Source organism: Haematobia irritans, chromosome 4 (genome assembly GCF_050003625.1).
Source record: "Haematobia irritans isolate KBUSLIRL chromosome 4, ASM5000362v1, whole genome shotgun sequence".
NCBI lineage: Eukaryota > Metazoa > Arthropoda > Insecta > Diptera > Muscidae > Haematobia > Haematobia irritans.
In genome coordinates, this window is record NC_134400.1 from 135,605,811 (window position 1) to 135,717,282 (window position 111,472).

At 32.3% G+C, this 111,472-nt stretch overlaps 6 protein-coding genes and 3 long non-coding RNA genes across 11 annotated transcripts; 5 read left to right on the forward strand and 4 right to left on the reverse strand.

Annotated features, from left to right (window-relative positions):
• Positions 1 to 262: 262 nt before the first annotated feature.
• On the reverse strand, positions 263 to 1,747 carry EMC10 (ER membrane protein complex subunit 10). Its single transcript, XM_075305774.1, has 3 exons — positions 1,430 to 1,747; positions 994 to 1,380; positions 263 to 422 (listed from the first exon to the last, which is right to left on the reverse strand). Exons 1-3 carry the CDS (start codon positions 1,658 to 1,660, stop codon positions 348 to 350), a joined length of 693 nt encoding a protein of 230 aa, XP_075161889.1. The 5' UTR covers positions 1,661 to 1,747; the 3' UTR covers positions 263 to 347.
• An 804-nt stretch (positions 1,748 to 2,551) lies between these two features.
• On the reverse strand, positions 2,552 to 2,918 carry LOC142234938 (uncharacterized). The gene is made up of 2 exons (XR_012721753.1): positions 2,803 to 2,918; positions 2,552 to 2,745 (listed from the first exon to the last, which is right to left on the reverse strand). It is a non-coding gene; the product is annotated as an uncharacterized LOC142234938 (long non-coding RNA).
• A 4-nt stretch (positions 2,919 to 2,922) lies between these two features.
• Positions 2,923 to 4,036, forward strand: LOC142234936 (uncharacterized). 2 transcript variants are annotated; one of them, XR_012721752.1, is made up of 4 exons: positions 2,923 to 2,978; positions 3,098 to 3,263; positions 3,328 to 3,431; positions 3,497 to 4,036. It is a non-coding gene; the product is annotated as an uncharacterized LOC142234936 (long non-coding RNA). The 2 variants fall into 2 exon arrangements; XR_012721751.1 differs by lacking the exon at positions 2,923 to 2,978 and having other exon boundaries at positions 2,991 to 3,263.
• Positions 4,037 to 5,883: 1,847 nt separating this feature from the next.
• Positions 5,884 to 6,262, forward strand: LOC142237005 (uncharacterized). The gene is made up of 2 exons (XR_012722298.1): positions 5,884 to 6,012; positions 6,080 to 6,262. It is a non-coding gene; the product is annotated as an uncharacterized LOC142237005 (long non-coding RNA).
• A 1,890-nt stretch (positions 6,263 to 8,152) lies between these two features.
• Positions 8,153 to 9,336, forward strand: LOC142232728 (uncharacterized). The gene is made up of 2 exons (XM_075303377.1): positions 8,153 to 9,036; positions 9,097 to 9,336. The coding sequence occupies exons 1-2, from the start codon at positions 8,549 to 8,551 to the stop codon at positions 9,179 to 9,181; spliced, it is 573 nt and encodes a 190-aa protein (XP_075159492.1). The 5' UTR covers positions 8,153 to 8,548; the 3' UTR covers positions 9,182 to 9,336.
• Positions 9,337 to 11,068: 1,732 nt separating this feature from the next.
• LOC142232727 (uncharacterized) lies at positions 11,069 to 12,511 on the forward strand. The gene is made up of 4 exons (XM_075303376.1): positions 11,069 to 11,461; positions 11,517 to 11,713; positions 11,776 to 12,169; positions 12,358 to 12,511. Exons 1-4 carry the CDS (start codon positions 11,177 to 11,179, stop codon positions 12,388 to 12,390), a joined length of 909 nt encoding a protein of 302 aa, XP_075159491.1. The 5' UTR covers positions 11,069 to 11,176; the 3' UTR covers positions 12,391 to 12,511.
• A 1,271-nt stretch (positions 12,512 to 13,782) lies between these two features.
• Positions 13,783 to 20,045, reverse strand: Svip (small VCP interacting protein). Its single transcript, XM_075303378.1, has 4 exons — positions 20,007 to 20,045; positions 14,601 to 14,694; positions 14,373 to 14,543; positions 13,783 to 14,312 (listed from the first exon to the last, which is right to left on the reverse strand). Exons 1-4 carry the CDS (start codon positions 20,042 to 20,044, stop codon positions 14,298 to 14,300), a joined length of 318 nt encoding a protein of 105 aa, XP_075159493.1. The 5' UTR covers position 20,045; the 3' UTR covers positions 13,783 to 14,297.
• A 2,856-nt stretch (positions 20,046 to 22,901) lies between these two features.
• UGP (UDP-glucose pyrophosphorylase) lies at positions 22,902 to 109,617 on the forward strand. 2 transcript variants are annotated; one of them, XM_075303355.1, is made up of 9 exons: positions 22,902 to 23,109; positions 85,038 to 85,224; positions 85,289 to 85,380; positions 95,026 to 95,166; positions 95,227 to 95,432; positions 98,361 to 98,586; positions 98,657 to 98,795; positions 102,094 to 102,503; positions 108,816 to 109,617. In XM_075303355.1, the coding sequence occupies exons 1-9, from the start codon at positions 23,083 to 23,085 to the stop codon at positions 108,921 to 108,923; spliced, it is 1,536 nt and encodes a 511-aa protein (XP_075159470.1). In that variant the 5' UTR covers positions 22,902 to 23,082; the 3' UTR covers positions 108,924 to 109,617. The 2 variants fall into 2 exon arrangements, with proteins under 2 accessions (XP_075159470.1, XP_075159469.1); XM_075303354.1 differs by lacking the exon at positions 22,902 to 23,109 and adding an exon at positions 39,010 to 39,475.
• On the reverse strand, positions 66,706 to 76,788 carry LOC142234667 (uncharacterized). Its single transcript, XM_075305837.1, has 3 exons — positions 76,591 to 76,788; positions 76,136 to 76,524; positions 66,706 to 67,397 (listed from the first exon to the last, which is right to left on the reverse strand). Exons 1-3 carry the CDS (start codon positions 76,727 to 76,729, stop codon positions 66,846 to 66,848), a joined length of 1,080 nt encoding a protein of 359 aa, XP_075161952.1. The 5' UTR covers positions 76,730 to 76,788; the 3' UTR covers positions 66,706 to 66,845.
• Positions 109,618 to 111,472: the final 1,855 nt, after the last annotated feature.

A 111,472-nucleotide genomic window follows, 5' to 3' on the forward strand; every position in this document is an offset into this window, starting at 1 on the left:
ATCTTCAAAATTTGATAAGACAAAATCTTTTAATAACATTTTGAAGGTTGCGAGACTAGTACAAGATTTTACATGTAGCGGTAAGTTTTTATATTCTTGGGTACCTGAAAAGTCAATACGCTGCTTCGTCTTTTCCGTACAGTTATGTTTTAAATATTAGAAAAAGCTTCGAAGCAAATAAATCATGACACTTACTATTTTAATTTTTTTGCTTTTGGTAGCCATAGGCTACAAGAATTAAAAATAAAACTCATTAATATGATTTAATATATTGTGAAAAGTTGATGTTTAATTTAGTTTATACACTTTTGCACAATCATCAAATCTATATTTGGCATGGATGTTATTTACTTTTGTTGTTGCTCTGGATTAGCTGCTCCCGACACGAAAAGCAAAATAACAACAGGAACAATGTAAATCCACTGAAAATATTTATAAAAAAGATATCATATTAAGTGATTGGAGTATTGGCAGAACAATTTTTTTTTTTGTATTTCAATTCACTTTTAATTCATTGACCCCCATAATTATAACAAAATTCTAGACACTGACTATCAAAAATCAACTTGATTTAATTGCCTTTCTCCAAACAAGCCCAACAAATTTGTACATAAAATACGGTACTTCTATAAACCATTTGTATTCCGCAATTTCTCATAAGTATTTTTCTCAATATCAATATAATCGAATCTATAGTAAGATCGACATCGATAAAGGTCTGAGTGTATCAATCTAATTGTAAGAGGAATTTATTGAATTGCCCTCGCCAACAAACATTAAACTTGTCTAAACAATCCCAAGAAAATTTTCCATAAAATATGGTATTTCTTGAAACGGTCTGCACTTCCTCAAAAGTAATATCAATATCATCGAATTATATTAAGATCTACATAAAGGTAAAGGGGTAAGGAAATCAATCTACTTCTACGAGGAATTTATTTTCAAACCTAAAGTGTAAAAAATATTACGTTGAATTGAATTAAATATACTTACGTATTTAGCAAAGAAACCCCGATTATCCTTTACTTCGCCTCTATCTCTAGCTTCCCGTTCTCTCTCTATTTTTTGTATGAATGAAGCTGTGTCCGGTACGGGAGCCAATTCGGTATGTTTAATTAATACATCAGTACTGAATTCAGTGACCTTAAACGTTGAAAAGTCATGTGCGGAACAATCATATATTTCATCGCCGGAAGCTGATGTCGAAGATGTGACTCCATTAACATAACCGTTTCCATCAATTGATATCCAAAGTTCGTCGTTCAATAAAACACTTAGTATGCTACACGCCTTATTTGCGGTTGTGAATGTCCTCCTTAGACCATTTGGATACTCAACTATTGCCTTTAGCCGATAAAAACCATTATTGGCAGCTAGATTCTAAGAAAAGTGGATAAGTAAATGCAATACAATGGTCCACATTTCTTACCTTCAAGTTCTGTAGATCGTCGGACGTCAATGTATTTTGAACTATATTAGATAACCCAGTATTTAAGCTGGGAATGGATATATTCGCTCTATATGTGAATGTGTCCGGGCTGTCCATCTTAAGCGCATGGAGAAGTTCAACATTTATCCATCCATCATACTCTATATAACAATTACTGAGCGCGAAAGACAATAAAATAACCACAAGACTTGAAATCTTCCTAACACCCATTTTAATAAACTTAAGATTCCAAAATTTTATTAATTGGCAGAAACGTCTCCGAAAATATTACTATCGCGATGACAGATGTAGAGTAATAAAAAGCTTACTGGGTGACACAGAATGAAAAATATTTATATGTCATTTATATTAGCTTCGTTCGTTACTATGTTAATATTGCGTTCACGTTATACATTGTTTTTTTTTTTTTATACTACGTTCGCACTAGACAACGAGGATTTTGGCCGAAATCCTCCTAGATCTCAGCAGTTTTGCAATAGGTTAAATATCAGCTGGCTCGTAGAGGATTTCAACAAAATCTCTTTCAAAATCCCCTGTACTGCCTTGTACATCTGTGGTTTTAGTACTAAAAATGTGCTTTTTGCAAACCTGCCCCAATTTTCCTTGTATATGAATGTGTGTGTGCGTGTACACATACGGGTTTGTGTTTGTATTGATATATTTACAAACAGCTGTTAAATCCTCAAATCTACGAAATCTCGTTATTTTGCCAGTCCGAACACTTGAGATTTGTAAAGAGATTTTGGTTCTAAATAGCCAGATTTCGTGTCTAGTGCGAACGTAGTATTACTTTCCTGGATTTGGCCCTAATGAAATTGCACTTAAACCCTGCCAACATTTTTTGAATTTGGGGACTCTTTTGAGAATCCCCATTACGTCGAAAACAATCATATACGACATCAAAAACTCGTCGGAAAAGCGCCGTCACTATTGAGAAGTTGTACCACGCCAAGTTACTACACAAATGTTTCGCATGAGTGCAATTATTAGGTGCCTTTATAGATCAATTTAGAACGACGCCAATAAGGGACCCTCCAAACAATCAGAAAAAGTGCATATTAAGATAGTTGTAAAAGAATCATTGTGGTCGAGTAAAACACGTTTGTTTAGATATTTATTAATTTGATTAAACATTTACAAATTCTTAAAAATATAACATTTATACCACTATCACATTACATTTAACATAATTTTTGGCATTAATGATGATGTTGAGTTACAAGTAGCGAGTTACATGTTGCTGCGTCTATCAACCAGTGTTTTTATTCCATGGAGGCAGCGTGTCTGTAAAATATCTGAAAAACAATCACTTTATTCCATTTGGAAAATCACCAAATTGTTCACCAATATACCTTTCACAATTTTAAGCGTATAATCTATGTTTTCAGAACTTTATTTTCGTTTTTATTTAATTAAAATATAACAAGCTGGTTGCGCTTGGCGTTTCACAAAAAAATGGCTTTTTTTAACAGTACCCAATAAACACAGGATGAGCGTTTTTCAAATGCAACAACTTTTAAATTTGAGGGTAAATATAATTTTCAACATAAATTCAACTTGACTTGAAATAGCTCATCTTCAATACATCTTCAAATTATTTGCGAACTACTTCCAATTTGCCAAAATGTTGACGAAATCTTTGAAAAGGTGTTGAAGATAATATGAGAAAACTTTGACAAAAAACTACCCTAAAATGCAACGAAAAAACCATATGGTTTTCAATACTTATTTGTGCAACGAAGTTCGTGGTCAATTGCAAGAAATAAAAAAATGGAAAATATTAGACATATAACCAAATAGTTTATAAAAATAGGTAAGTGAAAATAAAAAATGAAATAAAACTTTAAGGAAGTCACTACATTTATATCTCTGTGCAGAAAACTAAAATTATGGATTCTACGTTCTTGAAAACATTAAAAGCTGACCAATGAAAAATGGTGGACAATTAACTGGAACTGCTTCAAATAGTTTATAATAATTGGTACGTCAATATAAAAAATTAAATCAACACTTTAAAGAAGTCACTAAATTTAAATCTCTTTGCAGAAAACTAAAATCTTTGGATGCTACATTCTTGCAAACAATAAGAAGCTGACTAATGAAAAATGAGTGGCTTATCGACAAGAAATAGTTTCCAGAAACATTACAAGTGCAACCAATTAAAATTGTTAAAAACAACAAATTGTTGAAATCAACAACTTCTGGATGAAAATGTGCATCACATCGTCAGTTTAATTCATATGCTATTATCAGTTTAAAATGGATATTTTGTGAATTCCTTCTGCTGGAAATCAATTCTAACACGCGGTCCAGTACGTTCCTAATTTCAAATTGCCCGCATGTTAATAAATTTTAATGCTGTTTTATGACACCAAAAGGAAGGAAATCGAATTATCAATGCAAAAGTGTTTACTAATAATGTTTAAGATATTTACAGTTTTGTTGTTTTTTTTTTTGTTCTTATTTGTTGATATGTTTAATAAGATTATTATTTATCAATTGGTATTGTAGTGTATTATGTAGTGTAGTGTATTATTATATATTTTATTTTGATGAAAATGAATAAATTATACAAAATTCATAGAATTTTGGCTTTGACTTTCAATTTGAAGTGGGGATATCATTCATACCAATTTAGGTTGAAAAGCATTTGCAACGATGTTAATTTTGAATTTGACTCGCATCGAAAATTGTTTGACAAATTATTGAGTAGCGATGCATTTCAATTTGAGGATAACACTTGAGATATTATTGCTAATGTGTTGAATTTCACTGTTGAGGGTAATGTCTGTTTTTTGTTGAGAACGCGATTTTCTCAACAATTTCTCAACTTGAATATTACCCTAATCCTTTGAAAAAATGTTTGAAAAATTGTTGAAATTTAGCATTTTTCAAACGTTTGTGTTTATTGGGTAGGGATGGCAAATTACTTGCATGTACTTTTTGATGTACCTTTTCATGATGGTTGAAGTGACATTTACGAGTCTGTGGTAACGATGAGGTTGAAATGGAACTTTGAAATGCTGGCAGGGAAGTGCATTGTGACCGTGTTATTGTACTCTGCTTTAGAGTTAGTGTTCCCTACGAGAAAAAGCTAGACAGGAATTAGATACAGTTTTTCAAGAAAGTGTTTTGACAATGGGATAAAAATTATGTTTTGTTCCAAAATTAAATATAATGAAATTTTAAAAAAATATTTTATTATGTATTTTGCAAAGTATACATACGTACACAGAATTAAAAATTTAATAAAATATTTAATATTTCAATTATTTCTAGAATTTGAAATATTTGGCAATGTCAAAAGACTTTCTTGACATACTGTATTTAATTTTTGATTAATTCCCCACTACTGTTTGCTTATGATATTTTCATTTAATAACATGAAAGAACTCGGTTTTGCCTCACATATACACATTTTGTGCCTTTTATTTTTTCGCGATTTTGACACCCAAGCTCGCAGAGCAATATCAATTATTCCGGACGACAGTGCTCGTGTCGAACATATCCCATATATTGTGCACATTATAAGTTAAGTTCGAAGGCATAATCGATACTGCTGCATGTTTATGGGATCGATAACACATTTACGGATTAATTAGTCATCACCGGAATAACTGATAGTCTATAAAACGCAATAGATATATAATGGAGGAAATAATCAAAACATTGTTCTTATAACAAAAAGTAAGTTGCTGTCATTATCTCCTTATTGTAATGATCGAATTGCAACCAACCATTTCTCTGGGTGTACAAAAGAGAGAATTCAAATGTCAACAAAGGAGATTTCCAGCGTAGAGTGGACATAGTATAAAAATTTCAACAAAATCACTTTCCAAATCCCCTATACTGCCTTGTACAACTGTGCTTTTAGTACTAAAAATGCGCTTTTCCCAACACTGCCCCAATTTTCCTCGTAGATGAATGTGTGTGTGCGCCTCGACCCTTCAACATTTGTTGAAATTGACGACGCTTCTGAGAAACCCCACCACGTCGAAAACAATCATATACGACATCCAAAACTCGTCGGAAAAGCGCCGTCACTATTGAGAAGTTGTACCACCCCAAGTTACTACAAAAAATATCGCATGAGTGCAATTATTAGGTGCATTTTTTAATCAATTTAGAACAATGCCAATAAGAGCCCCTTCAAACAATCAGAAAAAGTGAATTTTAAGATAGTTGTAAAAGAATCGTTGTGGTCAAGTAAAACACGATTGTTTAGATGTTTATTAATTTGATTAAACATTTATAAATTATTATAAACATTTATACCACTATCACAACACATTTAATTACCCTGCCAGCATTTCAAAGTTCCATTTCATCTTCATCGCTACCACAGACTCGTAAATGTCACTACAACCATCCTACTGTGATAGGGGGCAGGATATCATAAAGTACAGAAAGTACTTCATACATGTATTTTGCCATCACTACTTTTACAAAAGCCATTTTATTTTTTGTGAAACGCCAAGCGCAACCAGATTGTTATATTTTATTTAAATAAAAACGAAAATAAAGTTCTGAAAACATAGATTTTACGCTTAAAATTGTGAAAGGTATATTGGTGAACAATTTTTGATTTTCCAAATGGAATAAAGTGATTGTTTTTCAAATATTTTACAGACACGCTGCCTCCATCGAATAAAAACACTGGCTGATAGACGCTGAAACATGTAACTCGCTACTTGTAACTCTACATCATCATTAATGCAAAAAATTATGTTAAAAGTGATGTGATAGTGGTATAAATATTATATTTGTAAGAATTTGTAAATGATTAATCAAATAAATAAATATCTAAACAAACGTGTTTTACTCGACCACAATGATTCTTTTACCACTATCTTAAAATGTGCTTTTTCTGATTGTTTGGAGAGTCTCTTATTGGCGTCGTTCTAAATTGATCTATAAAGGCACCTAATAATTGCACTCATGCAAAACCTTTTTGTAGTAACTTGGCGTGGTACAAATTCTCAATAGTGACGGCGCTTTTCCGACGAGTTTTTGATATCGTATATGATTGTTTTCGACGTACTGGGGATTCTCAGAAGCGCCCCCAAATTCAAAAAATGTTGGCAGGGTAATAATAGAATGATGTTGATTTACAAGAGGCAAATTACATGTTGCAGCGTCTATCAGCCAGTGTTGTTATTCGCGATGGAGGCAGCGTGTCTGTAAAATATCTGAAAAACAATCACTTCATTCCATGTGGAAAGTCACCAATATACCTTTTATAATTTTAAGCGAAATAATTATGTTTTCAGCACTTCATTATCGATTTTATTTAAATAAATTATAAGAAACTAGTGTTGTTGTAACAATTTATTGTGATTTCATCCATTTTTATGTTATACGGTTTGGTACTTCAGCTTGTGGCCAGATCGAGGAGCTCTGCGACTAATGCGCTTTACAGACTATCAGTTATTCCGGACGGAATGTCGGTGTTTGTAAAGAATCTTAAAATATGTCGGATCGATACGACTTGTCTGCGATGACTAAATAATCGGTAAATGTGTTATCGATCCCATAAACATGCAGCAGTATCGATTATGCCTTCGGACTTAACTGATAATGTGCACAATATATGGGATATGTTCGACACGAGCACTGTCGTCCGGAATAACTGATAGTCTGTAAAGCGCATAAGGTGTTGGTTTAGCTGGGCAAGATAAAAGATGACGCGTATCGTGTGGCCCTTGGTTGCAAATTGGACATACGTAAGCTACGCTGCTATCAATCACTGATAAGTAGGAATTGAGGCGGCTGCACTTGCCTGATCTTAATTGGTCTAAAACTACCATAGTCTGCCGTGGGAGGTCTCATTCCTCCGGTGCTATGGGCGGTGGACGGACTCCGAGAACAAGATTAACCTTGTAGCTTCTCACCGCTTCAGCTACAGTATCCTCATGAAACCTGTTCAAACCTGCCTGGTACGCTGCTTGTTCTAGAGGTTCTCTAGAGCGCTGGATCTCGCTGGTGTATATCAACTCTTACGTTCCTGGGTGGTGGTTGTGCATCCATGAGATGGTGGTTTGGATGATTACTGCGATAACAACCCAGAAGATACTGCATTGACAACATGTAGTTGTGTCTTCGCACAGGGATGATCTTTGTCTCCACATAAAGGTGATCCAGAGGTGTGCTGCGGAGACACCCAGTCGCAGTTCTAAGGGCAGCGTTCTGACAGGTTTGTATGTTATTCCACTGCGTATCACTAGTCTGCGCTGTCCACACTGGCGCTGCATAGTACCACTGACCGTCTTATAGGAAGTTAACAAGGTTTCTTTTTCCGCACCCTAAGTACTGCCGGCAAGTGACTTGAGGACATTGTTTCTACCTCGGAGCTTAATACAAATTGCAGTGGCATGGCCAGACGACCTGAAAATGCTGTCGAATGTGACCAAGAATCTTGGGGTAATTTGTGGTCGGAATTATTTCGCCATCGAATGGTCGGAATTATTTCGCCGGTTGAATATGCCTGCGTACTTCTGCCGTCCATGTAGTGAATAGTGTGGCTGAGGATTTGGTGGTTTCTCGCAGTGAAATAACTGGTAAGATTAGCTAAGTAGACGTTTAAACGATCGCAGATGTCATCAACATTGGGCCCAGATGCCAAAATTGTACAGTCATCCGCATATGAAACAATCTCGACGCCGTCAGGTGGCCTTGGAATCGAGGACAGGTAGAGGTTAAACAGTGTCGGAGATATCACCCACCCTGGGGAACTCCCTGTTTAACTCTACGAGGTTTTGACTTCTTGTCCCTGAATTCCACGTACGACTGGCGTCCACACATATAATTAAGCACCCAACGCTTCACTCCTGCCGGTAGGAACGTATTCTCGATGTCCTCAAATAATGTGGCATGGTTGACCGTATCGAATGCTTTCGACAGGTGAAGCGCCACAAGGACCGTCCTATGACATGGCCTGGGCTGATTAAGTCCCTTATTGATATGTGTCGAGAAATGTCATGTAAGGCTGTCGTCGTACTGTGTACCTTACGGAATCCATGTTGATGGTGGACAGCTAGAAAATTCTCCACAAGGCTAGGGAGGAGTAGTGCCTCAAGTGTCTTAGCTACTGGCGCGAGAATGGATATCGGTCTGTACGATTCACCTTTACTCGAATCGTTGCCTGGTTTCAGTAGTGGAATCACCCTTCCCATCTTCCAGACATCGGGTATAATGAGTGATTCTAAGGACAAATTGAGGAGTCTGGTCAGGTACTCAACTCCCAGTATTCCCAGATGCTTCAGCATTAGCATTGAAATTCCGTCGGGGCCCAGCGCCTTGGATGGTTTCGCGCTGTTGATGACATTGGTAACTTCGGATGCAGTAAAATGTGGTGTGTCGTCGGCTCGGAGACCACGTATGCGACGAGTGGCTCTCCTTTTCGCTCTATCACTCTCGGGATGCTCAGCAAACTGTCGGTTGAAGTATTTGGCGCATCTCTTCGGATCAGTCACAGTCACGTCGCCAAAGGTGACTGAAATCCCATCATCACTTGTAGCGGGGTTTGAGAGGGCTCTAACTGTTGGCCACAATTTACCAGTCCCTGTGCTTAAGTTATATTGCTTCAGGTGCTCTAACCAAGTGTTCCGCTTGTACTCGTCGACTATCTTACTAATCTCTAGATTTAGTTCTCTGATTCTAGGATCAGCAGTGGTAGCACGACTTCGGCTGGGAAGTTGGGCCACACTTGGGCAATTCGACCAGCGGGTATGAAGCGAGCGTTGATGATGTCCCGGAACGCCCTCTGGGCAACATAAACATGAGAGGGGGACGGGAGCTCACTGAAGCGGCGATCAGTGTATTCTCTGAAGCCTTCCCAGTTGGCTTTATTTTGATTAATAAACATCCGGCGTTCAGAGGTTATGAAATCGGAGGGTCGATTGATGGTGGGAATTATGGGGAGGTGGTCCGATCCCAATGAAATGACGGGTTGCCAGGAGACGTCATTTATCATGCGCTTTACAGACTATCAGTTATTCCGGACGGAATGTCGGTGTTTGTAAAGAATCTTACAGTGTGCCGTATCGATACGACTTGTCGGCGATGACTAAATAATCGGTAAATGTGTTATCGATCCCATAAACATGCAGCAGTATCGATTATGCCTTCGGACTTAACCTATAATGTGCACAATATATGGTATATGTTCGACACGTGCACTGTCGTCCGGAATAACTGATAGTCTGTAAAGCGCATCAGACCAGGCGACGCTAAAGATAAATCTGGCGAACTGCTGCAGTCACCCATAATCCTCGTGGGGGCCTCTTCGTTCACCGTGCAAAATGTGGAGTCATCTATCTACTCTGCCAAAGCCATGCCTCTCTGGTTATTACCTAGGAGAGAATGCCAAAGTTCATGGTGGGAGAGAATGCAAAAGTTCATGGAGTGGCTGTTGTGCGGTTATGCCCGCACAACAGCCACTCATTGTTGGGCTATAACCTGAAGCACAGCTACCAACCGGCGGTATATACACATTGTATAGCTCTATCTCGGCAGCCCCAGACTTGACTGCTACCCCATACATTCCATATACGGGTCACTAGTGTCTGGCACAAGCGGGATAGGTCTATATTGCACGAAACGGTGTAATATGAAAGCCAGGTCACCACCTCCACTTCTAGTGCGATCCTTTCGAAGCACATTGCATCCATCACAGTGGCGTAGGTTGCAGGTGGAATTCAGCTTAGTTTCCTGGATCGCCGCGACCTTTATCCCTTTCCGATTCATAAAGTCCACGATCTCGCTAATGCACTATCCGGAACTCGAACAACAATATTGGGTGTGAGCTACTGCGGCGGAGTATATTGTTGTACGGGAGATGTCGGGGGAGTCGCATAGTCAGACGACCCGCTGCTGCTATCGCTGGCACAGCATCCTGCCACGTAGTCAGTATGACTATACTCCCGCAGCGAAGTTAAGACGGAGCAGTTCCGGAAGTGCACCCACTCCAAGCACCGGTTACACCTGATCGAAACCGAACGGTGGTGGATCAGGTTTCGGCAGACTGAACAATGCCATGGTCCGGTGTTCTCCTCTATCCCGGCTCGGACCAAGAGCAAACGGAGAAGGCTCCCCGGGATGCACCTTCTCCAACCATCGGGTGGATCGTACACAGAACCCGCCGCCGTGGGATCGATAAGAAACTAGTTGCGCTTGCTGTTTCACAAAATATAAAATGGCTCTTGTAACAATAGTGATGGCAAAATAATGTCATGTACATTTCATACTTTTTCATACGATTCCCCCATCACAGTTGGAGATTGTTTCAGTGTCGCTTACGAGTCTGTGGTAGCGATGACGATGAAATGAAATTTTGAAATGCTGGCAGGGCACGTACGTGTTTTTATTTGTATTGATATATTTACAAACAGCTTTTAAATCCTCAAATCTACGAAATCTCGTTATTTTGCCAGTCCGAACACTTGAGATTTGTAAAGAGATTTTGGTTCACTCAGGACTCATCCAAAGCACAACACAAAAAATTGATGATAACAAAGCTTTCTGTTACAACTGCAAACTATAATACCCCCCCTAATGTACCATTACTCTGAATAGTGGTCTGATTATCTCTATGGATCACCCTATGTCTGCAATTAGTCGTGCGTGCTGTTGAATTAGAATAACTCTGCTAATTCACTCATAATTATTATTTTTTATTTGTTTTCGTTTTTAATATTTACTACTCTTTCTTTAAATACTATACATATAATGATAAAATATTTTCTTTGTATACTTATTCTACATTTTGTTGTAGAAATAGAATGTAAGATTCACAAGAAAGTTTTGGAAAATGATTTAAGTAAAGACTGGAAAGGCATGTGGTTTCCCAAACCACCTAACTATAGTGCAAATATAGAAAAAGGAAATGTGATAGGAACTGCTGAAAGCGATTCATGGACAGGCCCTTGGTTCCCGCATCCCCCAGGAAAATCGGTTGATTCTTCGAAACAAAATAACCATTTTGCTGACGCAGGCGAATGTGACAATGGAAAGGTATGACAAACTAATAAAATGAAATTGCAATTTATTTAAAATTCCTTTGTTTCAGACAAACCTTTCTATTGATTTCGACCCAGAAGACCATAGACATTCCTATAATTATCTATGTTTTGCAAATCGTACCGAATATGAACCAAATTTCAATACAACAAGTTTGTTAATCGAACATTTTGTTCCTTTGGCTTATCAACCAAGTGAAAAGTGCCTCAATGAAACAATAGAATACAATCAACAATTGCCCACGTTGTAAGTTGTAGTTATTTAACATAGTTATATTTATAGCGTTATCAATATGATTTCTATTTTAGCGGACCCTATAGACCTTTGCCACCAAAATTTGGAACATATAAATATCTACCACCACAACGATGGCTACACAGTTTGTCCGATGGTGCTATTGTTTTTTTGTACCATCCATGCGCTTTTTCAGGCCAAATTAAACAACTCCAAAATACCCTGCAGGGCTGCCTTTATCGCCACATAATTACACCATCCTTGTTGTTGAGCCCGCAACGCCCATTGGCTTTGTTGGCTTGGGGCAAATGTCTTCAAATGTCAGTAGTTGACGAGAGCCGTGTTGTAAAATTTATCAAAGATAATGCCAAACTGGGATTAGGTGGAAAGCAGAAGAAATTGGAATTATCGCAAAACTTATACGAGGCTGGATTATTGACTGAATCTCATTTAGTGACTGATGAACAGGTAATTTTTTGCAAAGTTCCTGCAGTTTGTTTCACTACCAGTATACTCTAAGAAAAAAATAAGAATAGAAAGAAAACAAAACGAAAAATATGAAGAATTAAGTCATATGGAGTTTCTGTGGTGGAATGAACTTGGTCCTATATTTATATAAAATTGTGTTAAATTTTAACATTTTTTTTACTTACCAGGACTCTGAAATTTGTGGATATAAAGAAATGTGATAGCGTTTGTATAAAAGGTTGTTTTTACATGTAGTATACACAAAGAAACCAAATCAAATATATTTGTGATCAATAATAATGTTTATTTAATAAAATATAATATAAATGAAATGAAAAAGGACGTAAACAGTGGCAAAAATAAAACGCATTTATCACCTATAAAAACACATAGCAGTCATACTAGAGATTAAAGGTTGGTACTATGTTCGTTTTCCGCGTCGATATCCAGCTTATTTCCACGGTTACTTTTAATTTCAATTAATTTCATAACAAAAAAAGTTTTGTAATCAATGCTTAAAAACTTTTCCCATCCATAATTTGACAGGATTTGATGAAAAATACAACAGTTTCATAAAATTTAGAGTTTTGGCTGAAAAATCGAACATAGTACTTTTATACCCCATACATATTAGGCACGAAATCTATTGAAAGTGGATTTGAAATCCTTTATTTATAAGGCAAATAACAGTTGACATCTAGTTAAAGTGGATGTTGGAAGTGTAATGTGAATGAGATATTATGGAACTTTTTAAATAGCTAATTTAGACCATTTGCTTCAAGTTATACTAGGTTTTTGTTGTAATTTTTTACTAGCAATTTTGCTGGCCATTAGTGAAACTCGAACTTAGTACCAGCCTTTATGGGTATACATAAGTCGCCGTTTGGAATTATTTCAATTTTTTCTACTTGGCGTCGACTTTTTGATGAATTTTCTGCATAAAAAGCGCTGTATCACTTTTCTCTTTCGAATTTCAAATTGACTTTTTTGTTTAAGTTCGATTAGGAAATTTGGGTCAGTAAGAATAGTCTATAAAAAACGCGATGATCACAAAACCTCAACTTCGATTGTTTTACAAAAAGGGTTATTTGTGTGTATTCTATGCCATATTTCGCAGACTACACAACTTTTAGATATAAGTCTGTATTACAATATCGCAGATGTGTTGCTGTTACAACAAAAACAAGCAACTGTAATTCATCTTCTGAAAACAACAGTCGGGGTTTTTAGGAGTTTAGCTTCCATACACATATAGATAGCCCTCTAATTGCCAAATATCAATCGTATCGATTGGATAAAGCTTTCAATGCTAATAACTGTGCATTCTCCTCCCGTTAAGTACTACACAACAAAACTAGTTCTGGTAAAAACTGCTCCCCAAAAGTATTTTTGGTATACCTCCAGTAATATCGTATGCCTTTGTTCTAATTACCATAAGCTATGGGTATTCTTCTAGATATGTTCTGGTTCTATTTTCACTTTTCGAGTTCAAAAGTGAGTTCGAGTTCATTTAATTACAAATATGCTAAAAATTTGATGAAATATGCCGTAAATTTTGTACGATAATCGTAGGATAAAAAAAATAACGTTAGAGTTTCAATAAAACAAGTCACTATTTTTCCAAATGGATATATGCAGATTTTTATTGATATATTTTTCGGTTTATAAAAATTATAACAAATATAAAACACAACACAAGAAGCAATAGTAAATAACGAGTTTATACACATATAAAAGTTGCCATGCATACATATATGGCTTCCCATATTAAATATGATATTCATTTGCAGTATATGTATGGATATTATACACCTAATAAAAATATTTATTAAGTGTTGCAATAAAGAAGTCTTTTTTTCTACATACAAAAGAAAAATATATAAATAATTATATTGGTCATTGACCCCCGAATTGACCGGCAGTTAATAAAAATCAACTGGTTGAATGTTAAAGTGCTGCGGGAAATTGTACCGCCTGAATTCTGATAAATAATCCTGTTGCCACAAAAAGAAAAATATATAAATAAATATATTGGTCATTTAACCCCCAAATTGACCGGCAGTTAATAAAAATCAACTGGTTGAATGTTAAAGTGCTGCGGGAAATTGTGCCGCCTGAATTCTGATAATTAGTCCTGTTGCCACTGTAGAATATATGTATTGATCAATTCAAATGAATCGAGAAAGGAATATTTAATACAAACCCTTAAAGCTGGTTGTCCCCCTCCCATGCGAGCTGCCTCATCTTCTCTGCGTTCAATTTCTTCAGAACGCTGCTGCATTCTCTTTACTCGATCTTGATTTTTGATGCCTCTTGTCTCGTTTTCCATTCTCCGGCGTTCAGCTGCTTCCAATTGTTGCTTTCTTCTCGTTTCCTTAAATGTTTATTATTTTATAATAAATATCCCTTTCAAAGGTTTCACTATTGTTACCGGCGATGGCATCAAATTCGATTCTTCAGAGGAACTCCCACAACATGATGAACACAAGTTTCCCATTTTGTAATGCGATTTACGACTTAATATTTTAAATACACTTTTTTTTTTTTTTTTTTTTGGTTTTAGTTCCACGTCAGTGTGTGTTGGTAGAGTCACATAGTGCTCATATACCAGGACTTGATGAGAGACATGCCAATGTTTAGGGTCTATGTCTTAGTATAAATCTCCATGATTTGAATTGTAGGTCGTTATTACATTGCGTGATTTGTTTGACATTTGAGAAAAAATGGCGAGCTTTATAGCGAAATTTTATTGTGTTTGATGAAGTCAACTAATTCTGCAATATCCGCCATGTTCCGTTTTTGAAGGAGGTCAGGTAAGTTGTTGAAATGCTTGAAAATTTCAAAATTTGGTCGATTTTGTTCAAATTTTATACAGCTAAAAATTAAATGATGCTCATCTTCTACCACATTACAGGTGTCACATAAGTTTGATGGAGCTATGCCAATACGATGTAAGAATTTTTTGCAATAAGTATGGCCAGTTAATAGTCTATTAATCGTCTTAATGTCGGTGGGAGCCATTGTTACATTTTTGAACCATTGGGTCTTCGGAGGTTCATGGAAGAACAGTTTGAAGTATGTGCCTTTGTGTAGAACTGCTTCCTTGTAATCATCAGACCATTCATTCCAGAGTGATTCCTGAATTTTACATTGTGCATCTCTTATTGATAAGGCGGTGGAGATTGGGCAGCCGGCGCTAACAGCATATTTGGCATAATAATCTGCGGTTTCATTTGGTGTGATCCCAACATGCGAGGGTGTCCATATAAAGGTAACAGTCGAAATATATGAGTTGTTGATTTTTTCCAGTATGTTGTTGACTAAATAGTTGTGAGCCGAATTGTTGCTTATAAGCAAACATGCATTTTTGCTATCAGTGAAGATAACAGCATTGCGTATTCCTTCCTCTAATATTAGATCAATCGCTTTGTCAATAGCATGTAGTTCACCAGTGAGAGAGGAAACCTTGTGTGGTATGGAAAAAAGAAAATTTTGATTTGTCGAGATGTTGCAAACCGCACATCCTGAGGACTGTGCGCCGATCGATGCATCCGTGGCCCAAATGGAATAACCCATTGTTTTGAAATCATTTATAGACTGACGATATATAGCAATTATACATTCTTTGTTAGTATTGTTTTTGTTTCCATCAAACAAATTTAGCAGGACTTTTATTTTATATGAGGGTCTTTTGTTCTCATTTGTTACAATATTATCAAAAATATATTTGAATTTGTGATAAACCATACCCAAGCTTGTATTAGAAGACGAGGAGGTGATATATTGGTATAAAGATAGATTAAAGGTTTTTAGTTTTATAAGTTCTTTAGCAGCAATGAGTTGCGTTCTTTGTTTGGGAGGTAAGGTTCCAGCTAAAGCATAGATTACATGCGTGGGTGTTGTTCGAGTTAGACCAAGATTCCTACGTAGAATCTGATATTGAAAACTAGTAATTTTTTTGTTTAGGTATGTTGGCATATGCGCCATGGAGGAGTTGAGATATTCTGTCTTGGAGAATATAATGGATTTTGTTATGTTATTGGCAACGTAGGGGTGTATACCACAATTCAGAGTTGTTATCATTCTTATGGCCTTGAGAGAAAAGCTGCAGGAATTTATGACTTCATCATAATGTTCTTTTAGAGACAGACTGTTTTTGATATTTCTACCAAGGAATTTTATACTTGTAACCGGTTTTATCAGTTGACCAGCGAGAGATATTAGTGGAACTTTTCTTGCACCTTTAGCCACATACATTGTAGATGTTTTCTCTATGTTTATTTTGAGATTTAAGTCTTTTAAAAGCGAAGCAAAACTGATTACTTTATTTTGCAGTTTTTTAATAGCATCATCAAAGTCATGACTATGAGTGAGGATTATGAAGTCATCCGCAAATTGAAAGACGTGCGTATTCTCATCTTCTACGCCATGGAGACCCAACGTGTAGATATTAAATAATAATGGGCTCAGACAACTGCCTTGTGGGATGCCATTAAAAATTTCTATTTGATTGTTTCCCATAACTAATATTCTTTTGCAAAGGAATGACATTATCCATGCTATTATTTGGTTAGGGAAGTTTAATTCAAGTAGTATAGATTGCAGTACACTGATATTAACCCGCTCATAAGCATTGCTAACGTCCATTGTAACCAGTACAACTTTTCTTCCCTTTTCTTTTTGGAGATTCATAGTGTGAATTAGGTCGTTAATGCAGTGTGAAGCCGACATATTTTTCCTGTAAGCGTATGACCTATTTGGCAATATGTGGTTTAGATTAATGAATGTATTTAAGCGTTCTTTTACCATTAGATTTGTAATTTTGATGAGTACCGAGATGAGAGCTATTGGTCGAAAATTTGTATAGATATCAAGATCCTTACCTTTTTTTGGTACTGGTACTATTTTGATTTTTCTCAAATTATCACTAATCTCGCATGATCTCCAAGAGTTATTGAGAGCTTCAAGCAGTCTTTTTTTACATACCAATGATAGTTGATGGATCATTTCATAAGTAATACCATCTAGACCAGCGGCTGAGGGGGTAGTTTTGCCTTTCAAGACGTGGACTAGTTCATCCAGTGAAAAATCATGTGATATAGCAAAGTGCGTTCTTGGAGTAGCAAATGTGTTATCCGGAACTTGAAGTTTCATGTGGTTTAGGAATTCCATGTTATTCTCTTCACACCATTTGGAGCTTGTTGACGTTTCTTGTGACTCCTTACATCCTCTAATAAATTTAAAAAGTGACTTTGAGTCAGGTTTATTGTTGAGCTTTTCAACTTTATCACAGAAAGATTGTTTTTTAGCCCTCTTGGCTGCATTTTGAAAATTTTTTATTGCTTGGTGTAGTTTTGAGGCATTTATATTGTCTTTTTTGAGATCAAAAGTTTTTTGAGCTGCTTGTTTTAGTCTGTATAGTTTATCTACTTCTTTATTCCACCACTTTTTGGGTACTCTGTTTTTAATTAAAGTGAACGTTGATTTCTTAATTTCAGACTTAAAGCAATTTTGGATATCCCGCATGTTGTTCGGTATTGTAATTTTTTTAATATTTTCCAATAGTAAGTTTTTTGCCAGAAATTTTGTTTTTTTTAATTTATTACTCATAATTTTGATTTCTATGGGGTAGTGATGACTACCACCAATATAGTTTTTTAATACTGACCATGAAGTAGGCATGTTCGTGTTTGTGAATGAAAGGTCGAGAACTGAACCATGAGAGTGGTCATTTATATTCTTCCTAAAGGTGACACTGCCATCATTTAAGCATCGAAAAATTGATTGGTTAAAAATCATTTTGATTGCATTACCTCGGGATGAGTCAAAAGTGTCTCCGAAAGCTTTTGACCGGGCATTGAAATCACCTAGTATGAAAACATTTTGCTTGTATTCTAAAAAGAAAAATAGTTTTTCCAATTCAATTTTTAAGGTATTAGTGCTAATTGAATGAGGGAAGTATACTGAAACAAATATTAAATTTGTGTTTAGGTTTTTTGTTTCACAAATCAGAATATCCAGTGAACTAGAAAATTGTATTTTTTTAATTTTTATACTTTTTTTACTAAGTATAGCAACACCTCCAAAATTATCATGGCGTTTCTTAGTTATAATATTGTAGTTGTTAAGGCACGTTTTAGTGTCTTTGTCTTCATAATTAAAAATTTCACTAAGAATGCACACATCAACATTTAATTTGTTTAGATGATAGTCTAAAAATAATTTATTTTTTGGTAAGCTTTGAATGTTATATTGTAGAATAATCATTCACAGATGTATTATTATTTTTAAGATTATGTGTTTTAATTTTACTTGTAGATGGTACACTTTTGATAGCTTCTTGGAAATTCTGTAGAATATTTAGCCCCTCCGAGCATTTGATTGATTCAAGAACTGCAGTCATTTTAGTATTGAATAGCGTAACTACTTTTTCAAAATCAGAGACAGTAGAAAAGTTTTGGTATTCGTATGTGGGTCTGGTGGGAGTAATTGTCACTGGTGTGGCAACCGGATTTATTCTCGCTGGTGAGAGTCTAGCAACTTTATTATATTTCAACTTGGTAATTCTTTTGTTGATTTCCTCATTTATGGAATTGGAGACAATATTGGAGTTTTGATGTTTTTTGGTAGTAATTTCAGGAAAATTTTTGGCATATTCCTCTTCTCCAAGAATTTCAAAGTAGTTCGTGCTTTGATGAGATTGCAGGCATTCTTTGCGGGATTTATTTGATAAGGCCATAATTGTTCTTACTGATTTTTCCACTTCCCATTTTTTACACTTTGTTGAATCGTTGGCTGAATGGTCTGATTGATTACAGAGAATGCATCTTGGTGTTATACAAGGAGCAGCGCATTGGGTTGTCATTAGACAATCTTTACATTTTATTTCTTTACAGTTTTTTTCGCATGGGATAAAATTTCCACATAGTAAACATCTCTTTTTTGACCGACATCGAGTTGCAATATGACCCAATCTTCCACAGTTTTTGCAAAGACGGAGAGGGGGTACATACAAGTTCACTGTAGCAAATGTTCCAAACATGTCCACTTTTCGAATCACTTCATTGTGAATACAACCAATCTTAATTGTCCCACTTGGATATTCTATACCTTCATCATTTTTATTTATATATCGGTATACAGAGACGCATTTAAAAATATTCTTCCTGTTGATTTCATTAATTATTTTCTCACCCGACCAGGATGTGGGAACATTTTTAATTATATAGAATTTTTGGACAAAACGATCCGGAATGAATGTTTTCATTTCCAGACTCAGCAGTTTCTTGTTGTTGACGAAGTCATTTGCTTCATTTGATTTTCTAAATTCCAGTCTGAAGGTGTTTAGACCAACATGCTTGGATTGGAAGCTATTTGGAATGTTTAATTTTTCCAATTTTTCAAATAGGTGGAGTTCACAGTTTCTCCGACTGGAGCTAATTTCATTTTTAGTTTGGAGAATTATATAAAAAGGGCCTGGATGATTTTCCGGGTATAGAATCTGGGAATTTTCATACATATTAAAATTGTAATTTATCTTTATATTAGATGGAGATTGTGTTGTGTAGTTTGTTGTGACACTTTTGAATTTTTTGCTCTCAGGCATTTCAGCATTTTGTTCTTTTTTCCTAACATCATGAATGTTGGGCGGTTCTTTTTTCTTTTCATTTCCCACCATGATCGGTGGAAAAGTTTTTTAGGATTGCAATTTTATAATAAACACTGCACTGGTTTGTTTTTGTTTTCCTTTTAATAATGAAGTTTTGGAATAACACTGCACTTGTTTTTGTTTTGATAACGATATTTGGAAACAACCGTTTATAAACGAAGGAGTTTGTTAAATACACTTACTGAGTCATTTATTATTGGAGTCATATGTTTTTATGCCCTCTAGTGTTGTAAAGTTCGCATCTCTAATGGGTACTGAGGAGCTGTGGCTACCCGTTTTATATATAATAGGTCGTTCAGGCACACACGACGTGTTTTATTTGCCTTTCATAATGTAATTATATTCGTTCAATAATAGCTCTGTTCATGGACCCGATAGTTCTTTTTATTATTTTTGACATTTGAGAAATAGTTACAAATTTTAGCTTGAACATTTTTCCCAGTAAAAATTTGTGTTACTCATACCCTCCCTGCCAGCATTTAAAAGTTCCATTTCATCCTCATCGCTACCACAGACTCGTAAGTGACACTGCAACAATCGCCAAATGTGATAGTATTTTGCCATCACTATTCGCATGAAAGTATTTTGCCATCACTCTTGTTACAAGAACCATTTTATATTTTGTGAAACACCAAGCACAACTAGCTTCTTATAATTTATTTAAGGTGGGTATTAAGTTCGAGTTTAAGGTGGGTATTAAGTTCGAGTTTAGCCGCTAAAATCGTCATTTTTTCACGATTACTTTTCTTTAATAATCCATTTTAAGGAATACAAACTTTGTGAAAATTTGCTTTGGGCTTTTCCCCATCAAGTTATAATACAATTTTCAACAAATATGTATAATTTCATGCATTTTTCTTACTGATTTAGTTTTCACTTTAGCGATTTTAGCGGCTAAACTCGAACTTAATACTCACCTTTAGCCGCTAAAAACGTCATTTTTTCACGATTACTTTTCTTTAATAATCCATTTTAAGGAATACAAACTTTGTGAAAATTTGCTTTGGGCTTTTCCCCATCAAGTTATAATAAAATTTGCAACAAATACGTATAATTTCATGCATTTTTCTTACTGATTTAGTGTTCACTTTAGCGATTTTAGCGGCTCAACTCGAATTTAATACCCACCTTTAAATAAAAACGATAATGAAGTGCTGAAAACATAGTTATTTCGCTTAAAATTGTGAAAGGTATATTGGTGAACAATTTTTGATTTTCTAAATGGAATAAAGTGATAGTTTTTCAAATATTTTTCCCGACACGTTGCCTCCATTGGGAATAAAAGCACTGGCTGATAGACGCTACAACATTTAACTTGCAACTTGTAACTCAACATCAATCTTTTATTAATGCATAAAAATATGTTAAATGTGATGTGATAAGGCCGGTACTATGTTCATTCTTGCGAAAAAATTTTATGGAAACCATTATTTCGCACATAGAAAGCGGCGTTTTTTTAGGTAGCTTGGAGCGCTATTTTACAGGGAGCGATATTGGATTAAGTTGGTGGTGTTGCTTGTTTTTACAAAATAACATTATATTTTTCCTTGGGCAATTGATCTGGTATTCCTTTGATCCTTTGTATAGTTTCGGAACAAAAATATGGTCCGTGTTTGATTTATAAACCCGCACAAATAGTTTTTAATAAATAAATTATTTCTTAATTCATATTGCAAATGGCGCCGTGCTATAAACGTCAGTTTTTCAACACGAAAAAACAAAGTATCACAAATGGAAAAAATTTCGCAAATTTTTCGCATTTTTTGGTTTTGTATGGAGTTTCAACGCGAAAACCGAACAGAGTACCGCCCTATAGTCATATAAATGTTATATTTATGAGAATTTATAAATGTTTAATAAAATTAATAAACATCTAAACAATCGTGTTTTACTTGACCACAATGATTCTTTTACAACTATCTTAAAATGCACTATGTCTGATTGTTTGAAGGGGCTCTTATTGGCGTCCTTCTAAATGTATCCACTCATGCGATACTTTTTTGTAGTAACTTGGCGTGGTACAACTTCTCACTAGTGACGGCGCTTTTCCGAGGAGTTTTGGATATCGTATACGACTGTTTTCGACGTAGTGGGGATTCTCAGAAGCGCCCCAAATTCAAAAAATGTTGGCAGGGGAGTAATGCGCTTTACAGACTATCAGTTATTCCGGACGGAATGTCGGTGTTTGTAAAGAATCTTACAGTGTGCCGGATCGATACGATTTGTCGGCGATGACTAAATAATCGGTAAATGTGTTATCGATCCCATAAACATGCAGCAGTATCGATTATGCCTTCGGACTTAACTTATAATGTGCACAATATATGAGATATGTTCGACACGCGGAACATATATCATATATTGAGATATGTGCGCTTTACAGACTATCAGTTATTCCGGACGACAGTGCTCGTGTCGAACATATCCCATATATTGTGCACATTATAAGTTAAGTCCGAAGGCATAATCGATATGGGATCGATAAAACATTTACCGATTATTTAGTCATCGCCGACAAGTCGTATCGATCCGACACACTGTAAGATTCTTTACAAACACTGACATTTCGTCCGGAATAACTGATAGTCTTTAAGAGCATAAATTTAATTGTTTCAACGTAAAGATACTCTAACAACGCCTTAAGGTGGGTATTAAGTTCGAGTTTAGCCGCTAAAATCGTCATTTTTTCACGATTACTTTTCTTTAATAATCCATTTTAAGGAACACAAACTTTGTGAAAATTTGCTTTGGGCTTTTCCCCATCAAGTTATAATAAAATTTGCAACAAATATGTATAATTGCATGCATTTTTCTTACTGATTTAGTTTTCACTTTAGCGATTTTAGCGGCTAAACTCGAACTTAATACTCACCTTTAATGTCGAAACTTGACTTCCAAGAAAATCCGATTTAAAAAACCGGGTTTTTTCAAGAGATTGCTGTTTTTATGAACTCTACCTTTTCTTTGGATAATAATTCAATGGTAAACAGCTGTTTTTTTATTCTGCCGCTGTCAATGAGAGAAATAGCAACCAAAACAAAAACCATTGATGGGGGAGAGGAAACAACGTTTTTGAACTTTTCTTCCAAATACTATTGTTGGTGGTGTCGTTGGCGGCTATTTTCGTGTGCTTTTTACCATCATTTGTGGCGATAAGAATTTTTTTTTGTAATTCTAAAGCGGGAAGCAAGTGCTAATAAATTGTTGTTAATTGATTGTGGGAAGTAAACAAAAAATATATAATATGTTGAATGTTCCAGCCGAAGGAAAGGTAAATTATACTTTAGTTCATATACAAAAACAGTTCCAGATTGTGAAATGTCGACTCGATATATGCCAATCATTAATAGTGGGCAAAATAAATGATTTTTACATAATATACTTGTATTTTCTTTTCCGTAATTTTTGGGATATTTATTGAAAGGGACAATGATATATAAACAGTTCATATGTGTACGTCTTTGTTCCTTCTAGTTCCATTCACCTTCAACTGACCTTAGAGAGGTTTTAGTGATGTTTTCAAATGTTGGCCTAAGGAATTTGTACAAATCGGTTTGAACATTTAATTAAGAAGAATTATGGAACGATTGTTGGAATTTGACTACAAATATGTTAAAATGCGCAACATAACACCAAATATATATTGTCATAAACTGATTATGCATCCTTCACTGTATAACTTGAATTGGATATATGCTGTATCATAGTGTGATGGGGGGTCTAATATGCTAAAAATGTTTGCCCGGAAATGCTAGTCTAGAAATTTAACCTGGGTTAATAAAAATTTGATATATTTCAGCCATTTATCGTCCAATCTAAACAAAATTAGCTTTATGACTTTTTTTAAATATGAACTATGATGACATGACCTTTAAAGAAAGTGTCGGCAATATTCGAAGGCTTTTTAAGATATAGTACATTTTTCAAAAAAAAAAATGATTTTTTTTATTACATCTGATAAACGTTTTGTTTGAATTGGATCTGTGCGTTATTTCAGGCTTATTTAGACTATTTATTGTGATATCAAAGTGGGCAACTTCACTCTTATCGCTGAGTGTCGCACGTTTTCATGTTTAGCTCATTCACAAGAAATCCGTTTTTATAATCGAGTCCGAAAAAAACTCGACATATCTGAATTTTTGGTGTTCGGCCGAAACTAGGATTAGACCCACGTGCATAGTAATTATAGCACCATGGCATCATCCAAAAAGAAGGCTCTGCTTAAATAAAAAAAGTCGAGCCCAATATATTAATGAGTATTATTTATTGATCCTTTCTCTGGCTTACGCTATCATTGTCTATCATTACATGTTCACTGTTGAACACATTTTAATTTCTTTCAAACAGAAATATTTCTAACATTCTTTAAATATAAAATATAGACGATTCATTAAGGGATAGATCCACTTGGGCGCTATTTTTGTTGTGAATGTTGAAAATTTACATCGTATAGTTCAATGCCAAATTTATTTTGATAAAATTATGAATATATCAAGATATTTATCTGAGTATTGGTTCGATATATTTGGTAAATATGGTATCTATCTGAAGATAAGTTTATTGGTTTATTTGGTTGAAATATACTGCACTTGAAGCGTATCGGAAGAAAAATAAACCTTTAGGACGCTCATAAAGTCAAATTTTGGGATCGATTTATACGGCAGACATGCAGATCTGGACTAATTCTTAACGTCAATCGGATGTACGTTCAATAAGTTGAATCTAGGGACTAGTTTACGTTTTATTGGGGCTATACATCTATGAACCAATGTGCACATTTTCAATACGCAGAAATAAGAAGAATTTCACAATGATCAAGGGGTTTCCATGATAATCGGCGTCGAAGAAGCTCCAACGAATTCAACGTGAACTTTAGTATTATCACCTCAGATTTTCAAAGCTACTACAACAGCAAGGGTACATACACTTTCTGGTTTCTCAAGCCCTAAGTGACTATGTTAATTTGTAATATAAACCGAATGATAATCTCAGTTTGCGATGCGATGCTTAAATAAAAAGACATTCGGACCAATTTCTCTGAAGTGAAAGCATTCGCATCAAAAAGCCTTATCGGAAAATACCTTTGATCTTCTATAAATATCAACGTTTCTTTTTGTGAGATATCGAGAAGTAATTACCTTAATTATGCTAGTCGATGGTAATGTGAAATGTAGGCTAGCTTAGGTGAATGTGAAATGTAAGAAAACCTTCCAGTTTTTCAAACGTTGAAAATTCACCTTTTCGATTGTTTTTCACATTTTTTGTTTATTTATTTGTTCAACAACGTAATATAAAAAGCCAAAACTGGCCAAATAAAACTATAATAAATCTCTTAATACTGAAAACACTTTTGCATATGTCTAAAGAAAAATATAAGATTATTCACTCTACTTAGTAATATACTACTGCATTTTCCAAAGCTTACGGCACATGAGTAGAAAACTTAAATGTAATAAAATTAAAAATCACAATGTGAGACATTAAAAAATGTAGAAATATAAATAAAATAAGTATATATGAGCGACTAAGGCCAAACCATTTTAAGGCCAAACCATTTTAATATAAAAAAAGAAACAAGAGAAAAAAAAATAAAATGATAACAGACAAGTTATGACTTAAATAAACATCGGTTACTGTAAGAGAAATTCAATACATCTGGTATTAAAAACATTTCTAGTAAAAGAGAAATTTCTAAGCTACAACGGAAGATGGTTCCAAAGTCTAGAAATTCTTACAACAAATGATCTTTCATAGTGCAGGGATAAAATACGTGGAATGAGAAGTTGTGGATTCTTAGATGATCTACAGAAATATAACTTGATGCGGAGTAGAGGAGAACCGTGTGACGTCATAATTCTATAAAAACATTGAAGTAACCGGAGATCAACATAGCGCGCAAATGGAAACCCAAGGAAGCTACTAACATAAACCGAGACATGATCATATTTCCTGAGACCATGGACATACCGAACAATTGACTTCACTGCATTTTCTATTCTGGTAAACTGGAAGCCAAACGTCGCAGATATAATCTCAATGCAGTAATTAACATGGGGCATAAAAAGTGCCATTGCCACTCTCTGGGGAATATAGGCATATACGCATCCACACAATATAGTCTACGCAATCAAAACTAAAACTAAGTGAGCCTGAAACATCGGGCTACCACCTAACCTAACCTAAACATGACTCTGGGGAGGATCCCACCTATGTGATGTCAAACTCCAACTTGTGGTCAATGACAACACCTAAACACCTCATCTCATTAACAAAATTGACAGGAGATGCACCAATGCATATCCTAATACCACCCCGTCCATGATCATTAAATAGAATGGCACTATACTTGTTAACATTAATATCAAGTCCATTTCTACTCTGCTTATTCCACCACCATTTATATAATTACGTTTCTTTCGACGGTATTTTTAATTTGTTTAATTTCCTCAAGTTTAATTCTATTTCCAATCTAATTTCAAAATTGCAAATGCATTTATCATCTATGATGCGTATTTTGTTGTACGGTTTACATTTAACGCTTGTTTTTACGGTTGCCACAGTTGGTAGAATTTGACCGAAAATGTTAGATTTTTTACTGTTGGGTAGATAGGTAGAATTCTTGATGTTTTGGTAGATTTTGCAAAATATTTCTCTTCAACTAAGAGGTACTTCACAAATTTTCTATAGAAATAAAATTTTTACAAAAATTCCTAAAGAAATAAAATTTTGACCAAAATACGTATGTATTCGAGATATATGACAATTAGAGTAATATTTACAATTTTTGCTACTCAGCAGTGGCGATTTTACAAGGATATTGGTTAGATCTCGCCAAGATATGTGGTCAAGTGTGTGGTGTGTAGGATATGGCTATGATATGGGGAAATCATCACAGAAATTTGTGTAGAGTGTGAGAATTTTGGCCATATTTGTATTCTCTGAGGAAACTATACAGTCAATTGGAGGAAAATCCCATTGAAAATGGGTCTAAAATATGAAACAGTCTACCATATTTCCCCAACTCTGGTGTACGTATATATGGGAGCTATATACAATCTGAACCAATTTTGACTAAATTTGACATGCATAGTTAGAATAATAATTCTGCTATCTATGCGAAATTTCACGTAAATGGGAGTATAACTTTGGCCCCCCTGATCATATAAGTGCAAATCGGACGGGAGATATATATGGGAGCCATATCTAAATCTGAACCGATTTCAACCAAATTTGTCACAATTACCTATACTACTAAACGTACTCCTTGTGCGAAATTTGAAGCAAATCACGGCAAAACCCTGGATTTTGAGGCCATATAAGTTCAAATCGAACGGAATATATATATGGGAGTTATATCTAAATCTGAATCGATTTTGACCATATTTGGCACATACAATAGTATCGTTAAAAGTACCGCTTGTGCAAAATTTGAAGCAAATCACGGCAAAACTCTGGCTTTTGTGGCCATATAAGTTCAAATCGGACGAAAGATATATATGGGAGCTATATCTAAATTTGAACCGATTTCAATCAAATTTACCAAGCATTGGTAGAATGTCAATTCTACCCTCTCTGCAAAATTTCACGAAGATCGGTAGTAAACTTTGGCCTCTGTGGTCATATGAGTCTAAATCGGACGAAAGATATATATGGGAGCTATATCTAAATCTGAACCGATTTGGCTGATATTTTGCAAGATTTTCGATCGGTGTACTAAAAGATGGATCTATGACCACTATTTCTTGGCGTTACATACAAATGCACAAACTTATACCCTGTACCACAGTAGTGGTGCAGGGTATAAAAAACAAAACAAAATTCTATAGGAACAAAATTTTGACAAAATTTCCTTAAGAAATAAAATTTTGACAAAATTTTCTATAGAAATAAAATTAAAAAGAAATTGTACAAATATAAAATTTGGAAAATAATTTTGTATAGAAATATTTTGAAAAAATTTGTATAGAAAAAAATTTTGACAACATTTTCTATAGAAAAAAGTTTTGACAAAATTTATAGAATTTGAAAAAATAAAATTTTGACAAAATTTCGTATAGAAAGAAAATTAAAAAAAAAAATCTATTGAAACAAAAGAGTTATTTTCGGGTCATAAAGAGGTGTGCCGAAAACGGTGAGTATCGGTCCATATTTTAGTATAGCCCCCATAAGAACGATCTCCCGATTTAACTCCTTGGGTTTCTAGAAACCGTAGTTTTTATCTGATTTGCCTGAAATTGTAAATATTCTGGTATTTTAGGCTCACAAAAACGTGTATCGGATTAAGTTTTTATCGGTCCATTTGGTAATGCCTCCATATAGACCGACTTCACTTCTTGAGGGTGTAGAAGGCGCACTGATCATGAAAATTGCTTGAAACTCAATGTAAAATTTCCAGATTTTACTTCTACAGATTTCAAATCAAGACGTTATTTTATAATTTTCTTGCACACTTACAAGAGATGTTAATGATTCCTCTAAAACTCAAACAAAAATGGTCCTTATAAATCCAGAATCTGATATAGTCCTCATAGGTGAAATCTTTAAATTTATCTTCGGGAAGTGTCCTCAAGTCCTCAAGCCCTCAAATTTCAAAGGAAACCCTAATATTTGGTTCATGGTGGTGGGTATTTAAGATTCGGCCCGGCCGAACTTACTGCTGTATATACTTGTTTTTTATTTTAAATTTACCTTTTGCCGGACGGGGATTCGAACAGCGGACCACACAGTTTGTAAGGATCAAAGAAGTAGCTGATCAATTGCCCAAGGAAAAATAAAATGTTAATTTTGTAATAACAAGCAACAACCACCAACTTAGTTCAATATCGCTCCTTTTAAATAGCGCTCCAAGCTACTAAACACATATGTGTTTATAGGCTATTTCTAAATTAATATATGTTTGCATCCAAGCATATTATATTTACAAACATTTTATGTCCCAAACATAATATGTTCTAACATATTAACATATATGTCCCAAACATGTTATGCTAGTTTATGAACATTATATGCTTGCACTCAAAAATATTGTGTTTAAAAATTTGTGTTCCAAACATATAATGTTTATAGCCAAACATATGAAAAACAGTCTTTTTCATGCGTATATATATGGAAGATATATCTAATTCTAAACCGATTTCAATAAAATTTGGCACACTTGACTATAGCACTAATTGTTCTTCTTGAGCAAAATTTTAAGCAAATTAGGGTAAAACTCTGGCTTCTAGGGCCATATAAGTCTATATTGGACGAAATATATATATGGGAGCTATATCTAAATCTGAACCGATTTCTTCCAAAATCAATAGGGTTCTATTCTGAGCAAAAACACATATTTGTGTCAAATTTGAAGTCAATTGGACTAAAACTCCGACCTAGATTTTGATTACAAAAATGTGTTCACGGACAGACGGACATGGCTATATCGACTCAGGAGCCCACCCTAAGCATTTTTGCCAAAGACACCATGTGTCTATCTCGTCTCCTTCTGGGTGTTGCAAACATATGCACTAACTTATAATACCCTGTTCCACAGTGTGGCGCAGGGTATAAAAATTGATACCCGTGTAAAAATTGGAGGATCCAATCCTATTTAATAATATCTAATTGGATCTGTTCAGATATAATTAGATCTGCACAGATATGCTATATATGGCGCTAGATCTGGTTAGATATAATCGCAGATCTCATCATATATAGTGTAATATCTAATTATATCTCCCATATCTAATAAGATATGGTATATATAACATCATATCTGATACTATACATGGGGTTAAATACGGCCCAAAAGATAATGAAAAAATCATTAACACGTTAAAACTACTTGAAATACACCTCTTTATGTAAAAAAACAATTTTGTCACAATTTTATTTCTATATAAATTGTCTATAAAAATTTCCTATATAAATACAATTTTGACAAAATTTTCTATAGAAAACAAAGTGACAAAGTTTTCTATAGAAAAAAATTTTCACAAAATTTTCTATAGAAATATAATTTTGAAAAAAATTCATATAAAAATAAAATTTTGACATAATTTGCAACCATGATCTTAGTACATGTGAAGATATAATGGTTTATTTATTATTATTAGGCTATTATTACTAATATTTTTTTTTTGTTTTGGAAAGATGAAAATGTTGTCCCAAATGATTGGAAAGCTTTTTTTTTTGAATGTCTACTCATTCTAGCTATTGGACAATGTTGGTAAGCACTCTTTTATTTGCTAAGAACAAGCTTTAAGAAATCCAACATGTCAAAAAAATCAGTATAGACATTTTCAATTTTCAAGTTCACCACTTCAGTACATTGTCGTTAGCAATCGATTTATTAGAAATTTAAAGGCATGCAATGACATTCAGTGGCCGTATGCTGGCTTTATTCATTGTTTAGTTTTTCGGTCTTTTTTGTGTTGAAATGCATTTATGACCTATGATGCGCATTCAAGACTGTTATAACGTTCCTTTGTAGATATAATGATATAATGGCTTATTTATTGAATTTTGTAATTTGAAGACGAGATGCCGATATACGAGTACTCATGATTGGTTTTATGATGTAGTATATTTTATAGGCGTTTAGTGACTTTAAATTACAGAATAAAATAAAAGGAATTTCGAAGTCGGCTATCAAATCAAGTAAACAAAATTTTAGAAAAATTTTGTTCTATTTGTTTTAAATGAAGTTTTACTAAAAATCGTTTTTGTTTAATTTAATACAAATCTTACAAAAACAATAAAAAAACAACTTTTTGAAACAGACTAAAATCTTAGTCCAAATACCTTTCCATGATATTTAACCTTTTACTTTAAACGTAGTAGTAAATTTTAGTCTCGTTGTTCCGCAGTTGTTCAAACTTTGTTTTTCTGAATTCTGTATTTAAAAGGCCTAAACGTAAAGTAATGAGAGTTTCATATCGTTATTTTATGCATATGTCTTTACTAGCATTTATTAAAAAAATAATGTGTCCAATCTACTTAACTGTTCGCCTCATAAGTTAAACTTATCAACATTTAATGATTACCAACATCGAATAATGGACTTTTTATAAGATGGGTACTAAGTTCGTGCTATTGCGAGAATATCATATTTTTTTAACGAGAAATTGCCTGTAATAATTAATTGTAAAGAATGAAAGCTTGTTAAATTCATGCTTTAGATTATTCCACTTTTAGTTATAATGAGATTTGAAAAATTTTATATATTCGGTATGTACTGCTAAACAGAGAAAATGTATGTCGATCGTTTGATCCTGATTCTTTGCTTGGGATTAGTCGCCCATTTTAATTTGAAAAATAATATCAACCTATGATAAAGGTTGATATTAATAATTACAATAGATTACTCTCTTGATTTCTCTACAATAATATGTTTGTAATAGACAGAAATTGAATAAAAAACTTAAACAACCCTTTATATAAAGATAACCTTATTTATAAATTGAGAGGAATACTACGAACGAGATTAAAATTTATGTACATAAAATGTATGTAGTACAAAAAATTAAAAAAAAAAGAAGTATATACGGCCGTAAATTCGGCCAGGCCGAATCTTATGTACCCTCCACCATGGATTGCGTAGAAACTTCTACGAAAGACTGTCATCCACAATCGAATTACATGGGTTGTGGTATCTTAAAACTTCTTTACCATCGTTTTCTAAATTGTGAGTTAGTCCATACGTTATATATATTACACTAAAAAAACAGTGAACCCACCAGGAAGAAAAATTTCGGTTAATTTTAGAAAATTTTGAATATTTTTAGAAAATTTTAACTAAACAGTATAACAAACGCTGCCATCACGCCGATGTCATAAAAATAAGTAAATATTTTTCGATAAATTTAAGAAAATTTATTAAACATAATTAAGTTTTTTCACTTGTTAAAGAAAATTTTGTAGTTTCAAGGAAAAAAATGGAGTTCAAAATTGCAAGAATGTCTTTAGTGATATACGAAGTTCATGATGAACGCATTTGTAGTAAAATTTACAAATTTAAAGAAATGTTGAACTATTTTGTGGAAGACACGAATTTAGTTAATCTTTATCCTTCATTTGTGTATATTTTTTTCCTCGTTTTAGTTAATTTAACTACCGTACGGAAAACATTACTAGAGTATAGGAAACTTTCTCCAAACAAAATAATTCCATGAACTAAACGAAAGTTAAATTGGCTTTAGTGAAATAGAGAGTTCACTTTTTTTTGAGTGTAGACAAACAAGTTATGTATAGTTAAGTCCACAAATAATTACGAATCGATATGGACTTTTTGCACGGTACGTAGAGAGCCAGAATTGAAATATGGGTGTCGCTTATATGGGGGCTATATACAATTATGAACTTGATATGGACCAATTTTTGTGTGATTAGGGATCGATTTATCTGAGGGCTGTATATAACTATAGACCGATATGGACCTATATAGACATGGTTGGTAACGGCCATATAGTAGCACAATGTACCAAATTTCAACTGACTCGGATGAAATTTGCTCCTCCAAGAGGCTCCAAAACCAAATCTAGGGATCGGTTTATATGGGGGCTATATATGATTATGGACTGATATGGACCACTTTTGGCATGGTTGTTAAATATCATATACTACCACCACGTACCAAATTTCAACCAGATCGGATGAATTTTGCTTCTCCAAAAAGGCACCAGAGGTCAAATCTGGGGATCGGTTTATATGGGAGCTATGTAACAGGTTGGCTGATAAGTCCCCGGTCTAACAAAGAATAACACATTTTTTTGTCAAAATTCGTTTTTATTATTCAACATAGTTCCCTTCAAGAGCGATACAACGATTATAACGACCTTCAAATTTTTTGATACCCTTTTGGTAGTACTCCTTCGGTTTTGCCTCAAAATAGGCCTCAGTTTCGGCGATCACCTCTTCATTGAAGCCAAATTTTTTCCCTGCGAGCATCCTTTTGAGGTCTGAGAACAAGAAAAAGTCGCTGGGGCCAGATCTGAAGAATACAGTGGGTGGGGAAGCAATTCGAAGCCCAATTTTTGCCATCGTCTTGGTGGAACAACACTTTTTCTTCATATGGGGCCGACCGTCAAACGCTCCAATAACGCCATATAATAGTCACTGTTGATGGGTTTTCCCTTCTCAAGATAATCGATAAAAATTATTCCATGCGCATCCCAAAAACCAGAGGCCAATACTTTGCCAGCGGACTTTTGAGTCTTTCGGAGACGGTTCACCGGTCGCTGTCCACTCAGCCGACTTTCGATTGGACTCAGGAGTGTAGTGCTGGAGCCATGTTTCATCCATTGTCACATATCGACGGAAAAACTCGGGTGTATTACGAGTTAACAGCTGCAAACATCGCTCAGAATCATCAACACGTTGTTGTTTTTGGTCAAATGTGAGCTCGCGCGGCACCCATTTTGCACAGAGCTTCCGCATATCAAAATATTGATGAATGATATGACCAACACGTTCCTTGGATATTTTTAAGGCCTCTGCTATCTCGATCAACTTCATTTTACGGTCATTCAAAATCATTGTGTGGTTTTTTTATGTTTTCGTCGGTAACCACCTCTTCCGGGCGTCCACTGCTTTCACCGTCCTCCGTGCTCATTTCACCACGCTTGCATTTTGCATACCAATCAATTATTGTTGATTTCCCTGGGGCAGAGTCCGGAAACTCATTATCAAGCCAAGTTTTTGCTTCCACCGTATTTTTTACCTTCAGAAAACAGTATTTTATCAAAACACGAAATTCCTTTTTTTCCATTTTTTCACAATAACAAAAATTGCTTCACAAAACACGCTCTATCTCACAAACTAATTGACTTACAAACGTCAAATTTTGACATGAATCATTTGAAGGTTTGTACTATATAGAAATAATACGCATTTAATACTAGCGACGCCATCTATGTGTCAGACCGGGGACTTATCAGCCAACCTGTTATAATTATGGACTGATAGGAACCAATTCCTGCATGGTTGTCGGATTCCATATACTAACATCACGTACCAAATTTCAACCGAATGGGAAGAATTTTGTTCTTCCAAGGGGCTCCGGAGGTCAAATCTGGGGATCGGTTTATATGGGGCCTATATATAATTATGGACCGATATCGACCAATTTATGCACGGGTGTTTGAGGCCATATATTAACACCGCGTACCAAAATTCAACTGAATCAGATGAATTTTGGTCTTCCAAGAGGCTCCGGAGGTCAAATCTGGAGATCGGTTTATATGGGGGCTATATATAATTATGGACCGATGTGGACCAATTTTTGCATGGTTGTTAGAGATCATATGCTGACACCATGGACCAAATTTCAGCTGGATCGGATGAAATTTGCATCTCTTAGAGGTTCCGCAAGCCAAATCGGGGAATCGGTTTATATGGGGGCTATATATAATTATGGACCAATTTTTGCATGGTTGTTAGAGACCATATACTAACACCATGTACCAAATTTCAGCCGGATCGGATGAAATTTGCTTCTCTTAGAGGCTCCGCAAGCCAAACCGGGGGATCGGTTTATATGGGGGCTATATATAATTATGGACCGATGTGAACCAATTTTTGCATGGTTGTTAAAGACCATATACTAACACCATGTACCAAATTTCAGCCGGATCGGATGAAATTTGCTTCTCTTAGAGGCCTCGAAAGCCAAATTTGGGGGTCCGTTTATATGGGGGCTATACGTAAAAGTGGACTGATATGGCCCATTTGCAATACCATCCGACCTACATCAATAACAACTACTTGTGCCAAGTTTCAAGTCGATAGCTTGTTTCGTTCGGAAGTTATCGTGATTTCAACAGACGGACGGACGGACGGACATGCTCAGATCGACTCAGAATTTCACCACGACCCAGAATATATATATATATATATATATATATATATATATATATATATATATATATATATATATATATATATATATATATATATATATATATATATATATATATATATATATATATATATATATATATATATATATATATATATATATATATATATATATATATATATATATATATATATATATATATATATATATATATATATATATATATATATATATATATATATATATATATATATATACTTTATGGGGTCTTAGAGCAATATTTCGATGTGTTACAAACCGAATGACAAAGTTAATATACCCCCCATCCTATGGTGGAGGGTATAAAAATTATATTTGAAGGTTCCCAGTGCAAACATGCACTATTTAAAGTCGAGCAACTACTCGGTTATATATGTATGCAAGATACGACTAGACAATAAATAAAAAAAAAATATGATTATGTCACGCCAATACGCATATTCTAAAGAATGAAATATTATGCGATTGATGTTATAACGCATTTCTACAACTTATTAAAGATTTTGCACTTATCAAAAAATACAGTTTTGTAATCTTATCATTACACTTAAGAACAATGAGTAAGCAAAATGCAAATCGTCTCAAACACTTATTTCTACACCCACAGAAATTGGTTAGTTTACAAAAGTCTACTGATAAAGGGGAAGCAGTCAGTGTTCAATTGGAAATCATTGCCTGGTATCATTTAAACTCGATTACATTTAAACATGTTTTAGTTTGGCTTGAACAACTATTTGTTGGGGCAACAACCAAAAGCTCCATGATTTTCTTATTGTTGATCTGGCAACATTTTATTAAAAAATTAAATATATTACAGTTTACTAACAATCGATTTTTTTAATGTCTTTGGAAAATTATCTGTTAACGAATCTTTTTAATTGTTAAAGAAGCTTCCCAGAATGCCACCATTTTCAAAGTATATTAATGTTGCAGTTGAAATAAGTGAGAGTGATGACATGGTATTAATTCAGAATTTCTTTTTTAATGATTAGTGATTTTACAAACCAAAAAGTATGTAACAATTAAATTAACTACTTTCTTCACTATTTGCAATTTTAATATAATACATTAGCAAAATAAATCAAAACTTTTATTAAGCTTTGCATTTATTCAATATACTTTGGAAATCGCTACATGGCAATTTGCCTCAACAACACTGTTGGTATATTTAATAATAAAATGTACCTTTCATAAGCAAAACGGGAAAATTATGAATCAGGACTAATTAGAAATAAGATTTATTTTCGATCAATTTTAAAATTTTTGTTAGGACACAATAGAAAAAAACTGACAACATGTTTTCTAATCGCATTTACGAGATTTTAAAAATATTAGAAGACTAGACATATAAAAGTTAAGTAAGAAAAGTAATTTGAATACGAAATCTATATTTATAAAAAACTTACCACAAGATCATCGTATATTCCGGGAAGAGGGAGGTTGGGTAAAATTGGCGGACGTTAATAAAATTGTGAATAAGAAATGCAAATGTGTTACGAAATGGACGAAGACAACAATTATATAATATATAGCAAATTTGTTTTCATCTCAAATGTAGAAAGCAGATATAAGAGAATTCCCATTCAATAAACTTATCCTCACTCCATTTTCAATTATGGCAAAGTACAGGTTAAACAAACATTAAAAGGCATTTGGACAGAAAGAGTTGGATCACATTTAAAGGGTGATACGGTCAAAATTTGGTCAATATAAACTTGACGTATTTCTTTCAATTTTGCATTTAAAAAACCTGAACACCCCTCATTTTGAAGGTGTGTGTGTAGAATGTTGCTTCTATTTTGATTTTGGAATTCACTCTTCAGTTGTCAAAATGCCGTCCAAGCAAGAAGAGCAGCGTATCAAAATTTTGCTCGCGCATCGAGAAAATCCAAGCTACTCGCACGCAAAGCTGGCAAAATCGCTAAAAGTTGCCAAATCAACCGTTACAAATGTAATTAAAGTGTTTGGGAAACGTTTGTCGACAGCCAGGAAGTCTGGATCGGGGGGAAATCGAAAACCGGAAGCCGCTGAGACGACAAAGAGAGTTGCCGGTAGCTTCAAGCGAAACCCTAACCTCTCTCGCCGAGATGTCGCAAATAAGCTGGGTGTATCGTCTACAACCGTGCATCGAGCCAAAAAACGAGCTCCAAATCGCGATGATAAACAAAATACGACGGCCAAAGCGCGATCCCGGAGGCTGTACACGACGATGCTGACGAAGTTTGACTGCGTGGTAACGGACGACGAAACCTACGTCAAAGCCGACTACAAGCAGCTTCCGGGACAGGAGTTTTATACGGCAAAAGGAAGGGGAAAGATAGCAGATATTTTCAAGTACATAAAACTGTCAAAGTTCGCAAAGAAATATCTGGTTTGGCAAGCCATCTGTACCTGTGGCTTGAAAAGCAGCATTTTCATACTTCCGGGACTGTCAACCAAGAAACTTACGTGAAAGAGTGTTTGAATAAACGTCTGCTGCCTTTCCTGAAGAAACACGGTTGTTCCGTACTGTTTTGGCCGGATTTGGAATCTTGCCATTACGGTAAAAAGGCCATGGAGTGGTACGCCGCCAACAACGTGCAGGTGGTTCCCAAGGACAAGAACCCTCCCAACATGCCAGAGCTCCGCCCAATTGAGAAATACTGGGCTATTGTCAAGCGGAACCTAAAGAAGACCAAAAAAACTGCTAAGGACGAGCAGCAGTTCAAGGCAAACTGGCTTTCTGCGGCGAAGAAGGTGGACAAGGTGGCTGTACAAAATCTGATGGCAGGTGTCAAGCGTGAGGCCCGGCAATTCGGATTTGGAAAAGCGAAAGCCTAACTGAATAATACTAATTGAACTTGAAAAAGAAATTTAATTTGATTTTTTAAATAAACGACTTCACCGATTTAAACGCGTTTTCCCTTGACCAAATTTTATAGAAATAGAAGAAGAGAAACCAACAATAATAAACAAAACGAAATAAAATAAAATTTTGACACAATTTTCTATAGAAATAAAATTTTGACTACATTTTCTACAGAAATAAAATTTTGACAAAATTTTCTATAGAAATACTATTTTGACAAAATTTTCAAAAAAATAAAATTTTAACAAAATTTTCTATAGAAATGAAATTTTGACAAAATTTTCTGTAGAAGTAAAATTTTGAGAAAATTTTCCTATAGAAATAAAATTTTTACAAAATAATTCTTGTTTGGATTTTCTCCAATTTTTGGAAGATTAGTTTTGGTATAACTTTCGGAAGAAAAAACTCTGTAATTTGTATTGCAAAACACACATCGATTGCAACAATTGACGAGCTAACAGACTTGCTGAAGTCCTTACCTATTAAAGAATTCGATATTGTAAGATTGTTTTTATTTTTCGTAGAATAAAATTTGCACACATACAATAATTATATGCATTTTTTCTTTGGGGATTTTTCGTGGGGAAAAATATTTCAGTTGGGGATATTTTGGGGAAATAATTTCGAAATTTTGGGGATCTCTCTCAAAAAAATCTGGCAACCGTGATGTTGACGTCTTTCATCCACTCTCTCCGTTGCCATCTTTCGTTTTCTTTCTTTCTCTGACATTTCTTTCTCTGACATCTCTAAACATATATATGTTTGCACGAAATTTCTAAATTAATATAGGTTTGTAAAAACATATTCTATTAAAATCTTTGATAAAATATTCGGTGAAGACAAACAGCAGACGAACATTCTGTGTAATTTACACTCGCACAAGTAACAGTTCAAAAGTTCGTTGTAGAACAATGGATTTTTTAAATATAGATTTTTTATCACAGTAATGAGTTCCGAATTGAAAACACACAGAAAAATCACAAAACAATTTTTTTTTTCACAATAGTAAATCGTTATCTCACTATAATAAAAGATTTACACTTGGCCATAGATTATAAGCTGGTTGATTTTCTACATGTATGTGTAGTAAACCCACAGTTTCCATGATGTGATTATGGGCCATTGCATATCATTTGCCAGTAAATAACAAGTACTAAAACCCTCGAAAATAAAGATCAAAACAAAAAACATAAAAAAATTCGACTTTGTCATCGCGCCAGCACTTGGAGATATCCAGCTGACAACAGTACTTGATTAGAGCTACGTCCGTGTGGTATGAGTGTTAATAACAGACAATTCCATTGGTTTGCTCTGTGACAGTATTACTGCTGCTGCTGTTCGGTTGATGGTGTCAGTATCGGTTTTGTTTGTTTTGCTCGCGGTTTCTCAGTTCCTACACAAGCGTGTCCCTATCTCAATGCAAGGGCAATTATTTAGTGGCGCTGGAGAATTGCGCGTTCCTCATCATTAATATTTTTTAAATTAGAAAATTCTCATCGAAGTATTTCATTCATAGTCGTAGTCTAGACGCGGACGAAAGTTGTCTATAATTATTGTGCAAAATATTCAAAAAAGAAACTTCGCGAAATAACCAAAGCATTTAATCAATAATTTAAACTAATTTAAATAAAATTCACCACCATCGTTTTTTCTTACATACACCAAAAATCAAATTGTTATGTGATTAAAACATCCAAAGGAAAAAAAATAAAAAAATTAAAAGTGATAATAAGTTAGAAAATAAAGCTCTATAAATTTTTATCTGCTCATACAAATAGAGAAACAAAAATTGATGTAGCTTTGTCTGTGATACTAAAGATTTAAGAGTCTTTACTAATACATTAAAAAAAAAACAACAACTTTAAATATTCCAGTATAGTTATGAGTCGCCCTATTGATATTCTGCTGGGCCGTGTAAGTGTTCCTTAAGATACTATTAATTATCTTATTTAACTATTATTATATGACATAAGAGGGGCCTACTATAATAGCTACACTGAAAGAAGAGTTTTCTGAGGATCGACATTTGAAAGCAACTAAAAATAGTAGTAATAATCGTTGCATCGCTTGTTATAAATTTATTTGCTTTTAAATAAATTATTTTTTAGCAAAGTGGATTTTCGTTTGTCTAAAATTTGGTTCCGGAGCAAAGTATTTCTTTTTAGTGTGTAGATTTTTAGTGTTAGATTTTTTTAACTGAATTTGAATTCAGTTTATAAAATTTTGGAAAAACAAACATTGTTTGTCATTTTCTTTTCGATATAAATTTTTTTGGAAAGAAAAATATTGAATTTTTTGCCACTTTCTACCAAACTGGTAGAAAAAATTTTGACATTTTCAATAAAAATAAAATTTTGACAAAATTTTCCACAAAATAAAACGTTGACAAAATTTTTTATAAAAATAAAGTTTTGACAAAATTTTCTATAGAAATAAAATTGTGACAAAATTTTCTATAGAAATAAAATTTTGACAAAATTTTCTACAGAAATAAAATTTTGATAAACTTTTCTATAGAAATAAAATTTTGACAAAATTTTCTATAGAAATAAAATTGTGACAAAATTTTCTATAGAAATAAAATGTTGACAAAATTTTCCATAGAAATAAAACGTTGACAAAATTTTCTATAGAAATAAAATTTTGACAAAATTTTCTATAGAAATAAAACTTTGACAAAATTTTCTATAGAAATAAAACGTTGACAAAATTTTCTACAGAAATAAAATTTTGACAAACTTTTCTATAGAAATAAAATTTTGACAAAATTTTCTATAGAAATAAAATTGTGACAAAATTTTCAATTGAAATAAAATTTTGACAAAATTTTCTATAGAAATAGAATTTTGACAAAATTTTCTATAGAAATAAAATTTGTACAAAACTTTCTATAGAAATAAAATATTGACAAAATTTGCTATAAAAAAAAATTTTAACAAAATTTTTTTATAGAAATAAAGTTTTGGCAAAATGTTCTATAGAAATAAAATGTTGACAAAATTTTCCATAGAAATAAAATTTTGACAAAATTTTCTATAGAAATAAAATTTTGACAAAATTTTCCATAGAAATAAAATTTTGACAACATTTTCTATAGAAATAAAATTGTGACAAAATTTTCCATAGAAATAAAATTTTGACAAATTTTTCTATAGAAATAAAATTGTGACAATATTTTCCATAGAAATAAAATTTTGACAAATTTTTCTATAGAAATAAAATTTTGACAAAATTTTCTATAGAAATAGAATTTTGACAAAATTTTCTATAGAAATAAAATTTTGACAAAATTTTCTATAGAAATAAAATTTTGACAAAATTTTCCATAGAAATAAAATTTTGACAACATTTTCTATAGAAATAAAATTGTGACAAAATTTTCCATAGAAATAAAATTTTGACAAATTTTTCTATAGAAATAAAATTGTGACAATATTTTCCATAGAAATAAAATTTTGACAAAATTTTCTATAGAAATAAAATTTTGACAAAATTTTCTATAGAAATAAAATTTTGACAAAATTTTCTATAGAAATAAAATTTTGACAAAATTTTCCATAGAAATAAAATTTTGACAAAATTTTCTATAGAAATAAAATTTTGACAAAATTTTCAATAGAAATAAAATTTTGACAACATTTTCTATAAAAATAAAATTGTGACAAAATTTTCCATAGAAATAAAATTTTGACAAATTTTTCTATAGAAATAAAATTTTGACAAAATTTTCTATAGAAATAAAATATTGACAAAATTTTCTATAGAAATAAAATTTTGACAAAATTTTCTATAAAAATAGAATTTTGACAAAATTTTCTATAGAAATAAAATATTGACAAAATTTTCTAGAGAAATAAAATTTTGACAAAATTTTCTATAGAAATAAAATTTTGACAAAATTTTCTATAGAAATAAAATTTTGACAAAATTTTCTATAGAAATAAAATTTTGACAAAATTTTCTATAGAAATAAAATTTTGACAAAATTTTCCATAGAAATAAAATTTTGACAAAATTTTCTATAGAAATAAAATTTTGACAAAATTTTCAATAGAAATAAAATTTTGACAACATTTTCTATAAAAATAAAATTGTGACAAAATTTTCCATAGAAATAAAATTTTGACAAATTTTTCTATAGAAATAAAATTTTGACAAAATTTTCTATAGAAATAAAATTTTGACAAAATTTTCCATAGAAATAAAATTTTGAAAAAATTTTCTATAGAAATAAAATTTTGACAAAATTTTCCATAGAAATAAAATTTTGACAAACTTTTCTATAGAAATAAAATTTTGACAAAATTTTCTATAGAAATAAAATTGTGACAAAATTTTCCATAGAAATAAAATTTTGACAAAATTTTCTATAGAAATAACATATTGTCAAAATTTTCTATAGTAAAACGTTGACAAAATTTTCTATAGAAATAAAATTTTGACAAAATTTTCTATAGAAATAAAATTTTGACAAAATTTTCTATAGAAATAGAATTTTGACAAAATTTTCTATAGAAATAAAATTTTGACAAAATTTTCTATAGAAATAGAATTTTGACAAAATTTTCTATAGAAATAAAATTTTGACAAAATTTTCTATAGAAATAAAATTTTGACAAAATTTGCCATAGAAATAAAATTTTGACAAAATTTTCTATAGAAATAAAATGTTGACAAGATTTTCTATAGAAATAAAATGTTGACAAGATTTTCTATAGAAATAAAATTTTGACAAAATTTTCTATAGAAATAAAATTGTGACAAAATTTTCTATAGAAATAAAATTTTGACAAAATTTTCCATAGAAATAAAATTTTGACAAAATTTTCTATAGAAATAAAATTCTGACAAAATTTACTATAGAAATAAAATTTTGACAAAATTTTCTATAGAAATAAAATTTTGACAAAATTTTCTATAGAAATAACATATTGTCAAAATTTTCTATAGTAAAACGTTGACAAAATTTTCTATAGAAATAAAATTTTGACAAAATTTTCTATAGAAATAAAATTTTGACAAAATTTTCTATAGAAATAGAATTTTGACAAAATTTTCTATAGAAATAAAATTTTGACAAAATTTTCTATAGAAATAAAATTTTGACAAAATTTTCAATAGAAATAAAATTTTGACAACATTTTCTATAAAAATAAAATTGTGACAAAATTTTCCATAGAAATAAAATTTTGACAAATTTTTCTATAGAAATAAAATTTTGACAAAATTTTCTATAGAAATAAAATTTTGACAAAATTTTCAATAGAAATAAAATTTTGACAACATTTTCTATAAAAATAAAATTGTGTCAAAATTTTCCATAGAAATAAAATTTTGACAAATTTTTCTATAGAAATAAAATTTTGACAAAAATTTCCATAGAAATAAAATTTTGACAAAATTTTCTATAGAAATAAAATTCTGACAAAATTTACTATAGAAATAAAATTTTGACAAAATTTTCTATAGAAATAAAATTTTGACAAAAGTTTCTATAGAAATAAAATTTTGACAAAATTTTCTATAGAAATAAAATTTTGACAAAATTTTCTATAGAAATAAAATTTTGACAAAATTTTCCATAGAAATAAAATTTTGACAAAATTTTCTATAGAAATAATATTTTGACAAAATTTTCCATAGAAATAAAATTTTGACAAACTTTTCTATAGAAATAAAATTTTGACAAAATTTTCTATAGAAATAAAATTGTGACAAAATTTTCCATAGAAATAAAATTTTGACAAAATTTTCTATAGAAATAACATATTGTCAAAATTTACTATAGTAAAACGTTGACAAAATTTTCTATAGAAATAAAATTTTGACAAAATTTTCTATAGAAATAACATTTTGACAAAATTTTCTATAGAAATAAAATTTTGACAAAATTTTCTATAGAAATAGAATTTTGACAAAATTTTCTATAGAAATAAAATTTTGACAAAATTTTCTATAGAAATAAAATTTTGACAAAAATTTCTATAGAAATAGAATTTTGAAAAAATTTTCTATAGAAATAGAATTTTGACAAAATTTTCTATAGAAATAGAATTTTGACAAAATTTTCTATAGAAATAAAATTTTGACAAAATTTTCTATAGAAATAAAATTTTGACAAAATTTTCTATAGAAATAAAATTTTGACAAAATTTGCCATAGAAATAAAATTTTGACAAAATTTTCTATAGAAATAAAATTTTGACAAAAATTTTCCATAGAAATAAAATTTTGACAACATTTTCTATAGAAATAAAATTGTGACAAAATTTTCCATAGAAATAAAATTTTGACAAATTTTTCTATAGAAATAAAATTTTGACAAAATTTTCCATAGAAATAAAATTTTGACAAAATTTTCTATAGAAATAAAATTCTGACAAAATTTACTATAGAAATAAAATTTTGACAAAATTTTCTATAGAAATAAAATTTTGACAAAATTTTCTATAGAAATAAAATTTTGACAAAATTTTCTATAGAAATAAAATTTTTACAAAATTTTCTATAGAAATAAAATTTTAACAAAATTTTCTATTGAAATAAAATATTGACAAAATTTTCTATAGAAATATAATCTTACCAAAATTTTCTATAGAAATAAAATTTTGACAAAATTTTCTAAAAAAAATTGTGACAACATTATAAATAAAATGCTGACAAATTTTGCTATAGAAATAAATTTTATTTGTTTATTAGATTTTTGGCAAAATTTTCTCCACATTTTGGTAGATTAATTTGGGCTCGAGTGGCAACCGTGACACGAGTGTAATTGTGACAACATTTCCTATAGAAATAAAATGCTGACAAATTTTGCTATAGAAATACATTTTATTTGTTTATTAGATTTTTGGCAAAATTTTCTCCACAATTTGGTAGATTATTTTGGGCTCGAGTGGCAACCGTGATAAAGGCATCTCTATTTATAAATCAGATTAAAATACACTCGCAATCACATTCAAAACAACATTTTATGCAATGTAGCAAAGCAACTCTTTGGTTGGTTAAATTTAGAAATTCTTAACTTACCGCCGTTGCAAAACTCTCTTTAGCTTCATACGACTTTCAAAATGGGCGCATTTTTACTAAAGTTTACAAATTTTAAGAAATTCTGAATCTTTATGCTTCATTTGTGTATAATTTTCGGTTCTGTTTAAAACGTATGGAGTTATCATTGACGTGTTACATTTACTCTTTAGGGCAAGGCATGGACTCATTCCTTGTACTCAAGACAGGTCCTGGCATCCATGAACCCGCCTTGGACAACTTTTTAAGAACTTGTTTCATTTTGGGCATCCGCATCCGAATCGTACCAGAAAGAAAACACTTTTTGAATTTGTTTAAATACAGATTATTCTGAAAGTTCTATTTAAGTACATGTGTAAATCCTATAATATTTTAGTATCCATAGTGTATAGAAATTAATAAATTGAATGCAAATTTAATAGGTCCGTCAGTGGCATATTGGACCAATATCCCGTAGGAAAACGAATGATATTTTGAATTTTAAATATGCTTTTATATACGGCAAACAATTATTTTGAAATTTAAACGAAAAATGTTAAAATACTTTCGAAATGGAATTTCTTTATAAGAGCAGTAGGTTTATGCAGACGAGCGTTATCGCCTTGTCGTGCCTTTTCAAATTGAGTTCGATGCAAAGCTCATGAGATCGTTTCACTCGGTTGCAACAGCTCACAGTACAGCACATCGAGCTGGCCCCACACAGCATATATTTTTTACATCTAAACTCATATATTTTTACATCGAAACTCATGAAAAACACTCTTTTTGTGAATACATATACGTATTCTTATTATTTACTTATCATATTTATATTAATTTATGAATACCATTATAATTGCATTATATAATTAATGCATTTTAATTTAAAAGATTTGAATCTTGTTGTGTATGCTAATAATAAAAGAAGAAACAATTAAAAATAAATGACCAATGATTGGGGTACCAGTTTTCAAAATATTTTGTTTTGCTGCACGTTTCTCAGTTATGTCAAGAACACGTTTGTCTCTACGCATATCGAGACAATTTCTCCTAACTGCCAGTTTCACGTGCCTACACAGAAAAACGTCAGTTGATGCTAAAATTAACTTATATTTAGTGCAAAAAAATATTTTGTTTTAGTTTATTTTTAAAATTTTGTAAGAAAATTTCCCCAGCCCAACGATTTTTTCTTTATTCTAAAGTATGTATCAAAAATTTTATGAACTAAACGTCAGTAAAATTTCAATTACATACTAATAAGTTAAAAGAAGAAATGTACGAAAAAGAAGTTTTTCGTACATTTCTCAAAAACAGTAAGAATGAACAACAGCGTAGTTCATTCTTGATCTGGCGCCTTAGACTTTTTCTTTATTTTTAGTTCATTTTTGCTTTTAGTTAGAAGGTTGCATTTCGTAAATGGTGTTTAAAAAATTTTCGTTAATTTAATGATTCTTAAAATTTGGAATAAAATTTAGTTCAATTTTCTCACAAGATAGTTCATTTTTTTCCCATAACATAGTTTAGGCAGCCACCGTGGTGCAATGGTTAGCATGCCCGCCTTGCATACACAAGGTCGTGGGTTCGATTCCTGCTTCGACAGAACACCAAAAAGTTTTGGATTATCCCACCTCAGTAATGCTGGTGACATTTCTGAGGGTTTCAAAGCTTCTCTAAGTGGTTTCACTGCAATGTGGAACGCCGTTCGGACTCGCCGTTTTTAAATTTCAAAGAAAAATACTTATTTTCTTTTCTTTAAACTGACACAGCACAAAAAGCGTCGTAATGAAAATGTTCTTTTTGGATCCGGAAGTGGTGCAAAATTGACGCAGAAGCGATGAATTTAACATGGGCTTGTCGTAGGACGGAAGTTCTCCATTTCAACAGCCGTTGCACTGAATTTGCATCACTTCTTTAGGTGTGATCCGAATTCAATGTTTTGGATGTAAATTAAAAAATTCTGTGATATTTTGTCAAATAAATAATTTGTATATTTTTTTTACAATTTTTAATGGATTCTAACGCTTTTCGGAAACGTTTGACCTCAAATATTTTCAAAAATTCACAATTTTTTCAGATTGGATTTAGCATTTTTTTCGACAAAATTTAAATATTTTTTTGTACCATTTTATGAATTCTTACTCTGTTTTAACCTATTTGAAACAAAAAAAAGTTAAAATTATCCATTAAAAGTATGAAAAAACCAAGTTATAAAAAATTGAATTAAAAGAACTTCCTGGGTAGTTAAAATAAAGAACATCACTGGGAGTGCATCTTCTGGAAGTGCTTTTAAAGTTGTGCCTTTGGAAGAACTTCCAAATTTTTTTTTGCTGGGGAGTGAGTGACATACATAGTGAGTTTTCTGAGATTTCTTTGACAAAAACAATTAAAATGTTTTGATGGTTTAGATATGCAATTGATCCCTAATCTTGAAACCATTGAACATTTTTGATGTTGGAAATATAGGGTTGAGCCTTAATGACCTGCTCCCTGGGCAGATTATGTATATTAGTACTGTTGAAGTTATTACACTTGAATTTAATCACGAATAATTTTCTTCTTGAATGAACTCAAACTCAAGTGCTTTTGGTGATTTGTAAATAATATTTTGCACAGCTAATTATCCACAAAGCCAATAACACGTAGCTGTTATTTCTACAGTGAAAGTTTTCTTTTCTAAGGAACGAAATTTAAAGCAAATAACACAACCACCTTAACTTTAATGGCATGTTACATACAAATTTCACCCTCATATACCCAGCAAAACAAAATACAAATACTAATGAAAATTGACTTTTTGGATCCAGAAGTAGAATTTTACATGGGCTTGGGCGTATGTTTTTGTTTTAAGCATTCTCTGTATAGATTTTGCATTAGCTTTTCAGATGTGATACTATTTCAGTATTTAAGATTTCATAAAAAATAAGGATAAGTTTAAAAAACAAAAGTTTCCTTCAATTTTCGAGACTTGTATCTCTACATGGACGAAAACAAATGCTTTTCAAATGTTTCGGTGTAAAAATTTTATGTTAGACACTCAATTTTTTAGCACATTATTTTTAAGTGCAAATATATAATGTTCATAAACTAGTATAACATGTTTGAGACATATATGTTAATATGTTAGAACATATTATGTTTGGGACATCACATTTTCTCTGAATGCAAGCATATATTAATTTGGAATTTTCGTATAAACATATATTCATTAGATTACAGTGATCATTTTATGTTTCCTAGAATGTTAGACTAGATCGGCTGAATCGATCCGTTTTAATGCCTACCACCATAACAATTTGTTTGAAATATTTCGAACAATTTTTTTTATTTTAAGACCATATACCTATATACATATGTCGAATATTGAATTTTTTTTTAAATTTATTTCTATAGAAAATTTTGTCAAAATTTTATTTCCATAGAAAATTTTGTCAAAATTTTATTTCTATAGACAATTTTATCAAAATTTTATTTCTTTAGAAAATTTTGTCAAAATTTTATTTCTATAGAAAATTTTGTCAAAATTTTATTTTTATAAAAAAATTTTTCAAAATTTTATTTCTATAGAAAACTTTATCAAAAATTTTATGTATATAAAAAATTATCAAAATTTTATTTCTATAGAAAGATTTATCAAAATTTTATTTATATAAGAAATTATCAAAATTATATTTCTATAGAAAATTTTGTCAAATTTTTTTTTCTATAGAAAATTTTGCAAAATTTTATTTCTACAGAAAATTTTGCAAAATTTTATTTCTATACAAAATATTGTAAAATTTTATTTCTATAGAAAATTTTGCAAAATTTTGTTTCTATTGATAATTTTTTCAAAAAAATATTTCTATAAAAAAAAAATTATTTCTTTAGAACATTTTGTCAAAATTTTATTTTTTTTACAAAATTTTGTCAAAATTTTATTTCTACAGAAAATTTTGCAAAAATTTTTATAGAAAATTTTGTTAAAATTTTATTTCTATAAAAAATTTTGCAAAATTTTATTTCTATTGATAATTTTTTCAAAAAAATATTTCTATAGAAAATTTTGTCAAAATTTTATTTTTATAGAAAATGTTGTTAAAATTTCATTTCTATAGAAAATTTTATCAAAATTTTATTTCTATAAAAAAAATTGTCAAAATTTTATTTTTATACAAAATTTAGTCAAAATTTTATTTCTATAGAAAATTTTTTCAAAATTTTATTTCTATAAAAAATTTTGTCAAAATTTTATTTCTATAGAAAATTTTGCAAAATTTAATTCTATAGAAAATTTTGCAAAATTTTATTTCTATAGAAAATTTTGCAAACTTTTATTTCTATACAAAATTTGGCAAAATTTAATTCTATAGAAAACTTTGCAAAATTTGATTTCTATAGAAAATTCTGCAAACTTTTATTTCTATAGAAAATTTTGCAAAATTTTATTTCTATAAAAAATTTTGTCATTTTCTATAGAATTTTTGTTTTTAATTTTATTTCTATAGAAAATTTTGTCATTTTCTATAGAAATTTTTTTTTTAATTTTATTTCGTTGTCGTTTTTTTATTTCAGCTTAAAACCATACATTGACTAAACTACAAGAGTAGCTTAACCAACAGAGGAAAAGAATGTTTGTCAAATTTATTTGGGCAAAGCCCTATAGACTGCAAGATGGTTGGATGGACGCACGTTTCGGAATTACCACATTCCTCATCAGCATCCTCTACTTGCAGCAAAACTATCAACCAATTATCAGAATAAATTCAGGCAGTTTATTAAACCCAACAAAAACCACACTTGAACCCTCCGAAAAAAGGTTTTACATTGATAGCCGGCTTATGCCAAATGAATTCGAAACAAACATATCTCTTTTCCTATGCCACTGTCAAATCAAATCATATTTCTATAAAAAATTTTGCAAAATTTTAATTCTATACAAAATATTGCCAAATTTTATTTCTATAGAAAATTTTGCAAAATTTTAGTTCTAAATTTTCAAAATTTTATTTCTATAGAAAATTTTGCAAAATTTTATTTCAATTGATAATTTTTTCAAAAAATTATTTCTATAGAAATTGTTGTCAAAATTTTATTTCTATAGAAAGTTTTTTCAAAATTTTATTTCTATAGAAAATTTTGCAAAATTTTATTTCTATAGAAAATTTTGTCAAAATTTTATTTCTATAGAAAATTTTTTCAAAATTTTATTTCTATAAAAATTTTTGTCAAAGTTTTATTTCTACACAAAATTTTGCAAAATTTAATTTTATAGAAATTTTTGCAAAATTTAATTCTATAGAAATTTTTGGAAAATTTTATTTCTATAGAAAATTTTGCACAATTTTATTTCTATTGATAATTTTTTCAAAAAATTATTTCTCTACAAAATTTTGTCAAAATTTTATTTCTATAAAAAATTGTCAAAATTTTATTTCTATAGAAAATTTTGTCAAAATTTTATTTCTATAGCAAATTTTCTCAAAATTTTAAGTATTTCAGTTTTATCGAAAAGTTGTGCAGATTATATTATAGTCGGCCCTGTCCAACTTCAGACTTTCCTTTTTTTGTCAAAATTTTATTTTTATAAAAAAATTGTTCAAAATTTTATTTCTATAAAAAATGTTGTCAAAATTTTATTTCTATAGAAAACTTTATCAAAATTTTATGTATATAAAAAATTATCAAAATTTTATTTCTATAGAAAAAGTTATCAAAATTTTATTTATATAAGAAATTATCAAAATTTTATTTCTATAGAAAATTTTGTCAAATTTTTTTTTCTATAGAAAATTTTGCAAAATTTTATTTTTACAGAAAATTTTGCAAAATTTTATTTCTATAGAAAATTTTGCAAAATTTTATTTCTATACAAAATATTGTAAAATTTTATTTCTATAGAAAATTTTGCAAAATTTTGTTTCTATTGAAAATTTTTTCAAAAAAATATTTCTATAAAAAAAAAAATTATTTCTTAAGAACATTTTGTCAAAATTTTATTTTTTTTACAAAATTTTGTCAAAATTTTATTTCTACAGAAAATTTTGCAAAATTTTTTATAGAAAATTTTGTTAAAATTTTATTTCTATAAAAAATTTTGCAAAATTTTATTTCTATTGATAATTTTTTCAAAAAAATATTTCTATAGAAAATTTTGTCAAAATTTTATTTTTATAGAAAATGTTGTCAAAATTTTATTTCTATAGAAAATTTTTTCAAAATTTTATTTCTATAAAAAATTTTGTCAAAATTTTATTTCTATAGAAAATTTTGCAAAATTTAATTCTATAGAAAATTTTGCAAAATTTGATTTCTATAGAAAATTTTGCAAACTTTTATTTCTATACAAAATTTGGCAAAATTTAATTCTATAGAAAACTGTGCAAAATTTGAATTCTATAGAAAATTCTGCAAACTTTTATTTCTATAGAAAATTTTGCAAAATTTTATTTCTATAGAAAATTTTGTCATTTTCTATAGAATTTTTTTTTTAATTTTATTTCTATAGAAAATTTTGTCATTTTCTATAGACATTTTTTTTTAATTTTATTTCTATAAAAAATTTTGCAAAATTTTAATTCTATACAAAATATTGCCAAATTTTATTTCTATAGAAAATTTTGCAAAATTTTAGTTCTAAATTTTCAAAATTTTATTTCTATGGAAAATTTTGCAAAATTTTATTTCAATTGATAATTTTTTCAAAAAATTATTTCTATAGAAAATGTTGTCAAAATTTTATTTCTATAGAAAGTTTTTTCAAAATTTTATTTCTATAGAAAATTTTGCAAAATTTTATTTCTATAAAAAAAAATTGTCAAAAAATTTGTTATTTCTATAGAAAATTTTGCAAACTTTTATTTCTATAGAAAATTTTGCAAAATTTTATTTCTATAGAAAATTTTGTCAACATTTTATTTCTATAGAAAATTTTTTCAAAATTTTATTTCTATAAAAAATTTTGTCAAAATTTTATTTCTACACAAAATTTTGCAAAATTTAATTTTATAGAAATTTTTGCAAAATTTAATTCTATAGAAATTTTTGGAAAATTTTATTTCTATAGAAAATTTTGCACAATTTTATTTCTATTGATAATTTTTTCAAAAAATTATTTCTCTACAAAATTTTGTCAAAATTTTATTTCTATAAAAAAATTGTCAAAATTTTATTTCTATAGAAAATTTTGTCAAAATTTTATTTCTATAGCAAATTTTCTCAAAATTTTAAGTATTTCAGTTTTATCGAAAAGTTGTGCAGATTATATTATAGTCGGCCCTGTCCAACTTCAGACTTTCCTTTTTGTTTTTTACCAAAATTGTGTTTCGTCCCTTGGCGTTAGATTTAAATTTTAAGTTCATAGATTTTGTAGAAGTATTTTTACAATTTTGTCTAAATCGGTTCAGGTTCAAATTCATGCATATGGGAATATAAACCTTTATATAGCTCGCATTTACGGTACCCCCTACATTAGAACTACAAATTAGTGGTATTAAAATGAGATTTAATTATATTACCCGGAGTCGGAGTCGAGGCTGATGAAAAATGCTGAAGTCGGAGTCGAGATAATTGGCTCGACTCCACAGCCCTGCTAACAACTATTTTGTAGCAAATTCCACGTTTCTCGAGCTATGGTACACTTGGAAATTTCCATTAATTTCCATTTGTCTCTATTACTCGTATGTTTTATACACAGTAAAATTATTAAAAATTTAATTCAATGAAAAAAGCTGTGTAAAGCAAAGTATTTTTATATATCACATCAAAAGAACTTCTTGTGAAGTGGAAATTAAGTTCATATCTAGAAGAGCATGTTTGGAAGTAGGTCAGGTTAGGTATAGTGACAGCCCGTTATTTCAGGCTCACTTAGACTATTCAGTACATTGTGATACCACAGTGGGGTAATTCTATCTAACCAAATTCCATTCTTAGCTCAATGACTACACGGACAAAAAATACTGTTTTTCATATGTTTCGGTGTAAAAATTATGTGTTTGAAACTCAAATTTTTAGCACATTATTATTTTGAAGTGCAAGCATATAATGTTCATAAACTAACATAACATGTTTGCGACGTATATGTTAATATGTTAGAACATATTTTGGGACATAACATTTTTTTTAATATAATATGTGTGGATGCAAACATAGATTAATTTAGAAGTTACCTATAAACATATATGTGTTTAGAAAGGGAGACCGAGAGAGTATGTAGAAAAACTAAAGATGGCGAATGAGAGAGTTAACGAAAGACATCAAGACAACACAGTTAGGCTAAAAAACCAACATGAAGGAATATGTAAAACGCAAATGTTCGAGATCGCTTGTTGGCTTTTATAATTTGTTTATAAATAAATATTTGCAGTATAACAATCGAATAAATTATAAATAATTGTTTTTTTTTTTTATTTATTTGTAATTCAACAAGTATGTTTATGGCATTGTGCTGCAAGTAAACAAATGGATTGGCGCCTAATCTATGCCTAAAGTGAAACATAATATATTTGAACAATACAAACAAAATTTTGTTTGGACAATTTCTGAAAATATATACGCTTGAAGCAGAACGTGTATGGGAATATATGTTACGGGTATGCTAGCCATTGCATCACGGTGGCTCCCCTTTTTTAAATGTGCATTAAATGTAATGACTTAGAAAGAAGTTCAAAATTTTTTAATGAGTACTTATAGTCTGGTCGATTTTTAGTGGCGTTGCACATTTTCGTCGCGGGTAGAATTGGTTACTATGCATTTAGAACGATTCTATTTGGTTATCAGTAAGAGTATATTCATTATTATTCATTATTTATTAATAAATTACTTAATCCAGCCATACACACATTCGAAGTGAAATGTGAAATTATATTTATTAAGCATGTTAAAATATTGTCAGTGCTTTCATAACCATTGATTTTGCGATTAAACACTGACCTTAGTGAAATTGCTTGGTCCAATATCATGTAGATTATGGCAAAAACTATTAGGATTTGTTCACATTGGCGCCTATTGTCTTTGTAATATTTATCATGCATTAAAAGTAATTTTTTTTAATATTAATATAGAACTGGAAAACAGGTATCGCAAACGATGATTTTATGTTACAGTTTTTGTCAAAATTTTATTTCTATAGAAAATTTTGCAAAATTTAATTCTATAGAAATTTTTGCAAAATTTTATTTCTATAGAAAATTTTGCAAAATTTTATATCTATATAGAAATAAAAGCTTGCAAAAGCTTTTATTTCTATAGAAAATTTTGCAAAATTTTATTTCTATAGAAAATTTTGCAAAATTTTATATCTATATAAAATATTACAAAATTTTATTTCTATAGAAAATTTTGCACAATTTTATTTCTATTGATAATTTTTTCAAAAAAATATTTCTATAGAAAATATTTTCAAAATTGCAAAATTGGGATTTAGATATGGAAAACAGGTATCGCAAACGATGATTTTATGTTACAGTTTTATTTTTAATTATTTCGTTTAAATTAAAATTTTTTATCACCAACCAAAATGTTCTTAAAATATTTTTATTTTTGACGTAACGAAAAAAAAACTTTTTGTTCTAAAATCAGTCAGTGTTATTTTTGGAAAAACGAATAGCCGCAAATGTGACACATTTTGACGTCTCGTAGTAAATATTGCTGCGCGGCCTTTAAAAATTTTGCCGGAATTTTTGGAATATAAGACAGGTATTAAGTACTCATTATGCCGCTAAAATAGCAATTTTTTCATAATTAGTTTTCTTTAATTGTTCATAAAAAATTAAGTTTTGCCCTTTGTTATAATAAAACTTGCTAAAGATGTTATAATGTTCTTCTTTGTGATCAAAGTTTAAGTCGCATTTTTAGTCTAATCGACTTCAATTTTGGTATAAGCATGTCCTATTGATTTTGGAAGAAATCGGTTCAGATTTAAATATAGCTCCCATACAGAAAATGAAGCCGCCGAATCGCGACGCCGATTTCAGTCGCCGCCGCCTCTGAATACGTCGACTCATCTCGACTAAAATTTAGCCGTCAATTAATCAAAAATATCGTCAATTAAAAAAAAATGTGTTAATAAGTGTCGTATTTTTTTCCAAAATGTTGAATCTTTCCTCCACAATCAATCAATTTCAAGCTGCTGTTACAATTTTGCAAAATTTTAGCTCAGAAAATTTGAATAAAATGTAAATTTGATTGTACAACAAATCTCACTACCATTCGAAGAACTTCAAATTGATTTTATAATAGATAATGGTCCGCCGCCGAATAGACATATTTCTAGTAGTAATGCTATAGTATTGTAACTGTAACTGTCTTAGGGTCTGATCGACTATGTTACATTCATGCAGAAATAAAAATAAAAAAATAAAAAAAAAAACATATTTATATCGGCTTAGCCGTCAAGCCGCCGCCGCCGGAAACAAAAATTTAGAGTCAGCCGCCGCCGACAAAAATGGGTCGGCTTCATTCTCTGCTCCCATATGTATCTTTCGCCCGATATGTAATTCTATGGCCCCAGAGGCCAAAATTTCTCTCCGATTTACTTGAAATTTTGCAGAGGGAGTAGAATTAACGCTCTGGATCTGCATGCCAAGTTTGGTTGAAGTCGGTTCAGATTTAGATATAGAGGCCATATATATCTTTCGCCCAATTTAGTCGCATATGACCACAGAAGTCATAGTTTTACTTCGATTTACGTGAAATTTCGAACAGAAAGAAGGATTGTTGTTCTAACTGTGCATACTACACGCAAAAAAATAATTCTTTCCTCCCAAACGAAATTTTAGACAAACAAAGTTCGTTTCTCATTTGCTTTTCGCTGTAAGGAAGTGTATTTGGAAGAAAAGTATATACTTTTTGTGATAAACGTTTATTCTTTTCCAGGATGTAAAAACCATTTCATAAAGACTAACTCAAAAAAACATTGTTTTCTTGCTAATTGCATTTTCCCTCACATCTTTCTCACATCCACGAGGTTTTTTAGTTCTTAACACCTTTACCTGTAATACCAACAATGTAGAAGAAATTATACGATTTTATAAATGTTTAATTTTTTTTACCTTTCGCCTGGACGGAGAATCGAACCGCGGGCCATGCACTTTGTAAGCCAACACACTAACCACTGAGCTTTGCACCTGTTGTGGTCATCAATAGATAATTATCCATATAAGTTATATTTATATAACATAGCTTGCGGCGCCCACGAACCGAATAAACAAAGTTTATTTAACCCTTTCGACCCTAAAGTTGCCTGTGGGCAACTTTTTGTGTTTTGAGACTCACTGTCAGCGTTGTTTTTGTTTTTGTTCATAAAACTGTAACGGTATCGAAAGCTACAAGTGTTTTCTACAAGTTGAATGAAAAATCAGCTAATTTGGTTGTCAATTAGTAAAAAAATTTTCATTGATACGCACGTACCTCAAGAAAAAATATTTGCGAATTTAAAAAGAGGTTTTTATACATGTGACTTTTTTCAAAAATTACAACTAAAATGTTGAAAGTTTTTATTAAATCTATTGTCAAATAAAATATTTCTGGAAGTCAAATCTTAGAATTGCAAAAAAACAACTGATGGGAAATTTTTAAAATTGAAAAGTTGCCTGTGGGCAACTTTGGGCAATTGTGGTAGTAAAATTACATATTTTTGAACATAAGGCCTGGAGAAAAAAGGTTTGAAAAACAATGATTTTGAAAAAATTTTGAACTTCAATTGGGATGTCCCAGTGACGAGAAATGCGATGATGTGGAAAACATATCTGCAGTGCAGTGGGGAATTTGGAAGGAATCGTAAAAAGGGAGGAAGCCACTTCTTGGCAACATACTAGTGGATTAGCACGAATATTGATGCTTTATAATACTTTGGTTTTTTACACCGCCAGTTAAATTGACATGGGTTAAAAACAAAAAAAAAAAAAAGAAAAGCAAAACATTTTCGTGAGTCACGCGTGATTCACGCGAAGCCGTGAATGCAATTTAAACGAAATCTCGTTAATGAAATTTAAACGAAACCTCGTGAATGTGCGTGAACAGGATTAAAGAAAAATGTGTGGCGCGTGAGCGTAAAAATCAAATTGTGTTCGTGATTGTGAGTAAGTAAACTTTCTCCGAAATCACGCTTCCGATAAAAATTTACTTTCACGATCCAACCCACACTCACGATCCAACTCACGCTCAAGATAAAATTCACGTTAACAATAAAATTCATATTCACGATAAAATTCGCACTCACGGTAAAACAGACACAAAAAGTCACAATCACGAACAAATTCACGTTCACGATTAAATTCAAGCTCGCCGATTTTAATCACCTTTACATATTTGATCACGCTTAAGATTTCAATAGCGTGAGTCACGAGAAATTTCGTTAATTGCCAGAATTTTATTTGTCGTGTTCCGAAAATATTCGTGACTTACGACAATCTCACGACAAATCTGAATTACGAAAATTGTCGTGAATCGTGCGAAAGCGTGAGACATAAACATTGTTCATGTGTGAGCGTGTGCGAGTATGACTTTTCATTTCGTGACCGTGAATTCCTACCCACATGGCATGCGTGAGTACAAATATTTCTTCGTGAATGTGTTTGAGCGTGATTGAAATTCCGCTCACGCGCGCATCTAAGTATATATTTACTGTAAAATAACAAAAAACTTAACAAAAATCCAATAAAACGTAATACGTCTATCATTACAAAACAAAATAGTTTGTAGTCACAATTGCCCAAAGTTGCCCACAGGCAACATTCTCTACCGCCTAAACGAATGGGCGTGGCGACCCGAAATTTTGGCTAGACGCTTCTTAAATGACTTCAACATGATTAAAAGTAAAAAAAAAAATTTTAGCGATACCTATAAAAATTCGGGGTCGAAAGGGTTAACAGAAACAAACATTTAGTTTGGCACCGAACAGTGGTTGCTACGTCCGACTTGCATGCCAAGGGTCGTGGGTTCGATCCCTGCTTCGACAAAAGTTTTTTTTCTTTTGTTTTTTTTTTTTACATATATTCCAGATATGTTCGGTAGCTTCCGAAAAAATGTTCAACATTACATTGTACTATATTACATTTTGAACTGTAAAATGTGTCTTATTAAATACTTTATATAGTCGGAAATCGATATTTCGTCACCATTCTATGGTGGTGGATATAAAAATGTTTGGGTTAAGGTCAACTTGACTTTAATAATTCAGAAAAATTCTTTAAATTTAATGAAATTGTCTTTAAATTTTCTGTCTTTTTGCATCTTGACTACAAAGCAAAAAATCGTTCAAATATAGGACATGTTTTTCAACACTTTATTTGAAAGACGTTTTTTAATTGAAACATAGCATAATTTCTACTGGAAGTCGAATCTTAGTTTGGAAAATAAAGTTGTCGTTAACTCGTTTTTAAAGGACTTAGATAGCATATGAAGAAAAAAAGCTGAAAAAGCGAAACAATAAAATTTTGCAGCCTAGAAGCAAGTGTATAAAACCCAAATTTAAAAGAGAATTGTGTCTTAAAAGTATCCTTACTTGTATTCTCCGCTTCTTTGGCTCGGAATCAATACTAAAATTTTTAAAGTAAAGACAAAATCTTTGGAACAGGGCATGCTTTTTTTTCAGTGCATCTAATGAGAGAAGAATGCCGAATTAAAAAAATTTATAATGCTAAACCATATTAAACTTACCAATGCTTCACAAATTTAGTTTTTTGGTCGTCACGTTTTCTAAGAAATATTGTAATTTACTCGCCCACTTCCTTTATGTGAAGAAAATAAACTACCAAGGCGACCAATTAGTTTTTAGCAACGGCGACATATCATATGTTATGGGGATGTGATAGTTAATACCATAATAATACCGGATGTAAATGATTTGATATAAAGTGGTATCAAAATTGAAAGGTAACGTGAACCAATCTATTAATACCAAACGGTAATAGCCACGTACCGCCTTTTTTCTACCAGTGTAGAGAAAATGTTGTCAACATTTTATTTGAATACTGTGTACTTCAGCCTTATAACAACTGGTCTTGTGTCGTTCCGGAACCAATTAGTTCTAATTGAAAACTCTTTTTTTTTTGTTTAACTTGGGTCTTGCACCCAATAGTTTTTTTCTCCGAATATTGAGCATCGTTCTCGATACGAATTATGTCGAGGCATTGTGAATTCCTACGTCTTATCGCAAACTACCAATATTTACTCGAACATCATCAACATACACAATTTGACAACAACAAACAGTTCATGTTCAAGGTTTAAGAATATATTCAACATATTCGGTAGATAAGGTTAATGCATATCTTTGTGGAAATAGTTGTTGAAAGTATTCATATATGAAATCGCTTACTAACATATAATTGGTTGGACAACTTCTTACCCAATTGAGATTTCAACTTTATAATTGTCAGTATGTTCCATTCAATATTTGGCATATGTATATATTTTTTGTTATAAAATAAATATAATTTTTTAAAAGCATTAGTAGATATAGGGAAATGATGGCTATTAAAAGCTAATAAGTGAGATGACTGGGCAATTTTTTGATTTTGTGACCATTAATATAATCACAAATATTTGATAAACAAATGATGTACGCAGAGTTCCATTAAATAAAACAATTAAGTCTAGAGGCAACATAGTTGAAATTGAAAAAAAATATATATATATATATATATATATTTAATATACGGCCTAAAAACTAGTCTTGATAGAGTATGTTTTGCTAGCACATAATTGTGAAATATTAAAAAAAAAATACTGGACATCCAGGTCTCCAATACACCACATTGAAAATGAAGTATGGAAGAAGACAATAGTATATACAGCCAATGTTCGGCCGGTCTGAAACTTAATTTATGTACCGTCCACTATGGATTGCGTACAAAATTCTAATTGTTGCAACTGTAACAGGTGGCAACGTATCTTAAAACTTCTTAAGATTGTCTCCTACAGTAAAAACAAAATGTTCCCCCTAAACGCATAGACGAAAAATACTCGATTATCTTTTGCTTTTCGCTGTATGGAAGTTTGTTTGGAAGAAAAGTATACATTTTTTGTGATAAACATTGACACTTTTACAGGATGTGAAACCAATTTAATTGCTCTTATTTGATTCTCTCACTATGTTCTGTTGTACTCTTTCGTTATTCTATCTCCTTCGCCATCTTTATTCTACTAAATTTGTATTTCTCACAAAATAGTTCATTATGTCTTTAAATTTGTAAAATTGAACCATTTTGAATGTCGTATGGCACTAACGACATTCTTGCAATTTTGAACTCCGATTCTTGCCTTCAAACTACAAAATTTATTTTTAACAAGTGAAAACAATTAATTATGTTTAATACATTTTCTTGAATTTGTCTAAGAATATTTATTTAGTTTTGTGATATCAGCCTGATGTCAGCGTTTTAATACTGTTAAGTTAACATTTTCAAAAAATAATCTAAATTTTCTAAACTAAACCAATTTTTTTTCCTGGTGGGTTCACTGTTTTTTCAATGTACTTCGATTGTTAAGTTTTTTTTGCAATTTTTTCGGAATAAATTGTCAAACCTTTGAAAAATCCCACAATTTTAATTAGCGCACCCAATACTGTTTTTGCACACAGTGTTTATTATGAACTGATATGAACTAAATTTTATATGGTAGTGTAAAAACATATACATACCGATATAAAAAGTTAAATTTAAATCGATCAGGGTCACGGATGCCACTCGAGCCAACAATCTACCAAAATTGGGAAAAAATTTTACCAAAAAATATCATTTTGCAAAATTTAATTTCTACAGAAAATTTTGTCAAAATTTAATTTCTATAGAAAATTTTGTCAAAATTTTATTTATATAGAAATTTTTCGCAAAATTTAATTTTATATAGAAAATTTTGTCGAAATTTTATTTCTATAGACAATTTTGTCCAAATTTTATTTTTAAAGAAAATTTTGTCAACATTTTATTTCTATAAAAAATTTTGTCCACATTTTATTTCTATAGAAAATTTTGTCCAAATTTTATTTTTATAGAAAATTTTGTCAACATTTCATTGCTATAGAAAATTTTGTCCAAAAATTTTTTTTTATAGAAAATTTTGTCAACATTTCATTTCTATAGAAAATTTTATTTCTATAGAAAATTTTGTCAAAATTTCATTTTATAGAAAATTTTGTCAACATTTTATTTCTATAGAAAATTTTGTCAAATTTTTTTTCTATAGAAAATTTTGCCAAATTTTTTTTCTATAGAAAATGTCAAATGTCAAATGTCAAAATTGTATTTCTATAGAAAATTTTGCCAAAATTTTTTTCTATAGAAAATGTCAAATGTCAAAATTGTATTTCTATAGAAAATTTTGTAAAAATTTTATTTCTATAGAAAATTTTATTTCTATAGAAAATTTTGTCAAAATTTTATTTTATAGAAAATTTTGTCAACATTTTATTTCTATAGAAATTTTTGTCAACATTTTATTTTTATAGAAAATTTTGTCAACATTTTATTTCTATAGAAAATTTTGTCAACATTTTATTTCTATAGGAAATTTTGTCAAAATTTTATTTCTATAGAAAATTTTATCAAAATTTTACTTCTATAGAAAATGTCAAAATTTTATTTCTATAGAAAATTTTGTCAAAATTTTGTCAACATTTTATTTCTATAGAAAATTTTGTAAAAATTTTATTTCTATAGAAAATTTTGTCAAAATTTTATTTCTATAGAAAATTTTGTCAACATTTTATTTCTATAGAAAATTTTGTAAAAATTTTATTTCTATAGAAAATTTTGTCAACATTTTATTTCTATAGAAAATTTTCTCAACATTTTATTTCTATAGAAAATTTTGTCAACATTTTATTTCTATAGAAAAGTTTTGTCAAAATTTTATTTCTATGGAAGATTTTATCAAAATTTTACTTCTATAGAAAATGTCAAAATTTTATTTCTATAGAAAATTTTGTAAAAATTTTATTTCTATAGAAAATTTTGTCAAAATTTTATTTCTATAGAAAATTGTGCCAACATTTTATTTCTATAGAAAATTTTGTCAAAATTTTACTTCTATAGAAAATTTTGTCAAAATTTTATATCTATAGAAAATTTTGTCAAAATGTTATTTCTATAGAAAATTTTGTCAAAATTTTATATCGATAGGAAATTTTGTCAAAATTTTATATCTATAGGAAATTTTGACAACATTTTATTTCTTTAGAAAATTTTGTCAAAATGTTATTTCTATAGAAAATTTTATTTCTATAGAAAGTTTTCTCTACATTTTATTTCTATATAAAATTTTATTTTTTTTTTTCTATAGAAAATTTTGTGAACATTTTATTTCTATAGAAAGTTTTGTCAATAGTTTATTTTTATAGAAAATTTCGTCAACATTTTATTTCTATAGAAAATTTTGTCAAAATTTTATATCTATAGAAAATTTTGACATTTTAGTTCTTTAGAAAATTTTGTCAAAATTTTATTTCTATAGAAAATTTTGACAACATTTTTTTCTATAGGAAATTTTGTCAACATTTTATTTCTTTAGACAATTTTGTCAAAATTTTATTTCTATAGAAAATGTTGTCAAAATTTTATTTCCAACGAAAATATATGAAGTACCTCTGTGCAAAATCTACCAAAATATCAAGAATTCTACCAATCTAGCAAACAGTAAAAAATCTAAAATTTTTGATAGAATTCTACCAACTGTGGCAGCCGTGATCGGGGTCCCTAATTTCAACTGAGCAATTGAGAGAAACCATAAGAGTAACAATAAAAAATCTCTATGTATTCGTCCGACCCCTTGTAAATCACATACAAATGTAAAGAGATAACGTTTCACTCATTTCCAATATTGACTGCAACAAGTGCTTGTAAGAAAACTGTTCGGCACATAGTTTCCCGTTGACTGATAACCGCATGGACAACAAAATGATGGCTATTTGCAAACAAATCTATATAAGTGCATGCTTTTGATAACAATTGGAATTGATACACAAACAAACTTGTACGAATTCAAAACATGCAAGTTTGTCCTTTCCAAAGGTTATACGAGTGTGTGGTATAAATAAGCATTCGAGTATGATACAAATTCTAACATGTTACGACATTTATGGCGTGCAAATAATTAAAAATTACACTGACAAAGAAAACATGCACGATAACTTAATTTCTATAGCGATGTTGCTATTTATTTCGATCCAAGTGTCAAGTATTGGAAGATATAGGCCTTGGAATTCAACGAAATAAAAAGAGAAGTTTTTGAATATTTCGAAATTACTTACAAATAAAATACACATGCAATATATGAGGGGTCAATTGAAAAGTCTCCTGTCTGACACACACATAGCAATACTGTAATTATTATCCATATAATTGTAAGAGAGCTATCGTGTCTTTAATTTATGAATTATAGCATTTTGAGTGATGTAACTTTTGTTTTTATCAGAGAAAAACACATAAAAAGTATTTCGCGTGTTGATAAAAATTTGACTTTAAAATGAACAAGTAAGTAAAGTAGAAAGTCGGGTGGGCCGACTATATCATACCCAAAAACAGAATTTCCATATTTAAGAACATTAAGGGGCACATGATTATGAGAGTTTTATCACAATCTGAACAGAAATGTTTGATATTAGTTACGAGATATAGTTGATTCTGAACCTACAGAGTTAATATGCCACTAATATTGATTCCATTATTAAAAATAGAGGAAATCGCTCAATTAGTGTGGGTACTAAATCCAAATTTGTGAAAATAGGGTAATATATTTATGTAAGAGCTACAGGTTTGGTTGATACTACAGAAGGTTAGCTTGTGCTAAACTAGAGTAAGATTGGTTACTAAAAAAGAGTATTATGACCAAAATCGAGCGATGCATATATATGGGAGCTATATCTAAATCTGAATCGATTTGGATATTTTCCAGGTTTGGTTGATACTACAGAAGGTTAGCTTGTGCTAAATTAGAGTAAATAAGGCTATTATGTTTCTGACCATTAACGTTATCATGGGTTAATGTTTCAAAAATGGGCGATACATATACTATATGGGAGCTATATCTAAATCTGAACCGATTTTGATTATATTTTGCAAATTTTTTAGATATATAGCAGGAGATTAACTTGTACTAAATTTGAGTAAGATCGGTTAATAAATAAGGCCACTATGGTCAAAAAAAAAAAAGGTTATAAGGGGCACTTTTTTGAAAATCGGATGCTACATATATATGGCAGCTATATCTAAATCCGAACCGATTTGGATGATATTTTACACATATACTATAGAAGATTAGAGTACGACAACTTTGAGTAAGATCAGTTGATAAATAAGGGGTTTACGGCAATATCGGGCTACACTCAAAAAAAAGTGAACTCTCTATTTCACTAAAGCCAATTTAACTTTATTTTAGTTCATAGAATTATTATGTTTGGAGAAAGTTTTCTTTACTCTAATAATTTTTTGTGTACGTTAGTTAAATTAACTAAACCCGAGGAAAAAAATATACTCAAATGAAGCATAAAGATAAACTAAATTCGTGTCTTCCACAAAATAGTTCAGAATTTCTTCAAATTTGTAAATTTTACCAAAAATGCGTCCATCATGAACTTCGTATGTCACTAAAGACATTCTTGCAATTTTGAACTCCAAGTTTTTACTTCAAACTACAAAATTATCTTTAACAAGTGAAAAACTCAGTTATGTCTAATAAATTTTCTTGAATTTGTCGAAAAGTATTTACTTATTTTTATGACATCGGAGTAATACTGTTTAGTTAAAATTTTCTACAAATATTCAAAATTGTTGTCATTTTCTTGATTTCAGCCTAAAACCATGCATTGACTAAACTACAAGTGTAGCTTAACCAACAGAGGAAAATAATGTTTGTCAAATTTATTTGGGCAAAGCCCAATAGAGTGCAAGATGGTTGGATGGACGCACGTTTCGGAATTACCACATTCCTCATCAGCATTCTCTACTTGCAGCAAAACTATCAACCAATTATCAGAATAAATTCAGGCAGTTCATTAAACCCAACAATGAACCACACTTGAACCTTCCGAAAAAAGGTTTTACATGATATACACAAAAAAAATATTTTTCTGATTCAATCACGAAATTAATTGATCCAATTAATTTTTTAATTGAAATGTCTTCAATCACGAAAATGATAGTATCAATCACAGTTTTAATTGGGCATAGAAAAAATCCTTGATTAAAAAATTAATTGATGCCATTAGCAATTTTCAATTAATTTTTTAATTGATTCAATTAAAAATTTAATTGATTTTGAATGCAAACCCCAATTAATTGTTTATTTAAAAAGGTAACTATTTTCAACTACTTTCTGAATTGGCTTAGAGTTTTTATTTGGATTAAGAAATGTTCATCACTTTTTTTAACTGACTTATTTAGTCTTCTGAATTTGATTAAAAAGTTAATTCTATCAATTAATTTTTTAATTAAAAATTTTTAAATTTTCAATCATTGACTTAATTAACCTAATGTTTCTATCTTGATTAAAAAGTTAATTGTATCAATTAATTTATTAATTGAAAAAACATTCAACTTCAATTAACTTTTTAATTGGAAATATTCTGGTGATATTTTTTTCTGTGTAGGTGGCTTATGCCGAAAAAAATTCGTACAAACATAAATCTTTTCCTTTGCCACCATCAAATCATCGATTTGAGTGCAGTTGGCTGGGTTTATTTCGAGCGTGCTTCCTCTTCTTTCTTTAATTCGTTTTGTTTTGTTATTGTTGGTTATGTTCTTTAATCATTGTTGTCGTTTTCTTGATTTCAGCCTAAAACCATGCATTGACTAAACTACAAGTGTAGCTTAACCAACAGAGGAAAATAATGTTTGTCAAATTTATTTGGGCAAAGCCCAATAGACTGCAAGATGGTTGGATGGACGCACGTTTCGGAATTACCACATTCCTCATCAGCATCCTCTACTTGCAGCAAAACTATCAACCAATTATCAGAATGAATTCGGGTAATTCACTCAACCCACAGTGAACTACACTTGAACCTTCCGAAAAAAGGTTTTATATGATAGCCGGCTTATGCCGAAATAAATTCGTACAAACATATCTCTTTTCCTTTGCCACCGTCAAATCATCGATTTGAGTGCAGTTGGCTGGGTTTATTTTGAGCATGCTTCCTCTTTTTCTCATTCGTTTTGTTTTGTTATTGTTGGTTTTTTCTTTAATCATTGTTGTCGTTTTTTGATTTCAGCCTAAAACCAAGCATTGACTAAACTACAAGTGTAGCTTAAACAACAGAGGAAAATAATGTTTGTTAATTTTGACAAAATTTATTTATTAAATTTTGACAAAATTTTCTATAGAAATAAAATGTTAACCAAATTCTCTATAGAAATAAAATTTTGAGAACCTGAAGTTAGTTGCAATACATGACACATCAATATCAATACATCAATTTATGGATGTATAAGATATACATATTAGATGTACACATTAAAAATAACAAGTTGTTTGTCGAAATAACACTTCTGATAAATTGTCACATATAATTAATAAATAAAATTTAATTTGAATTGTAAAACAAATGATGGGGTGAGATGGGCCTTGAAGAAAGTAGGACTCACTGCACCCTCAAAAATATCGCTTCTGTAACATATACCCCATATTGTGCTTCAAGCATATTTATTTTCAGGATTGGTCCAAACAAAGTATTGTTTGTATTGTTCAAACATATTATGTTTCACCTTAGGCATGCACTGGTAGAAAAAAAATTATGAAATTTTCTTTATGTGAATATATTTTTAAGGCGACAATTGGTTACCTCCATTCATTTACTTGCAGCTTACTCTTTAGGTCTCTCTTTCTAAACACATATATAGGCTATTTCGAAATTAATATATGCTTGCATCCAAGCATATTATATTTACAAAAATTTTATGTCCCAAACATAATATAAAATTCTAACATATTAACATATATGTCCCAAACATGTTATGCTAGTTTATGAACATTATATGCTTGCACCTTAAAATATTGTGTTAAAAAATTTGAGTTCTAAACATATAATTTTTACACCCAAACATATGAAAAACAGTCTTTTTCATGCGTGTATGAATGATAAGGTTTTTTTTTAAAATAAAATTAAAAATTAATTAAAATTTTTGAAACTAATTTATACAATAATTTATCAAGTTGTACTATTTATTTGATTTTAAACTTTCCATGAAAATAAAATAACAATTTATAATATGATAATAATATTTTACAATGTTTACTTGGTATCGATACCAAATCCAAGATTTTGAAAGATAGTTGTTTTTTTTGTAAGTGTATCAACAATTTAATTTCAATTCTGATTTCGTTGATGCAATTTCTTTGTATTACACACATTCGAATATAATTGGTCACATTTGACAGCATGATCTCTAAACTCATCTAATGATGGCATGTGTGTATATAAACTTTCAACATCGTATGGTCTTTGGGTTTCCTCAGATTTTATTGATTCAATATTTTCTTTGTCATCACCACGGATACGATTCTTTACAGACTTTTGCATGCCCCAGATGAACGGAGAACTTTTGCATATAAGCATTTTAAGGCATGATCGTTCGTTTCCAGTCGTTTCATGATTTTCTATCATTTTAATTATTTTATCAGATAAATTAGTATCGATGGCCTGATCTAGCAACGATTTCATTTGTTTAGATGGATTCTGGAGGAACCAATCAAAAGGAGTACCTTCCATCAATTCTCGTGGTTGATGATCATTGGGACCATATACTTCCTCAGGCCCTGTTTCTGCATTATAGTCATCTGAAGAGTATACGTTTTTAGTGCGCTGAGGTTTCGTGGGTTTTCCTCCTCCTCCTCCTCCTCCTAGCAGAGTGGTTCCTATCTGGAAGTGAGAAATGTATTTAAATAGGATATTGTAAGAAATATAGATTCTTGCTGAGTTTTTTGAAACTTATAAATATATCTGAATGTACGAAAAAATATAAAACGTTTGGAGAACTGGTATCGCAAAATTCATTCGTTTGTGTTTCTTCAAAAAAGTTCAAACTTTTATCTGCAAAAAAAAAATGTTTCTATTCTAACAATGTTTATTATTGCTGCAACACCTTTTTCCAAAACCACAATTTGTATCGTTTCGGTTATTTCGTAGGAAATACAGGGTCCAGTGGAAAGTTTTATTTGGGAGGAAAGAATTTTTTTTACGTGTAAAAGTGTCCAGCAAAAAAATTTAAAGTTGTTCTAAAGGCACAATTTTAAAAGCACTTCCAAAAATGTTCTTTCAAAGAAGTTCTTTATTTTAACTGCGCTGGAAGTTCTTTTAATTCAATTTTGTATACCTCCCATTTCTTATAATAGTTTAGAAAGAGAGTAAGAATTAATAAAATGGTACAAACTATTTAAATTGTAACGAAAAAAAACGCTAAATCTATTATAGAAAACTTCCGAATATTTGAAAATATTTGAGGTCAAACGTTTCAGACAAGCGTTAGAATGCATTCAAAATCATAGAAAAGTATAAAACTCATTTATTTGGCAAAATATAACAGAGTTTTTTAATTCACATCGAAAACACTCAATCCGGATCACACCTTAATGCGAGTTCGGTGTACCGGCTGTTGAAATGGTGGGCATCCATCCTATGACAAGTCCATGTTAAATTCATCGCTTTTGCGCTAACTTTGCACCACTTCCGGATCCAAAAAGATCATTCTCAATACTTTATTTGTCGACGTTTTTTATATAAAAGCATTCCAGTTATACACGGACGGAAATGACTGTATTTTCAGAATTGAAAATACCGTCACGAAGATCATTAACATAGAGCATAAATAAAATCGGATCAAATATAGAACCCTGAGGTACACCGCAAAGTACCTCGCGGATTGACGACACACGACCATTGGACAAAACAAACTGTGATCGACAAGACAGAAATGATGATATCAACTTGCAAGACGAGTAAGAAAAATAAAATTGTCAGAATAATTTATCCATAAGAGTAGTATGATCTACCGAATTAAATGCTTTACTTAAGTCCAATATATTGCAAGAATTCCCGGATATTGCAAGAATTCCCGGATATCTAGCATCTAGTGACCGTCTTATCGTGTCGGTCAAGTGAACCATCAAGGAAATCGTACCATGATATCTCCTAAAACCAGACTGACGACAGTCTACCAATGAGTGTGCGTCCAAATGCGAACAGATTTGATCCTTCAAGACTATTTCAAACGCTTTAGAGAGAGCAGGTAAGAGGGAGATAGGTCTGAAATCTGAACATGCAGACCCAGAAGTTCCCTTTTTCTGAAGAGGAAGAACTTTTGCAAGCTTCCAATTAACTGGAAATTTACCTGTCATAAGAATAGTGTTAAATATATGAGCCATATGGTAACAGATGAATGGATACAATATTTTTATAAATTTAATAGGAATAGAATCAAATCCAACGGCGTTGGAATTAATCCTATTTATTGCATAAAAAAGTTCACTTTCATCGATATTTCTGAAATCAGCCGAGACCAAAAATCACACGAAGAACGTATCCCAGAGAAGACCCGCACACCAAAAGCGCGCTTGGCCTGTCTAATACACCGTCGAGCAATAGCTCTATAGTGTTTATAAGTCATCTTATTCTGGTGACTTCTGTCCTCAGTGTAAGTTCTGTAAGCTAAGTCCCGATTAATGATAGCAGCCTTGACCTCAGAAGTAAACTGCGTTGATTTACATTCAGGAGAGCCACCGTGGTGCAATGGTTAGCATGCCCGCCTTGCATACACAAGGTCGTGGTTTCGATTCCTGCTTCGACCGAACACCAAAAAGTTTTTCAGCGGTGGATTATCCCACCGCAGTAATGCTGGTGACTTCTTCTCTAAGTGGTTTCAGTGGTAAGAAAGAAGTGCACCAACGTGGTATCACAATGGACTGAATAGTCTAAATGAGCCTGATACATAGGGCTGCCACCTAACCTTTCCGTTCAGGCACATGGGACAAAAAGAGACTATTAATGATCTCGTTCATAAAACCAACTTGTACATCAGTATCATTCGTTCCATATAAGATTGAAAAGTCCCGAGATAGAATATCCTCTGATAGATCGTCCAAATTAACTGATTCCAAATCTATAAATACCACATGAGAACTAGAGCCAGAACTATTCTCTAAATTATATTGCACTAATAAAAAAACATGATAAGAATTCACGGCTGGAAAATAGAATTGATTGCTTTTAAGTACAGAAGAGGCATTACTAACCAAAAAATAATCAATCATCGAAAAAAAAAAATTGTGGGTATAGTCATAATGTGTAGGCTGTCGTTGTGGACTACTTACAAATTACACCTCGTAAGAAAATGGCGGAAATCCTAATAAATAACAATTCGCAATCAGACTCTGAAATTGTCTTAAGAACTCTAGTTTTAGGTCTAGAAGAGATGTAAAAAGCAACACCGCCACCACGTCTATCACAACGATCATTACGAAGTAGCTTATAACCTGGGATGCTTATACATTTGTTAGATACATACGGTTTTAACCATGTTTCTGCAAATCCAATGATATCAAGATATCCTCCACCCAAAATATTTTTCAATTCATCAAACTTCGTAGATTTAGTACCAGGCAAATATGAAGCAATAATATGTAGCGGAGGTGTCATCAAAGCCCGCTCTAATGACTAACCCCTTACCCCCACCTTCCTTCCCATCCTTGTGAAGAAACAAAGAGAAAAAAATCGCGACATTATATGTCAATTTGCTGCAGTAGGAGTTCCAAAATTAGGTGTATCCCCCAAAACATGGCGATTTGACCGACTTCCTTGTTGGGATCTTATAAAATTTGCTTAAGCTTCATTGCCAAGTTTAAGAAGGCCGTCGTAAGAATTCACCTTTTTATCATTGTTGAAGTCGAAGATGACGGCTTTAGCAGCAGATGGAATAAGTTGGAAACGTTTAATCTTTTTTTCTTTTAACAAACAGCGGCAGAGATTTTTTATTTTTAAGGCAAGTAGAGGCAAGTTGTCATTGAGATAGATCCTGGCTTCTATATTGGATCCAAAAATTGATGAATGCTTTAAATTTTTACTTGACATATATTTCTTCATGATCTCGTCTCGTTTGGCCAAAGAATGGAACTTAATCAACATGGACCTCTTTTGTTTTCCAAGCCAGAACGAAGAAATAATATCAGTCGCAACAGTGCTAACTCCTAGTGCCTCAGGGATCTTCACAGCCATGTCACACGATTCGACATTTGTAGGCAAACCTGACACTTAAATATCGTGTCTATTCAATTGGTAGCGAATCATATTATTCTCCGCTCGTAGCTGTCGTACCTCAGCCAATACAGCAGTATTGTTTTCTTCGCAATGTTTTTTGTTTTTTCAAAAGCCTCCATAATGGGAACAATAGCTTGGTCAATTTCACTACGTATTTTAGTTGGCAATGTATTTGTTAAATCGTCCATTTTTTTTGTGAGGTTATTAATACCGACATTGCCAACTGCAACAAAAGAAGAGCACCCTCCACATTTCCAGCCAACAGCTCCAGCTTTTTTAAAAGCACAGGCAGCGTCACTGAGTCCAGATCACTTTTTCAGGTGGAACCATTCCTCACAAATGCAGTAAAAAACACCTCCAGTGCTTTTGGTTACATTTTTGCTGCAGACAGGACAAGAAGTAATTTTGTAAACAAACAGCAGTGCAAACCGTTAACGAAAAATAGCAGGTGACAGCGGCAGCACGAGTAATTAGAATGCAATTAAATAATGCAATGATGATCAAAGTCGACGCAATATTATAAATTTTGTATTCAGCAGACGCTTGATATTTGCTATTTAATACTTTAAGTTATATTAAAATTATTAATACTTTAGAAAAACAGATAAATTGAGCAGAGCACTAAATTTTTATTCTTGCATGGCTTAGGGTTGCCAGATACGATGAAATGAAAATTTCCATAACCAAATCCGATAGTGGCCATGTGTCTCCAATAGCTTCTATATTTTTAAGTTCCCAGCAAAAAAATTTGGAAGTACTTCTAAAGGCACTACTTTAAAATCACTCTAAAATGTCCTTCCAGAGATGTTCTTTATTTTAACTACTCAGGAAGTTCTTTTAATTCAATTTTTTACAACTCGCTTTTTTCATACTTTTAAAGGGCAATTTTAACATTTTTTGTTTCAAATATGTTAAAAACAGGGTAAGGATTAATAAAATGGTATAAATTATTTACATTTTGTCGAAAACATTTCTAAATTCATTCTAGAAAAATTGCGAAATTTTGAAAATATTTGAAGTCAAGGGTTTCACGCAAGCGTTAGTTTGCACTTAAAAATCATAAAAAATTATAATAATTAATTATTTGACAAAATAGCACAAAATTTTTTAATTCATATCCAACATGATCCCGACATGATATCTGGTTGGGGAGTGGGACCTCCCTCTTGCCCGACTTTTTGAAAATTGAACTAAAGTTCTCCGATTTGCTTGAAATTTTCTGGAATGGTTAAGGTGGCGTCTAGACAAATATCCCCTTCTTTTTTCGACATTTTAAACCCTTATCACAATGGACTGAATAGTCTAAGTGAGCCTGAAATTTAATCGGGCTGCCACTTTAACCTAACCTAACCTAACCCTAAAGAAAAGTTCTCCAATTTTTATACCCTGCGCCATACTGTGGAACAGGGTATTATAAGTTAGTGCATATGTTTGCAACACCCAGAAGGAGACGAGATAGACACATGGTGTCTTTGGCAAAAATGTTCAGGGTGGGCTCTTGAGTCGATATAGCCATGTCCGTCTGTCCGTGAACACATTTTTGTAATCAAAGTCTAGGTCGCAGTTTTAGTCCAATCGACTTCAAAATTGGCACAAGTATGTGTTTTGGCTCAGAATAGAACCCTATTTATTTTGGAAGAAATCGGTTCAGATTTAGATATAGCTCCCATATATATATTTCGCCCGATATGCACTTATTGGCCCCAGAAGCCATAGTTTTACCCTTTTGTGCTTAAAATTTTGCACTGGAAGAACAATTAGTACTATAGTCAAGTGTGCCAAATTTTATTGAAATCGGTTCAGATTTAGATATAGCTCCCATATATATCTTTCGCCCGATATGGACTAAAACGGTCCCAGAAGCCACAGTTTTACCCCAATTTGGTTGAAATTTTGCACTAGGAGTACAATTAGTAGTGTAGTCAAGTGTGCCAAATTTTATTGAAATCGGTTCAGATTTAGATATAGCTCCCATATATATCGTTCGCCCGATTTACACTCTTATGACCACAGAGGCCAATTTTTTGCTCCGATTTAGTTGAAATTTTGCACAGGGAGTAGAATTAGCATTGTAGCTATGCCTGCCAAATTTGGTTGAAATCGGTTCAGATTTAGATATATCTCCCATATATAGCTTTCGCGCGATTAACACTCATATGACCACAGAGGCCAATTTTTTGCTCCGATTTAGTTGAAATTTTGCACAGGGAGTAGAATTAGCATTGTTGCTATGCGTGCCAAATTTGGTTTAAATCGGCTCAGATTTAGATATAGCTCCTATATATATGTTTTTCTGATTTCGACAAAAATGGCCAAAATACCAACATTTTCCTTGTAAAATCGCCACTGCTTAGTCGAAAAGTTGTAAAAATGACTTTAATTTTCCTAAACTTCTAATACATATATATCGAGCGATATATCATAATAAATAAACTTTTGCGAAGTTTCCTTTTGCTTCAGATTTTAATGTTTCCCATATTTTTTTACTAACATTGCGTTCCACCCTAGTGCATTAGCTGACTTAAATTTTGGGTCTATAGATTTTGTAGAAGTCTATCAAATTCTGTACAGATCGAGTGATATTTAAATGTATGTATTAGGGACACACCTTTATATATAGCCCCCAACACATTTGACGGATGTTATATGGTATCGAAAATTTAGATCTACAAAGTGGTGCAGGGTATAATATAGTCGGCCCCGCCCGACTTTAGACTTTCCTTACTTGTTTTTGTTGAAATTGCAGGGAAGATTGGTAATTATCTGATCAAAAACCCCTAACTTTTTTCAATATTTGATCGGGGAAGGGAATGTCCTTATTTTAAATAATAGAGCAAAATCCAAAATACTCTGTTTTACTTGAAATTTACAGGGAACTTGGGAGAAAGGGAGTAAATGATATGGGGTACTTGATTTTTCGATATCTTGTGGAGGATGTACACCTCAACTTTGTCCTATTTTCTTGGAAAATTTAAAGTTTTCTGATTTTCTTGAAATGTGCTGGAAAGGTAGAGGGTGATCCTTTATGGGACCTAAATATTAAATTTTTTGATATTTGCCCAGACAACATAAATGGTGCTTCATTTTCCGGTATATAACAGGTTGGCTGATAAGTCCCCGGTCTAACAAAGAAAAACACATTTTTTTTTTTTTCAAAATTCGTTTTTTTATTCAACATAGTTCCCTTACAGAGCGATACAACGATTATAACGACCTTCCAATTTTTTGATACCATTTTGGTAGTACTCCTTCGGTTTTGCCTCAAAATAGGCCTCAGTTTCGGCGATCACCTCTTCATTGCAGCCAAATTTTTTCCCTGCGAGCATCCTTTTGAGGTCTGAGAATACGGTGGGTGGCGAAGCAATTCGAAGCCCAATTCATTAATTTTTGCCATCGTTCTCAATGACTTGTGGCACGGTGCGTTGTCTTGGTGGAACAACACTTTTTTCTTCTTCATATGGGGCCGTTTTGCCGCGATTTCAACCTTCAAACGCTCCAATAACGCCATATAATAGTCACTGTTGATGGTTTTTCCCTTCTCAAGATAATCGATAAAAATTATTCCATGCGCATCCCAAAAAAACAGAGGCCATTACTTTGCCAGCGGACTTTTGAGTCTTTCCACGCTTCGGAGACGGTTCACCGGTCGCTGTCCACTCAGCCGACTGTCGATTGGACTCAGGAGTGTAGTGATGGAGCCATGTTTCATCCATTGTCACATATCGACGGAAAAACTCGGGTGTATTACGAGTTAACAGCTGCAAACACCGCTCAGAATCATCAACACATTGTTGCTTTTGGTCAAATGTGAGCTCGCGCGGCACCCATTTTGCACAGAGCTTCCGCATATCCAAATATTGATGAATGATATGACCAACACGTTCCTTTGATATCTTTAAGGCCTCTGCTATCTCGATCAACTTCATTTTACGGTCATTCAAAATCATTTTGTGGATTTTTTTGATGTTTTCGTCGGTAACCACCTCTTTCGGGCGTCCACTGCGTTCACCGTCCTCCGTGCTCATTTCACCACGCTTGAATTTTGCATACCAATCAATTATTGTTGATTTCCCTGGGGCAAAGTCCGGAAACTCATTATCAAGCCAAGTTTTTGCTTCCACCGTATTTTTCCCCTTCAGAAAACAGTATTTTATCAAAACACGAAATTCCTTTTTTTCCATTTTTTTTGTCACAATAAAAAAAGTTGCTTCACAAAAGACGCTCTATCTCACAAACTAATTGACTTACAGACGTCAAATTTTGACACGAATCATTTGAAGGTTGATACTATATAAAAATAATATGAATTTAATACTAGCGACGCCATCTATGTGTCAGACCGGGGACTTATCAGCCAACCTGTTATTCGGAAAGACATCATCCCTGTAACCCACATTTTAAAAAAAAAGTTATGATAATATATTTAAAACTTTTAAATATTTACTTTCTCTCATTTAATTGACAGGAAACATAGAGTGTTTTTATCTTCCTCCATGAATTCCACACAGGAGGAAGAAAAAGGTGTAGTTCATTTGTTGTGCCAGTGAAGGGACTTCGTAAGTCCTAATTTTTAAAAGAATAATCCGGTTTATATTTTGGTTGGTAACTTAATAAAATTTTGATTATTTATTTGATTATACTATTATTCGCAGAAATTTGAATACACTAGACGTAAAACAATTCCATGAGTGAAATCTCTCTTAAAAATAAGCGTCAATTCTGCTGAACGACTAAAAATGCTATGGATAACACCAATTCAAGAAAAATAAACCACAGATGAAAGAAAAATGTTGTGTTCACCGGGAACCATGTAATGCACGTACTTCCTTAAGGTGAGTACTAAGTTTGAGTTTTGCCGCTAAAGTGAAAACTAAATCAGTAAAAAAAAGGCATAAAATTATGCATATTTGTGTCAAATTTTATTATAACTTGATGGGGAATAGCCCAAAGCACAAGTTTCACAAAGTTTGTATTCCTTAAAATGGATTATTAAAGAAAAGTAATCGTAAAAAAATTACGATTTTAGCGGCTAAACTCGATCTTAATACACACCTTTAACCTAAAAAAATCCGCCATCATTGCATACATGTGCATTTTGCAAATAACTACAAATTCTTTGAATTTTTTTCATTATTTTATCCTTCGAAATATTCTGTAAAGGATATGATTCTTCCCTAAAAATTAAATACTTTTTTACCAAATAGTCTCTCAGTTATAACAATTCAGGAAGGCGCCGCGAATCGGGCCGAATCGGGTTCGGCTAGTTTATATAAAGAATTGTTTTTACATTTTCACACAAAAATGTAATTTTCGTAAATCTTTGCTATTATTATCATTATTATAGTTACCGTAGAGGCCAGCATTATTAAAACATTTATCGCCAAAGCTCCAAGTTTTGTGGCATCAAATCCAACCATACGTAACATACTGGTGACAAATTTAGCTGTGTTTAACCCAAAATTGTCATTTTGTCCGGAAGAAGACGATTTTTCTGAAGATTCTCCTCCATTCAATCTATCATTGTCACGATTATAGTTTCGGTTGCTCTCCATTGACTCGTGGGTATGTCGTTTTTCGGTTTGTCGAATTTGTTCTTCAGATGATGTGGCCGATGTGGAGGAGGGTATAGCCTGTAGGCCCTTTTGCAAGAGAGAAACTAAATCTGGCTTGCCTTTGTTAGAAGTAGTAGAAAAGGCTTTCGCCACCAAATTTGCCACATCAGCTGCGGTATTGACGCCTTAATAAAAATTCCAAATTGATTAGAAAAAAAAAATATCTATCACACTCTCTTCTATGTATTTACCAAACATTTGTCCAGCAAATTTTAAGCCTTCGTTTAAATTGTCCATTACACCACGTTTTTCCATTTGCCTCGCATTGCATCCCTTGAGCAGTAAAATTGTCCAAAGAATGACAAAAGGAATACGATTTTTTAGTTTCATTTTTAAACACTTCACTTGTACACCGTTGGATGGTTTCTTTTAAAACTTCCAGTTATCACTAAAAGTAATTTGGTGATTTTACAAATGCAATACCCCATACGCTTGCGTAGATTTCTATTAAAATTTGTGTCACATGAGTGATTTTCTTAACGCTTTTTAAACATAATTATTTTAGTCTAATTTTGTAATAACTTTTCGTGGCGTATTTTACAAATGAATTATACCATTTTCCACTTACACAGCCATATGACACTGAAAAAATGTCATAGCTTTTAAAGATACAGTTTTTTTTTATTTATTTTCATCCACCCCAGCAAAAACTGGCTAGTTGTTTGAATGAAAAACTGCTTACCATATATTGATATCACCTACCAAATTTCAAACGGATCGGATGAAATTTTCTCCTTCAAGAGTCTCTGTAAATGAAATCTGTGCATCGTTTACATGGAGGCTATACCTAAAAGTCGTCCGATATGGCCCATTTGCAATACCATTCGACCTACATTAATAACAACAACTTGTGCCATGTTTCAAGAAATAGCTTGTTTCGCTCGGAAGACGACAGAACACTGTTAGATCGACTTGTATATACTTTATGGAGTCGAAGACCAACATTTTGATGCGTTATAAACGGAATGATAATGTTAGTATACCCCTCAGCAAAAATTCTTATTACCAAGAAATCGTGGTGGTAACTTGTTTCAAAAAATGGGTAAATACTTATTTTTAAATGGAAAAACTATTTTGCAACATCGGAAAATAACATAGTTTTGTTTTTATTTCCCACATGCAAAAAGTTGAAGTAGGTTAGGTTAGGTTAAAGTGGCAGCCCGGTTAAGTTTCAGGCTCACTTAGACTAGTCAGTCCATTGTGATACCACATTTAACTAAAAGTACATATGGGCATATCTAGTTTTAGCCGCTGAACCTTCTCTATTATTTTCTTTTGTTGAACCAACCAGATTGTTCCAAAACCATTAACAGACTGCTTAAGTTAACGTTTTCCAGGTCCGCCAGTAATCTAAAGCTATATGCCCCTAAAATTCGCTTACGCCTTACACAAAATGCAGGACAATCACACAAGAGGTATTTAATTGATTCCTTTTCCTCCGCATCATGACAGCTCATACAGTAACATAGTCATTATACTTCGCATCAATAGTTTTTGCAAATTCGCCTATCAGGCAGCGACCCGTTATAGCAGATATCAGGAGTGATATCTGACGTCTTGAGAACACTAGCATATCTAGTGTGCGGTTTAAGTTTAAATGGGGCCATATTTGCTTGGTGTCGTTCCAACCCTTGCAATTCTCCCATCGAACATTGGCCATCATAACAGCCTTCTCACACAGTAAGAGCTTGCAGGTAGCCCGTGCCATACCAACAGATTCTAGTTCCCCTTGAATATGTAAGGTAGTTCCTAGCCTTGCTAACTCATCTGATTCGCAGTTCCCCGATATGTTTCTATGGCCAAGCATCCATATTAGGTGAATATTGTACTGCTCAGCCATCTCGTTGAGAGATTTGCGGCAGTCGATAGCCGTTTTTGAGTTAAGGAACACAGGATACAGGGATTTTATTGCAGATTGACTGTCTGAGTATATATTAATGCCAATATTTATTGGAACATTACTTCTCAGCCAATTCACCACCTCTCTTATTGGTAATATTTCAGCCTGAAAAACACTACAGTGATTAGGTAATCTTTTCGCTATTCGAATTTCCAGATCATTAGAATATACTCCGAAACCCACTTGTCCATCCAATTTGGAGCCATCAGTGTGGAAATCTATACATCTTTTATTCCCCGGGGTCTGTGTACACCACGCCTCACTGTCGGGAATTAGAGTTTCAAACTTTTTGTCGAAAAGTGGTTTCGCCAGAGTGTAATCCACTACGTTAGGCACATTTGGCATTATTTTGAGGACCGAACTCTGACCGTACAATTTTTCCGACCACAGCGATAGCTCGCGCAACCGCACAGCCGTTGTTGCAGCTGATTGTTTGGCCAAAATGTCTAAAGGCAATAGATGCAGCATGACATTAAGGGAATCTGTTCCTGTCTTACTGAATGCGCCTGAGATACATAAGCACGCCATACGCTGAACTTTATCTAAACCTATCGGTTGCTGAAGTGCCGCCCACCAGAATACAACACCATACAGCATTATAGGTCTAACCACTGCCGTGTATAGCCAATGCACAATTTTCGTTTTTAGTCGCCACTTTTTTCCTATTGCCTTTTTGCACGAATACAAAGCTACCGTGGCTTTTCTCGCCCTTTCTTCAATATTAAGCATAAAGTTCAGCTTCATGTCCAAAATAACGCCAAGGTATTTTGCACACTCACCAAAAAGACTTTCAATACCCCCTAAGGATATGGGTTGAAATAAATGTTAACCTCTGTTTTCCACTGCAAATTCTTTCGATTGTTTTAAATATTGGTAATATATTTATATTTTTTTTCTAATTAAATTCGCTCTTAAAAATTTGCAACGTGGATGAAAAAAAATTGGTGTTTTGTAGCCGCAAACATTCATTATTTCCAGAAGCAGAAGTATTGCTGGCGGTAATGGCAATACTTCTGCTTCTGGAAATAAATTTGGTAATGAGTTTTTCACTTCAACATCTTACCAAAGTTTCGCTGGGTCCCACCCTATGATGGAGGATATAAAATAAATCTTAACTAAACGTTGTGTTAGATCAGAGGGCCGTTTTTGAATATCCTTGGTAGTCAAAGGGTTTATTATGTAAAATATCTTTTAATTGTTTATTTTTATTTTAATTATTTATTTCAAATAACATTAATAAAAAATACATACCAATATATTTTCCCATAAAAAATTGTTTGAAGACATTTTTGATTTGGCCATTTAATTTTGTTTAGTGTTGACTTTATAACGTGCTACTGGAAAATACAGAAAAGTCAGACGAAGCGAACTACATAACACCCTTCATCAGGCTACTGCAAATCTCAGTCAAAAGGGAATTATATACTACAATTCAGGTGTGAATGCCTAAAACATAGGGAGTTTTTTTTTATTCACGGGAATGTGTTGTCTTTTTTAAAATTTCCGTCCATTTTATATGTACTCGTAATTGAATAAATTAAAACTAGATTCATGGCACTACGTGAAAACCTCACAACGCATTTTATTTGATACGAAATTGTCGTGGCGCCCCGGTTGTCACAGTTGGTAGAATTCTACCAACTCTGGTAGAAAATTGGTAGAATTCTTGATGTTTTGATACATTTTACAAAATATTCCTCTCCAACTAAGAGGTACTTCATAAATTTTCTAAAGAAATAAAATTTTGACAATATTTTTATACCCTGCGCCACACTGTGGAGCAGGTATAAGTTCAGATTTCGATATAGCTCCCATATATATGTTTTTCTGATTTCGACAAAAATGGTCAAAATACCAACATTTTCCTTGTAAAATCGCCACTGCTTAGTCGAAAAGTTGTAAAAATGACTCTAATTTTCCTAAACTTCTAATACATATATATCGAGCGATAAATCATAAATAAACTTTTGCGAAGTTTCCTTATAATTGCTTCAGATTTAAATGTTTCCCATATTTTTTACTAACATTGTGTTACACCCTAGTGTATTAGCCGACTTAAATTTTGAGTCTATAGATTCTGTCCAGATCGAGTGATATTTATATGTATGTATTTGTATTTTCTATAGAAATAAAATTTTGACAAAATTTTCTATAGAAATAAAATTTTTACAACATTTTCTATAGAAATAAAATTTTGACAAAATTTTCAATAGAAATAAAATTTTGACAAAATTTTCTATAGAAATAAAATTTTGTCAAAATTTTCTATAGAAATAAAATTTTGTCAAAATTTTCTATAGAAATAAAATTTTGACAAAATTTTCTATAGAAATAAAATTTTGACAAAATTTTCTATAGAAATAAAATTTTGACAAAATTTTCTATAGAAATAAAATTTTGACAAAATTTTCTATAGAAATAAAATTTTGACAAAATTTTCAATAGAAATACAATTTTGACAAAATTTTCAATAGAAATAAAATTTTAACAAAATTTTCAATAGAAATAAAATGTTGACAAAATTTTCTATAGAAATAAAATTTTGACAAAATTTTCTATAGAAATAAAATTTTGACAAAATTTTCTATAGAAATAAAATTTTGACAAATTTTTCTATGGAAATAAAATGTTGACAAAATTTTCTATAGAAATAAAATTTTGACAAAATCTTCTATAGAAATAAAATTATGACAAAATTTTCTATAGAAATAAAATTATGACAAAATTTTCTATAGAAATAAAATTTTGACAAAATTTTCTATAGAAATAAAATTTTGACAAAATTTTCAATAGAAATAAAATTTTGACAAAAATTTCTATAGAAATAAAATGCTGACAAAATTTTCTATAAAAATAACATATTGACAAAATTTTCTATAGAAATAAAATTTTGCCAAATTTTCTACTGAAATAAAATTTTGCCAAATTTTCTACAGAGATAAAATTTTGACAAAATTTCCTATAAAAATAAAATGTCGACAAAATTTTCTATAAAAATAAAATGTTGGCAAAATTTTCCATAGAAATAAAATGTAGACAAAATTTTCTATAGAAACAAAATTTTGACAAAATTTTCTATAGAAATAAAATTTTGACGAAATTTTCTATAGAAATAAAATTTCTCTTCAATCGTTATTGTTGTTTTTGATTTCAGCTTAAAACCATGCATTGACTAAACTACAAGTGTAGCTTAACCAACAGAGGAAAAGTATGCTTGTCAAATTTATTTGGGCAAAGCCCTATAGACTGAAAGATGGTTGGATGTATAGTTGTTTCGGAATTACCACATTCCTCATCAGCATCCTCTACTTGCGGCAAATCTATCAGAATAAATTCGGGTAATTCACTCAACCCAAAGTGAACTACACTTGAACCTTCTGAAAAAAGGTTTGATAGTCGACTACTGCCTAAACAAATTTGCAAGCATATCTCTTTTCCTTTGCCAAACTCAAATTATCGATTTGAATGTAGTTGGCAGGGTTTGTTTTTGAGCGTGCTTCCTCTATCTTCATTCGTTTTGTTTGTTATTGTTGGTTTCTCTTCAATCGTTATTGTTGTTTTTGATTTCAGCTTAAAACCATGCATTGACTAAACTACAAGTGTAGCTTAACCAACAGAGGAAAAGTATGCTTGTCAATTTTATTTGGGCAAAGCCCTATGGACTGCATTTGACAAAATTTTCGATAGAAATAGAATTTTGACAAAATTTCCTATAAAAATAAAATTTTTGCAAAATTTCCTATAAAAATAAAATGTGGGCAAAATTTTCTATAAAAATTAATTGTTGGCAAAAATTTTCCATAGAAATAGAATGTTGACAAAATTTTCTATAGAAATAAAATGTTGACAAAATTTTCTATAAAAATAACATATTGACAAAATTTTCTATAGAAATAAAATTTTGCCAAATTTTCTATAAAAATAAAATGTTGACAACATCTTTTATAGAAATAAAATGTTGGCAAAATTTTCTATAAAAATAAATTGTTGGCAAAATTTTCCATAGAAATAAAATATTGACAAAATTTTCTATAGAAATAAAATTTTGACAACATTTTCTATAGAAATAAAATGTTGACAACATTTTCTATAGAAATAAAATGTTGACAAAATTTTCTATAGAAATAAAATGTTGACAAAATTTTCTATAGAAATAAAATGTTAACAAAATTTTCTATAGAAATAAAATGTTGGCAAAATTTCCTATAAAAATAAAATGTTGGCAACATTTTCCATAGAAATAAAATGTTGACAAAATGTTCTATAGAAATAAAATTTTGACAACATTTTCTATAGAAATAAAATTTTGACAAAATTTTCTATAGAAATAAAATGCTGACAAAATTTTCTATAAAAATAACATATTGAAAAAATTTTCTATAGAAATAAAATTTTGACAAAATTTCCTATAAAAATAAAATGTTGGCAAAATTTTCTACAAAAATAACTATTGACAAAATTTTCTATAGAAATAAAATGTTGACAAAAATTTCTATAAAAATAACATATTGACAAAATTTTCTATAGATATAAAATTTTGACAAAATTTCATATAAAAATAAAATGTTGACAAAATTTTCTATAGAAATAAAATGTTGACAACATTTTCTATAGAAATAAAATGTTAACAAATTTTTCTATAGAAATAAAATGTTTACAAAATTTTCTATAAAAATAACATATTGACAAAATTTTCTATAGAAATAAAATTTTGCCAAATTTCCTATAAAAATAACTATTGACAAAATTTTCTATAGAAATAAAATTTTGACAAAATTTCCTATAAAAATAAAATGTTGGCAAAAATTTCTATAAAAATAACATATTGACAAAATTTTCTATAGATATAAAATTTTGACAAAATTTCATATAAAAATAAAATGTTGACAAAATTTTCTATAGAAATAAACTGTTGACAAAATTTTCTATAGAAATAAAATGTTAACAAATTTGTCTATAGAAATAAAATGCTGACAAAATTTTCTATAAAAATAACATATTGACAAAATTTTCTATAGAAATAAAATTTTGCCAAAATTTCTATAAAAATAACTATTTACAAAATTTTCTATAGAAATAAAATGTTGACAAAAATTTCAATAAAAATAACATATTGACAAAATTTTCTATAGATATAAAATTTTGACAAAATTTCATATAAAAATAAAATGTTAACAAAATTTTCTATAGAAATGAAATGTTGACAAAATTTTCTATAGAAATAAAATGTTAACAAAATTTTCTATAGAAATAAAATGTTGACAAAATTTTCTATAAAAATAACATATTGACAAAATGTTCCATAGAAATAAAATGTTGACAACATTTTCTTTTGAAATAAAATTTTGACAAAAATTTCTATAGAAATAAAATGCTGACAAAATTTTCTATAAAAATAACATATTGACAAAATTTTCTATAGAAATAAAATTTTGCCAAATTTTCTACAGAAATAAAATTTTGCCAAATTTTCTACAGAGATAACATTTTGACAAAATTTCCTATAAAAATAAAATGTTGGCAAAATTTTCCATAGAAATAAATGTGGACAAAATTTTCTATAGAAACAAAATTTTGACAAAATTTTCTATAGAAATAAAATTTTGACAAAATTTTCTATAGAAATAAAATTTTGACAAAATTTTCTATAGAAATAAAATTTTGACGAAATTTTCTATAGAAATAAAATTTCTCTTCAATCGTTATTGTTGTTTTTGATTTCAGCTTAAAACCATGCATTGACTAAACTACAAGTGTAGCTTAACCAACAGAGGAAAAGTATGCTTGTCAAATTTATTTGGGCAAAGCCCTATAGACTGAAAGATGGTTGGATGTACACTTGTTTCGGAATTACCACATTCCTCACCAGCATCCTCTACTTGCAGCAAATCTATCAGAATAAATTCGGGTAATTCACTCAACCCAAAGTGAACTACACTTGAACCTTCTGAAAAAGGTTTGATAGTCGGTTCTTTTCCTTTGCCAAACTCAAATTATCGATTTGAATGTAGTTGGCAGGGTTTGTTTTTGAGCGTGATTCCTCTATCTTCATTCGTTTTGTTTGTTATTGTTGGTTTCTCTTCAATCGTTATTGTTGTTTTTGATTTCAGCTTAAAACCATGCATTGACTAAACTACAAGTGTAGCTTAACCAACAGAGGAAAAGTATGCTTGTCAAATTTATTTGGGCAAAGCCCTATGGACTGCATTTGACAAAATTTTCTATAGAAATAAAATTTTGAGAAAATTTTCTATAGAATTAAAATTTTGAGAAAATTTTCAATAGAAATGAATTTTTGACAAACGTTTCTATTTTTTCCGGAAACCATTGATGATTTGTGCCAACTGATTTTGCAAGATCGTCATGTGACCGACCTATCGTCAGATTGAGACAAACTTAGGCATTAATGGGTCCAGCATGCGTTCATTAGTGCATGAACATTTGACCGATAAAAAAATTGTTCGCGTTTGAACTCTCACAATTTGACAATCGCTCAAAAAAGGATCGTGCCATTTAATTTATTTATTTAAGTCAATTTAAACTAACATCAAAATACGATTGACTAGATTTTCAAAACATTCGTTGATTTGTCGATTTTTACGATTACTAAAAGTCGATTAGTTGAAAAGTCGATCTTCGACCTTACTTGAGTATATTTGAAACATTATCTCTCTTTAATTGTTTGCTTAATATTACACTCAACTCACTATAATTTCTTGTAACTTCTTCTAATTGCAGGTACGTGGTCACCAAAGAGCACCATCAGATTCTAAGGAATTTCATGAGCTAACAAAACGTGATGCTCTACGCCAACTGGAAAATGACTTGGATAGGCTTTTGCAGACAGCAGATTCTGAAAAACGAACTGCTTTGCGCCTGGAAATGGAGCGTTTTGCTGATCTCTTTGGACGTTTTTTACAAGAAGGTATTGTATTTTGTGGAGATTTTCTTTGTAAAGTTGATTTATTTGTATTCATTAATTTTAATAGAGGGACCTTCCATTGATTGGAATAAAATTCAAAAATTACCTGCAAATGCTGTTATGGATTATAGTTCGTTGAAATCGCCCAGAAACGATCAGGTTGGTTTATATTTTTTTTGCGTTAAATTTACACCTAACTTACAAAGTATCTAGAGACAAGCCAAAAATATTGTGCTATTTTAAGGTGTTTATACTCTAAGATAACATTCACCTGATATTCAAAGCGAAAATCGAACATAGTACCCCATAGCTATGTTAAGAGCATAATTCCACAACTAAAAGAGACATATTTCGAAATATTTAACTTTTGTCATTCGTTTCAAACTTGTAGGTACACGTCTAATGGTCCCTAATTCACCTAACTAATCCAAAGTTTGCGTCCGAAAAATGTCGAATTTTCAAATGCTACCAATTGAACTTTTCCAATTTCAAAAAAGTCGATAACTCGAAATGTCGACTGTTGAAAAGTCGAAAATTCGACTTTTCAAAATCTTAAAAAAAAATCCAACACCAGAAAAGTGAAACGCCGCGAAAAACAACTCAGTTTATTTATAAACAAATCAACCAAACAATTTTTCATGTGACGAACTTCCCAGCATAAAAAGAGCTTCCGGAATTAGTGCAAACATGGATCATCTCCAATGAACTTTACATGGACTTGTCATAGGACGGAGGTGCTCCATTTTTGGATCATTTTCATTGCTTTGGAAGTTGTGCCTTGAAAGTTCATTTGGATGAAGAAATGAAAAAAAAAAAAACACTAAAAAACGAAAAACGGCAATTTTTTATTAATATTTTCTAAAAAAAAAAAAATATTTTTTTAATGTTATACATCGTTTTTATTTTGTTTTTTGTCGGCATATATTTTTGTATAAATATATTTTTTCCATTAAAAATCAAGAAAAAGTTAAAAATTATCGTAATTTGCAAAACCTTAAAAGAACTTCCATGGAAGTGAAAAAAGTCAAACGGCACAGGTTCAAATCCCTGCGGGGATGTGTTTTTTTTTTTTCTTATTTTTTACTTTTTTATTGATTCTCTATTCTTTTTTGCCAAATTTAATTGTCCAAAACTTAAATTTTCACTTAAATTATTAATTAATCTATTTTATACCTTATATATGTAATTATACTTTTTATATACTCGCATATATTTTCACTTTGTCACAACTTCAATTATACTTTAGTCACGGTTAGTAGTCCATTGTAATTTACATAAATTGGCCGCTATGTGGCTTCAAATTACATAATGAAAATAAAATAAAATAAATAAATAAAAAAATAAATCGGCCTAATTCCGTACTTTCTAAAGGACTGCATTGGAAGTGGAAAAAATCGATGGGGAATACCGAGATGCGCTTTAAAAGAAATGTTTGTGGACTTGTCCAAAAGGACTGCATCGGAAGTGGAAAAAACTTGATGGGGGATTCCAGGATGCGATTTAAAGGAAATGTTTGTGGAACAACTTCCATTTTTTTTCTTGCTGGGTTGTTTAAGAAAACTTCGTATTTCGAAGAAAAAAGGGGAAAACGTTAAAGGCGAACCCTTTAAAGGGTGATCGGGCAAAATTTGGTCAAGGGAAAACGCGTGTAAATCGGTGAAATCGTTTATTTCTTTTTCAAGTTCAATTAGTATAAAATTCAGGAAAAATATTCAGTTAGGCTTTCGCTTTTCCAAATCCGAATTGCCGGGCCTCACGCTTGACACCTGCCATCTGATTTTGTACAGCCACCTTGTCCACCTTCTTCGCCGCAGAAAGCCAGTTTGCCTTGAACTGCTGCTCGTCCTTAGCAGTTTTTTTGGTCTTCTTTAGGTTCCGCTTGACAATAGCCCAGTATTTCTCAATTGGGCGGAGCTCTGGCGTGTTGGGAGGGTTCTTGTCCTTGGGAACCACCTGTACGTTGTTGGCGTCGTACCACTCCATGGCCTTTTTACCGTAATGACAAGATGCCAAATCCGGCCAAAACAGTACGGAACAACCGTGTTTCTTCAGGAAAGGCAGCAGACGTTTATTCAAACACTCTTTCACGTAAATTTCTTGGTTGACAGTCCCGGAAGCTATGAAAATGCTGCTTTTCAAGCCACAGGTACAGATGGCTTGCCAAACCAGATATTTCTTTGCGAACTTTGACAGTTTTATGTGCTTGAAAATATCTGCTACCTTTCCCCTTCCTTTTGCCGTATAAAACTCCTGTCCCGGAAGCTGCTTGTAGTCGGCTTTGACGTAGGTTTCGTCGTCCATTACCACGCAGACAAACTTCGTCAGCATCGTCGTGTACAGCCTCCGGGGTCGCGCTTTGGCCGTCGTATTTAGTTTATCATCGCGATTTGGAGTCACTACCTTCTTGTAAGTCGATAGTCCGGCTCGTTTTTTGGCTCGATGCACGGTTGTAGACGATACACCCAGCTTATTTGCGGCATCTCGGAGAGAGAGGTTACGGTTTCGCTTGAAACTACCGCAACTCTTTGGCAACTTTTAGCGATTTTGCCAGCTTTGCGTGCGAGTAGCTCGGATTTTCGCGATGCGCGAGCAAAATTTTGATACGCTGCTCTTCTTGCTTGGACGGCATTTTGACAATTGAAGAGTGAATTCCAAAATCAAAATAGGAGCAACAGTCTAAACACACCTTCAAAATGAGGGGTGTTCAGGTTTTTTAAATGCAAAATTGAAAGTTTATATTGACCATATCACCCTTTACTCCTATTAGAAAATTATAAACTATTGATATTATTATTGAACAAAGAAGATGAAAGGATTTTTATACCCTGCGCCATACTGTGGAACAGGGTATTATAACCCAGCAAAAAAGCGTCGCCAAAAAAGTAATGAAAATGTCTTTTTGGATCCGGAAGTGGTGCAAAATTGACGCAGAAGCGATGAATTTAACATGGGCTTGTCATAGGACGGAAGTTCTCCGTTTCAACAGCCGTTGAACTGAATTTGCATCACTTTTTTAGGTGGATCCGAATTCAATGTTTTGGATGTAAATTAAAAATTCTGTGATATTTTGTAAAATAAATAATTTTTATATTTTTTTATAATTTTTAATGGATTTTAACACTTGTCGGAAATGTTTGACCTCAAATATTTTCAAAAAATCACAATTTTTTCGGATTGGATTTAGCATTTTTTTCAACAAAATTTAAATAATTTGTACCATTTTATAAATTCTTACTCTGTTTTTAACCTATTTAAAACAAAAAAAGTTAGAATTACCCATTAAAAGTAAGAAAAAACCAAGTTATAAAAAATTGAATTAAAAGAATTTCCTGGGTAGTTAAAATAAAGAACATCATTGGGAGTGCATCTTCTGGAAATGCTTTTAAAGTTGTGCCTTTGGAAGAACTTCCAAATTTTTTTGCTGGGAAGTTAGTGCATATGTTTGCAACACCCAGAAGGAGACGATATAGACATATGGTGACTTTGGCAATATTGCTCAGGGCCGGTCCCTGAGTCGATCTGGCCATGTCCGTCTGTCTGTGAACACATTTTTGTGATTTTTGTGAAGTCTAGGTCGCAATTTAAGTCCAATCGAATTTGGCACAAGTATGTGTTTTGGGTCAGAATGGAACCCTATTGATTTTGGAAGAAATCGGTTGAGTTTTAGCTTTAGCTCCCATATATATCTTTCTCCCCATATGGACTTATATGGCCCCAAACGCCAGAGTTTTACCCTGATATGCTTTAAATTTTCTACAGGGAGTAGAATTAATTTTATCGATATACGTGCCAATTTTTGTTGAAATCGGTTCAGATTTAGATATAGCTCCCATATATATCTTTCATTCCATTTACACTCATATGACCCCAGAGGTAAAATTTGTAATCCGATTTAAGTAAAATTTTGCACAGGGAGTAGAATTAACATTGTAGCTATGCATGCCAGAGTTGGTTGAAATCGGTTCAGATTTAGATATAGCTCCCATATATGTTTTTTCTGATTTCGGTAAAATTGGCCAAAATACAAATATATCATAAATACACTTTTGCAAAGTTTCCTAAAAATTGCTTCAGATTTAAATGTTTCCCATATTTTTTTACTAAAGTTTTGTTCCATCCCAGGGCAATAGCCGACTTAAATTTTAAGTTTACAGAAGTATACGTGTCCTCAACCAAAAAGTGCACAATATTATTGGCTTAGTTTTTGTAGTAAACCAGCGTATATGCACGAAATTAATATTTGTAGTTTTGATTAACGACAAAATTTATTAATTTCCGTAGTGGCTGTTAGAGGTTTTCTTATAAATTTTGTCGTCGACATTTATGTTTAAGCATATTCATACAAACCTACATGTATGTACTTTATTACACATATTTTATTTATGTATAATCCTTTTACCATTTTTTTTTTCAAAAAAAAAAAAACGTATCCTTAAATTGGATGTGCTTATATTTTTAACTGTGGTTCTCTTAAAAGAATGAGGTAACCCATTTATTAATTTTTATTTACAAAATGTTTGCTTATAAATATCGCTAAATCCAAGCAATAGTATGCTAAATCGAAAGACATAATTTTTTTGTTGGGATAATTTCGTTTTCTTATTTATTCTTCTAAACACAAACGTAATCGAAGCTATATTTTCACACATCAGTTAGAAACTGAACCGGAAACAAATTTTCAGTAAAAAATACTTTGCTGAAAAAAAATCTTCAATTTACTTCTTATTAAGTTAAGACAGTTAAAGCTTAACGCAGCTACATGAAAATTACTGTTAATATTTTTTATATTTCTTTTTAGACTAAAATGTAAGCTATTGAAGCATAATTCACAAAATATGCAGATACGATTTAGCATACTATTTACTTAAAGCTTCTATATATACATGTAATAGTTCGCCGTTATTTCTTAATTGTTTTCTATTTAACTATTTCCATCTTCTTCAAATCTTACCCAACATTTTTAGATTTAATAGGTTGGCGAATAAATAAGTCCCCGGTCTAACAAATAAAAACACATTTTTTTTGTCAAAATTCGTTTTTAAAGGGTGATTTGTTAAGAGCTTGATAACTTTTTAAAAAAAAAAAACGCATAAAATTTGCAAAATCTCATCGGTTCTTTATTTGAAACGTTAGATTGGTCCATGACATTTACTTTTTGAAGATAATTTCATTTAAATGTTGACCGCGGCTGCGTCTTAGGTGGTCCATTCGGAAAGTCCAATTTTTGGCAACTTTTTCGAGCATTTCGGCCGGAATAACCCGAATTTCTTTGGAAATGTTGTCTTCCAAAGCTGGAATAGTTGCTGGCTTATTTCTGTAGACTTTAGACTTGACGTAGCCCCACAAAAAATAGTCTAAAGGCGTCAAATCGCATGATCTTGGTGGCCAACTTACCGGTCCATTTCTTGAGATGAATTGTTCTCCGAAGTTTTCCCTCAAAATGGCGAGCTGTGTGGCATGTAGCGCCATCTTGTTGAAACCACATGTCAACCAAGTTCAGTTCTTCCATTTTTGGCAACAAAAAGTTTGTTAGCATCGAACGATAGCGATCGCCATTCACCGTAACGTTGCGTCCAACAGCATCTTTGAAAAAATACGGTCCAATGATTCCACCAGCGTACAAACCACACCAAACAGTGCATTTTTCGGGATGCATGGGCAGTTCTTGAACGGCTTCTGGTTGCTCTTCACTCCAAATGCGGCAATTTTGCTTATTTACGTAGCCATTCAACCAGAAATGAGCCTTATCGCTGAACAAAATTTGTCGATAAAAAAGCGGATTTTCTGCCAACTTTTCTAGGGCCCATTCACTGAAAATTCGACGTTGTGGCAGATCGTTCGGCTATTCATGATGAAATGTCAAAGCATACTGAGCATCTTTCTCTTTGACACCATGTCTGAAATCCCACGTGATCTGTCAAATACTAATGCATGAAAATCCTAACCTCAAAAGAATCACCCTTTATTATTCAACATAGTTCCCTTCAAGAGCGATACAACGATTATAACGACCTTCCAATTTTTTGATACCATTTTGGTAGTACTCCTTCGGTTTTGCCTCAAAATAGACCTCAGTTTCGGCGATCACCTCTTCATTGCAGCCAAATTTTTTCCCTGCGAGCATCCTTTTGAGGTCTGAGAACAAGAAAAAGTCGCTGGGGCCAGATCTGGAGAATACGGTGGGTGGGGAAGCAATTCGAAGCCCAATTCATGGATTTTTGCCATCGTTCTCAATGACTTGTGGCACGGTGCGTTGTCTTGGTGGAACCACACTTTTTTCTTCTTTATATGGGGCCGTTTTGCCGCGATTTCTACCTTCAAACGCTCCAATAACGCCATATAATAGTCACTGTTGATGGTTTTTCCCTTCTCAAGATAATCGATAAAAATTATTCCATGCGCATCCCAAAAAACAGAGGTCATTACTTTGCCAGCGGACTTTTGAGTCTTTCCACGCATCGGAGACGGTTCACCGGTCGCTGTCCACTCAGCCGACTGTCGATTGGACTCAGGAGTGTAGTGATGGAGCCATGTTTCATCCATTGTCACATATCGACGGAAAAACTCGGATGTATTACGAGTTAACAGCTGCAAATACCGCTCAGAATCATCAACACGTTGTTGTTTTTGGTCAAATGTGAGCTCGCGCGGCACAAAGCTTCCGCATATCCAAATATTGATGAATGATATGACCAACACGTTCCTTTGATATCTTTAAGACCTCTGCTATCTCGATCAACTTCATTTTACGGTCATTCAAAATCATTTTGTGGATTCTTTTGATGTTTTCGTCGGTAACCACCTCTTTCGGGCGTCCACTGCGTTCACCGTCTTCCGTGCTCATTTCACCACGCTTGAATTTTGTATACCAATCAATTATTGTTGATTTCTCTGGGGCAGAGTTCGGAAACTCATTATCAAGCCAAGTTTTTGCTTCCACCGTATTTTTTCCCTTCAGAAAACAGTATTTTATCAAAACACGAAATTCCTTTTTTGCCATTTTTTTCACAATAGCAAAAGTTGCTTCACAAAAGGCGTTCTATCTCATAAACTAATTGACTTACCGACGTCAAATTTTGACACGAATCATTTGAAGATTTGTACTATGTAAAAAAATATGCATTTAATACTAGCGACGCCATCTATGTGTCAGACCGGGGACTTATCAGCCAACCTGTTATATATTTCGCCCGATATGGACTTATATGGCCCCAGAAGCCAGAGTTTTAGCGTAATTTGCTTAAAACTTTGCACAAGAAGAACAAGTAGTACTATAGTCAAGTGCGCCAAATTTTATTGAAATCGGTTCAGATTTAGATATAGCTCCCATATATATCTTTCGCCCGATATGGACTAATACGGTCCCAGAAGCCAGAGTTTTATCCCAATTTGGTTGAAATTTTTCACTAGGAGTACAATTAGTAGTGTAGTCAAGTGTGCCAAATTTTATTGAAATCGGTTCAGATTTAGATATAGCTCCCATATATATCGTTCGCCCGATTTACACTCATATGACCACAGTGGCCAATCTTTTACTCCGATTTAATTTAAATTTCGCACAGGGAGTAGAATTAGCATTGTAGCTATGCGTGCCAAATTTGGTTGAAATCGGTTCAGATTTAGATATATCTCTCATATATAGCTTTCGCCCGATTTATACTCATATGACCACAGAGGCCAATTTTTAACTCCGATTTAGTTGAAATTTTGCACAGGGAGTAGAATTAGTATTGTAGCTATGCCTGCCAAATTTGGTTGAAATCTGTTCAGATTTAGATATAGCTCCCATATATATGTTTTTCTGATTTCGATAAAAATGGTCAAAACAACAACATTTTCCTTGTAAAATCGCCACTGCTTAGTCGAAAAGTTGTTAAAATTACTCCTTACTAAACTTCTAATACATATATATCGAGCGATAAATCATAAATAAACTTTTGCGAGGTTTCCTTAAAATTGCTTCAGATTTAAATGTTTCCCAAATTTTTTTACTAACATTGTGTTCCACCCTAGTGTATTAGCCGACTTAAATTTTGAGTCTATAGATTTTGTAGAAGTCTATCAAATTCTGTCCAGATCGAGTGATATTTAACTGTATGTACTTGGGACAAACCTTTATATATAGCCCCCAACACATTTGACGGATGTGATATGGTATCGAAAATTTTGATCTACAAAGTGGTGCAGGGTAACAGGTTGGCTAATAAGTCACCGGTCTAACAAATAAAAACATATTTTTTGTCAAAAATCAAAAAATTTTTATTATTCAACATAATTCCCTTCAAGAGCGATTCAACGATTATAACGACCTTCCAATTTTGTGATACAATTTTGGTAGTACTCCTTCGGTTTTGCCTCAAAATAGGCCTCAGTTTCGGCGAACACCTCTTCATTGCAGCCAAATTTTTTCCCTGCGAGCATCCTTTTGAGGTCTGAGAACAAGAAAAAGTCGCTGGGGCCAGATCTGGAGAATACGGTGGGTGGGGAAGCAATTCGAAGCCCAATTCATGAATTTTTGCCATCGTTCTCAATGACTTGTGGCACGGTGCGTTGTCTTGGTGGAACCACACTTTTTTCTTCTTCATATGGGGCCGTTTCTACCTTCAAACGCTCCAATAACGCCATATAATAGTCACTGTTGATGGTTTTTCCCTTCTCAAGATAATCGATACAAATTATTCCATGCGCATCCCAAAAAACAGAGGCCATTACTTTACCAGCGGACTTGTGAGTCTTTCCACGCTACGGAGACGGTTCACCGGTCGATGTCCACTCAGCCGACTGTCGATTGGACTCAGGAGTGTAGTGATGGAGCCATTGTCACATATCGACGGAAAAACTCGGGTGTATTACGAGTTAACATCTGCAAACACCGCTCAGAATCATCAACACGTTGTTGTTTTTGGTCAAATCTGAGCTCGCGCGGCACCCAATTTGCACAGAGCTTCCTTATATCCAAATATTGATTAATAATATGACCAACACGTTCCTTTGGTATCTTTAAGACCTCTGCTATCTCGATCAACTTCATTTTACGGTCATTCAAAATCATTTTGTGGATTCTTTTGATGTTTTCGTCGGTAACCACCTTTTTTGGGCGTCCACTGCGTTCACCGTCTTCCGTGCTCATTTCACCACGCTTGAATTTTGTATACCAATCAATTATTGTTGATTTCTCTGGGGCAGAGTCCGGAAACTCATTATCAAGCCAAGTTTTTGCTTCCACCGTATTTTTTCCCTTCAGAAAACAGTAGTTTATCAAAACACGAAATTCCTTTTTTTCCATTTTTTTCACAATAGCAAAAGTTGCTTCACAAAATTTGCTCTATCTCATAAAATAATTGACTTACCGTCGTCAAATTTTGACACGAATCATTTGAAGGTTGGTACTATGTAAAAAAATATGCATTTAATACTAGCGACGCCATCTATTTATGTGTCAGACCGGGGACTTATCAGCCAACCTGTTATAATAGAGTCGGCCCCGCCCGACTTTAGACTTTCCTTACTTGTTTATTGGTACATTTGTCCCCTATAAAAAAAGAGATCTATGCACAATTTTGTATACGATTCTAGCTCTTATGTTGTGATATATACTCAAGTATTTCTCTTGATTGCTACTTTTTATTTTGATTTGCGCTTTTAACCAATGCATGCACCCAAATCTCTTTTTAATTTTAGTTATTCCCATTTTAATGTTTTTTTCTGGAGTATTTTGGCTTTAAATGCAATTAAATTGTCGTTGTTTGTTCCCAAACCTTAAATTCAATTGTAATTATGGCATTCATTCATTTCGTTTCACAGATACGTTCCATGTTAGATAAATTGGTTGTGATCAAACTTAATGGTGGTCTTGGTACATCCATGGGTTGTCATGGACCTAAGAGTGTCATACCTGTGCGATCTGATTTGACCTTCTTAGACTTAACCGTACAACAAATTGAGGTAAGCATTTATAAAATTTTTGAATTTGTATTTTTCTAAATGTCGTTTTTGTATTTCCAGCATCTGAATAAGACCTATGATGCCAATGTTCCTTTGGTGCTCATGAATTCATTTAATACAGACGATGATACAGAGAAAATTATACGTAAATATAAAGGGTTCCGTGTGCAGATCTATACATTCAATCAAAGTTGCTTTCCTCGTATAAGCCGCGAATCCTTTTTGCCAATTGCCAAAGATTTCGATGTGGAAAAAGATATTGATGCGTAAGTGTAAAAAAGCAAAAGTTTTTAGACTCTCGGGAATACATAGTTATCCTGTGTCACAATTTCCTCGCACTGTTGCGATGATGATGAAGACCATACCTAATTGAACACACAAAAAAAATATTTTTTGTTTTCAATCACGAATTGGATCAATTCCAATTAATTTTTAATTGAAATGTCTTCAATCACAGAAATGATAGAATAAATTAAACAAGTAAGGAAAGTCTAAAGTCGGGCGGGGCCGACCCTGCACCACTTTCCGTCAAATGTGTTGGGGGCTATATATAAAGGTTTGTCCCAAATACATACATTTATATATCACTCGATCTGGACAGAATTTGATAGACTTCTACAAAATCTATAGACTCAAAATTTAAGTCGGCTAATGCACTAGGGTGGAACACAATGTTAGTAAGACAATATGGGAAACATTTAAATCTGAAGCAATTTTAAGGAAACTTCGCAAAAGTTTATTTATGACTTATCGCTCGATATATATGTATTAGAAGTTTAGGAAAATTAGAGTCATTTTTACAACTTTTCGACTAAGCAGTGGCGATTTTACAAAGAAAATGTTGGTATTTTTACCATTTTTGACGAAATCAGAAAAACATATATATGGGAGCTATATCTAAATCAGAACCGATTTCAACCAAATTTGGCAGGCATAGCTACAATGCTAATTCTACTCCCTGTGAAAAATTTCAACTAAATCGGAGTTAAAAATTGGCCTCTGTGGTCATATGAGTGTAAATCGGGCGAAAGCTATATATATGGGAGCTATATCTAAATATGAACCGATTTCAACCAAATTTGGCACGCATAGCTACAATGCTAATTCTACTCCCTGTGCAAAATTTCAACTAAATCGGAGCAAAAAATTGGCCTCTGTGGTCATATGAGTGTAAATCGGGCGAAAGCTATATATATTGGAGATATATCTAAATCTGAACCGATTTCAATCAAATTTGGCACGCATAGCTACAATGCTAATTCTACTCCCTGTGCAATATTTCAACTAAATCGGAGTTAAAAATTGGCCTCTGTGGTCATATGAGTGTAAATCGGGCGAAAGCTATATATGGGAGATATATCTAAACCTGAACCGATTTCAATAAAATTTGGCACACTTAACTACACTACTAATTGTACTCTTAGTGCAAAATTGGGGTAAAACTCTGGCTTCTGGGACCGTATTAGTCCATATCGGGCGAAAGATATATGGGAGCTATATCTAAATCTAAACCGATTTCAATAAAATTTTGACACACTTGACTATAGTACTAATTGTTCTTCTTGTGCAAAATTTTAAGCAAATTAGGGTAAAACCCTGGCTTCTGGGGCCATAGAAGTACATATCGGGCGAAATATATATATGGGAGCTATATCTAAATCTGAACCGATTTCTTCCAAAATCAATAGGGTTCTATTCTGAGCCAAAACACATACTTGTGCCAAATTTGAAGTCGATTGGACTAAAAGTGCGACCTAGACTTTGATCACAAAAATGTGTTCACGGACAGACGGACATTGCTATATCGACTCAGGTGCCCACCCTGAGCATTTTTGCCAAAGACACCATGTGTCTATCTCGTCTACTTCTGGGTGTTGCTAACATATGCACTAACTTATAATACCCTGTTCCACAGTGTGGCGCAGGGTATAAAAATTAATTGTTCCAATTAAAAAATTATTTGATACTATTAATTGTTGTGATTGATTTTTGTTTCAATTAAAAAATTTGTTGAATCAAGTAAATTGAATATTTTTAGCACTCAATTAAGACTGTAATTGGAAACATTTGCGTGAAATTTTTTCTGTGATTTATCATGTGGTTATAGGTTATATACAGTGGTTGCATCAATTTTCTTTCCAATAAGCATGTTTCAAAAATATCAAAATTCGATTAGTTGAATTTGAAGATTACAGAAAGTTGACTGTAACTACCTATTTGTCAAAAATTTGGAAAATTCAACTTTTCAATAAATGCGACTAGAGATTTTTGAAATTTTGGAAAATTTGACCTTCGACTTTTCGAGTTTAGCAATCGACTTTTTGAAAATTTGGAAAACTTTTCGTTTACTTCAAAAATAGAGGGACTTGAATGGACTTCTCGACTTTTAAAATTTTCCAACTATTATTGAAATTTAGATTTTTGACTTTCGTGGATTTTTGACTTATGAGTTGTGTACACTTCAGGTAAAAATGGTTTACCTCGTTCCCTTTTCAAACAGACAGAAGAGTCGGTTTTAGTCGATTAGTCGAAATGTATATTTTCGACTTTTGTGTCCCTAGTAAAGATTGCAAGCCAGAAGTTACTCTTGAGGTCGGTTAGCCTACCAAACCTAGTATGGATTTCTGGTCAGGGAGATGTAGCAAGAAAAGTCAACGCAAATGAGCTAACAAGACTACTTTCAAAGAAATCTGTGCACATAGCAAGCAATAAAAAAAGCTGCAGAAAAAGGGAAAGCAATCAGTGTTTGCCATGATAGCAAATTTTATCTGGACTTTTTATTTTATGTGTTTCCATTAATTTAAGCAATTCAAAGCCTTAAAAAGGACGATTTAGCGAATTACAATGGACTACTCTTTTTAAGTCGATTGGCCCAAAACATATTTTAGTTCGGTGAAAACAAACAAAAGTCATAATCTGAGCAATAAGCCACCAAAATATTTAATGGTCGCATTTGTTAGCTTTTAAGGACTGGAATTTCGAATTTTATTAATTAGAGTAACACTTTAAATTCCAAAAAATTCAAGAATTGATCATCGCTACATCGAGGATTGTAAAAATAAACAGATACAGACTGCTGCTTTGTTTTTTTTTTGTCATTTTCTACATCACTTTGAATGTATACATATACTATTTGGAACATAGCACATCGCATTGATATTCACATGACATGATTAAAAAATTTTTCTTTGCAGTTGGTATCCACCTGGTCACGGTGATTTTTATGACACTTTTCGCAATTCTGGTTTGTTAAAGAAATTCATTGATGAAGGCCGTGAATATTGCTTCTTGTCGAACATTGATAACCTGGGTGCAACGGTTGATTTAAATATTCTAAATAAATTAGTTGGTGAGGAGCGCGATGATAAGCCCGTAGAGTTTGTTATGGAGGTTACCGATAAGACAAGAGCTGATGTTAAGGTAAGTCAATAACCCATGATTCTATGTATTCTGTGAATTTGAAACATTATATTTCTAATCTATGTTGCAGGGTGGTACTTTAATACAATTCGAAGATAAACTGCGTCTTCTAGAAATTGCACAAGTACCAAAAGAACATGAAGATGAATTTAAATCGGTGAAGACATTTAAATTTTTCAACACTAACAACATCTGGGCCAGTTTAGGAGGTAAGTGTGAAAAGTCTGAAACAGACTAAAATGTCAAATTAAGGGGTAACCACGGTTGCCACTCAAGTCCATAATCTAGCAAAATTTGGAGAATTTTTTTCTATAGAAATAAAATTTTGTTTTTATTGTTGGTTTGTACTTCAATCATATTTCTGTAGCGCTTTCGTCCCGGCCAAGGACTCGTCAGCGGGGTTTTTATAACTCAAATCAATGAAAAATGAAAAAAAAACTGAGATCAAACAAAATTCTTTCAAAAAAATCTTTCCTTAAAAATCCGATTAGCATTATAGAACAGAGAAACATAGGATAGGAGCGGGGAACTGGGAACAATATATAAAGGGATCGAAATGGAAGGCAAGGGGACGACGGGAATAGAAACCGTTTTTCTTACGGTGATTAAAACCTCTCTGGTTTTAGAGATATGTGAAATTCACTAGTCACTCCAGCCCATAAAATAAGAGTTATTTTTATAAAAAAAAGTTTATTTTTTTTAATATTTTATTTCTTTTAATTTTGTAATTTTTTATACATGTAACATTCCCTGCCTCCTTAAACTAAAATCACCCCACCTATCCTGTGTAATAACACAAGATACATTAGCATTTTCCCAAACAACAATAAAACTGCACTCAAATCTATGATTTGACAGTGGCAAAGGAAAATAGATATGTTTGTACAAATTTATTTCGGCAATGGCCGGCTATCATAAACTTTTTTTCGGAAGATTCAAGTGCGGTTCACTTTGGGTTTAGTGAACTGCCTGAATTTATTCTGATAAAATTAGTTTAGTTTTGCTGCAAGTAGAGGATGCTGATGAGGAATGTGGTAATTCCAAAACGTGCGTCCATCCAACCAGCTTGCAGTCTATAGGGCTAACCTAACATTATTTTCCTCTGTTGGTTAAGCTACTTTTGTAGTTTAGTCAACGCAATGGTTCTAAAGCTGACAAATATGAAATAAAATTTTGAGAACATTTTTTAAAGAAATAAAATTGTGACAAAACTTTCTATAGAAATAAAATTTTAACAAAATTTTCTATAGAAATAAAATTTTGACAAAATTATCTATAGAAATAAAATTTTGACAAAGTTCTATAGAAATAAAAATTTTTAACAAAATTTTCTATAGAAATAAAATTTTGACAAAATTTTCTATAGAAATAAAATGTTGACAAAATTTTCTATAGAAATAAAATTTTGACAAATTTTTTTATAGAAATAAAATTTTGACAAAGTTCTCTATAGAAATAAAATTTTTAACAAAATTTTCTATAGAAATAAAAAATTTTAACAAAATGTTCTATAGAAATAAAATTTTGACAAAATTTTCTATAGAAATACAATTTTGACAAAATTTTCTATAGAAGTACAATTTTAACAAAATTTTCTATAGAAATAAAATTTTGAGAAAATTATTTATAGAAATAAAAATTTTTAACAAAATTTTCTATAGAAATAAAAATTTTTAACAAAATGTTCTATAGAAATAAAATTTTGACAAAATTTCTATAGAAATAAAATTTTGACAAAATTTTCTTTAGAAATAAAATTTTAACAAAATTTTCTATAGAAATAAAAAAATTTAACAAAATTTTCTATAGAAATAAAAAAATTTAACAAAATGTTCTATAGAAATAAAATTTTGACAAAATTTTCTTTAGAAATAATATTTTAACAAAATTTTCTATAGACATTAAAATTTTTAACAAAATTTTCTATAGAAATAAAATTTTGACAAAATTTTCTATAGAAATAAAATTATGACAAAATTTTCTATAGAAATAAAATTATTTCATTCGTTTTGTTTTGTTATTGTTGGTTTTTGTTCTTTAATCATTGTTGTTGTGTTTTGATTTCAGCTTAAAACCATACATTGACTAAACTACAAGTGTAGCTTAACCAACAGAGGAAAAAAATGTTTGTCAAATTTATTTGGGCAAAGCCCTATAGACTGCAAAATGGTTGGATGGACGCATGTTTCGGAATTACCACATTCCTCATCAGCATCCTCTACTTGCAGCAAAACTATCAACCAATTATCAGAATAAATTCAGGCAGTTCATTAAACCCAACAGTAAACCACACTTGAACCTTCCGAAAAAAGGCTTTACATTGATAGCCGGCTTATGCCGAAATAAATTCGTACAAACATCTCTCTTTTGCCACCATCAAATCATCGATTTGAGTGAAGTTGGCTGGGTTTTATTTTGAGCGTGCTTCCTCTTCTTTCTTTCATTCGTTTTGTTTTGTTATTGTTGGTTTTTTGTTCTTTAATCATTGTTGTTGTTTTTTTTGATTTCATCTTAAAACTTTTCTCTTTTCCTTTTCTCTGTTGGTTAAGCTACACTTGTAGTTTAGTCAATGTATGGTTTTAAGCTGAAATCAAAAAACAACAACAGAAATAAAATTATGACAAAATTTTCTATAGAAATAAAATTTTGATAAAATTTTCTATAGAAATAAAATTTTGACAAAATTTTCTATAGAAATAAAATTTTGACAAAATTTTCTATACAAATAAAATTTTGACAAAATTTTCTATAGAAATACAATTTTGACAAAATTTTCTATAGAAATAAAATTTTGACAAAATTTTCTATAGAAATAAAATTTTGACAAAATTTTCTATAGAAATAAAATTTTGACAAAATTTTCTATAGAAATAAAATTATGACACAATTTTCTATAGAAATAAAATGTTGACAAAATTTTCTATAGAATTGAAATTTTAACAAAATTTTCTATAGAAATAAAATAAATGAAATAATATTTGATTTGGATTTTGAAAAATTCACTTCGTCCGAATAATGTCGAAATTAGTTTCAATCTTTGCAAAACATATATAGGAACTTAGGTTAGGTTAGGTGGCAGTCCGATGTATCAGGCTCACTTAGACTATTCAGTCCATTGTGATACCACAGTGGTGAACTTCTCTCTTATCACTGAGTGCTGCCCGATTCCATGTTAAGCTCAATGACAAGGGACCTCCTTTTATAGCCGAGTCCGAACGGCGTTCCACATTGCAGAGAAACCATTTGGAGAAGCTTTGAAACACTCAGAAATGTCACCAGCACTACTGAGGTGAGATAATCCACCGCTGAAAAACTTTTTGGTGTTCGGTCGAAGCAGGAATCGAACCCACGACATTGTGTATGCAAGGCGGGCATGCTAACCATTGCACCACGTTGGCTCCCATATATAGGGACTTGATTCTTCTTAACTATATTTCCTAATTTTTGACAGTTTAGAGATGTCCCATTTATAACATTGTATATTAATGTCATTCAAATTTATTTCAGCAATTGATCGTGTCCTGCGTGAGCGTACTTTAAATTTGGAAATCATCATTAACAACAAGAGCTTGGATAATGGTTTGCGTGTTATACAGCTTGAAACAGCTGTTGGTGCTGCCATGAAGTGTTTTGATGGAGCCGTTGGCATCAATGTGCCTCGTTCTCGTTTCTTGCCGGTGAAAAAGACCTCCGATTTGTTACTTGTAATGTCCAATTTGTACCATTTGAAAAATGGCAGCTTGGTTATGTCGCCCCAACGTATGTTCCCCACAACGCCTTTGGTAAAATTGGGTGAAAATCATTTTGCCAAAGTTAAGGAGTTCCTAGGTCGTTTTGCCAATATACCAGATATTATTGAATTGGATCATTTGACGGTATCTGGAGATGTTACATTTGGAAGAGGAGTTTCATTGAGAGTAAGTACTATGATGTTTTAACAAATGATGATTTTGTCAATTAGAAATCTTAATGTCTAAATAAAATTAGTAGTTAGCAGATAGGTTGTATTTCTTAACGAATCTTCAAATTATTCTTTAGAGCTTTCTTCGTAGTTTCTTGGTCTACGAGCGATAGATAACGACACTAACATAGAATTTCGCGTAAACCAAAAATCCCTGAATTACATTCCATTCGTTATATTCTACACATTCTGTCCAGCGACAATTTTCTGTTTGAAAATCTCAAAAAACTGCCCGCTGGGTAATGGATAAATTTTATAACAAACATTTTGTTGAAAAGATTAGGGATTGTGATCTAAGTCGAAAAGACACTTTCTCGACATTTTGACTAAATAGTTGAGGTGAAAAACTGCTTACCAAGAGCATTTGTGCCATACCCTCAGCATTACCGCATACTTGATAATAATGACATACCATTGCCACACATCAAGTTTTCTAGAGTACTACCACGAATTTGTTGTTTATTTCTCATACACTACATATTTTACTAATATCACATCCACGCTTACAATTTAGCTTTTGTAATGCTACAGAGAAGTAATTTCCTTATCGGACATGTTCTTGCGAAAGTAATCAAGATTTCCATTTAATAGTTACTACTTAGAAACTATTTTGTATTTTTTTTTTATTCATTTTTAACTATCTTGCCCCCTTAAAAGTAATGTTCTTCAGATAACATATAATACACTAATGCCACCGATTTTTCCAATGCTCGAAACACACTTTCTAGTATAGCCAACAGCTTCGATTTTTCTTTTATCTTCTCAAAGCAAAGCAAAACGCTTTCCATAGGAGTTATTGGGCTTTGGATTCAATGTCAAAGCCATACTTCCATGATGGGTCACCAGTAATGACCTTTTTTGGTTCTTGTTGTTGTAAGAGTTTTTAATGTAGTTTCATCCATTTTGTTCTATGCTTATGTAGTTCAATTAATAGCCAGATCAAGGAACTCTGCGACAAGGATGGGCTGTGTCCAGAGTGATCTGGTGGTGAGATGGGTAGGATTAGCTGGGCAAGCGAAAAGGTGACCAGTGTAACGTGGTCCTTGATTACAGATTGGACACGCGTCAGTTACGCTGCTATCAATCACTGATAAGTAGGAATTGAGGCGGCTGCACTTGCCAGATCTTAGTTGGGCCAAAACTACCCTGGTCTGCCGTGGGAGGTCTCTCTCCTTCGGTGCTATGGGCGGCAGTCGGACTCCGAGAACAGGATTAACCTTGTAGCTTCTCACCGCTTCAGCTACAGTATCCTAATGAATCCTGTTCAGACCTGTCTGGTATGCTGCCTGATCTAGAGGCTCTCTTCTATAATGCTGATTCTCGCGCTCTAGAAGATGAAGATCAAGCCTTACATTCCTGGGTCGAGGTTGTCTATCCACAAGATGGTGATTTGGATGACTGCTTCGATAGCAACCCAAGATGTACTGCTTTGACAACATGTAATTGTATCGACGCACCGGGATGATCTTGGTCTCCGCATAAAGGTGATCCAGGGGTGTACTGCGGAGACATCCTGTTGCAGTTCTAAGGGCAGCGTTCTGACAGGTTTGGATGTTATTCCACTGCGTGTCGCTTGTTTGAGGTGTTCACACTGGCGCTGCATAGTTTACCACTGACCGGTTTCTTTGCCCGGTCCCCAAGTGCTGCCGGCAAGCGACTTGAGGACCTTGTTTCTACCGCGGAGCCTGTTACAAATTGCAGTGGCATGGGCAGACGACTTAAACAGGTTGTCGAATGTTACCCCGAGTATCTTGGGGTAGTTTACTGTCGGAATTATTTCGCCATCGACTCTAACATTCAACTGCCTACGTACTTCCGCCGTCCATATAGTGAACAGTGTGGCTGAGGATTTGGTGGCGGATATCCTCAAATTCCTAGCAGTGAAATAACTGGTAAGATCAGCAATGTAGGCGTTTAAACGATAGGGCTGTTTTCTTTTAGCACTGGATACCCTAAGCCGTGAAGGACTAAAAGAAAACAGAGTACTCGTTTATCCAGGACATCTCCAAAAATATGCAACACTGTCATCAGCTGTTCAAAAGCAATCACAGAAAAGAAGTGAAATCTTGCATTTTTAATGTATGAAATGCTCCAATTAGTAATAAATATTTACTTCTGCGATTATTTATGACACTATACCACTTTGAATTTCATGTTTTTTAATAAATTAGTCACAATAAAGTGCTATTGTGAATCGATGAAGCGTCACTTTATCAAAACACAATCTGGCAAGATCGGCGCGACTTGCACTGATGAGATGTTCTGGATAGAACACCAGTGCAACGATGTTCTGGATAGCCCATACAAATGTTGTATGCAGTGCAAAAAGAAAACAGCCCTGATCGCATATGTCATCAACAATGGGCCCGGATGTCATGATTGTACAGTTGTCCGCTTATGAAACCATCTCGACGCAGTCAGGAGGGGGTGGAATCGAGGACAGGTGTAGATTGAACTGTGCCGGAGATTTCACCCCACCCTGGGGAACTCGCTGTTTAACTCTACGGGGTTTCCACTTCTTGTCCCTGAATTCCACGTACGACTGACGTCCGCACATATAATTCAGCTCCCAATGTTTCGTTCCTGCCGGTAGGGACGTATTCTCGATGTCCTCGAATAATGTGGCATGGTTGGCCGTATCGAATGCTTTTGATAGGTCAAGCGCCACGAGGACGGGCTGATTAAGCCACTTATTAATATGTGTCGAATGCAAGGCATGCAAGGCTGTCGTCGTACTATGTAAAAAATTCTCCACAAGGCTGGGGAGGAGTGGCTTCAGTAGTGGAATCATCTTACCCATCTTCCAGACATCGGGTATAATGAGTGATTCCAAGGACAAATCGAGGAGTCTAGTCAGGTACTCAACTCCCAGTATTCCCAGATGCTTCAGCATTAACATTGAAATTCCGTCGGGGCCCAGCGCCTTGGATGGTTTCGCGCTGTTGATGACATTGGTAACTTCGGCTGTGGTAAATTGTGGTGTGTCATCTGCTCGGAGATCACGTATGCGACGAGTGGCTCTCCTTTTCGCTCTGTCACTCTCGGGATGCTCGACAAACTGTCGGTTGAAGTATTTAGCGCATCTCTTCGGATCAGTAACAGTCACGTCGCCAAAGGTGACTGAAATCCCATTATCCCTCGTAGCGGGGTTCGAGAGGGCTCTCACTGTTGACCACAATTTAGCTGTTCCTGTGCCTAGGTTACATTGCTTCAGGTGCTCTAACCATGTGTTCCGCTTGTGCTCGTCGACTATCTTACAAATCTCTAGATTCAGTTCCCTGATTCTAGGGTCAGCAGGGTTAGCACGACGGCGTTCACAACGCTCGTCTGCGAGTCCCGCAGCTGGGAAGTTGGGCCTCACTTGGGCAATTCGTCCAGCTGGAATGAAGCGAGCGGCTGCTGCGTTGATGATGTCCCGGAACGCCCTCTGGGCAACATGAACATGAGAGGGGGATGGGAGCTCACTGAAGCGGCAATCTGTATATTCTCTGAAGCCTTCCCAGTTGACTTTCTTTTGGATTATAAACGTCCGGCGTTCAGAGGTTATGAAATCGGAGGGTCTGGCCTTTTTTGGTAATCTGGATCATCGTTGATGATGTTTAAGAGCTTCTGAGCAATATTGATTTCGCTCAAAATTTAGCAATTTTGTACTAATTTTCGCTGCTACACGTTTCATAACTTGACATGAGAACAATATGCCAACTTCATCAGCAACTTTTCTGATCGTTATTCCACTATTATCCAAAATCAGTTTCTTCATTGCTTCAATATTTCCATCGTTTATTGACATGCTCGGGCAACCAGGACGAGCATAGCCATTTACATCTTCTCGGTAAAAATCGAAGAGCACACAAAACACGTGTAATGTGTGTTTTTGTCAAAATTCGTTTTTATTATTCAACATAGTTCCCTTCAAGAGCGATACAACGATTATAACGACCTTCCAATTTGTTGATACCATTTTGGTAGTACTCCTTCGGTTTTGCCTCAAAATAGGCCTCAGTTTCGGCGATCACCTCTTCATTGCAGCCAAATATTTCCCTGCGAGCATCCTTTTGAGGTCTGAGAACAAGAAAAAGTCGCTGGGGGCTAGATCTGGACAATACGGTGGGCGGGGAAGCAATTCGAAGCCCAATTCATGAATTTTTGCCATCGTTCTCAATGACTTTTGGCACGGTGCGTTGTCTTGGTGGAACAACACTTTTTGCTTCTTCATATGGGGCCGTTTTGCCGCGATTTCGACCTTCAAACGCTCCAATAACGCCATATAATAGTCACTGTTGATGGTTTTTTCATTCTCAAGATAATCGATAAAAATTATTCCATGCGCATCCCAAAAAACAGGCCATTACTTTGCCAGCGGACTTTTGAGTCTTTCCACGCTTCGGAGATGGTTCACCGGTCGCTGTCCACTCAGCCGACTGTCGATTGGACTCAGGAGTGTAGTTATGGAGTCATGTTTCATCCATTGTCACATATCGACGGAAAAACTCGGGTATATTACGACTTAACAGCTGCAAACACCGCTCAGAATCATCAACACGTTGTTGTTTGTGGTCAAATGTGAGCTCGCGCCGCACCCATTTTGCACAGAACTTCCGCATATCCAAATATTGATTAATTATATGACCAACACGTTCTTTTGATATCTTTAAGGCCTCTGCTATCTCGATCAACTTCATTTTACGGTCATTTAAAATCATTTTGTGGATTTTTTTGATGTTTTCGTCGGTAACCACCTCTTTCGGGCGTCCACTGCGTTCACCGTCCTCCGTGCTCATTTCACCACGCTTGAATTTTGAATACCAATCAATTATTGTTGATTTCTCTGTGGCAGAGTCCGGAAACTCATTATCAAGCCAAGTTTTTGCTTCCACCGCAGAAAACAGTATTTTATCAAAACACGAAATTCCTTTTTTCCATTTGTTTCACAATAACAAAAGTTGCTTCACAAAAGACGCTCTATCTCACAAACTAATTGACTTACAGACGTCAAATTTTGACACGAATCATTTGAAGGTTGGTACTATACAAAAATAATAAGCATTTAATACTAGCGACGCCATCTATGTGTCAGACCGTGGACTTATCAGCCAACCTGTTATAAGTCTGATCGGGTTCCGCTACATGGTGTTAGAAAGATGATATTTCGTACTAAAGGGTGATACGGTCAAAATTTGGTCAAGGGAAAACGCGTGTAAATCGGTGAAATCGTTTATTTAAAAAATCAAATTAAATTTCTTTTTCAAGTTCAATTAGTATAAAATTCAGGAAAAATATTCAGTTAGGCTTTCGCTTTTCCAAATCCGAATTGCCGGGCCTCACGCTTGACACCTGCCATCAGATTTTGTACAGCCACCTTGTCCACCTTCTTCGCCGCAGAAAGCCAGTTTGCCTTGAACTGCGGCTCGTCCTTAGCAGTTTTTTGGTCTTCTTTAGGTTCCGCTTGACAATAGCCCAGTATTTCTCAATTGGGCGGAGCTCTGGCGTGTTGGGAGGGTTCTTGTCCTTGGGAAGCACCTGCACATTGTTGGTGGCGTACCACTCCATGGCCTTTTTAACGTAATGGCAAGATGCCAAATCCGGCCAAAACAGTACGGAACAACCGTGTTTCTTCAGGAAAGGCCACAGACGTTTATTCAAACACTCTTTCACGTAAATTTCTTGGTTGACAGTCCCGGAAGCTATGAAAATGCTGCTTTTCAAGCAACAGGTACAGATGGCTTGCCAAACCAGATATTTCTTTGAAACCACCGGCAACTCTCTTTGTCGTCTCAGCGGCTTCCGGTTTTCGATTTCCCCCCGATCCAGACTTCCTGGCTGTCGACAAACGTTCCCCAAACACTTTAATTACATTTGTAACGGTTGATTTGGTAACTTTTAGCGATTTTGCTAGCTTTGCGTGCGAGTAGCTCGGATTTTCGCGATGCGCGAGCAAAATTTTGATACGCTGCTCTTCTTGCTTGGACGGCATTTTGACAACTGAAGAGTGAATTCCAAAATCAAAATAGGAGCAACATTCTACACACACACACCTTCAAAATGAGGGGTGTTCAGGGTTTTTAAATGCAAAATATTGACCAAATTTTGACCGTATCACCCTTTAAAAATGCTTTTCTGTTTTGTGATCTTTTTGAGCGTGCGTCTCAGACGGACACTAGCAAACAGAAACTACTCTATATTTATATATGTTGTGTTATGCCGGTCCCTTCCGACCTTTAGCCTTTTTTTGACATGTTCCTAATTATATTCTCTTTCTATTTTTTAGGGTACCGTGATAATTATCGCTAATCATGGTGATCGTATTGATATTCCAGCCGGTGCCATATTGGAAAATAAAATTGTATCTGGTAATATGCGTATTTTGGATCATTAAGAATGATCCACATGGAACGTTCTTAGAATTTCAATTCCCTTAGGAATTTATATTCGTTCTTAAAAACCGCCAACACCTCTTAAAAAACACACACAAACTAAACCAAACTCAAACTTATCATTCAACCAACTCATTATCTTAGGAATCCTATGCTTTAAGTATAAATTTGAATTCACATAGTGCTTTAAAGCATATGGTCTAGTTTTTTTTTCTTTAACCAATAGGGTTAATATAGTATATTATTGCACTCTTTGATATTGGCGCGTGTTTTTTTGTCAAACAAAAAAAAAAATCCCCCTAATTATTTTCTTAAGACTAATCGTATTTCTTTTTGTATGTAATTTGTTAAAATTTTTCTCTCTATGTAACACCTTTTTTTATATATTTTTGTTCTTTAGGATATTTTTATACATTTTTGTATATGATTTTGTAATGATTTGTAATCGATTTTATTAGCTTTCTATTGTTGGTAGGATATCCCAGTAGCATACCCATTACGTTTATATTTATTAATAGATTCAACTGTGTTTTATACGAAAGTTTTATTATTGCGCGAATACAAAGAACACACTAAATTGAAGTAATGAAATTGTGACACAATTGTTTACAAATATGCAATAACAAATTTATATTTTGTTGTAACAATTTTGTGAAAAATGGCAATAAATATATATATATCTTGTTGTTAAATAAATTGTCTTTTATTGGAGAAAACCCGAATAAGATCTGGATGGTAAGTCGTAATCATAGCGGAAATTGACGTAGTTTAATGAAAAGAAAAGGTGGATTTTGTCAGAACTTTTAGAAGACGCCTTGTAGGTTGTTGCAAAATTACGAAAGGTTGAATTTTGGAAATAAGTCGTATTCGCCTTTTCATTTTCAGCAGTGTTCGAATTTTCCTCCGGCGCAAAAGGTCAATTCGTCACAGTCACGGACAGTCGATAACACGATCGCGAAGCCAGATCTTACTAGAGACTATGGAAATGTGGATTAGCCAACACTGAAACATATGTATAGTCAGGCTTGTAAGATGGGTATCTGGCATTTTTCAATAGCATAATAATACCAATTCCTTAATCTTCATGTCCAATTAGCTCGCATTTAAAATTGTAATTAATATAAAGTAATTGATTTGGACGAAAAACCAGCCTGCGTTGATATCAGGCTAACATAAAAATTTCTTTATATTAATATATTTTATTAAAAAACAAGTATATACAGCAGTAAGTTCGGCCGGGCCGAATCTTAAATACCCACCACCATGAATCAAATATACTAGTTTCCTTTGGAAATTTCAGGGGGGTTTGATGACAGATATTTTCCCAAGCAGATCAGTTCAACCAGTACGCTTCCCACAGATAAATGTAAAGATTTTACCTACACAGAAAAAAATTTCACGAAAATTTTTCCAATTAAAATCTTAATTGAGTTTTAAAAAATATTCAATTAAAAATTTAATTGAATCAACAAATTTTTTAATTTAAATAAAAATCAATCACACAAATTAATAGTATCAATTAATTTTTTAATTGGATCAATTAATTTTTTAATTGGATCAATTAATTTTTTAATTGACTGTCAATTAATTTTTTAATTGATACTCTCATTTCTGTGATTGAAGACGTTTCAATTAAAAAATTAATTGGATCAATTAATTTCGTGATTGATTCAGAAAAAATTTTGTTTGTGTGTATGAAGACTAGATCAGTTTTTGAATTTATAAGAACCATTTTTTGTTTGAGTTTTAGAGGAATCATAAAAATTTCTTGTAAGTGTGCAAGAAAATGGTGAATTAACGCCTTGATTTGAAATCTAAAATCTGTAGATTTTCATCCCAATTATTTAAATGATGACGAGAAGTAAAATCTGGAAATTTTGCATTCAGTTTCAAGCAATTTTCATGATCAGTGCGCCTTCTATACCCTCAAGAAGTGAAATCTGTCTATATGGAGGCCTTACCAAATGGACTGATAAAACTAAATCATATACACTTTGTTATGGGTCCAAAACGCCAGTATATTTTCAATTTGTGGCAAATTGGATAAAAACGACAAGTTTTAGAAACCCTAGGAGATAAATCGGGAGTTCGGTGTAATGGGGGCTATACCAAAATATGGAAGGGTACACACAGTATTCAGCACATTTAATTGTAGTTCTAGAATCTAGACCCCAAACCGAAGGGCTGGTTTATAAGGGGGCTATATCAAAAACTGTACCGATACTCAATATATTCGGCACACCTCTTTATGGTCCTAGAATATCTCTAGATTCCAAATTTTAGGCAAATTGGATAAAAACTACGGATTCTAGAAGCCCAAGAACATAAAATCGGGAGATCAGTCTATATGGGAGCTATATCAAAACATGGACCGATACTCACCATTTTCGGTACATCTCTTTATTTTCCTAGAATACCTCTACATTTCCAATTTCAGGCAAATTGCATCAAAACTACGGATTCTAGAAGCCCAAGAAATAAATCTGGAGATCGGTCTATATGGGGGCTATATCGGAACATGGTCCGATAATCACCATTTTCGGCACATCTC

Bases quoted from the DNA above. Each gene is read 5' to 3' on its own strand.
- Svip (XM_075303378.1), bottom strand. From the start codon at position 20,044: ATGACTCCAATAATAAATGACTCAGTAAGTGTATTTAA. The intron at 14,695-20,006 runs CAAACTCCTTCG...AAGTGTATTTAA, and splicing joins GACTCAGTAAGTGTATTTAA to AATATTAAGTCGTAAATCGC. The intron at 14,544-14,600 runs GTAACAATAGTG...TAAACATTTAAG, and splicing joins CGAATTTGATGCCATCGCCG to GAAACGAGAAGAAAGCAACA.
- UGP (XM_075303354.1), top strand. From the start codon at position 39,443: ATGAGTCGCCCTATTGATATTCTGCTGGGCCGT. The intron at 85,225-85,288 runs GTATTGTATTTT...TAATTTTAATAG, and splicing joins TGGACGTTTTTTACAAGAAG to AGGGACCTTCCATTGATTGG. The intron at 102,504-108,815 runs GTAAGTACTATG...TCTATTTTTTAG, and splicing joins GAAGAGGAGTTTCATTGAGA to GGTACCGTGATAATTATCGC.
- LOC142232728 (XM_075303377.1), top strand. From the start codon at position 8,549: ATGGATATCGGTCTGTACGATTCACCTTTACTCGAATCGTTGCCTGGT. The intron at 9,037-9,096 runs GTGCTCTAACCA...CTCTAGATTTAG, and splicing joins CTTAAGTTATATTGCTTCAG to TTCTCTGATTCTAGGATCAG.
- LOC142232727 (XM_075303376.1), top strand. From the start codon at position 11,177: ATGATAAAATATTTTCTTTGTATACTTATTCTACATTTTGTTGTAGAA. The intron at 11,714-11,775 runs GTAAGTTGTAGT...TTTCTATTTTAG, and splicing joins AATCAACAATTGCCCACGTT to CGGACCCTATAGACCTTTGC. The intron at 12,170-12,357 runs GTAATTTTTTGC...TTTACTTACCAG, and splicing joins ATTTAGTGACTGATGAACAG to GACTCTGAAATTTGTGGATA.
- EMC10 (XM_075305774.1), bottom strand. From the start codon at position 1,660: ATGGGTGTTAGGAAGATTTCAAGTCTTGTGGTTATTTTATTGTCTTTC. The intron at 1,381-1,429 runs GTAAGAAATGTG...CACTTTTCTTAG, and splicing joins ACGATCTACAGAACTTGAAG to AATCTAGCTGCCAATAATGG. The intron at 423-993 runs GTAAGTATATTT...AAATATTTTCAG, and splicing joins GGGGTTTCTTTGCTAAATAC to TGGATTTACATTGTTCCTGT.
- LOC142234667 (XM_075305837.1), bottom strand. From the start codon at position 76,729: ATGAAACTAAAAAATCGTATTCCTTTTGTCATTCTTTGGACAATTTTA. The intron at 76,525-76,590 runs GTAAATACATAG...ATTTTTATTAAG, and splicing joins ATTTGCTGGACAAATGTTTG to GCGTCAATACCGCAGCTGAT. The intron at 67,398-76,135 runs GTAACTATAATA...TCTCACTTCCAG, and splicing joins TAATAATGCTGGCCTCTACG to ATAGGAACCACTCTGCTAGG.